Consider the following 144179-nt stretch of genomic DNA (forward strand, 5'->3'; position numbering starts at 1 on the left):
ACTTTCATTGAGTATTGTACAGTATTTATAGGGTGGGGTGGCCTTCAACAAAAAATGTTTTAGTTATCTCAAAATCATCCCTCACCCCATCCTGTCCTTTGCTCCAGGCAGCAACTGGTCTGACATTAACTAGACCCTCAGCATGGTGGCTTAGTGCTACATTACTGGGCCAGCAGGGAAATGATTTTTTTAAATAACAAAGGTACTTACTGTATTGAACATTTGTGCAAAGCTAACATAAGGTTAGCTTCCAATGTAAGCACTAGGTGCATTGCATGCCAATATTTGGTCACTTTTCCTACCCCCATCCCCTCCGAGATGACGGTGCACTCCCATCTCAAGGACAAGTGAACAGTACAAGCTGAAACAAAGCATGGTCTTACTTGACAATCTGTCCCATACCACACTGTTGGCTGAATGAGTAAGCAAGATGGCAATGGTCTTACAGATGGGAAGCCAACAGCAATGTTTGTGATGGAAAACTGTCTTTGTGAAGGTTTGGAAGTAAAGTGGGGGTGAAGTCAGCATCAAAAGAGCACTCTGGGGACTTGGTTCATCTTTAAGATCCATGGGCATCAGCTGAAAATGAATACTGCCACACTGGTGCGCATTATCAAGTGGTAGGTCAATCACCAACCTGCTGAGTTCTTGACACGAGTCATCTGCTGTGAAAGAGGCAGTGGGCAGGGAAGTCAGTATGATGCAAGTCACTTACCTTGAGCTGCTTTCCCTTCAATGATACTGGTTCAACCACTTGAGACAATATATCAAACAGGCTGCAACTTGTGCAGCATGCAAATTGACTCGAATGGAGGAGGATCTCCCACACCTCTTAATAAGGCATGCACAACATACAGTAACAGCCTGCACAAACACCCCGTGCTTCAACCTTTATTTTTATAATACCACTTGCTCCAAAATATTCATGAACTTTTAATATAACACTCCATATTGACAGTTGCCTTTGACTTTAAAAAAAAACTGGAAAAGTTGCAAATGAGTCACTATATTGCTTTCTGTGGCAGTTTTCCAGTACTTTTGAGCTGATCAGATTCAAAACATCACATTTATAGCTTGCAAACTGTTCAAGTCATCTTCGCATGTTAAGCTTATAGATCCAAGATACCAGAAGACCTATTTAGCAGCACCCCATCTGGTCCAGTGCTTGATGGGCAGCCAACATTTCAACTGGGCACAACTGAAAGATCAAATAGACCTAATATCAGGCAGTATGCCAACACAGTTCTGTGTATGTGACAGCTGCCACAGTATTAGCATATGACACTAGATGCCAGTAATGCATTTGGTAACTAATGGATGATATATTTACAAGCTGTGCTGGAGACATCTAGATGCTGATCATCATCATTGCACCCAATCTCTCCCATTGTTGTTAAACTTCCCAAATCCAATACTGATGAATACCTGAAAATTGACACTGGGAGCCCAAGTAGACTGCTTCACTTCAGGATCCCAGGTTTAACAGTGCATTGTAGTGAATGGACCATCTTCCATCCAATTCACTAATTTTATTTCTTAAAAGATAGAATGTAGAGCAAGGTGTTGCATCACATGACATTTAGCATTAGCATAATTAGCTGTGCCAGAGGGCAAAGGAGTAGAATATGCATTTGCTTTAGTTGCAATCTGTCAGCACCAAGTCTAATTGTTTCATTTATAGAAGGGGAGGGGGTTGATCTGCTTGCATCAGCAATTCACCATTTTCATTCCCAATAAACTACTCCCACATGCTAAATTGAAATGCTTTGAAACAAATGATTTTCCCCTCAATGGTAGAGTCTGCAAGGACTAAAACAGTCACCTAAGCACAGCTTGTCTCAGTCCGAAGTTCCTCACCAGGAGAACTTGGCTGTTCCGTCAGGGATAAAGAAATGCAAACAGGATTGGAAAAATCTGTTTTGTACATTCCTGAATTATACCTTTCTGAACCATAGTGGTGACCATCATGAATTGGAGGAGCCCATGACTATGAAACAGATTTGGAGATCTGTATTTTACAACAGTAGAGTCTGGGGACAGTGCTGGTTGCTGTGTATCAACACCATGAAGCATAGAGCTGGGCTTCACAACTAGACTAGACCATTCCCCAATCTTGGCTGTTCCAAATGGAACGCTCAATAGCCTGCACGATTATCCTAGGAAAATATACGGCAGTAAGGCAGTGGTGCTCACAGCAACATGTGACATCATTGAAAGTACCCAGGATTGCCAGGCCAATGTGATGAAAAAGGGTTCATCCATACAGAATAGCAATGGTCAGGTTGCATTTACATAGGTTATTGTTGTGCCAACACACTTGACGTTACTCGAGGTCACACCATGGGACTGTATTAATCTGGTAACTGTCTTCCAGCAGTCTTGTTCATTTAAGTTGACTGTCCTTTCCCCTCCCAGCCTAATTCCTCACCCATACGCCTCTCTTCCAAAAATTAGTTTTTTTCTGCCTTCCTCTAGAGAAGGGTCCAAATGCAACCATTACTTGGTACTGGCAGCCCAGAATTCTCACCTGGTAGGTGGTCGAGCCTCCCAGATTGTACTGTGAGCACTACATCCAGAACAGAGGTCTGAACATGCATTGAATCAGTCATCCCACGATTGAGATGGTAGAATTCAGGTCAGTACTTGGGGCGAGCATACAATCACCAAATTTGAAAATCTTCTTTGGTTAGGGCGACGAGATGCACAGACATATTTCCAATTCAGCGGCTTCATTTTGTGCCTTATGAGGTCACTTGAGTGATGTTCATTGGGACCCTTCAATCTCTCCCTCTCAAAGCCCAGTTTGCCCTTTCTTCCCAATGGGGAGAGCGAGTCCAACTACGACCATCAGTCACCTCAAAATCCCCAACATTCCAACACAGTACTGGGTGCTGGGTGTGGTGGAGGGGGACACTATATGGACCGTATTGTGAGTCACTAACATCCAGAAACAAAAGTCATGCAAAGGCAACACAGACAGCCAGCCCATACCAGTCATTGTGCTGATAGGAGGGGCTGCAACAACAGAAAAAAAAACAAATGGCAAGATATAAATAATATTTCACACAGGAGTTAGTTATGAAGCCAAAGCATCTTGTTTAGATCCTTTTCGTTTGCTTTTTTAGCTGATGTCCATTGTTTCTGTACTATTCGCTGATGTGTTGTCCTTCTGAATGCTTTCAAAAATGGCCGCCATCTCTGGGTTGGACCGGATCTGTGACTGGAACTCTGCCATCAGCGCACTCTTCTCAGCCTCTGGGATGGTGAGTAAAGCTGCTACCGCCCTCATGGCTGAGCGTTTCAGCTCGTCCTGCTTCTCAAATTCCTGCTTCACTGAGTTAGCCTTCACCTGTAAAAGACGGCAAAACAGCATTATACTCTACCCTCTCAGTTCCCTGTAAACAGCATCATACCCTACCCTCTCAGCTCCCTGTAATCAGCATCATACTCTACCCTCTCAAGTCCCCGTAAACAGCATCATACCCTACCCTCTCAGCTCCCTGTAAACAGCATCATACCCTGCCCTCTCAGCTCTCTGTGAACAGCATTATACTCAATCCTCTCAGCTCTCTGTAAACAGCATTATACTCGATCCTCTCAGCTCTCTGTAAACAGCATTATACTCTACCCTCTCAGCTCTCTGTAAACAGCATTATACTCGATCCTCTCAGCTCTCTGTAAACAGCATTATACTCTACCCTCTCAGCTCCCTGTAAACAGCATTATACTCTACCCTCTCAGCTCCCTGTAAACAGCATCATACTCTACCCTCTCAGCTCCCTGTAAACAGCATCATACTCTACCCTCTCAGCTCCCTGTAAACAGCATCATACTCTACCCTCTCAGCTCCCTATAAACAGCATTATACTCTACCCTCTCAGCTCCCTATAAACAGCATTATACTCCACCCGCTCAGCTCCCTGTAAACAGCATTATACTCTACCTTCTCAGCTCCCTGTAAACAGCATTATACTCTACCCACTCAGCTCCCTGTAAACAGCATTATACTCTAACCTTTCAGCTCCCTGTAAACAGCATTATACTCTACCCTCTCAGTGCCATGTCCACCCTTAGGGGGAAATTTGCTGAAATACAAACAAGAGTCAAATCGAGGTCATGTTAAATTGACACAAATCATTGGTTAGGTCACAGTTAGAACACTGTCCAGTTTTTGGACACTTCATTTTATGAATGATATCAAGGGGATGAGAGCAGAAGTGAAGGAAATGGAAGAGACACGATCGAGGACCTGGTTAACAACGTTTGATTGGGGGTTTGCAGGGAGGGAGTTCCTCACTTGAGCAGATAGAGATATTGGCTTTGAGCACTGGTGTGGAAGGTGGTATTGTCAGAGCTGATGTGCCAGAGATGGAGAAACTAGGAGAATGGAATAGAGTCCTTACAAGAAGCACAGAGGGTAGAGTTGCAGTCAAGGTAGCTTTAGGAGTTTGAAATAACAGATAATGCTGGAAAAACCCAGCAGGTCTGGTAGCATCTGTGTGACTCTTTAGCTCTGAAGATAAGTAGAAATGTTTAAGAGGGCATGGAGCAGGTGGAGCAAAATAGAAGGTCAGGGATAGGTGGGAGCTAAGGAGAAATTTGACAAAGATGTCATGGGCACAGGACAAAGGGAGTGTTAGTGGTAGTGTTAAAGACTAAAGAAGGTGCTGATAGTGGCATAGAGTGAAGATGGCAGAATGTGTTAACAGCAGAACAAAGGTCAGTGCTCCATTAAAGCAAATCAAAAACAAGTGACAGATGGCCCTGTTGGGGGTGGGGAGTGTTGGGGTAAAAGGATAAAAAATATAAAAAAAATAAATAAAATTATTGGATTAAAAAAGGGGTAAAAATGCAGGAAAGAGTTCATGGTCTAGAGTTTTTGAACTCAATATTAAATCTGGAAGGCTGTAAGTGCCTTATCAGAAGATGAGGTGCTGTTCCTCCAGTTTGCGTTGGACTTCACTGTAACATTGCAACAAGCCAAGGATGGACATGTGGGCATGAGAGCAAGATGGTGTGTTGAAATGGCAAGTGACACGAAAATCTGGGTCATGCTTACAACTGAGTGAAGGTATTCTGCAAAGTTGTCACCCTTGCCGGCAGATGCTGTCGTTGTCTGGCTAATGACCTCTACCTTGCAGAGGCAGAGTGCCAACTCTCAGATACTTCTTCCTACTTTCCCCTGAACCATGACCCCAACACCAAACGTCAAGCCATTGTTTCCAGGACTGTCACAGACCTTACCTCCTCTGGTGATCTTCCCTCCACAGCTTCCAACCTCAGTGTTTCACCCCCGGACAGCCTGCTTCTGCCTCCTTCCCAAAATCCACAAACAGAACTGTCCTGGTTAATCCACGGAACTTACTTCTTCCTATCTTGATTCCATTCCCTTTCCCCTTGTCTAGTCTCTTCCCAACTACATTTACAATTCCTCTGGCATCACACATCATAACAACTTCCAGTTTCCCGGCCCGAACCACCTCCTCTTCACTATGGGTATCCAATTCCTCCACCTCCAGCCCCCATCAGGATGGTCTAAGGGCTCTCCACTTCTTCTTTGAACAGAGCCCAAAAAGTCCCCATCCACCACCGCTTTCCCCCACCTGGTTGAACTTGTTCTCTCATTGGACTATTTCTTCTTCAACTGTTCTCACTTCCTTCAAATAAAATGTATGGCTATGGGTCCCCCATGGGCCCCAATTATCCCTGTCTCCTTATGGGGTGTGTGGAACATCTCTTGTTCCAGTTCTACTCCAGCTCCTTCCCACAACTCTTTTTAGTACATCAGTGACTGTATCAGTGCCACTTCATGTTCTCATCTGGACCTGGAAAAATACATCAATTTTGCTTCCAATTTCCACCCCTCTCTCACCTTCACATGTTCCATCTCCAATACTTCCCTTCCTGGGCTTCTGACTCCATTGGTGGTGATACTGTCTACCAATATTCACTTCAAGCCCACCGACTCCCACAGCTACCTCGACTACAGCTCCTCAAACCCTGCTTCCTTTAAGGACTCCATCCCATTCTGCCAGTACCTCCACCTCCGTCGCATCTGTTCCAATGATGCTACCTTCCAAAACGGCGCTTCTGACATGTCTTCCTTCTGCCCTAACTGAGGGCTCCCCACACTGTGGTTTCCAGGGCCCTCAAATGTATCTGACCCATCTCCTGCACCTCTGCCTTCACCCCTTCCCTCCTTCCCAGAACTGTAACAGGGTCCACCTTGTCCTCACTTCTCACCTCACCAGCTTCCGCATTCAAAAGATCATCCTCAGCCATTTTCACCAACCCCAGCATGATGGCACATCTTCCCCTCACCACCCAGTCAGCATTCCATAGGGACCATTCCTCCATGACACCCTGGTCCACTCCTCAATCACCACCAACACCTCATCCCCCTCCCACAGCAACTTCCCATGCAATCTCAGAAGGTGCAACACTTGCCCCTTTACTTCCTCCCTGCTCACCATCCAAGGCCCCAAACACTCCTTTCAGGTAAAGCATTACTTCCCTTGCACCTCCTTCAATTTGGTCTACTGCATTTGCTGCTCCCAATGCTGTCTCCCCAATGTAGAGGAGACCAAATGCAGACTGGGTGACTGCTTTGCGGAACACCTTCGGTCAGTCCGCAAGCATGACCCAGACCTACCATTTCAACACACCATCTTGCTCTCATGCCCACACGTCCGTCCTTGATCTGCTGCAATGTTCCAGTGAAGCCCAAAACAAACTGGAGGAGCAGCACCTCATCTTCTGATTAGGTACTTTACAGCTTCCGGACTTAACATGGAGTTCAACAACTTCAGACCATGAACTCTCTCCTCCGTCTTTACCCCTTTTTTAATCCAATCATTTTTAAAATTTATTTATTCACATTTTCTGGCTCATTTTTTGATCCTTTCCCCCCCAAATCCATAGGTTCATCTGTCACTGTTTTCATGATTTCACAGCGTGCTGATCCTTGTTCTGCTATTAACGCATTCTGCTATCTTACCTTTATGCCACTATCATCTTTAGTCTTTAACACTCCCTTTGTCTGTATTCATGACATCTTTGTCAACTTTCTCCTTAGCTCCCATCTATCCCTGACCTACCTTGCTCCAAACAGTATAATATCCATCACTTTTCTACTTCTCTTTAGCTCTGAAGAGTCATATAGACTCAAAACATCAACTCTGTTTTTCTCTCTCTACAGATGCTGGCAGACCAGCTGAGTTTTTCCAGCATTTTTCTCTTTTTATTCCAGATTTCCAGCATCTGTAGTATTTTGCTCTTTATTTTAGGAATAAATAGATATAGGTTGATAGATTATCTTCAGAAATGGAGACAGACAAGTTGAGGAAGGAAGGGAAGAGTAGAAGAAGGGAGGTTTGAAATTTGGAGCAAAGTTGATGACATTTTCTAGTTCAGGTCAAGAGCAGGAAACAGCACCATTACAGTCATCAATGTACCAAAAAAGTAGTGAGGCAGGGGAGCCGACTACAAGTGAAACAATTCCACCTATTTCAAGGCAAATAGCTGTTACGCATAGGTGTGCTATAGGAACCTGTTTTATTTGAGGGGAGATTTGATTGAGGTGTACAAGATTGTGAGGGGCTTGGATAGAGCAAATGAGGAGAAGTTAGCAGAGAGGTCAGTGACTAGGGGCATAGATTTAAAGTAATTGATAAAGGGATTAGAGGGGAGAATTTTTTTTCACCCAAAGGACGATGGGGATCTAGAATTCACTGCCTGAAAGGGCAGTAGAGGAAGAAACCCTCAGCTCATTTAAAAATGTGTCTGGATATGCATCTGAACTCCTGTAACCTCCAGGGCTAAGGACCAAGTGATGGAAAATGGGATTAGGCTGGGTGGCTCATTTTTCAGCCAGTGCAGTCACAATGGGAGCCATAAATTTTTCTACATTTTCTAACTATCTGAAAAGGAGGAATATGTGAATTGCTCCTTAGGGGAGCCATGGAGACATGGGTTGAATGGCCTTTTGTGCTGTAACAATTCTATTCTATCCTATTTGGAGGAAGTGAGTGGAATTAAAAGTTCCAAGTAAGGACTAGTTCAGCCGGTTGGAGGGTGGCGGTGGATGGGGACTAGTTGGGCCTTCATTCAAGGAAGCAGCAGTGGAAGACTATCCTGGTGGGGGAATGGAGGTATAGCAGGATAATGGGTAGGGGCTAAACAAGCGGAGAAAAAAAATGAGACACGTATTGGGAAGAAATCAGTTCCATGTGGCAAAAACAGGCTGAAGTGATGACTCTATCAGGGCAGTCCTCTCTGTGGATCTTGGACAGGAGGTAGAAGTGGGCTCTCGAGGGTTGAGGACTGATTTCCAGAGCAGATGAGGTCAGTGATGGTTTTGGAAACAATGATTTGATGCTTTTTCGTGGGGGTAATGGTTTAGTGAGAGATAGGTGTCAAGAGAGTGGGATAGCAACATAAGGATGCTGCCACTGAGCCATAGGTGAAGAACAGACCACCAGAGTAAGAGAGAGAGAGAGAGAGCGCAAGACTCATGAAAAGGCTTCACCTTGGACAATCACCTGCTCTGCTCATTACGATAAGGCAGGAAATACTGAATGAGGGAAGGACATTTAGTGCATTTAGCCCACTCCCTCCAGTACATTACAACCAACTCTGTCTCAGCTTCATTTCAGTTATATTCTCTTACCCCTGGGAGGGTGGGACAGAAGATGTAAATCCAACATGCATATTGCTGGCCAATTATCCATGTAGATATTACTTTAATCCTCACTAAACAGTGTTCAGCAATCTCTGGCAAGGACTTGTTGGGGATCAATTATCTCAACCCCAGGACATTGCTGCATCACCATCTCCAACAAGAGAGAACTTAACCATCACCCCTTGACATTTATTGGTATTACCATCAATGAATCCCTCACTCTCAACATCCTAGGGGTTACCATTGACCAGAAACTAAATCAGACTAGCCACATAAATACTGTGGCTACAAAAGCAGGTCAGAGGCTGGGAATTCTGCACTAAGTAACTCACCTCCAGACTCTCCAAAGCTTTTCCACCACCTGCAAGGTACAAGTCAGGAGTATGATACAATACTCTCCACTTGCCTGCTCAGACGACACTCGAGAAGCTCAATACCATCCAGGACAAAGCACCTCACTTGATTTGCACTCTGTCCACCACCTTCAACATCCACTCCCTCCATCATCGACACAGTGGAAGCAGTGTGTACCACATACAAAATGCACTACAGCAACTCACTAAGCCTTCTACGACAGGTCAAGGATAGCAGACAGATGGGAAGACCACTATTGCAAGTTCCCCTCCAAGCCACATAACATCCTAACTTGGAACTATATTGTTGCTCCTTTAGTGTCACTTGGTCAATAACATTATACTCGCTTCTGAACAGCACTGTGTACCTACACCACATGAACTGCTGCAGTTCAAGGAGGCAGTTCAACACCACCTTCTCAAGCGAAAGTAGGGATGGGCAACAAATGCTGCATTTCCCAGCAATGCTCACATCCTATGAACAAATAAAAACTTACCTTAGTAGTGCAGGTTGCACGCAGGGGTTCCACCAGCCTGTCTAACCTCTGGAGCACGGCACTGGGGCTAACGGCTGACAATCGCGCTAACATGATGAAAGTCAGCATCTGCAGGAACAAGAAGAAAAGTGAAGCTGTTTAGAAGGAACGAGAAAGTAAAATTCACATTACCAGGTTGGGCGGGGCCAAGCGGCAGGTCACCAGAGTCTGATCACCATCTGTAAGTCGGGTTAACCAAGTGTCTTTATGTATCTGCTACCAGAGTATGAACACAGCACAGAGTGAAGGGACTTGCATGTCCCTTCTCTTGCACTAGATTCTAAGGGTTCTAAGATTAGTTTCTCGCAGTCTCAAATCGGTTCATTTTGAAGGACTTACCAGCAGAGGACACCCATGCTCATCACCCCCCTGTCCCGTCACCTCGCCTCTGCCTGCCGTCTGCCTGTCATCGCACCTCTGCCCACCCGTCAACTCTGCCCGCCACCACACATCTGCTCAGCTGTCACGCCTCTGCCCACCACCCACCTTTACCTCACCTCTGCCCCTTGCTGCCCCTCACCCACCTGTCACCTCGCCTCTGCCCTCGCCCACCCAGGAGCATGCCTCTGCTTGGCACCACACTGCCCTTCATCTGCCTGTCACCACCCCTCTGTCTATCAACTGCCCATTACTGTGCCTCTGTCCATTGCTCACACAGCTCACGTTTGGCATTTATGGATAAACTCATTTACCTTGATGTCATAATGATCCTTTAAGCCATCTTCCACATGGTTCAGAAATTCAAAGATGTCCAGCCTATCGAGGCAGCTGTCCAACAAGGTGTACATGCATTCAAAAGCAGCTTTCCTAATGTCAAGCCCATCATCTACCGTGTGTTTGAAAGGTCCCATTTCTACCTGGGAAGAAATGGAGGGATTAGTCAGGAAACCCAGGGTAATTACACAAAACACAAGTAATGGAAGATTAACATGGTGGGTGTGTAAATCAGTCACAGTAAACAAGTTCAGATTTCATCATTCATTGCTGCTGCCTGTAGCTAATCCTGCCAGGAGATCTGCTGTCACAGTATGTCATACTCATCTGTCTTGTGTCATCCTCATACAGACACTGTAGCTCATCTGCAACCACTCAGACATCTGTCATCCAACTACACCTATGGTGACCCCTCTTTCACCCTCGAGAAGAGATCTCTGTAGCTTTTCAGCTGATTGAATGGCTGAAATACCAACGCTTTCTTATCTGGATGTCACTTAAGAGTTCTTTTTGTTCTTGTAGTTTTAACCATCTCTTCACTGGTCTTATGGTCAGTTTATGGAATTTTTAGCATACATCTTAGCATTCACATTTCAAAGACCTCTGTTTTCTACCACAGATCTTTATTTATTGCCCAGGTTTCCGAGGCTACAGAAAAGTAGATAGAATGTAGCATCTTATGAGTTTTGTCCTTGTTACAAGTTTGAGTTTTCTTGTTAGCACAAACTTCATCTTCACAAAATTACTTCTGGCTATTACTACCCTTCTTCTGGCTTCAGCATCGCATCTACCATCTTCTGTTATCATTTGTTCTAAATAGACAAACTTATCTACTTGTTCCAGTGTGACACCATCCACTTCAGTCTTCACGCTAGTTTCTTCTAATGTATTCCTTCAAACTACCATTATTTTTGTCACCTTGGTGTTCATACTCAATCCATATTCTAAATTTCTAGATTTTACTTGATCCAAGATATTTTGTAGGACCTCTTCCGATTTTGCAAGTAGCGCTATGTCATCAATATACCGCAAGTTTGCTCTGTTCTAGCCTCCAATTTTTACCCCTGGAAGTACATCTAATTCATTGAATATTGTGTGTACAGACTGAATAATTTTGACAACAGTACACAGCCTTATTCTACTCGACTTCACTTGAAACCTATCCGATTGTCCATCTTCTATGATGCTCTCTATTTGCTCCCAATAATTCTCACATCTTTACTGTCAACGTCACATTTCAGCAACATGTCCATTAGCTTTTGGTGATAAACACAATTGAATGTTTTTTCACAGGCCCTGAAGCATATGTAAAATGTTCTTGTTTACTTCTAGATATTTATCAAAGATTGTTCTTTGGTTGAATAGTCCCTTTCTGGTTTCTACTCCAGGTCTAAATCCAGACTGCCTTTCATCAATTTCTGCTTCAAATGTGTCACTATTTATTTCTATTTTGATTTTCAAGATCAATTTAATGAGATGACTCATTAAGCTTATAGCTCTAAAATTATTGCACTCTACTGCTTTTGGTTTCTCAGGTAGCTTAACGAATAATGAATGTCTCAAGTCGCTTGGAATGTATCCTTTGGTATATATTTGATCACAAAATTATCACTGTTATCATGTTAATTCTGTTTCTCCAAGGGCTTTTAGATATTCTGTTGTTACTTCACCTATGCCTGGAGCTTTCCCTGTCCTCAATTTTAAAGCAATCTTTACCTTTGACACCGTAACGTTTGGTATATCGTTTGCCTCTATTTCTTGAGGATTCTCTTAATTAGGATCATCGTACAATTCACTTATATATTCTGTCCACGTTTTTGCTACTGCATCCCTTTCAAACAATATTTTAACCATCTTTGTCTTTTAGGCACCCACAATCTATTGTTATCCCTTTCTATCCATTAAAGATTTCACCTTCTGGTGCATAACTCATTTTGTGATTTCTTTCCAGCTCGAATACTTCATCATGCATCTCTTTAGCCTGCCTACATGCATTCTTTATTTTGTCTTCAATTTCATCATACACAGATGTGTTTTTTTTTAATTCCTCTTTCTATTACTATTGTTAGTATCTCATCTGTTATCCACCACCTTGACTGAAACCTTTAAGATCCTGAGGGGTCTTGACAGGGTGGATGTGGAGAGGATGTTTCCTCTTGTGGGTGAATCTAGAACTAGGGGTCACTGTTTAAAAATAAGGGGGCACTCATTTAAGGCAGAGGTGAGGAGAAATTCTCTCAGGGGGCAGAGTGTCTTTGGAACTCTCTTCCTCAAAAGGTAGTGGAAGCAGTCTTTGAATATTTTTAAGGCAGAGCTAGATAGATTCTTGATTAACAAGGGGGATAGACAGGAATGTGGGGTTGAAATTACAATCAGTTCAGCCATGACCTTATTTAATAACGGAGCAGGCTCGAAGGGCCGAATGGCCTACTCCTGCTCCTAATTTGTATGTTCTTTTCCATTTTGGTAATATTTCCTTTGCAATATGTTGTATACTCTCTTTCATATTTTTCCATTTGCTTTCTATTTCTTATTCTGACATTTGTGCTGTTTCCTCAATCCTGAGACATTCATACTTGTTTTTTGATTTTAAGAGCGAATAACCCTCCGATGTTCTCATCCTTCAACATGTTAGGGTCTAAATGGTCGCATGTCTTTTTCTTCTTTCGTATTTTCAGTTTCCATCTTAATTTTTGCCATAAGGAGACAATGATCTGAACTTATATCCATAATAGGATATGTATGAATGTCCTTTATACTTCATCAGTCATTATTCCTACTAAAATTACACAAGAATAATATTTACAGAATTAGATCACCACAGTCCTAAAGATGGAAAATTGACATGCACAATAAAGGGCTGATTTTGCTCTCTTTTGCGACGGATGCCTAGATGTATAATTCCCAGCCACAAAGCAGTAGTGGAGACCTGTCATACTAGGGATTTCCTGCCCTACACCCCCAAGAGATGGGTGGAGTGGTCACACTCTAAGAAGACATAGCCATTCTCACGAGGACAGGAAGATGTAACTGATTCGGCAACGTCATTTTTCAACCCCTTACCTACTTCCCCAATATTGCATTTGGATCCACTAGGAGGGTGTCTGTGCCCCTCCTCTGAACTGTGGTTCTGTGATAGCACTCACGCCTCAGTGTCAGGAGGTTATGGGCTCAAGTCCCACTCCAGACACTTGAGCCTAAAGTCCAATGGATATTCCGGTGAGACAGTGCAGCACTGTCAGAGGTATTCAAATGAAATGTTAAATGGCTCTATCTGCCCTCTCATTTGGACATAAGATGCCACAATGCTATACTGAATAGCAAGGGAGTTATGCCCAGTGTTCTGGTCAATATTTATCTGTTTTGTGGTCATTACCAGATTGTTGTTTTGGGACCTTGCTGTGAACAACTTGGCTGTCACATTTAGGATATGGCATGGTCATATTAGGTGCTTTATCTTTCATCTTTTCAAACCTTCTGTGTGACATGCTTACCTCTCTGATGAGCTCCTTTCTGACTTTGGTTTCATTGTACAGCTGTGGAAGCACCGTCTCCAGCAAGTCCCTGATCAGAGAAGGCTTATTGTGAGCCGCGCAGTTGAACATCACCAAGGCAACACGTCGGACGTTAAGATCTGGGTCCTCTAGGGTCCGCAAGAAATCTCCTGTTTAAAAAAAAAGATAAACATTAACGACTGCAGAACAGCATGTCATTCCCTTTTTTAGATTAAACTTTCCCAATGGCTGGTGTTGCTGCCCTGCTCGGCATGGGACAGAGCCCTTCCCAGGCCTGTCAACCTACCAATGACAAACTGATGAATTCAAAGCCCCTCAGGCAGAGGAGACCATGTGTGAAATTGGAAAATTGTCTAGTGGGCTGAACCAGAAATGCACGTGTTGGAGTCTCAGGCGAGAACAGGGTTAGGTTCGGTTGCTGTGATCCCTTGGTTTAACAAGTTGGCAACATTCCAGGGGTTCAAGTGTGCCTGGTATCTGTACAAAACAGACAACAGTGAACAGGCAGCTGTCAATGGAAACAAAAACTGAGCAGAGGGTAAAGTGGGCAGCCAAATCTCCAGATGCATTTCATCAGCCCCAAGTGTCCAAACTCACATAAGGAACAGCTACTAGGGCAGCATGCTGCAGAGCACCAAACATTCTCAAAATTGAATCCCAGCAAGGAGTTAATGCCTTCTGGAAGGGCTGGTTCGCGAGGAGAAACCTTGGCAAAAGAAGTCGCTGGACAGCAAAATGGCAGCACACCCATTCACCACCTGGCTGAAGCTGACTGAACAGAGTCTAGTTCTTACACTCCTTTCATTCAGGGTCCATGGTGCAGCATATGTAAACACTATAAACATGGCTGCAATTGTGGGCTCAATCCATCAAAGTTACACCTAGCATTCAGCACTCCTGCAACATTTCAGACTGTGCCAAGATTATCATCTGCCAACTGTCAAGGGAGAGCTCAGAGAGTGTAGCACTCTCCCTCTCAGTCAGGAGGTCATGGGTTCAAGTCCAGAGACTTGAACACATAAACCAGGCTGTCAGAGGGGATGTCTTTTGCATGAGACCCTAAACCCAGGTCCCACCTGTCCTCTCATGTGAACATAAAAGATTCCACAGCACTATTGGAGCAAGCACAAGAACGTTTTCTCCTGGCCAACAGTTATCCTTCAAACCATACCTGAAACAACTTATCTGGCGTTTACCACATTGCTGCTTGTGGGAGAATTGGCAGCTTTGTTTTCTGTGTTACAACTGTGACTACACTTCAAAAGTATTTCATTGGTTGTAAAGTGCTCTGAGATGCCCTGAGGCAGTGAAAGGTGTTGTATAAATCCAAGTTCTTTCTTTACTCATCTAGAACATTCTATTGTAGTGGCACTGTCTACACAAGAAAGTTTTCAACTGCCATTGTCCCCTCAATTACACCCTGCGCCTCATAAAAACTGTTAACAATCTCCCAAAACACATTTCCCCTGAAGATGCTACCCCTTTGTTATCAAATTCATTCTCCCTCAACTGCCCCCTTCACTCTTTCGCCGCACTGGTTTGTCCTCTGGTGTTTTGTACAAGTTCCTATTTGTCATATGAATGCTGAGCTAACCGGTGTAGAGTAATGAGAGACCACCCAGCACTGTGGGTGTGCGGGTAGGTATAAAGGAGTCAGGTATTCACCAAACATCTACATTTCAGCAATGGGAATATTCCAGCCAGGCCCACTGGCTAGTGATAAGAACAACTGCTATCGATTTTTAATCCCCTTTTAGCCCTTGGGTACTGAGTCCAGTGTAGATTGAGGATTGAAACTGGGACCTCATGATCTGTATGTTCCAGCACTATGTTGGTTGGTGCCTTTACCACAAGGTTGTCAGGAGATGGGAGTTGGGCATTACCCTCCCTTAATTTGTACCTTCTGGCAGAAGTCAATTCCCAATTTCAACTCACCTATACAGCCTTTCAGCAGCAGATCAATCCCCTGCGGATGGTCTGAAATTGTAAACTTGACAGCAGTCACCACTGTGCTTCGAGCGTAAGCTGAACCTGTGGGGCATTCAAAACTTGAAACACATAAATGAACTTCCTCAACTTTCCTCAAATCATTTTTTACATTACAGGAATGATTTTGTTGGCCCCAGGGTAGGGTGGGGCAGGAAAGAAAAAAAAATCTTTTTCTGAACATGAAAGGTTTTCTATTTGACTGTAAAGAGGAAAGAGGTAGGTCTGGGAACATAGGAACAGGGGCAGGTCATTCAGCCCCTTGATCCTGGTCCACCATTTAATTAAGCCATGGCTGATCTGTAGCTCAAAACCATTTACCTGCCTTTGTTCCAAATACCTCAATATCCTTGTCCCAGGTATTTATGTGCTCTGGATTTTGCTCTGTCAATGTCAAGTGGGGTCCCAATAATTCCACAATGGGAGAGATGGCTGACAAAGCATCACCTCACAGATGGGTTGCTAGACACCAAACAGTGGGAAAATACCTCAAACAAGGGAGATACAAAATTGTCCAATGCTACGGAGCAGCAAGGTCACAGATCAAATTGTTAATCTAAGCTGCACTGGATGGCATCCTCTGTACTAAAAGGGTTAACCTTCTCGTCTTCCTACTAGTTGGGTGAAGGGACATCAGACATCTGACATAAAAGACATTTGCCTAAGTTGTCCCAAGATTCAAAGGTATTGAAATAGTAATTGATAACCAAGCTAGCAAATGGTTCAGCCAATGACTGGAGGTTTGGCGCTTTTTGCTTCTTTTATAGAATTACAAGAATTTTAGGAAGTATATTATACATTCACATAACTCAATACCTTTTTTCTCGAGATCGTCTGTATAAAAAATAAAACAGCTTTAGTTCAGTTAAGAAAATATTGTGCTCACCAAGGCAACAGACATACATCCTCTTCTGATGAATGTCCTCAGCTTTCCTTCCTCAACCAGAGTCATCAAACACTCCCAGGCCAGGGACCGCATTGATTCAGTTGAGTTTTGTGACAATCCAGAAACTTTTCATGATAATTTTTCTGATACCAGCTCACAAAATTACCAGATTTATTGAGCTCAATTTCAAACATACCACACATGGTGGGATTTGAACTCATGACCTCAAAGTTGCCAGTCCAGTGCTATGCTGCCCATGGTGAGTGATTCATGAATCTTCAGGGGTTCATGCTGGGGCTGCTCTTATATGCATTAATGACTTGGGATTGAGGGAAGAGTATCAAAATTTGCTGCTGACACTACGGGCATTGGAAATTGAGACAAAGATTGTAAAAGACTGCAGGAAGCCAATAGACTAGCAGCACAGGCTGATGCAGTTCAAGGTGGAAAACTGAGGTAATACATATTGCATGTAGGATTAGGCAAAGGAAATACACTTTAAACAATAACGTTTTAAGTGTTAAAAACAAAAAAAAACTGCGGAAATCCAAAACAAAAACAGCATTACCTGGAAAAACTCAGCAGGTCTGGCAGCATCGGCGGAGAAGAAAAGAGTTGACGTTTCGAGTCCTCATGACCCTTCGACAGAACTTGAGTTCGAGTCCAAGAAAGAGTTGAAATATAAGCTGGTTTAAGATGTGTGTGTGGGGGGTGGAGAGATAGAGAGAGAGAGAGGTGGGGTGGGGGGGGGGGTGTGTGTGTGTGTGTGTGTGTGTGTGTGGTGTTTGTCCCTATAACCACACACCCCCCCCACCTCTCTCTCTCTCTCTCTCTATCTCTCCGCCCCCCACACACACACCTTACATCAGCTTATATTTCAACTCTTCCTTGGACTCGAACTCAAGTTCTGTTGAAGGGTCATGAGGACTCGAAACGTCAACTCTTTTCTTCTCCACCGATGCTGCCAGACCTGCTGAGTTTTTCCAACATTTTAAGTGTGACTGGGAACATGTGGACCTTACTGTGCAGATGTAGAGGTCATTTGAAGGCATCAAGTGGATAAGGCCATAAAGGCAGCAATAAAGCTTGCTTTATTTTTTAAATCAAGAGACAGTGTACAGAGCAAAGAGTTAGTAATAAAAATCTTATTTAGGCCACAGTTGGATCATTGTGTGCAGTTCTGACAGCCCATTCCTGGAAGGATAAGTGTATTGGGAAAGGCGCAACATCCAGGGTGTAATTGGGAAGAGGGCTAACAGTTATGAAGAGAAACACAAATAGCTAGGGTTTTTTTTTCCCACTAGAGTTGAAATGATAAAGGAGTGATCTGACAGAGGTCTCCAAGAATATGAAAAGTTCTCAATAAGTAAATGGTAACAGATTGTTTTTACTGGCTGGTGGGTGAGCATGCATTTAAGAAAGTAACAAAAGACAAAGGGAAGGTCAGAAATAATATCTTCACAGAAGGTGCACAGAAAATGGAATTCTCAGCCACAAATCCTTGCTTAACCAGAGCTCGTAAGTTATTTTAAAGGAAATATTCATGGAGAGTGAGCAGGAAAGCAAGATGAGACTAAATGGCTCATGTGGAGATACAGACCAGTATAGACTTGCAGGGAAAGCAGTCTGTGTCTTTGCTGTACAATTTCATTTTTATATTAGTCCATCTATTTATTGCCCATCCCTGATTACCCTCAAGAAGGTGGGGATGAGCTGCCTTCTTGAACCGCAGCAGTCCATGTGGTGTAGGTAACACCCACAGTGCTGTTAGGAAGGGAGTTCCAGGATTTTGACCCAGCGACAGCAAAAGAATGATGAGTTATTTCCAAGTCAGGATGGTGTTCCCATGTGTCTGCTACTCTTGTCTTTCGTGATAGTAGAGGTCATGGGTTTGGAAGGTGCTGTCTAAGGAGCCTTGGTGAGTTGCTGCAGTGCAACTTGTACATGATACACACTGCTGACATTGTGAAAGGAATGAATGTTGAATGTTTGTGGATGGGGTGCCAAATCAAGTGGGCTGCTTTGCCCTGCATGGTGTTAAGCTTCTTGAGTGTTGCAAGTGGGGAGTATTCCATCACACTCCTGACTTGTGCCTTGTAAATGGTGGACAGGCTTTAGGGAATCAGGTGGTGAATTACTCTCTGCAGAATTCCCAGCCTCTGACCTGCTCTTGTAACTACAGTATTTATATGGCTAGTCCAGTTCAGTTTCTAGTCAATGGTAACCCCTAGGATATTGATAGTGGGGGATTCAGCAATAGGAATGCCATTGAATGTCAAGGGGAGATGGTTAGATTCTCTATTGTTGGAAATAGTCAGCCTGGTACTTCTGTGGCCTGAATATTACTTCCCAGTTATCAGCCCAAGCCTGAATATTGTCCAGGTCTTGTGTGCATTGGGCACGAACTGCTTCAGTATCTAAGGAGTCACAAATGGAGCTGAACGTTGCACAATCTTCAACAAACATCCCCACTTCTGACCTTATGATGGAAGGCAGGTCATTGATGCCAATTAGTTTGGATCCAATATTCTTTAGAATAGACAGCAGCTTTTAAAAGCATGCTCATTCAGTGTCAATTTCGATCAATAATAACCACAGTTAAATTCTGCTCCATTAGGCCTAGCCTCACTCATTAATAATCTGCTAATATGATTTCAGCACTTCCTTTGCACAAAATTTGCAAGATTTGAGCAAGATTAGGGAGCGGATAAAAACTCCCTCACGATAGTGGCTCACTCCCAGAAAAGTTATTCGATTCAGGATCAAATGACATTTTTCAGAAGTAGCTGGCTCTATGCTCATTAGGGAGGGAGAGAGCTAATATTGACACCACTTGGCTGAGGAGGTAGAAGTGCTCCTTTCAATAGAGATGGATAGTTGGTGGTGAGAGGTTGGGGGAAGGGGAGTCCAAATTAAATCATCATACATGGACTGTAGATGAAACAGGCAATGATGGGACAGGTGACTCTTTTCTCCATCTGAGCTTTATGTCATTGTGATTTTTGTTCCATTTTTCACTCCCTAATCCCTTCCCAATGGTGATAGCCCATGAAGGGGACTGGTCCATTGGTGTTAGCTGCCCTTACTCAAGTAGATATGCTTCATTTTGTCAGCACAAACAAATGAGTCTATTGGCTCTGGGAGCCATCACACCTGAGCCAGGAGTACATGGGTTACCAGCAGGTGGTATGGGAACATTCTAGATTTGAATTTGAGGTGCACTCTTCCCAAAACCAGGGACACTTGAACTCCAGCAGCTAACTTAAACAAATCAGGAATCAATTTTTGTCATTCCCTGCTGGTCACTTATCAACCAAGCCATCATTCAGAACTCTTATCTATACTTTTCCCTCGTTCAGACCTCCTCACATGCCATTAGCAACCATGGTGGAGGATGGAGCGAGGGGGCAAAGGAAAGAAAAAAAAAGAGACAGGCTTCTGGATCTGTGACAATGCTGCTCAGTAAGCAGCCATAATGTACAAAGGTAGAACCCTTTCATGTACTCCAATGTTGGGTTAAAGGATAAAAGCTGCACTTCCTGATTTGTGATTTCCACATGGTATTGAAGGACAGAAAGAAGATGCAGACAGAGAAACAAATCAAAAATGAGTGTTGGACTCAGAGGGTAGAACTCTCAACTCTGAGTTTCGAGGCCATTTTCTTTAAGCTACACTCTGAAGACTTGAGCAAAACATCTAGGGTGGCATTCCGGTGCAGTTACTGAGGGAGTGCTGCACTGCCATGAGTGCCAACTTTCAGATGAGATGTTAAACTGAGGCCCTATTTGCCCTCTCAGGTGGATATGAAAGATCCAAAGACATTATTTGAAGAAGAGCAGGTGAGTTCCCCCCAGTGTCCTAGAGTCACAGTCACTTACAATGCAGAAGCAGGCCATTTGGCTTTCAAGTACATCCTAGCTCCCCGTGAAGCAATCCAGTCATAGTCCCACTCCTCCACTTGATCCCTGCCATCTTTATATATCCCTTAGACCTTTGACTACCACAGCACAAACTTTAAAAACTGCTCAATATTACACTGCTGTTTGTGGGCTCTCGCATTTGATAACTGCGTTTTACAACAGTGACTATATACTTCAAAACTACTTCATTGGCTGTGAAGTCCTTTGGGACATGTAGAGGGTGTGAAAATGCTATATAAATGCAAGTCTTTATTTAAAGTTTATGACAGTACCAATGGTTTTATCCTGTTCTATAGTTACCTGACGTGAGTTGTTTCTTCAATCTGGGCAGCAGGTGGCTCGGGTCAATGAGGGTTAATTTTCCCAAACATTCGGCCACCACATTCCGAGTCCCCTCTTCAGCACACTCACAGTTTTTGAACAGCAAGGCCCAAATATCCTGGACATGAGGTTTCAAACTGTCTGCTGGGGAAGAGCTGATGACTTCTTTCAATGAGTGCAGCAACAAGTACTGTCTCTTGGGCTGACTGGTAATCTCCTTGAGTATGAAAGGAAGATATTCGCTGAGGTTTCCGACACTGATGTTTCCTAATGCATAGGAGGCATCTGACTTTACCTCCTCGCTAGGTGATGAAAACGCTTCAAGGATGACCACCTTGAGCTCTTTTTGTGCACCTAGGCTCATGGTGCGGCCTATCTCGCCTAAAGAAAGTAGAGCCAACAAGCGGACCGAGTCAGAGGATTTGGGGTTCTTCACATCTTGGACAAATTGGTTCACCACCGTACTGGCATCCTTTGGACAAGCTGAGGTAAGTGCAGCTACACATTTAGCCACAGAGTAATAAGCCTGTTTGTGCAAAACCACACCACCGCCTGACTGAGCTGATGAATAGATGGTTCCTGTCAGCTGCTTGAGAAGCTCCATGTAGCCCATGTTAGGAGTCTTGGATACCACCAAAGCCTGGAAGAAGTCCAATATGGCATTCAGAGCCCCTCCTTGGAGCAGTGGTGAGCGAACTAGGTTGAATAGTTCCACCAATATGGACCCGCCAATCTTGGACACAGACGATGGATAGACTTTGGCCAGTGATGTCAGGAAGGTGATGGCCATCTGGGAGACATGCATGTCACTCTCCCCAATCAAGGATGGAAGCTCCTTTAAGACTGATTCGATCATCACTGGCTTAAGACTGTCACCATAATTTTTAATCAGAATATCCAGTGCAGCTAGGGTGCTGAGCTTTAATGCACGCTGGTTCTTCCTAAGAAAGGAGGCCAGGATGGGAACACCCTCACCAAGAATTGGGCGCAGGTCAATTTTTAAAGGAGAACTCGCAATCAGGGTCAAGGTTTTCACTGTGGTCAGTCTTGTGATCTCATTTTTCAGTCGTTCAAGGAAAATCTGCAAAGTGGGATTCAGATCAGCACCTAAGTTGTCTCCAAGATTACAAATGATCTGTCCCATGCAGGCTATTGCTCTCTCCTTCACCTCTTGGTCGATGTCAGATGCTTTCAATCGCTTTAAAGTGCTACTAAACAAATCCTTCACGTAAGGCTTAGCATCAAATGAACAAGGCTTGCCCAGTGGACGGATCACCTCTATAAGTTGCTGGGTCACAAGCAAGGCTTCAGAAGTGATTTTGTAGAATGGGTCACTAATGCAGGCTACTGTTGGTGGCAGCAATATCTTGATGTGAGGGTGGAACACTTCTGGGGGATGATTGCAAAGGATGACATGGAAGAAGGTCAGTGCATCAATCTTCATATTTGAAGTACTTGATTTGTCCGTGAGAGAGTAAATAATGCCTGTAAAATGAAGAAAATGGAATTTGTTTATTGTGACTGAGCATTCAAATACTATTAAATAAACACTTCTCCACAAATCTAATTCTTTGTAAAATCCAAGTCCAACTAAGACTTCAATTTGTCAATTTCTCTAATTGCAAGCATCTTACACGCATGGACAGGGTATAAGGAAAAAGCAATTCATTTGGTATACAAACCCTCTCACATCCAACCTCATATCACCTTCTCACAATGCAACCTTTCAGACCGCTATTCTATTCTATTCTCACCAAATTTTGTATTCCTCTGAACTTTTGTCTCTTGTTCCTACTTCCTCTGGTGGGGGTGTCAGGAAAAGGGGATACAAGATTAAGATTAGAGCCAGGCTGTTCAGAGGTGATTTTAGAAAGCCTTTCTTCACACAATAAAATCTGGGAACTCTCCCCACCACTGAGGGGGTGGTCAATTAAAATTTCAAAATGAAGATCAACAGATTTTTTAGGCAAGGGTGTTAAGGGTTATGGAGCCAAGGCAGTGGGATGGAGTGCAGATACAGATCAGCCATTATCTAAATGAATAGTGGAACAGACTTGAAGGACTGGATGTTCTCCTCCTGTTTCTATGCTCCTACATCTCATCCACCAATGTTTCTGCCAGCTCCACGCACATTGCACTGAAATCAGGATTTATCTCTTACTCCCAAGTTTTCTTAAGAACTCAAATCTTACTCAGTCTTCACTTTCTGTGATCACTTCCATGCCAAGTCTCACTTAATCCTCGTCTTTTTTTCCATTCCTGGGCAAAGTGAGAGTTTGAACTTCCCAACAGGTATCACAGGATAGGAAATTTTGGTCCAATCTAGCTTGAGGCACATCAAGGCCAATTACAGCATCTCCAGTCTTGTCCCAAATGAGAGCAGTTAACTAAACACAGACTGGGGACAGAATCTGGGCTTTTACTGCTCTGTGTAGCTGTTTCACACCACATGATGCAGTTCTTAATCAGGATAGTGGCACCACACAGTCTTTGATGACAGTGGAACGTTTTTTCCCAGCTCTTGCAACAGACTCCCAATTAATTAGTTTTTCCCAAAATCGAACTGAATGCCATTCCCAACTGAATATGTATTAACAGTAATCACAATATAAGTACAAATCAAGATGGTTAAATACAAGAGACACCTTGTCTGTGGAGGGTCACAGGTCAGCTGAATCATAAGAGATGTGAGGGTGAATGAATATCCTCCATTTTTTCCTAGATTACCTTTGTGAATCTTGCAGTATTTGTACAGGACTCTCCTCAAGAGATTAAATGGATTGGCTGGAGGCCATGAAAGTATAAGTTGGATAGTGGAAGGAATGCACAGGATGGTCAGGGTTGCCTTTTCTGATTCTATGCTTCTTTTCTTAAATAATTATTTTGCTCAGTTAGCTATGGGGTCGTCAGTTTAAAGAAGCGTTTTGTGAATCCTGCTTTTAGAAGTATTTCCCCTTTTGTTTTGGAGACCTCCCAGCACCAAACAAAATCCATGGCCAAATCGGTAGGCTAGAGGTCACCTTGATGCCAACTGCATAATGATGGCCTGAGTAATTCACTTCAGCCTGTGACGAGTGACCTCCGGTTGGGATTCCAGATAGCAACATGTATGAGATCAGGAATTTAGAATGTGTGGGAGGAAGCAGTGCCCCACTTTTCTGCAAATATGACCTGTTTGTATGCTCCTGTACCAATCCCAGGAAATGTTACTGTTTTGAGTTTCTCTGCACCCTAGCTATTTTAGAACTAAGGTGTTAACTGCATTCCACCGCTGCCATTGTTCATACCTGGTACCAAGGCTGGTATATGTTCTGACAAGCCTCCGGGTAGGACACTGGCCAATTCAGTGAGGAGGTTGAAACAGCCTTGTCGAGTCTTCATGCTCTTCTCCTTGAGCTGCTTATGCAAAGCTTTCACTATACTAGGTACCTGCAGGGGAAGGGGTACAGGGAGGAGAAAAAAAAGGGGGCGAAAGAAAGGATATACACATGCAAGTGAGCAGGAATATGAAGGAGAAGAGAAAACATTTAAAAGTCACATGAATTAGTTACTCTCCAATCTGTTAAGATTGATTTCAGGGGACACCACATGTAATTCCACAGGCTTGAACTTTCCCTGGCTCTGCAAACCAAACTTGGGAGAAAGTGCCCCAGATGGACGCATTTTCATTCCGGGAGTGGGGGTGGATGTTAACAGGAGTCATGCCTGTCACCCCCTGGAAACAGTTCAGAGGGAGCAAAGGGTCTGCCAGGTCTGGAGGTGGGCTGGGTGAAAGACGGGCTTCAGCAACCCAGCACTTTATCCAGCTGCAAAAAGGAAAAACAATAAAAAAAAAAAAACAGCCTTATAAGCTTCATTCCCCCACAGATTCTACATACACCACCCATGCCACCTCATTTCCAGCCCACCACCCCTCCCATGGCCCCTTATTCCCTCTGTGCCAACCTGTGCCCCTCCACCCAACTCCCATGAACACCTGGGACACTTTCTCTCAAGTCAGGTTTACGGAGCCAGGACTTTCCCAACTGCGCTCCCGACCGGGGAGTGAAAATTCAGGTCTATGTAATTACACATCACTCCAAGGTAAACCAAAGATGGCACATGATCACAACAATACTGGTACGCAAACTCACTAAGCAATTTTGCTGCAGGGGTTAAGTTATAGTCATTGCAGTTCTGCAAATTTTCGGGGTTTGCTCTGTTGATTTCTGAATTGTCAATGCAGCTATCCTGTGTGACTGATTTGCAGACTGCTATTACACCATGTAGCTTTTTAAATATTAATTTACAGGATGTGGGCATCGTTGGCTAGGCCAGCATTTATTGCCCATCCCTAATTGCCCTTGAGAGGGTGATGATGAGCTGCCTTCTTGAACTGTTGCAGTCCCTGTGGTGTTAAGGAGGGAGTTCCAGGATTTTGACCCAGTAACAGTGAAGGAACAGCAATATATTTCCAAGTCAGGATGGTGAGTGACTTGGAGGGGAACTTCCAGGTGGTGGGGTTCCCATCTATCTGCTGCCCTTGTTCTTCTAGATGGTAGATCGTGGGTTTGGAAGGTGCTGTCAAAGGAGCCTTAGCGGGTTGCTGCAGTGCATCTTGTTTATGGTACACACTGCTGCTACTGTGCGTCAGTGGTGGAGGGAATGAATGTTTGTGGGTGGGGTGCCAAATCAAATGGGCTGCTTTGTCCTGGATGGTGTCAAGCTTCTTGATGAAGCTACGCTCATCCAGGCAAATGGAGAATATTCCATTACACTCCTGACTCATGCCTTGTAGATGGTGGACAGGCTTTGGGTAATCAGGTGGCAAGTTATTCGCCACAGGATTCCCAGCCTATGACCTGCTCTTGTAGCCACAGTATTTATATGGCTGGTCCAGTTCAGTTTCTGATTAATGATAACCCCCATGATGCAGATTTGCAGATTGCTGCTACCCTGTGCGCATAAACGACTTGTGGATTGCTGCTGCCCTGTGCTTGTAACTGATTTGTGGACTATTACCCTGCTTGTGTAACTGACTTGCAGGCTGCTGTTACTGTGTGTGTAAATGATTTGTAGACTATTACCCTGCTTGTGTAACTGATTTGCAGGCTGCTGTTACTGTGTGTGTAAATGATTTGTAGACTATTACCCTGCTTGTGTAACTGATTTGCAGGTTGCTGTTACTGTGTAAATGATTTGTAGACTATTACCCTGTCTGTAACTGATTTGCAAACTGTTATTACACTGTGCATGTAACTAATTTGCAGACTATTACCCTGTGTGTATAACCAATTTGTAGACTGTTATCACCCTGTGTAAGTGATTTGCCCTCTGTGTAACACATTCCCAACCTATTACCCTGCACATGTAACTTATTCCCAATCCATTTCTACACAGTGCAAGCAATTCATTGCTAGTCTACTATTACACTGTATTTGCTCATTATCATTACAAGAATTCTAACTTACTGCTCAGCTGCTCTTCCATGTATTGTTACTACCTTATGGACATTTGTGCCCCAACTATTGCCCTGTGTACAATTTAGTACTGACCTATTACCAATGCCTGTAACATACAACCTATTTTCACATATGCCACTCACTGCCAGCCTGGTAATTACCTAGGACTGATCCAGTCTGTGCTGAGTTAGTGATCTCAGTAAGGGACAGAGAACTGTGCTTGGTCTCAGTGTCCCTGAGATTGGAAGGAAAGAATGAGGTACAGTTCCCTCCACTCTCTCAGCTCCTGCATGGATGTTTTATGATGACAGGCTAAGACTAAGGGAAAGAGCAGGGAACACTGGGGAAGAATACCAACCTTCAGAAAATACTCACTTGATGTTGGAGCATCATTAGGGGCATATCTCCCTGTGCCAAGGCATCTGCAGTCTGCAACCAGCTCTGGACTGGTTTGGTCTGCTTCAGGAGAGAGACATAAGCGTGAAATATGTCAGCCTTCACATTCTCCTCTCGCTCCTTGAATCGCCCGATTAGGGCCGGCGAGACCGTCTTGTAAAACTCCTGCAGCATCTCATGCCTAGTGCTCACGATGGCATCTAAGCACTTGGTGGAGGCTCGGCGCACCTTCCAGCTCATGTCGTCATCATCCGTGTACTCTTCTTCACTATCTGGGGCGAGCACAGGAAACACAATGAGGTCCATGGCCTAGAAAGGCACCAAACACCTTCCTATAGTACCTGGCCCAGCCTGACTTCATCAAAACATTTCTGGGGAGTTTAAAAGCAAGGCAGTCCAACAGTGTAATAGGCCAAAATGTTTTTTTTTCCTTTAGGGTCAAAGAAGCATGGAGGTATCCTTACTGTCATAAGGCAATATTTATCCCTCAGCCAACATCATTAAAACAGATGATCTGGTCATTCGCCTCATTGCTGCTTGTGGGGTCTTGCTGTACTCAAATTGTCTATCTCATTTCCTATGTTACAACAGGGCCCACACTTCAAAAGTACTCCACTGGCTGTGAAATACTTAAAGGCATCCTGAGGCTATGCAAAGCACTATGTTTGTCTAAGTCTTTTTTTCTTCCTTCCTTTGTTTGGGGAGGCAGGGGGGAGGGGTCTGGTGGAGGCACTGAAAGTCATGGTCCCATCACATGGAAAATCCAGTCATCCCAAAAATTAGCTTGACATTAAGGTTTTTTGTCAGCTGGGTTTGAGAGGTGCATCAACCTTGCTAAAGAGTTCCAAACCAAGTTCGGTGAGAACCCACAGAGGTGGAGTGTATGTTTGATGGGTCTGGAGAACAGAATCACTCTATTTTGGGATCCACCCCACTTATCCAAACCCTGAGAGTTGAAGTGCAGGTTGGCAGGAAAAACAGCTCAGGAACCTTTCAAGTGCGCACATGGGTACTGCTTGGGAGTTTAACCAGCTGAATGAAACTTGTCAGCACAGAACAGAGATCTGCTTCTCTCTGTTCCCCACTTTCGTTTGGATTTTTGTTATGATCAAGGTGCGGTATGGTACGTCAGTACACAGGGAAAGGAGCGTGTCTCTCCCCCCCACCCCCTGGCATCAACTACTCCCATGTTAAGTGCAGAGAACAAGGCAAAGTCAAGCTTTCCCTACACTATGCCATCAAGCATTCTCAGATCAAAGCAGAGGGTAGGTACAGAGTGAGGACTCTCTACATTACCTGCAGAGATAGTTGCAATCTTCCAAAATTCCCTACATTCTGCAAAGGTTCCAGCGGACTGGAAAACCCCAGTTGCAATACTTCTATTCAAGAAAGGACGGATGCAGAAAGCAGGGGCAGAACTTTTCCGTCGGCGAGCTGGGGTGGGGGGGCGCTCATCAAAGCGGGATGACGTCGGGGGGAACCCGCCCTATTTAAATATTCAGGAAGGCGGGAGAGGGGTTGTGGAGAGAGAACAGCACAATCAGCTGTCCGCCTGCCGACCTGTCAATGGCCAATTGAGGCCATTGACAGGGTAGTTAAACCAATTAAAGGCCCTTCCTTAAGGCTGGTGGGCAGGCCAGGAGCCCCAACGGGCTTCTGAAAAAACATGAAACCTCATCCACCTGCGGGATGAGGTTTCATGTCTGTTTTAAAAAAGTTTAATAAACTTTTTGTGATATTTATTAACATGTCCAATCTCGTGTGACATTGTCACAAGGGGGACATGTCAATAATTTTTTTATTTTTAAGGTTTCAAACACTGTCAGCGCTCTCCCTGAGGCAGCACTTAGTCTCAGAAAGATGTGCGTGAAAGAGCGCACTGACAGTGGGGGAATCCCCCCCAGCGCACAGGAAGCACATAGCGCTTCCCATCGGGCAGGCCTTAATTGACCCACCCACTTAAAATGGCAGCAGGGCCCGTTTCAGCGGCGGTGATTGGCTGCCCACCCGCCCATCAAGGGCAAAATTCTGCCACAAGAAACTACAGGCCAGTTAGCCTAACATCTGTCATTAGGAGAATGCTGGAATCCATTATTAAGGGAGTAAGTACAGGAGATGGTGGCGTAGTGGTAATGTCACTGGATTAGTATCCCAGAGACCCAAGGTAATGACCCTGGGGCAAGGGCTTAAATCTCAACATAGCAACTCGTGGAATTAAAATAAAACTCCTTGAATCAGACATTTACAACACAGAAGGGGGCCATTTGGCCCATCGTGTCCACACCTGTCAACAAAGATCTGACTACACTAATCCCACTTTCCAGCGCTTGGCCCATAGCCCTGGAGGCTATGGCAACACAAGTGAATATCTAAATACTTCTTAAAATGTTGAGAGTTTCTGACTCAACCATCCTTTCAGGCAATAAGTTCCAGACTCCCAACACCTGCTGGGTAAAAAAATTTCTCAACTCCCCTCTTAGCTTTCTACCTCTGAACTGTGAATCTATGCCTCCTGATTAATGACCCTTCTACTAATGGAAAATATGCCTTCCATTGTCCTATCTATGCCCCTCAATCTTATATACCTCTATCAGGTCCTCTCTCAACACTCACTGCTCCAAGGAGAACAACCACAGCCTATCCATCTTTCCTCATAGCCCAGGCACTCCAGCCCAGGCAGCATCCTAGTAAATCTCCTCTGCACCCTCTCCAGTGGAATCACATCCTTCCTATAGTGTGGTGACCAGAACTGCACACGATACTCCAGTTGTGGCCTAACCAGTGTTTTATATAGTTCCAGCATAACCTCCCTGCTCCTGTATTCTACACCTCGGCTAATAAACACTAGTAGCCCATATGCTTTCTTAACCACCTATCTACCTGCCCTGCTACCTTTAGGGATCTGTGGATATGCACACCAAGGTCCCTCTGATCTTTAGTACTTTCCAGGGTCCTATCATTCACAGTGTAATCCCTTGCCTTGTTAGCCCTCCCCATGTGCATTACCTCTCACTTTTCAGGATTGAATTCCAATTGCCCACCTGATCAGTCCATTAATATCCTCCAGTAGTTTACGGCTATCCTCCTCACTATTTACCACCTTATCAATTTTCGTATTATCCGCAAACCTCTTGATCATACCCCCTACATTTAAGTCCAAATCATTTACGTATCCCAGCACTGAGCCCTGCAGAACTCCACCAGAAACAAACTTCCAGTCACAGAAACATCCCCCTACCATCACCCTCTGCTTCCTGCCTCTCAGCCAATTTTGGATCCAACGTGCCACTTTGCCTTGGATCCCAAGGCTCCTACTTTCTTGACCAGTCTGCCATGAGGGACCTTACCAAAAACCTTGCTGAAGTCCATGTAGACTACATCAAATGCATTACCCTCATCAACACTCCTCATTACCTCCTCAAAAAATTCGATCAAATTTGTCGAACATAACCTTCCCTTAACAAATCCACGCCAACTATCCCTGATAAATCCGTGTCTCTCCAGAGTCTGTCCCTCAGAATTCTTTCTAGTAACTTCCCCACCACCAAGGTTAGACTGGCTGGCCTGTAATTTCCTGGTCTATCCCTTCCTCCCTTTTTTAATAATGGGACAACGTTAAAAGTCCTTCAGTCCTCTGGCACCTCGCCTGTGGCCAGAGGGGATTTGAAAATTACTGCCAGGGCCCCGATCCCGATATCTCTTCCTTTGCCTCCCTCAATAGTCTGGGATACATCTCATCCGGGCCTGCAGATTTATCCACTTTTAAGGCTGCTAAACCCACTCACACCTCCTCTCCCTCTATGTTAATTTTCTCTAATGTTTCACAGTCCCCCACCCTGATGTCTATACCTGCGTCATCCTTTGCCATTGTGAAGACCGACACAAAATATTCAGAGGACCCACGCCTTCCAGGTCCACACACAGATTACCTCTATAGTCCCTAATTGGCCCTACTCTTTCCCTAGTTATTCTCTTGGACTTTATATATTTAAAAATCCCCTGTGGGTTTCCTTTATTCTATCCACCAATGCTTTCTCATGCACTCTCTTAGCTTTCTTAATTTCCTTTTTAAGTTCCCCTCTGCACTTTTTATACTCTAGCAATTCTGCTATATTGATCCCTCGGTACCTGCCATAAGCTTCTCTTTCTTTCTTAATCCTAACCCCTATGTCCCTTGACATCCAGATCTCCAGACTTGGTCCCTCCATGTCTTTACGGGAACATATTTGCCCTGTACTCTCGTTATTTCCTCCTCAAATGCCTCCTACTGCTCTGACACAGTTTTATCTGCAAATAGCTGCTCCCAGTCCTGGGCCAAATCGTATCTCATCTTTGTAAAATTAGCCTTTCTCCAGTTGAGAGCTTTTATTCCCGGCCCTTTTCCATAACGATCCTTAATCTAATGGAGTTATGGTCACTATCTCCAAAATGCTCCCCGACTGATATGCCTTTCACCTGCCTGGGCTCACTTCTGAATATGAGGTCCAGAACTGCCCCCTCCCTTATTGGGCTTTCTACGTACTGGCTAAATAAGTTCTCTCGGATGCAACTTAAGAACTTTGTTTCCTCTCTGCCTTGTACATTAAAACCATCCCAGCTAATATTTGGGTAGATAAAATCCCTGACTATTACTGCCCTATTATTCTTACACTTCTCTGAAATTTGATTACATATTTGATCCTCTATCTCCCCCTGACTGTTTGGGGCCCTATACTACACACCCAACAGTGTGTTTGCCCCTTTTGTGTTTTTTTTTTTACTTCTACCCACATGGCCTCATTTGATGATCTTCCAAGATATCATCCCTTCTCACTGCTATAATTGATTCCTTGATCAATACTGCGACCCCCCATCCTATTTTATCCCCCTCTCTATCACGTCTGAATACCCTGTTACCAGGAATGTTGAGTTGCCAATCCTGCCCTTCTTTTAGCCAAGTCTTGGTCAAAGCTTAATTAATTGAAAAACAACAACTTCTGGAACGGAAATCTAGTCTCAGTAATGGCAGCAGGAAACTATCAATTGTCATAAAAAACCATCTGGTTTACTAATATCCTTTAGGGAAGGAAATCTGACATCCTTATCTGATCTGGCCTGCATGTGACTCCAGACCCAGAACATTGTGGTTGACTATTAGCTGCCCTCTGAAATGGCCTAGCAAGCCACTCAGTTGTACCAAACCACTACAGAAAAGTCAAAAAGGAGTAAAACTGGATGGACCACCTGGCACTGACGTAGGCACTAGAAACAACAATAGCACATCCAGCCCAATCAACACTGCAAAGTTCTCCTTAGTAACAACTGCGGGCTTGTGCCAAAATAGGGAGAGCTGCCTTCACAGAAGTCAAGTAACAGCCTGACATAGTCATACTCACCGAATGATATCTTACAGAATGTCCCAGGCACCACCATCGCTCCCTGGCTATGTCCTGTCCCACCAATAGACCCACCAGAGGTGGCAGCACAGTGGTATATAGTCGGGAGGGAGTTGCTCTATGAATCCTCAACATCGACTCCGGACTCCATGCAGTCTCATGGCATCAGGTCAAATATCGGCAAGGAAACCTTCTGCTGATTACCACCCACCCTCCCTGAAGTAATGAATTAGTACTCCTCCACATTGAATACCATTTGGAAGAAGCACTGAGGATGGCAAGGGCACAGAATGAACTCTGGGTGGAGGGCTTCAACATCCATCACCAAGAATTGCTCGGTATCACCACTACGCAGTTGGCCTGAAGGGCATAGTTGCCAGATTGAGCCTGAAGCAGTGGTGAGGGAACCAATAAGAGGAATAAACCTACTAGACCTTGTCCTCACCATTCTACCTGTCGCTGATGCATGTGCCCATGACATATAGGTAGGAGTGACCACCGCACAGTCCTTGTGAAGATGAAGACCCGTCTTCACACTTGAGGCTATCCTCCATCATGCTGTGTGTCAGAACAGATCCAGTAGCTCAAAACTGAACATCCAAGGGGCCATTAGCAGCAGAATTGTATTCAACCACCATCTGTACCTCTTGGCCCAGCATATCCCCCACTCTACCATTACCATAAAGTCAAGGGATTAACCTGGTTCAACGAACCGTGCAGGAGGGCATGCCAGGAGCAGCACCAAGCATACTTAAAATGAGGTGTCAACCTGGTGAAGCTACAACACAAGACTACTTACGTGCCGAACAGCAGAAGCAACATGAGGTAGACTCAGCTAAGTGATACCACTGCCAACAGATCAGATGAAAGCTCTGTAGTCCTGCCACAGCCTGTCATTAATGGTGGTGGACAATTAAACAACTAACCAGAGGAGATAACTCCACAAATATTCCCATCCTCGATAATAGGGGAAGTACAAAAGACAAGGCTGGAACATTTGCAACCATCTTCAGCCAGATGTGCCAAGCGGATGATCCATCTCGGCCTCCTCCAGAGGTCCCCAGCAGATGCTAGTCTTCAGCCAATTTGATTCACTCTATGTGATATCAAGAGATAGCTGATGGCACTGGGTTCTGCAAAGGCTACAGACCCTGAAAATATCCCAGCAATCATACTGAAGACTTGTGCTCCAGAACTAGTTATGCCCCTAGCAAAGCGGTTTTAGTTCAACTACAACAAACAATGTGGAAAATTGCTCAGGCGTGTCCTACCCACAAAAAGCAGGACAAATCCAATCTGGCCAATTATCACCCCAGTCTACTCTTGATCATCAGCAGAGTGATGGAAGGTGTTGCTGACAATCTATCAAGTGACATTTACTCAGCAATAACTGCTCAGTTTGGGTTCTAACAGGGCCACTCAGTTCCTGATCTCATTACAGCCTTGGTCGAAACAAGGACAAATGAGCTGAATTAAAGATGTGACAAAGGCAATCAGGCAAAAACTCTCTACTGGCTGGAGTCACACCTAGCCCAGAGGAAGATAGCTGTGGTTGTTAGAGGTTAATCATCTCAGCCTAATGACATCACTGCAGGAGTTCCTCAGGGCAGCGTCCTCAGTTCAACCACCTTCAGCTGCTTCATTAATGACCTCCCCCTCTATCATATAGTTAGAAGTGGGAATGTTCAGCACCATTCATGACTCCTCAGATACTGAAACAGTCCATGCCCATATGCAGCAAGACCTGGACAGCATTCAGGCTTGGGCTGATAGGTGGTGTGAATATTACTTTCCACTTAAGTGCCGTCTCCAACAAGGGATAATCTAGCCATCTCCCCATGACATTCAATGGCTTTATCATTGCTGAAACCCCACTATCAACATCCTGGGGGGTTTACCATTGACCAGAAACTGAACTGGACCAGCCATATAAATACTGTGGCTACAAGAGCAGGTCAAAAGCTGGGAATTCTGAGTCGAGTAACTCACCTCCTGACTCCCCAAAGCCTGACTCCACCATTTACAAGGCATAAGTCAAGAGTATGATGGAATACTCTCCACTTGTCTGGATGAGTGCAGCTCCAACAACATGAGAAGCTCAACACCATCCAGGAAAAAGCAGCCTGCTTAATTGGCACCCATCTGCTACCTTAAACATTCATTCCCTCTGCTACCGACACAGTGGCAGCAGCATGTACTAAATCCAAGATGCACTGCAGCAACACACAAGGGCTTCTCAGGCAATACCTTCCAAAGCCACAATCTCTACCACCTGGAATGACAAGGCTAGTACATGCATAGGAAAATGTGAGGTTGTCCATTCTGGTGGGGAAGAATGGAACTGCAGAATATTATTTAAATGGAGAAAACCTGCAGAATGCTGTGGTACAAAGGGGCATTTGTACATGAATCTCAAAAAGTTAGCGTGCAGGTGCAGCAAGTAATTAGGAAGATATATGGAATATTGGCCTTTATTGCAAGGGGGATAGAGCATAAAAGTAGGGAAGTCTCACCACCACTGTACAAGGCATTGGTGTGACTGCACCTACAGTATAGTGTACAGTTTTGGTCTCCTTAAGGAGGGATTTACTTGAATTAGCAGTTCAGAGAAGGTTCACTAGGCTGATGCCAGAGATGAAGGGGTTAATTGGCTTATGAAGAAAGGTTGGGCCTGTACTTATTGGAGTTCACAAGAATAATGATGATCTTATTGAATCACAGAATCATAACGGAACAGGAAGCGACTATCCGGCTCATCGTGTCTGCACCAGCTCACGAATGAGCATTATGACTCAGTGCCATTCTCCTGCCTTTTCCCCATAACCCTACATATTTTTTCTATTTAAATAATCATCTATTGCTCCCTTGAATGCCTCGATTGAACCTGCCTCCACTATACTTCCAGGCAACACATTCCAGACCAGAACAACCCGCTGTGTGAAAAAGGTTTTTCTCACATCGCATTTGCTTCTTTTTAAAATCACTTTAAACCTGTGCTCTCTTGTTCTCAATCCTTTTACGAGCTGGAACAGTTTCTCCCTAGCTACTCTATCCAGCCGCCTCATAATTTTGAACACCTCTATCAAATCTCCTCTTATTCTTCTATTCTCCAATGAGGAGTCCCAACTTTTCCAATCTATCTTCATAATGGAAGTATCTCATCCCTGAAACCATTTTAGTAAACCTCTTCTGCACTCTCTCCAATATGTTCACATCCTTCCTAAAGCATGGCACCCAGAACTGTACACAATACTCCGGCTGAAGTCTAACTAATGTATCATACAAGATTCTGAGGGAACTTGACAGGGTAGTTGCTGAGAGAATGCTTCCTTTCATAGAACAAAGGGGCACAGTGAAAAATAAGTGGTCTCTGACTAAGACAGAGAGGAGGAGGAATTTCTTCTCTTAGAAGGCCTTCAATCTTTAGAATTCTCTTCCCCAAACAGCGATGAAGGCTGGGACATTGAATAGATTTAAGATTGAGTTAGAGAGATTTTTTTGTCTACAAGTGAGTCGAGAGTTATGGAGGACTTGCAGGAAAGTGCTGTTAAGGCCTCAGAGCAGCCATGATCTTATTGAATGGTGGAGCAAGCTTGAGCGGTTGAATGGCCTACTCCTGCTCCTGTTTCTTATGATCTTGCCTTATTGAGTAATTCCAGGTCACATATTATAGGGGTAAAATGCAGTAAGAAGTTCTACCATGCCCTACAATGTGATTTAATGTCAACTTTGGAAAAATATCCTGCTACAGGTGTTTCCCCAAACCAGTGAACATCCTTTACACCTCTTTGATGGAGGTAGTCATTTTAAACCAAATGATGCTTAGTTTTATAGGCCTAATCTTGCTAGGAATGGAGTTGAGATTTCCAAAAATTGTGTAATTCAGCATCTTTACAGCGAGCAGAGAGAAGAGACACTTCTGTCCACATTAGTGGGATGGCATTTTAACCCAAGTCTCTGAACTACATTTGAACTTTGGTTCCCAATAGCCCCAGGTTATATTTGAAAAGACAGTCTAAGCTAGATCTGATGTTAATCCCAGAGTTGAAAGGGTTATATCCTAGCCACTGATAACTTGATTTCCGCTCTAAGCCGCGAGTCTGTTTTCTTTTCGGGAAAAGATTATGATCCTAAAAACATAGCCGAGAGCTTTGTTCTCAAAATTTTTGATTACATTTTAGGTTCAGTCCTGGAAAATAAATTGAATGCATATGCTCTTTTCTTTCCATAAAGTTGTTTCAGGAACTTTATCAACACATATTTTAAAAGAGGCACACTAATTACTGAAGGGTCATGAGGACTCGAAACGTCAACTCTTTTCTTCTCCGCCGATGCTGCCAGACCTGCTGAGTTTTTCCAGGTAATTCTGTTTTTGTTTTACACTATTTACTTTATGCCTCTCACGCCTCAACAAATATTGAGAAATAATAAAATGGGGCTGTCTGGCAGCACAGTTCATTTGCCAGTTTTAATTTTCTATATTTATTGTAAAAGTGGTACGTTACTAAGCAAAGTCAGTTCATACCATAAAAGTTTTAATTTTACACTGCTTTCAAATTTTTAATTTTCACCCCAGAGGAAGCAATTCTAATACATTTCAATGAGATCACCTCTCATTCTTTTAAACTCTAAGGAATACAGATGCAGTCTCCTCAATTCATCCTCATGGGACAGTCCTGCCATCCCAAGGATTATTCTGGTGAGCCCTCATTGCACTCCCTTTATGGTAAGTATATCCTTCCACAGGTAAGGAAACCAAAACTGCACACAATACTCCAAAGTGCAGCCTCACCAAGGCTCAACACAATTGCAATTATTTACTCCTGTTCTCAAATCCTTCTGCTGTAAAGGTCCTTTACCTTCCCAATTGCTTTTTGCACCTGCATGCTAGCTTTCAGCGACTCATGAACAAAGACGCCAAGGTTCCTTTGGAAATCACTGCTTCCCAATTTCTCACTATTTAAAAAATACTCTGCTTTTATCCTACCAAAGTGAATAACTTCACATTTTTTCACATTATATTCCATTTGCCATGTTCATGCCCACTTACTTAGCCTGTCTAAATCCTCTTGAAGCCTTCTCCCAACTCAAATTCCCATCTAGTTTAGTGTCACCAGCAAATTTGGAGATATTACATATGGTCCCCACATCCAAATCATTGATAAAGATTGTAAACAGCTGGGGCCCAAGCACTGATCCTTGTGGTGCCCCACAGCCTGCCAACCTGAAAATGCCTATTTACTCCAACTGTTTTCTGTCTATTAACCAATTCACAATCCATGACAGTATATTTCCCCACACCCATTCTCTCTAATTTTGCTTACTAACCTAGAGTACCTTCTGAAAATCCAAATACACTACGTCCACTGGTGTTCACTTGCTCCCCTTTGTCTATTCTGCTAGCTACATTCTCAAAAAAACTCTAACAAGTTTGTCAAAAGATTTCCCTTCCATAAATCCATGTTGACTCTTCCCAATCCCACCATCATTTTCTAAGTTTCCTGTTATCACATCCTTTATAATAGATTCCAGCATTTTCCCTACCTCAATTAACAAACTACTCAACTCAGCTCCAACCTAAAGACATCAGTGATATTCCCTATTTTCCCCTTTTCCTTTACTGGGCATATGCTGATCAAGGGGGTAAAACTTGAAAAAACAGGAAGAACTTTTTCAAACCAAGGGTAGTTTGTGCAACTCTCTCCCCCAAAAGGCTGTGGATGCTGGGTCAACTGAGCTTCAAGACTGAGATGACCAATTTATGTCCGGTCAGCCTACCAAACAATATGGGTAAAGGCTGGTAAATTGGGTTGAGGTACAGATCAGCCATGGACGGCGGAACAGGTTTGAGGAGCTGAAAGGCCTATTCCTGTTCTTATGTTCCCCCAAAGGTGCCGATTCCTTCCTGGGGTATAGTACCACGGACACTATTAATTTTGGATACCTCAAAGTGTCATTTATTCACATGTGAGCCAGGGAACGGGGGGCACATCACTGCAAATCCCGAACCTGTCTTCGTTTGATTTCCACAGACATACTTCCAGCTGGTTAGCTGCCAGGATTGTTAATCCTGGCTTATTTTTCTCTCCCCAGCCAGGAACACTCAGGTCAACCCACAGCCAGATTAGCCAACTCGGTTTATACTCATTATCAAATGTAGGGCCTTCCTAGTTAGCTATTCGCAGTATTAATCTGCTCAGCCATTGGTGGAGTTGACATCACATCATATCTGCAGTTAGTGCAGGATGTGCAACAGGGTTTTTTTCACCTGTTTTCCCTCATTAGTGACTAAGGTCAAGCCAACTTCTGCACTTACATTTTCCTTTGCAAGTTATAAAGATCACACCCAACAATTCAAGGTACTGACCTTGATCCTCTTCTTCATCACCCTTGTCTGTTTCCATGGCATCATCATCTTCCTCATCTTGGTCGTAGTTGTAATTAGGATCATATGTGATGTATCTGAGGCACAGTCCAATCATAGCAGGGATGTGAAGGGACATCTCCTTTGGACACCTTAAGAGTAAGCACAAAAATGAAAAATGTTTTGCTACGGACAAATAATAAGGCTTGTAAGCTGGTGGTTTTGTATTTAATTCTTCCACCATGCTCCGTAGTATCAAACGAGTGCTTTCTGTCCACATTAGGATGGTTTGTTGTTTATCAAAGCCCAGTACATCCCAAATCAGAATCTACCATAAGTTAAAAAGGTCAAACAGTCAGGTTTTCAGAATAGAGAACAGTAGGTTTTGATGGTCCTACACTGAGGGAAGGTAAATGGAACAGAATGACATTGATGACCAAGTCAAAAATAGAAGATCACAAGCTCTCACGCTTAACACCTCAGTAGGTAAACACTCCTCTGTGTGATTTATACAGATCATGAAGGTTCCAATTTTAATCCCCAGTCTGTAATTTATCCCAGTTGAGACAGTGGCTGGCTTTTAGAATTTGCCCAATTTATATCACCAAATAAAAGTTAGAACGTGGAAAGGCGCCAATCGGCCCAACTAATATTTGTCAGCATTAAACTTTCCACTAGAGCAAACAGATCTAATCATGTTTACATCTTGTTCCCATAGCCCTTCAATCAACTATCCAAACAAATCTTGAATCTTGACATAATTATCACCTCTTTCACTAACCCTGCTATCCAGTCTCAAAACTCTCTAGGGGTGATATTGAGTGGAAATGAAAAGCAAAAGAATGGAAAACATGAAACTGACATTATCCATTTTACACAATTACCCAAAGTCAAAATTACTCTGAAGGCGTTTCACCCGTCCTGTTATATATTTCTTGCATCTAACGTAATATCTATGGCCTTTTGTCCTTGACCCCCTCAAATTTTCAGAAACTGTCTGCTTCTAACTATCGTCACATCCTTACATGATTTTAAACAAGTCTATTACCTTATCCATAATCTGTATTGTTCTAACACAGAGACTCAATTTTTCCAAATCTGTCTTCCATATTTGTATTTATTCATACCAGACAGCTTCCTGGTAAATCTGTGTTGTACCCTTTCAAAAGCTTCATTATCCTCAAATCAAGAAAATTCCACTATACCCAACTAATGTGTCCCTTTTTCAGAGATATTAACAGGCACAGAGATGGCAATTTCTATCTGTACAGAGCCATTGAATGGACAAGGGTGTTATGTGGAATATATAGATTACGTGACAGAGTTACAAGCAAGAAACTGACTTATCAAGTCAGTAGAGAAAGCACAGGATCCCTGGCAGTGGGTTCATATATACTGATTACTCCCAAGCTTTGAACAGTGTGGGGGAGAAATTTGTTCATGTACATACACGGATACAGATTTGTGCCGATTCACTGGGGCTGGCAGCATGTGGCCCACTACCTGCAGGAAAATTTTCAAAAAGGAATCAATGAAGAAAACTGTGTGGACTGTGCAGATAGCCGCCCACAGCACTGCTGTCCTGGGGAGAACCTACACAAATCTGCCTAGTACAACGTGAACAAATTCCTTCCCCCTTTATCTTTTATATAAACTAGATTTTCTCTTCAGTTTACCCTATCAATTAAATTGAGATTGCTTCTGCTGTCTACAGCGAGAATACCATGTGCAATATCATGGCCCTGCAGCTTGGCAAAGCAGAGAAGAACAGCGGCATGGAATGGGACCATGGTGGAACAAAGTTGAAGGACTCAATGGCTTACCACAAGTTCCTACAAGTGTCAGAGAGAGAAAAAGAAACAGAATGACATGATAGCCCCAATGCAGAATTTTACCAGTAAGCAGCATCATGGGAAAAAGATCAAGAAAGTCACAGAGTAAAGCTAGTAAACCAGCGATTGTGCAACATACAGAGGTGTCACAGAACAGTTTCAATATAAACTTATGAATTAGGAGAAGGAGGCCACTCAACCCTTCAAGCCTGCTCCGCTTCAATAAGATCATGGCTGATCTGACTGTAACCTTCCACCTACCTGAAAACCCTTCACACCCTTGTTTATCAAGAATCTATCTACCTCTGCCCTGAATAAAAATTATTCTTTTATTTTATTTTTACGACCAAGCGAATAACTTCACACTTCCCTACATTATATTCCATCTGCCATCTTGTTGCCCACTCACCCAAGCTGTGTATATTTCTTTGCAGCTTTCATGTCCATCCCACAGCTTATATTTCCATCTAACATGGTATCACCAACTAAATTTTAATCACAGGCCCCAGTGAGATCGAGCTCGTGACCCCTGGTTTACAAGACCAGTGCTCTAACCACTGAGCTATGGATCCAACTGTTACACTAATCTGTTAAGATTGGATGCTTCATGATCTAAGTTAGTAAAATCTTGTTCCAGTGGTTAACTACCTCAACAACACCCCCCACCTTTCCACCCACTCATTTTGAGATGCTGTGACGGTGTAGGGAGGAGGTCATGTGGCACAGTGGTAGCATCCCTACTTCTAGGCCAGAAGCTCCAGATTCAAGTCCCACTTCAATACTTAATGGCCATAGAAGATGCGGTCATAACGTGGTCTAACAGGTTGATTATCAACCTGTAAATCATTCCAATACACCTGATGGCAGATGGTAAGAGCAGGAGAGTTTCCTGGTCAGCCATACTGCAGAAGGCAACGTCAAACCACTGCAGTGCTTTGCCAAGCATAATGGTTGCCAAAACCCTGTTAGGGCACGGTACCTGAAGGAAGTGGTGGTGGCAGTACCAGCCCTTTCTAAATCCATAAATCAGTCTGGTAGCATAGTATGGAACAAGAGCTGCGGGGGCGGGGGGTGTTGAAAGAGGAATTGAGAGGGAGTTTGAGGCCAAAGTACAGGGCAGCCTTGAGGTACCTAATTACAGAGCAAGATTGGTACTGGAATAGGTCACTTGGCTGAGCCAGGAGCTTCAATCAAGGTGAAGAGAAAGAAGAGGGAGGGAATGGAAGCCTAGTAACTGTCACGCAGTAACACACCTTCTCACAAAGGACTCGAATGCCTGGAAGCAGTACTCTCGCAGCTCATCATCATCCACATTGCAGTATTTCACAACCAGCGGAATAATCTTCTCCAAGTGTTCTCCTGAAAAAGACAACATGCAAGATTCTGTGTTAGAGGGGCTGAGGGTTTGGGTGGGGTCAATAGAATCTATACGTGTTGATACCAGCACTTATCCATGAACATAAGAAACTTGAAATGAGAAAAGGCCTTTCAGCCCATCATGCTTTCCATCTCCACACAATCCATGGCTACTCCAAACATCAAAATTATCCCCTATGCAAGATCAAAGGAACTTCGATTCCCTAACTCTCACGTGAACCAAAGAGCTCTATTAGCCCAGATCTTACAGTGCCAAGAGCAATGTATGTTGAAAAGTTTGCCACTGTTGAGGGCTGCAATGGAACCACAAGTTCCTGGGAGTCCACCTTCGCTCAAATCTCAAGTGCGGTTCACATGAATGGGCTCCAGCGGAGCCTATGCTAATGATCCTGCTGGGACCCGTGATTGCCCTGTACTTATCTCAATATTTACACTGATTTATTTATAGCTACTCCAAACAGGCATAGAGCCTGCTCAGGAGTGCAGCCCTTTAAGTCATCAGGAGTGTCAAATCTCTCCTGCACAGCTGGCACCATTCCAGCCCCAGTTTCATTCCTATGCCGCAGGTTCTGTTCCCATTCCCCTGTCACTCCGCCCCTGCCTTCCCTTCTCCCTCATCCACACAGGCATGGAAGTGGTTCCTATAGAATGAGGAAATAGGAAAGGTCTGGCTTTAGAGGACAGATGATAGAATTCATGGATTAAAGTCCATCTGTCTGCGATCGTTTCCTTATCGTGATATTCACTCTGCTGTTGATGAACAGTTACCGAACCTTCTGTGAACATCCCAACTAGAGGCCAACAGTACTTCATGAGACTTGGTGAATGCAGGAGATTCAGTGACTGGGCAGAGACAGCTCAAATACTGGATCTCTCAGACACAAGGTATTTCTAGATTGTTGTTAGAAAATGTGATTTTGTCTTGAAATATTTCTGGTTATATAGTAAAATAACCTTTCAATTAACTTAATCATCATCCTTAAATCATTTACGCTATAGTTTCTGAAAAATCCATTGAACTGGGAGTCTCACCCAATGTATTTTACCATCATTTTCTCACCTAATGAATCCCTACACATTAAATAAGTACCAAGCATAACATTGACAAGAATAGAAGACTTATTAAATGAATTTTATTCAATATATTTAATGAACCCAGCCACATAACATGACAGTTTTGCTGAAACAAGAACAGAAAGTGCTGGAAAGGCTCAGCAGGTCTGACAGCATCTGAAGAAGGGTCATACGGACTCATAACGTCAACTCTGTTTCTCACTCCACAGATGCTGTCAGACCTGCTGAGCTTTTCCAGCATTTTCTGTTTTTATTTCAGATTTTCAGCATCTGCAGTATTTTGCTTTTATGACAGTTTTGCTGTTCATTCAATAATGGCATGTCACAAGTTCTCACCACATTTTGTGTCAAATATTCAGATTCCAATTGTAAATGACTGGGAATGCACCTAATTGCAAGTTCCAAAATGTTAGCAATATTGTTTGCATGGATGTTATTCATGTTAATTTATTTGGATCAAGATAGATTTGTTAAAATTTACATACTGCTGATTACCTTGGGCAGCTCAATCACATTAATTCAGCTAGAATTTTTTTTTATTTCATGGGATGTGGGGCATCGCTGATAAGGCCAGCATTTGGTACCCATCCCTAATTGTCCTTGAACTGAGTGGATTGCCAGGCCACTTCAAGGGGCAGCTAGAGTCAATCACATTGCTGAGAGTCTGGAGTCACATGTAGGTCAGACCAGGCAAGGGTGGCAGATTTCCTTCCCTAAAGGACATTAGTGAACCAGATGGGCTTTTATGACATGGTCACCATTACTGAGACTAACTTTATATTCCAGATTTTATTAATTGAATTTAAATCCCATGGTGGGATTTGAATCTGTGCACCCAGAGAATTAGCCTGGACCTCTGGATTACTAGCCCAGTAACATTACCACGGCGCTAGTCTCTCCACTCCCCCTACCAACCGAGAAGTTTCTTGGTAATTATTGATCTCATATTTATTGATGAGTGCATAATTTAGCAAATTTGGATGGGCCTATGCTGTAGATGGGTCAGTATTTTGACAGCTATCTGTAATGCAGCCATTGTTACAGCACCTGCCATCCCCCACCCCGGCCAACAGAATATGGAGCGCTATCTCAATGGATTGGAATATAAAGTGGCAAAATTATATAAAAGCTCTAGTTTGGAGTACTGTGTTCAGTTCTAGGCATTGTAGATCAGGAGGATATGATGACCATGGAGGCAGTACAACACAGATTCGCCAGAATGATAACAGGCTAAAAGAATTAAATTAAGAGTTAAGAGTGCACTAAGATAAAAGCAAAATACTGCAGATGCTGGAGATCTGAAATAAAAACAGAAAACGCTGGAAAAACTCTGCAAGTCTGACAGCATCTGTGCAGAGAGAAACAGAGTTAATGTTTCAAGTCTGTATGACCCTTCTTCTGTTTTTATTTTAAATTAAGAGTACAATATGCATGGACTAGGCTTGAGTATAGAAAATAAAGGTGTGATTTAATGCAGGTATTGGTAAGGGATAAGATACATGGAGGGAAATCATAACAAGGGAGCATAACCTTCAAATTAAGAGTTTCACCATTCAGAGAGGATGTCAAGAAGCACATCTTCACACAAGGATAGTGAAAAGATGGAATACTCTCCCTCAAAAAGCTGTTGAAGTTAGGGGTCAATTTCAAAACCAAGATTGATAGATTTTTCTAAGGCAACTGTATTAAGGATTACAGAACCAAGGGAGGTGGATGGAATCAAGATACAGATCAGCCACAGTCTAACCAAATTGTGGAACAGCCTCTTGGAGCTGAATGGCTTACTCTTGTTCCCTCATTCTAAGGTACCGCAAAGGATAGAAACAGAAATTGTCTCAAAATTGTCCCAAACACTCCCAGGGCAGTACAACATGCATTAGATACAGAAAAAAAATACCTCTACACTATTTCAAACAGTGCCAGGTCAGGTACAGTATGGGTCAGATACAGAGCAAAACTTCCTTCTTCCATGCATCAAATAGCATCAATGTAAGTATAAAATGAAATAAAAACAGAAACTGCTGGAAATACCCAGATCAGGCAGCAACTAAGCAGTGAGAAACAGAGTTAACATTCCATTCAAGTGATGGCAGGTTATCTGCCCAAAACATTAACCCTATTTCTCTCTCTACAGGTGCTAACTGACCTCTGTACTTCCAGCATTTTCTATTTTCATTTCAGATTTCCAGCATCCTCAGTATTACTTCAGGTGCAACACCAGTTAGGAATAGTGCAAAGCTTGCTCCACATTATTCTAGCAAGCTCTCAGTAAGCAGAGATCCATGGTTTGTCAGTCCATGCAATATATCATTCTGTCCATGTGGAGGGTACTTCAGCAAATGGCACCATCACATCCCTTTCACTGGCAGAAAGAGAACCCACTGTTTTATTTTCATCCACAAGCTTGTCAAATAACAGGGAAAACGCTAAACAATCCCTTCGATTTACTGAAATGACCACGAGAACGTAAAGCCAGTTACTCACCAACTCTGTGTCCAGCCTGTCGACTGATGGCACCGGTGCACTGGATATAAGTTCTGGTCATGGAGGTAGATTCATTCTTCGACAGTTCGACCAGTAGATGATCCATTAGCTCAGAGAAGAGACAGCTGCTGCAGCTCATGACCAAGTGCCCCAGGGCGATGATGGTTCTCTTGCGAACAGCTAGCCTGGGGCTCGACAGCTGAGGCAGCAGACAGCTCAGGATGGAAGAGTGAAATGTGATCAGGGTCCCACCCAACCTGCAACGAGAAACAAGAGACATTCAGAATACATAATCCCCACAGTTATAGGTATACCTGCCTTAGATGTCGCACCCGTTAAATAAAGCTCCCTCTGCCCTACTCTCGAGAAGTATTAACCAAAAGCTCTGCGACATTTTATTCTCACACCTGCCAGCTTTTGGCCACCCTCAGTCCAACCAAACTGGGTGCTAAACTGCCTTAAAATATCAGAGAGAGATCTTCATCAATATCAGCCTAGATTGGGATTGTAAGCAGATCCTAGAAGTGAAAGGTCAGTATTGCCTTGAATAGTCTAGGATGACTCTATTCTAGTGGTTTATTAACCTGCTTATATATAGAATCATACAGTACAGGAAGCCATTGAGCTCAATGCACCTGTGCCAGCTTGTTGAAGCAGCTTTCCAATTAGTCCTACCATAGTCCTGCAATTTTTTCCAAGTACATAACCAATTCCCCTTTGAAAAATACTAGTTAATCTGCTTCCACCACTCCTTCAGACAGTGCATTCTAGATAATAACTATTCACTGCCTGATTTGCACCAGCACTTCCTGCTCAAACACTTTCTCTTCTGCCTCAATTCTCCAGCAAGAAAAGACTATGGAGGTGAGACTAACTCAATATCCACACCTCAACTGAAAATGCTCGATTAACATTAAAGGTTCTTTTATTTTAATATAGTTCCTTCATTAGTGTTGTGGATGCTGAGCTTTCCCTACGTCCATAGTATTTCAAATACAGTATGTTGTGTTTTCAGCCGTGGAACATTGCTCTCACCTCCGTCAGAGCTTGTAGGCTCAGTCCCACTTCAGAAAGTTGAGCATGTAGCATAGCCTGACATTCCAGTGCAGTGCTGAGGGAATGCTGCTCTGTCAGAGGTACAGTCATTTGGATGTGACATTATACTAAGGCCCAATCTGTCTTCTCAGATGGACTTAAAAGATCCCATGGCACTACTTCAAAGAGCAGGAGCATTCACCCTAGTGCAAGCGAATCACAGCACAGAAGGAAGCCACTGCCTCTCTCCTGGTCAATATTTATTCCTCAACCATCATCAATAAAATGGTCACTCATCTCTTTCACATTTATGTGCCCTTGGGTGCGCAAATTGGCTGACAGGTTTTCTGAAGTACAATGGACTATTATTTAAAAGTACATCATTGACTGTAAAGTACATCATTGACTGTAAAGCACATCAAGACATCCTGAGGTTGTGAAAGGAGCTAAACCAAGTCTTTCCACAATGTAACGGAAAAAGAACATCACTGAATAGTGGTAGTAGCAGGCTCCAAACTTTAGAGTGCATGTGCACACACATGTGTGTGGAGGTAGAGGTAAGAGATACAGGCAAAAATAACTAGAATAAAAGGGAGGAGGAGGAAAGGGAACGGGAGCTAGGTTTTCCCACTCAATCACGGTCATGAATCTGCCCTTCGCTTGTGCGACTTTTAATCTGTCAGAACTGAGGAGATAATCAGTAACAGAAATAAACTGATCACAACAGCTGCTTGATTGTTGTTAAAAACTCAAATGGTTTAGGTAAGAGAACTTGACACCCCTTCCTGGTCTGGCGTAGAGGGGACTACAGTCCCACAGTGAGTAGCTGACTCAATGTCCGCTGAAGAGGCCTCGTGAGCCAATCAGTTGTAAAAACAATCGTCACGAGGAGATGTTGCCAACAACTTCTTAGGGTAACCAGATATGGGTAACCTTGCCAGAGGCCCACTTCCTGAGAATAAATAACAGCTGCCCTGTAGGTATCACCACTGCTCTCCAATCAATGCCATCTTCCTCAGCACCAGATGACATGGAAAACTTACATGTCTCCTGGGAGTGTGACCTGGGCCACCAACTCTCAGATAACATTGGATGGAGGCTCTAAGACTAACCCTCACGACCTCTAGCTGCAGCAGAATGAGAGGGAGTTACCTCAGAATTCTTCACTGTATGGTCCTTACCCTGCACAAACCTACAACAGCTCCACCTTTCCCTGGCTGAAATAAGGCCACAAGACCAAACTCCTATACACTGGTCCAGTCTCAACCTCCAAATTTTTCTTAGGATTTCATAGAGACATCGGTCCAACTTGAAGTCATGGATCCCCTGGACTCAGTCACAACCTCAGATAGTCCTCCTGCTACCAACAGGCCAAGAAATCTGAACAGATCTCAACAACACCCATCATGCCCCCTCAACAAACAACTAGAGTGTGGTTACAATGCCAGTGGGGTATTTGCTAGTTATTAGGATATCAGCCATGCTCACCTGCAAGCTCAAAGTGGTCCAATGCACCCCAGAATAGAACCTTTGTGGGATCTGCCCACTAGCTGTTCTTCCATTACAGTCGATACTTGTGCTTACAAGACCAGTCACTTCATGGACAATGCACAAGTGCACACTTAAAATCATAAGATCTAAGAAATAAGAGCAGCAGTAGGCCATTCAGCCCCTTGAGTCTGCTTTGCCATTCAATAGATCATAGCTGATCTGGCTGTGGCCTTAATAGAACTTCCTTGCCGGTCCCCCATAACCCTTGACTACCCTGTCATCTGTCTAACTCAGCCTGGAATATATTCAATGACCCAACCACAACTACTCTGGAAGAGAATTCCAAACATGAACAAGACTCTGAAAGAAGAAATTTCTCCTCATCTGAGTCTTAATTGGGAGACCCCTTATTTTTTAAAAAGTTGCACTCGTGCCCCCAGTCTAGATTCTCCCATGAGGAAGCACCCTCTCAGCATCTACGCTGTCAAACCCCCTCAGGATCTTACACAATTCAATCACCTCTCATTCTTCTAAACTCCAATGAGCATAGATCCAACCTGTTCAACCTTTCCTCAAAAGGCAACCCCCACATCCCATCAGCCCAGTGAACTTTCTCTGAACTACTTACAATGCAAGAATATCCTTCCTTAAATATGAGACTATGTGTCAGTGTCAGGGTTTTGCACCAATGTCAGAAATGCAGTATAAATAGTATATTAAGGTTTGTGCAACGCTCAGCACTGGATGAACAGACATTTCCTCCAATTAACCATTCAGAATACCAAAGCCACTTCGCTCCACAAATTCCATTTTCAACCCCCTCCTCGACCACAGAACCAGACTATTTGCAATCTTCGCATCCTATTTGACCAAGCTGAGGTTGACTCCATAACATCACCATCCCCAAGATTGCCTACTTCGCATTGCTTGTTTCCATACCTGCTTCATCCCAGATCCTGAGACCCTCGTCCACACCTCATTGTCTTGTTGATCTTCAGTGCCTTTGTTTTAAAATTCTCATCTTCACATTCAATTCCCTCCATGGTCTTGGCCCTCCCTAGCTCCATAACCTCCTTCAGCCCTACAATCCTCCAAGATCTTTGTTTCTCCAATTCTGGCCTCTTGAGCATCACCAACATCCTTCATCCTATCACTGGAGGGTGGTGCCTCCAACTGTATTGACCAAAACTCCAAAATTGCCTCCTTAAACCTCTCCACTTCACTCCCTTCCTTTCAGATGTTTCTTAGAACATATCACTTTGACCAAGCTTTTGATCACCTGTTTTGATGTCTCCCTCTTTGGCTGTCAATTCCTTTTGGCCAATTACACTTCTGTGAAGTACTTTGGGACATTTTACTGTGTTAAAGGTGCTATGCAAATAAAAGCTTTATTTTTTAATAAGTGGGCATTCCGGTAATGAGGAGTTTAACTGGTGGATTACTATGCCACACAGGTATGCAAATTGTAGCTCTGCAAGGTGCTTTGTGAACTGAGAATGCCTGATGTGTGTGTTGTGGTTGTGATTTTCTGATTGAGTTATTACCCTGTATACCATCCAACCTCTGTCCTTTTGCTGACCTTCTAATGCTATCAGGGTGAAAAAAATGGAAGATGTTAAGACACAGCTGACCAGTCCCCTTCCCTCACCTCAGCCATTAAGAACTTCAACAAAACCCTGGGTCACTTCAGCTACATCTGATGGTGTCAAAACCACAAGATAACAGGTCATGCAGGTTCCTATGCCATCTGATCCCAACACTTCTCACTGTTTCTTCCTTTTCATCATTCAGTGGATATTCAGCAATGCTGTTCCTGTCTCCCACCATCACAATGATTGTGGCTGCTGTCTTATAACGTGGAGCCCAATCTAATATGCACAATTATAGAATTTAGCTCTAGGATCTCTCATTCAAGATAACACCCTGTTTATACCATAAAATAATTTACTCCTAATAATACCATCCTTGTGAACCGCTACAGAACATTACTCAGAATAACAGTGTCAGTTTACCAGCCTGAAGCATATCACTCCACTTAACATCATGCCTATGTATCAGGATAGTACAGAGAGTAGTTTCATCTTCGCTCTCAATAACAATTGGAACAGTTTTGTCTAAGATACCCTGTAGTTTACCTGCTTAGCATATCGGACAGTATATCCAGGGCCTCCAGCTGGACAGACACATCCTCTTGTTTGGCAATAGCACTCGTCAGGCGTCCAGTGATCTTCTTGCAGACATTGGCGGACAGGGCTAAACCTAGAATAGCAGAAAATGTTTACTGACTGCAGGTATTTTCTCGGTTAATTACTTTGACAGCAATGACCAAGTTTAGTAAATCCTACATTTCCTTTCCCTGGCCAGCAGGCTCCAAGGCAGGAAAATGTGCTCATTCATCACAAGAATTTTGTGTTCAAAATTCCCATTTCTCATTGTCGCAATGAAGAAGCAACTAAGTAAAAATTATTAAGTTACCACAATTTTACGACGACAATCTGGTGACTCTGAAAGCTCCAGTGTTCCTTGGTAGTCTTGAATCTTTAGTTAGTCTCATTCAAACATTCTGAGGATCTGGCTAATGTCCCTAGACTGCTGCAGGGCCTCTGCCAGCACTATCCAGTGGCCCTTGGGCCTTGGCAAATGCTGTAGTAGCCTCAAAGATTTGAGGCCTCAGCCCATATCACTTGGCAAAAGCCTAAAGGGTAGTCCAGATTAATTTTACCATCCTTTACTAGAAAGCAAATCAGTTGCTGGTCCTGTCAGTCAAGTCCAGACGTGCAGTCCAACAGGACATACTACAGGGAACATGTTAATGAAAAAAGGTCGTACTAAAAGCAATTATATAAGGAGCTTTTGAATTAATCCACAGATAATGAATTTCACCTTAAACAATCACTGCCTCCACCACTAGTGCACCATAGCTGTAGTGTACAACACCTACAAAATATACTGCAGCAACTCACCAAGACTTCTTCCAAACCCACTCCCTCTACTGCCTAGAACAAGGACAACAGATGTGTGGGACCACCACCACCTAGCAAGTTCCCAAGTCATGCAACTTCTTCATTTAGAAATATATCACTATTCTCATATCGGCACTGGATCGAAAGCTTGAAACTACCTACCTAATAGCACCAGACCAGAGGCTGCAGCAGTTAATAAACATTGGCCTTGAATGAATAAACAAGTTTCCAGTGTAGTGAGCCATACAAAACCAGAAAGCCTCCAGGTTCCTTTCCCAGTCTATTCCAAGTAAGTCGATCTCTGATAAAAGGGAAGAAAATCATCCAGTGCTCCTGCTCTCGATGACTATCCAATGACAGATGGACCATTCCCTTATGATTGCTCATAGAAGAGCTTTGCTGGCAGTCTGGGACTGAGCTGACTAATTATTAAGTCGATATTTAAGTAACAATGAAAATTGGTGTGCCCCAAATGGCTCATCCAACTGAGACAGTGAGTGACTGAACCTTACAAAAGAGTGAAGACGCAGCTTTTATCCAGGGTTGGACCAAGTTAGCTGGCCTCAATCAGATGGGACCTGACAATTGCCTCACTGACCCTCAAGGGTGCAATGGTCAAAGAAAAACAATTCAATTAGTGTTGCACTCATGATTGCTTACCAGTAACCTGTTACTGGAAATACATGCGTGTGGATGTCAGGTGAAGAAGGGTCAGGCTAATGCCACTCATGACCAAACAGCATGCTAAAAAAAAAAGCCATTTGAGTTTGGTACTGATGATTTTGATTGCTGTGAAGCCAGAATCCAGAGAAACAACACTGCTATGATAGGAAGAAGGCAAACTGAAAAATAAGAAGACAAAACACTGAAAATCCCATCCTTAAAATACACAAGGAACAATTAGCTGCAGCTTGTTTGCATTAGACATATTCACATCACAAGTACGTCACACCTCAAACCATGGACAGTGATAATGTGCTTTGGTGCTGAAAGGTTTGCATATTTGGTAGCAAGTTGAAAATACACTATTGTATCAGAATTGGCAGGATGTAAGTGTAAAGGAGGGGACATCCAAAGATTACAAACGAAGGACAATCTTACCACTAGAAGCAGGAGGCAGCTCTGCAATGACAGTCTTCAGGCCAATGCTGGATATGTCCCGTAATTGCTCTTTATCAGACAGCATGTTCGTACATAATGTGTCCACAATCGTCTCCACCTGGTACTCTTTCACCTTGCTGACCAGTGGGCCCAAGCTGAGTGAGTGAACAAATGAAATACTGTGACCCTGGCATTTGACACCGTCACTATTCCCTTTTCTCTGCCTCTCCTCCCATTCCTCAACAATTTTGCATCCCTTCAGCAAGCTGCAGGAACACTCCTGCATCAACACCAAAAGGCCCATCAGGTAAAGTGAAGTGGTAGCTTGTATAAATGCTGAGATTAGACAAGCATGTAGCAAAGGCAATGGTTTTAATATACATTGGGATGAGCAGACTAGCATATGCCGTAAAGGTAGTGAATTTCCTGAGTGCAGCTGGGATAGATTTTCAAAACAATATGTCCAAGGAACAATTAGGGGAGAGGTCATGATCTATTTTGTAATGAGCAAAGAATCAGATATGGGTAATAGACGAATGATGCGTGAAGACTTATCTAACAGTGGTCATAGTATGATCAAGTTCAACGTAGTGTTTGAAAGGCAGAAACATGAAATAGCTACTGAGATTCTGTATTTAGGCAAGGCTGTCTTCAATGTGATGAGACCGACTGTCCACAGTAAACTAGGAAAATATGTTAATGGTAAAACATAGGAACATAGGAGGAGTAGGCCATTCAGCTCGGCCATTCAATATCATGGCTGATCACCCACTTCAATGCCTTTTTCCCACACTATCCCCATCTCCCTTTATGTCATTGGTATTTAGAAATCAGTCAATCTCTGCTTTAAACATACTCAATAACTGAACTTCCACAGCCCTCTGGGTAGAGAATTCCAAAGATTCACAACCCTGAGTGAAAAAAGCAACAGAAAATCAGTGGGACGTATTCAAAAAAAGGTGATACAAAACCAGTTTATACCCCAAAAGGGCTAGAGTCCCACTTGCCTAAATATTATGGATAAAGAGCTAAGAGACAACATAAAACTTTAAAAAAGGCATAGGAAAAATGCAAAAAAAAAGTACAGATTGTGCTGAATGGGAAAGATACAAAAAACAACAAAGGATCACAAAACAGATAGAGATAGAAAAAAGGAGTAGGAAAAGAAACTTACAAGAAATATCAAAATCAACAAAAAAAACTTTTACAAAGTTACATTAGGAAAAGAAGTGATCAGAAGCAATGCGGGTCACTTGAAAACTGATAATGGTGAAGTCATCAAGGAAATGGCAGACATGCTGAACAATTACTTTGCGTCAGTATTTACAGTAGAAGAGGTCAGCATGCCAGACATTCTAAGGAAACTATTTTTCTTTATTATTCACTCGTGGGATACAAGCATTGCTGGCAAGGGCAGCATTTGTTGTCTATTCCTAATTGCCTCAGAGTAGGTGGTGGTTAGCCGTCTTCTTGAACCCCCACAGTCCGTGTGGCGTAGGTGCACCTACAATGCTATTAAGGAGGGAGCTCCAGGATTCCAGCCAAGTGACAGTCAATGAATGATGCTATAGTTCCAAGTTAGGGTGGTGCATGATTTGGAGGGGAACTTGTGGGTGATGGCATTCCCACACATCTGCTGCCCTTGTCCTCGTCGATGGTGGAGATCGTGGCTTTGAAAGGTGCTGTCAAAGGAGCAAAGGATGGCAAGTTGCTGCGATTCATTGTGTATATCGTTCACACTGCTGTCACTATGCACTGGTGATGGAGGGAGTACGTGTTTAAGGTGGGGTAAGGGGTGCAGATCAAGCAGGAAAGCAGTGTAGAATAAAAGCTTAACCCTTGGAGTCCAGGTAATGAGGACAGATTACACAAATCAGGATTGTATTCCATGGAATTTGGAAGGTTGCAGGGTTATTTTCTCAAAACATTCCTGATATTAAGGGGAATAGAGAGTAACTGCTCCCTACCAGTGGAACTATTGCCTAAACGTTAGAGCCAGGTGTTTCAGGAGCGAAATTAGGAAACATTTCCACACACACACAAAGGGCGATAGAAGTTTGGAACTCTCTTTCATAAGCAGAAATTGATGTTAGTTCAATGATCAATTTTAAAACTGAAACTGATAGATCTTTGTTAGCCAAAGTTACCAAGGAATATGAAGCAAAGGTGGGTATGTGTGGAGGTGGGTCACAGATCAGCCATGTCTTAATTGAACGTTGGAACAGACCAGAGGGGCTAAATGGCCTACTCTTGTTCCAATGTTCTTATGAATACATTCAAGGTAGATTAACACATGAGCACACAAAAGACCCTGACTTTGGCCTGCACCAGTGTTAACTCTCAGGCAGAAATAGACAATGGCCTTCAATGGTAGGAATAAATCAGCACACAAATAGCTACTTGCTGCTCTCATGCATTACGCAAACAGATGGAGAGCCAGGTTGTCACTGGGGACACAATAGTGATGACTGTGATATAATGGATTCACTGTGTTGCCAAACAGGTGAACGTGTGGAAAACACTTACATTGTCACAATAACCTTGCATTAATTCTCTGCTATACAGTCAAGCACCAAATTGACAACTCCCATCAATACTAGGTAGGCTGGAGGCTCAAGGGACATGAGACAATGTACATCCAGAGCCACCAGTTGAGGAGAGGCTGGCAGAAAATTGGAACCAGGCTACATAATCAGAATGGCTGGCCTAAAACAATACACCGTGCCATACAGGTTCAGCAACTGTCACTTACCACTTCACAGCCAGGTTTTGCACCTCCCCATTTTTATCCTCCAGCAGCCTGAGCAACATCTTCACCACCTTCTTCTCACTGTCATCGTCCAACTTAATGGAGTCTTTCTGCAGCTCTACCATCAGGTCATTGGTGGCCATGAACCTAGACAACAATAGATATTCATACAGATCTTCAAAAAAAACAGCAAAATTGGCCTTAAATGTAGCAAAGGAGTGGGACTAATTGGATAGCTCTTCCAAAGAGCCTCCACAGGCACAATAAGTTGGATGGCCTCCTTCTGTGCTGTACGGTTCTATCATCCCCACTCTTTCGGATTACAGAAAATATCACACTCGTATTCTTCATTTATACAGCCCAAAGTTACCAAATCAAGCATATTTACAAGCCTACTAGAACAAATATCTGAAGCAGATCCTTTAAGGTGCAAGATAATGCCTTTAAAATGCATATAAATCTTGAATGCATATTCCAAGAGCTTGCTGCTCTCTCAGCCTCTTGGAATAAAAAAGTCCTTCAGCATGGCTGTGCAGTAGGGAATGCGAAATACATTTCCAGAACATTCATGGATAAACAGCTTCCAGAAGTCTACTAAGTACAATGCCCCCACAGAAAGAGTGAGATTTTTATCCCGCTTAATTCCTTTGAGAGAGAGAGGGAAATGTCGAAGTAGATGAGATACATCACACAGAGCCCAAGACCCATGGTTTTAACACTGAACAGCTTTACAATTTTACTACACAACGACAATCTAAAATCATAACCTGCTTGTTACCAAACTATCACCTATTCAAACAAAGACCCACAGGTTTAGGTGGCTGTAGGGTCCGGTGGGATCAAAAGCAAGGACAGTTATTATAGCCATCTCCATTTATCAGGTCATCTTGTTCTGGTCTTCACACAGTCCTGTCGATGACCAACCGAGGGGAGGAGGGAGGTGGTGGTGGTGGGGGGGTGGGGGGGAACGGAATTGCCATTGTAACGGGCAGGAATTTTGATTTTGTGGTGGGTTTATTGATCAGCGTGCAGGTATCGTAATTTAATTCCATGTCAAAGTACAAGCAGCCAACACAATGAACTGGCTCAGTGTATTCAGCAGGACATAAGAGGGAGTCTAGCTGGGAGACTCATGATAAACAGTGATGCAGGAAACCCTGCGTCCGCAGTCAAGAACTTACTCGTAACAACACTTGGCTCTTTGATTTAGAGACCAGGTCAAGAGAGAGTCGCCTAACGTGCACTGCTGTCTCACGTTTACATTCATACAGTCTCAGTAAAGAGCAGCTGTAAGTTTAATTCCGACATTTGTGTATTTGCACAACTGGCTGCAACAGTTGGTAAATCACTTATTTCTTTAAAAATTCATTCTTCGATGTAAGCGTCACTGGCAAGGCCAGAAATTTACTACCCATTTCTAATTGCCCCAAACTCTGATTTGATATGCCTTGAGTGGCTTGCTGGGCCATTTCATAGGGCAGTTAAGCGTGAAGCAGCTTGATGTGGTGCTGAAGTCATATGTAGGTCAAGATCGCAGGTTTAATTCCCTAAAGAACATTAATAAACCAGTTGGGTTTCTTTTAAAAAAAATCTAAAAGCTTCATGGTCATTTTACTTATACTGTACCAACTTTTTATTTCCAAATTTTATAAACTGGTTTATTAGTCTAGCATTCTGGATTACCAGTCCAGTAACATGACCACTACACTACTGCATGCATCAGGTGAGATGTTAGATCATTTGTACTGCCCTCTCAGGTGGATATAAAAGATCTGAAAGTACTACTGGAAGAGGACCCAATCAGGCTCAAGCTGCTTGGTTTAAATTTCAAATAATGCTTGGCAATTAATTGTCAGTCATCATCACTGGTGCATTCTCCATGGCAACACCTCTACCAACCAGAGTCCACTTGCCAACCAATCAGCACTCTCTTCACGTACAGGATAAATTGTTGCTTTTCCCTCAAATTGGTACTCTTGCAAAGAGTCCTGACAAGTGCAAGGCAAAAAATTTCGACATCTCTTTTTTCAGCAATACTCAAGGGAGCTCTCTCTCATTGTCCTGGTCAACATTCTTCCCTCAACCCACATCGATGCTGTTTGAAGGATTGCTCAGTGAGAAAAATGTGTCAGTTCAACCTACGCAATCACCTCAGTATCCTCAGCAATTGACTGCTCAGGAAGCGCTTTGAGGCTTTGTTAGAGAGAGATGTTAAGGCTTCATCTTCATGGTTCAGTTGGTAGCACTCTCATCTGAACAAAATGTTCATGGGTTCCCATCCTATTCCTGTGACTTGAACACATAATCAAGACTGAGGGCGTGCTGCAACATCATAGGCAATGTCTATCAGGTGAGATGTTAAACCAAAGCCCTGCCTGCTCTCACAACTAGACACAAACGATCCCCTAGCACTATTTCAAAGAAGAGCAGGAAAGTTCTTCCACCACCCTGTCCAATATTTATCCCTCAATCATCACAAACAAATGATCTGATTATTATTTCACTGCTGTTTGTGGGGGCTTGCTGTGTGCAAATTGGCTATTGCATTTCCTACATTACTGCCAATGAAATGCTAGTAAAGTGTTTTGGGATGTACTGTGGCCATGGGAGGCAATAAATAAAGGCAAGTTCTTTCTTTCTTCACATAAATAAAAGTTCCCTGTTTTAAAGTTCAATTTCAAGTAAAGTGAGAAACAATTAGTACAATATAAAAACTGCAGAAATTTTCAAGAAAACCCAGCAAAGCTCTTGAAAGGAATGGGAAAGGAGAAAATGATATGGTTTTTAATAATTCTATCCAGGAATCACAAGAGTTCAAAAACCTCTGCGCAGCTTTTTGGACACTTTTGGTTCTTTTTACCTACAGAAGCCTTAGTTCAGTTACATACAAAACAATGGTGCATGGCTCCTTTAAAGATGATCATAACCTGCAGATCCTGGGCCTATAATATTGAGCAATCATTTAAATAAATGACTTTCTGTTTCTGTTTCTCTTTCTCTGCACTATCACTTGACTGAGACACTTCAAACACAAAGATAGCACTAGATAATAGGTACAGCCATAAGCAGACTTCTGCACAGCATACATTTTAGGAAAAAGCTCATATATACTGCGACCCAGTGCGTGAAACACCCCACGTGAACCTAGTGTCAGAAGCAGGCAATAAGGGACAGTGAGTTAAATTGATTCAGAGTAGAGTGGCCTGGACTTATACAAACAGTCCTGTATATGACTGCAGGCTGCATCAACGAGCTGGCTATAAGCTTCGTGCTGTGCAAACAAAATAAATAGCTCAATTAATGTTTTCTGTGAAGTTGAGGAAGGTGCAATGCTGGAGTTAGACAAGAAACCAAGCAGCTACCCTCCCTGAGCACTGGCACTGAGAACAGAAGACGGTACCACTCACAAACTGTTAAGTCTCAAGTGTTCAGAAGAGGGAATTGAGTTTTAGGTGGGAACTGTGACATTTTTGTCCAGTAGTCAGGAACAGGACAATCCCTGTTTAAAGCTGAAGGCAGTGGCTCTGGCTGTTTACCTGAAGTCCTTATCACTGGATGTCATCTTCTCCAGCAGGTTGGAGATGTGATAGGATATGTTGGCCATGTTGTGGAGAGTGTAAGGCCTGACTCCGAGCCGCGGACACTGATCCTGCAGCCCCTCGCTGCTCTTCCATGAGAGAAGATGGCGCTCAGCTGACGTTATCCGGGGGTTAGAGGTTGCTGGGAAAGACCATCGCCGTCAGGAGAGCGGGGAGAGACTGTGCCGGCGGCCGGCGACCCGCAGTCCCCCCAGCGAGACCTAGTGGCACCTTCCGGGAGTTCACCTCACAGCAACACCCTTGAGGGAGAGATGTACAGGGAATGATCAGGGAGATCATATTAACCCAGCAGAGACAATGACTGAGGGAGAAATCCACTGGGCATGATCACAGAGATCATATTAACCCAGCAGAGACAATGACTGAGGGAGAAATCCACAGGGCATGATCACAGAGATCATATTAACCCAGCAGAGACAATGACTGAGGGAGAAATCCACTGGGCATGATCACAGAGATCATATTAACCCAGCAGAGACAATGACTGAGGGAGAAATCCACAGGGCATGATCACAGAGATCATATTAACCCAGCAGAGACAATGACTGAGGGAAAGATCCCACTGGGCAGGATCACAGAGATCATATTAACCCAGCAGAGATAATGACTGAGGGAAAGATCCCACTGGGCATGATCACTGAGAGATCATATTAACCCAGCAGAGACAATGACTGAGGGAGAGATCCACTGGGTGTTATCACTGAGAAATCATATTAATCCAGCCGAGACAATGACCGAGGGAATGATCTGTTGGGAATGGTCACTGAGAGATCACATTGACCCAGCAGAGGGATTGGCTGAGGGAAAGATCTACTGTAAACGATCATTAAGAGATCATTTTAGCCCATCAGAGACATAACAGAGTGAGAGATCTGCTACGACTGATAATTAATAGATAATTTTAACCCATCAAATACAATGACTGAGTGAGATCTATTGGGAATGATCACTGAATGATCATATTAATTCAGCAGAGTCAATGGCTGAAGGAGAGATGTACTGGAACTGATCACTGAGAGATAATAATGACCCAGCAGAGCCAATGACTGAGGGAGAAATTATAAGAAATAGGAGTAGCAGTAGACCGATTGGCCCATTTAGCCTGCTGTGCCATTCTATAAGATCTTGGCTGATCTGATTGAATTTAAATTGTACCAGTTGCCATGGTGATATTTGAACCCATGTCCCCAGAGCACTAGCCTCAGCGTCTGGATTACTAGCCCAGTGATGTTACTACTACACCACCACTTCCCCAAAGACATCCACTGGGAATGTTCACTGAGTGAGAGGTAATAGTAACACAGTATAGACATGGACAGAAGGAGAAATACCTACTAGGAATGATCACTGGGAGAGACAGTATCAACCTAAGAACATAAGAAGTAGGACCAGGAGTAAACCATATAGCCCATTGAGCCTGCTCCACCTTTCGATATGATCATGGCTGATCCTTGGCTTCAACTCCATTTTCCCACCTGCTCCCCATATCCCTTGATTGCCTGAGAGACCAAAAATCCATCTATTCCAGCCTTAAATATAGTCAATGATGGAGCTTCCAGAACCCTCTGGGGTAGAGAATTTCAAAAATTCACAACCCTTTGAGTGAAGAAATTTCTTCTCCTCTCAGTCCTAAATGGTCAGCTCCTTATCCTGAAAGTTGCCCTCTTATTCTAGATTCCCCAGCCAAGGGTAATAATCTCTCAGACCTGTCAAACCTCTTCGTAATCTTGAATGTTTCAATGCAATCATCTCTCATTCTACTAAACTCCAGAGAATATACACACAATTTACTCAGCCTTTTATCCTAGGACAACCCATGTCCCAGAGACCAATCCAGCGAACCTTTGCTGTTCCACCTCCAATGCAAGTATATCTTTCCTTAAAATTGGAGACCTAAACTAAACACAGTTTTTCAGGTGTGCTCTCTCCAAAACCCTGTACAATTGTAGCATGACTTCTTTAGTCTTGTGCTTCAATCCCCCTTGCAATAAAGGTCAACATGCAACTTTCCTACCTAATTGCTTGCTGTACCTGTGTGCTAACTTTCTGAGTACCTCTCACAAATATACCCAAGTCAGTCTTAACAACAACATTTACAAGTTTCACACCTTTATAAAATATGCTGCTTTTCTATTCAAGTGACCAAAGTGAATAACCTCACATCTCCCCACATTATACTCCATCTGCTACCTTGTTGCCCAGTCATTTAACCTGTCTATATCCCTTTGCAGCCTCTTTGTATCCTCCTCACTGCTTGCATTCACACCTAATTTTGCATCATTAGCAAACTTAGTTACATTACTCTCTACCTCTGCGTCTAAGTCATTTATATAGATTATAAATAGCTGAGGATCCAGCATTGATCCTGGCTGCACTCCACTAGTCATAGCCTGCCAACTTGAAAATGCCCCGTTTATGCCTATTCTCTGTTTTCTTTCCATTAACCAATCCTCTATCTGTGATAATATAAACACCCCAAACTCAAAGAACTCTTATCTTGTGTATTAACCTTTTGTGTGGCATCTTATCGGTTTTGGAAATCCAGATATACTACATCCACTGGTTCCTGTTTTTCTACTCCACCAGTTACATCCTCAAAAAATGCTGATATATTTGATAAATAGGATTTCCACTTCATAAGACCATGTTGGCTTGCTCTAATCATACTATGCTTTTCTAAGAGTATTGCTAAGACTTCCTTAATAATAGATTCCAGCACTTTCCCACTATTGATGTTCAGGGTGCTGTTGATATGCAAGGTGCTGCTGATGTTCAGGATGCTGTTGATGTTCAGGGTGTTGTTGATGCGCAGGGCGCTGCTGCTATTCAGGGTGCTGCTGGTATTCAAGGTGCTGTTGATGCTCAGAGTGCTGCTGGCATTCAGGGTGCTGCTGGTATTCAGGGTGCTGTTGGTGCTCAGGGTGCTGCTGGTATTCAGGGTGCTGTTGGTGCTCAAGGTGCTGCTGATATTCAGGGTGCTGTTGATGCGCAGGGTGCTGCTGGTATTCAGGGTGCTGTTGATGCTCAAGGTGCTGCTGATATTCAGGGTGCTGTTGATGCTCAAGGTGCTGCTGATATTCAGGGTGCTGTTGATGCTCAAGGTGCTGCTGATATTCAGGGTGCTGTTGATGCGCAGGGTGCTGCTGGTATTCAGGGTGCTGTTGATGCTCAGGGTGATGTTGGTATGCAGGGTGCTGTTGGTGCTGTTAATGCTCAGGGTTGCTGTTAATGCTCAGGATGCTGTTGGTGCTCAGGGTGCTCTTAATACTCAGGATGCTGTGACAGCTGCAGTCGCTGCATGCGGAACCTTCGTTTGTGCCCGTTGTAGGATGCCGGGTCGGTTTATAGTGCGGGGCAGTTTCGAGGTTGCCACGTCTGAGAGGAGCGGAAGCGGGTGTGGGACCGGGATCGGGATCGGAGCGGCAGTCAAGCGGAGCCATGGTGAGTGGTCTCGCTATACCCGAGCATCGGGCTGGGCGGGGTGCGGCCAGAGGGGTCCGGGCTCAGGCTATGTGGAGAAGCCCGAGTTGTAGCCATGGAGGAGAGGCTTGGGATCAGCCCGAGAGAGGGGTCTGGCTCGGCTTCGGCCGGCGTGGGATGGGATGGGACTGGGGGCAGGGGGCAGGGACAGTCCTAACCCTGTGGGCTGGGCAGGAATGTTTAGTGTTGATGTGTCAGAGGGAGCAGAGTCTCGGGCTGAGGGAAGGGGATTTAATCAGCCTGAGCTCCAGTCCCGGTTGTGTTCAATTCCTGGTTGGGAGTCTTTTTCGTCCTTAAGCCCCTGATACATCATCTCTCTCCTTGTATCCACTGGCACATCTTATTCACATTAACCCTTTAACCGCTTTCTGCCTTCCCCAGCTTCTCCCTCTCAGTCCTGCCCCTCTCTTTTCACTCCCCCATTCCTACATGTTTATCCATCCTATTGCAGAGAGATTTCTGATTTGAACTCTGTTACGGATCGACAATCACAAAGGATTGGCAACAGGAGCCTCCGGAGGAACACCTGAATGGCTCTGTGTTAATCCTTTGATTAATACAAGCCAGGGTGAAACCAGGCTCACCCTCTGAGGCAGTTTGGAGTGGTAATAACTCCCAATTGCTCTCCAATCACACCTCCACGCAGATGTGAAAGGCAGATGTCTGGCCCACCATGTTATTACTTTGGGAGAAGAAAAGGGAAAGAAATTGTATTCCATATTCCTGGGACATTCCAGTGTCTTACTGGCTATGGAAGCCCTGAGAGGTAGCAGTTCCAAAAGGTTGTGGATTCAAACCCAGTCCATGACTTGAGCACAGAATCTAGGCTGGCACTTCAGTGCAGTAGGAAAGTAGCACTGCGCTGTTGGAGATGCCATCTCTCAGAAGAGATGTCAAACCAGCACTCTACTACAAATTCAGGTGGGCACAGAAGAGAGGTGGAAGCAGCCTCATAGATTCCTAGAATGAGACAGCAGAAGAAGTTTTCCGGGCCATCTGCCAGTGTCAGAGTAACTTTCACAAGGGGATTGGATATATACATGAAAGGAAACATTTAAGGGCTATGGGGAAAGAATGAGGGAGTGGGGACTAATTGGATTTGCTGAATGGCCTGGCTAATTTTTAAGATTCTTTAAGTTGTATCACTTTGTATGGTTGGGGGGGGGGGGGGGGGGGGGGGGGAGAGAGGGGGCAGGTATCTTGAAGGAATCTTGATAAATCTTATTTAATGTTTTCTGCAGAATCAGGCGGGGGGTGGGGGTGCTTCAAGAATGTAACTTGGGAAACGGTTTAGACTCTAGTCTTTCACCAACTAGACTAGGTTCAAATCCTAACTCCAACTGAGGATGCAAGCTTCCTCTGAAGATTATAAGGGCTCCATGTGAAGCAAGTTATTGGGAACAGTTTGTGCAGGGACAACAGAAAATTCAGCACTAGTTTGCAGCCTTTTCAAAGAGGTCACAGGATCACTGGCGTGCAAACAATAGAAATAACAGTGGTGAGTAGGAAACGCTCTACTGAGGTTGTGGCTGGGTATTTAACTGGAAGGTTTTTAATTCATTCATGGGATGTGGGCTTCACTGGCTCGGCCAGCATTTATTGACCATTCCTAATTGCCCTTGAGAAGGTGATAGTGAGCTGCCTTCTGAACTGCTGTGGCCCATGTGGTGTTATGGAGCGAGTTCCAGGATTTTGACCCAGTGATAGTGAAGGAATGGTGATATATTTCCAAGTCAGATTGGTGAGTGACTTGCAGGGGAACTTTCAGGTGATGGTGTTCCCATTTGTCTGCTGCCCTTGTCCTTCTACATGGCAGTGGTTGTGGGTTTGGAAGGTGCTGTCTGAGGAGGCTTGGCGAGTTGCTGCTTGGCACCTTGTAGATGGTACACACTGCTGCCACTGTGCATCGGTGGTGGAGAGAGTGAATGTTTGTGATGGGTTGCCAATCAAGTGGGCTGCTTTGTCCTGGATGGTGTCAAGCTTCTTGAGTGTTAATGGAGCTGCACTCATCCAAGTGAGTGGAGAGTATGCCATCACGCTCCTGACGTGTGCCTTGTAGATGGTGAACAGGCTTTGGGGAGTCAGAAGGTGGGTTACTTGCTGCAGGATTTGTAGCCATAGTGTTTATATGGCTAGCTCAGTTCAGTTTCTGGTCAACGGTAACTCTCAGGATATTGATAGTGGGGAATTCAGCAATGGTAATGCCATTGAATGTTAAGAGGCGATGGTTAGATACTCTTATGTTGGAGACAGTCATTGTCTGACGCTTGTGTGGCACAAATGTTATTTGCCACCTATCAGCTCAAGCCTGGATATTGTCCAGGTCTTGCTGCATTTGGGCATGGACTACTTCAGTATCTGAGGAGTCGCGAATGGTGCTGAACATTGTGCAATCATCAGCGAACATCCCCACTTCTGACCTTATGGTGGAAGGAGGTGAAGATGAAGCAGCTGAAGATGGTTGGGCTTTGGATACTACTCAGAGGAACTCATTTAACTGGGACTGTATGGGTGTGCCTTATATAGCGGGAGTGCTGGGAGTGGGCTAAACATCCTTTGCCTTCTTTAGAAAATATCCCATTAAAAAATAATTGTTCAGGTCATTTCACTTAATCTGTGTTTTTAATATTTTTTCATAGGTTTCTGTAATTAATACAGTGGATACGTCCCATGAGGATATGATTGTAAGTAGATTGGCCATTATTATAGTGTGAACTTTCATAGGACTGCAATTTGCTTAATCGCTACTGTCAAAAACATTGAGATTGATTCACTTTGTAAGGAATCTAGTTCAATCTGAATACGGAGGTTTTTCTTAAGATATGTTTGTACATCTGTGTGAATGCTTGAATCTACATATGATGGATAAGGGAGTGGAGAACTCAATATTAGGAAATTCCCCAATGGTTCTGATTCTACACTGCAGATCAAAGTCCTTCAGCAGTAAAACTATTAATGAGTATGTGTATTTTAATATGCTCGTGGTTCCAGTACTATCTAGTACTTGATCTGGGATTATTTAAAGGGACTGTGCATAGGAAGCTTTTTCCTGTACCGGACACAGGAGTATTTAAAGGAACATTGTGGAGGGAGCTTTATTCTGTATCCAATCCATACTCTGCTTCATCTGAGGAATGCTTGATGCTAATATGGGTGGGAAAAGTGGAACGTTGTTCCTAATTTCACCAGGTATCATCACGTGGAAGAGTAGAAAAATCCCTGAATTGGGGGAAAACTCAAAAATGGAATAAAACATCATAAAAGAATCACAAATAATAAATAAATCTCTTTGAGTGAGTCATGAGACTGCAATCTAATCAAGTTTCAGATTGCTGTAAACTCCTTGAACTTTGCTTGTATAAGCTCATCTCTGCTTGTTAAATTGAAGAGGGTGCTGAGTGGTTCTCAGTTTTCTTCTCATGCAGTATAAATTGTTGTTCCCTTTGAGATTTGGGGGTATTCTTGACATCCTGTCCTGATAAATGCGAGATGGAAAGGCTCATCAGCATGTGTCTCTTTTTCAGCAATTCTCATGTTCTGCACTACCAAGCTCCTAATGAAGGTTGAGTTCAATTTTCCACATTGCACCCACTCACCATTTCAGGTATTTGAGTGACCAGAGCAGCATACCTCAAAGTGGCTATAAAGTTACAATTCCAAGGATTGAATGATTTTTTTCAGTTTAATACGTTTTGTTTGATAATTTGTAACCTGAAAATTAGTGAGAAGGAAGTCGACCAACCTTCGAAAGTTGATATCATTCACTAGAGAAAGTCCTTGAAGTTTGATGATGGAAATGGGTTAGGTGATAACTGAATCCCTGGAGAGGATTGGCTTGATGAATCTTACTTAGGTTAACATTATTATTGTAGCTTAAAAGAACAGATCATTGTGCAATTTGAACTTGCTGTGTTTATGTCCCTGCCACTAAAGCTGCAGTGCAAATGCTTGCCCTTTAGGTATATATAAACCATCTATTTCACAGGTAGTGCTTGTCTCTCCCTGCATCAACCAGTTATAAGCATAAGCATTCCTGGGGCTTGCCCAGGTTCCCTTTGCAGATTGTTACTGGCATCTGAAGATCGGGGAAATGGAGCATTTGGGGCTGAAAAAAAATGGTTTGTTCCTGTCACTTAAACCCAGTTATACTTAAGCCCACACGACAATTATTTCTAACAGTTGGCTGTCCATTGTACATCCCACAAACTGCAGTGCAGTTTGTCTCATTTCTGTGCATTACAGTACAAGCTCTCACTTTGCAAGAGGAACTTCTGTGTAATTAGTTTTAGTTTCACCAGCAAATTAGGAGGGGCATCAGGTAGCTGGAGCAGTACTCCTATGAGGGAAAAAGGGTGTAGATAAATTCAATAATTTTGGAAAGGGGAGAGAGGGAGACAAACAAACAAATATGATAGTGCTCTTTAATTTTTAAAGACTTAAAACAAAAATCTCCACAGCACTAATGCAAGTTGTATAATAGAGCAGATGCCAGTGTGCAAGATATATGCTGGAATGTACTTGAGATTTTTGCAATGGTTTATCCATAGAATACTGGACATGCAGGAGGGAGTTGCAGGCTCCGCTGTAATCAATGGCATAGGTGGCTGTATGATTTTAATACTTAATCGTCATCATGAGAATTTAAAAAACAAACTTGTCAATTACATCTAGAAAGAGACTCCCTGAGAATTTTAGGCTGAGGAAATGACCAAAGTGACATGAGTTGTGTATCACCTCCATCAGCCTTCCCTCACTACAACAACAGCAGCAAGTTGTATTTATACAGTGCCTATAACACACTAAAACTTTCCAAGCTGCTTCACAAGGACATTATAAAAGAAACTGAGCCACATAAAGGGATATTAGGATAGATGACTAAAAGCTCAGTTAAGAGGTAGGTTTTAAGGAGCCTCTCAGAGGTGGAAAGAGAATTGGAGAGGTTAAAAGGAGAGAATTCCAAAGTTTAGTACCTGAGCAGCTGAAGGCATGGCCATCAATGGTGGAGCAATTAAAATTGGGAATGCTCAAAGGTCAGAATTGGAGGAGCACAGATTATTTGGAGAGCCGTGGGGCTGGAGGAGGCCACAGAAGGATTTCAGGGTGAGAATTTTAAAATTCAGCTATTATTAAAAAATGGGGTTAACCCACTTTTTTGAGAGGCTGGGGGCAGGTGTGAAGATTGTTGCAATTAATTTGTACTCATTTACCATCTCATTCTATTGAAATGGTAGCTGTCAGGTGTCTACTTACATTGTTCCTTGAAGGAGAGGTCTGTCCTCTACCTAGTGATTCCTTGTAGCATGGTTATAAAGTTTGAGAGTTCAATGAATGGGGGGTTGTGTACACAAACTGTGATCCTTTCATTGTGCAGCCTGTTGAAACTCACCCAATATAGGCTGACTTAACCTGAGCAAGTATTATTTGTCTATGCCCAAAGGTCTTTCCTCTCCTTTCCTAAAAGCCCTGGCCACCTTTGCAGTACAATTCCAATGAGTGCTGACAGGATATTAGAGAGTGAGGAGCATTACATGTGCGTTTCCAGCATAGTGATCAGAAATGGAAATGTTTACACTTTTTTAAACCGCCCTGCCTATTCCAGAGGTGTTTAGACCTATTGCAACCCTTCCTCCTGTTTTTCCTGTTAAAGTCAAGTAACTGCATAAACCAAGGTTTGAACCTGTGACCTACCTAACTCAATACTACACTGGAGTTATATGCTGCTTTTCCATTCGTTCATGAAGTGAACATTACTTTGTGGTCATACTGGGATGACGCAAACCAGGCGTGATCTAAATGAACCAATGAAAATAGCCTCTCAGACACTGATCTGTATATCAGTGTACACTTCATCTGCAGGGAGGTCCTTCTCAGTTTCAATACTTTCATTTTCTTGATGTCGTATTTATATTCATTGCATAAGTAGCAGTTCATGCCAAGGCCTGCAGGTATAATACATACGCAAGCAGTACAGTCAACATCAATATCTATGTTCCAACCTGTGCTCTTTAGCCACAATTGTAGAAATACCACTCAGAAATTTGAGCACAGAAGGAGGCTATTTTATGTCCAGGAGTTTCATCATGTGATCTCCTGCCACAAACTGACCCATGCCCATGTTCTGCCATTGGTCAGCATGTGTCCTAATGGTGCACTGTCTACCCACATCAGTGGAACTTACGCTTCATCACCATTTGGATGATTCTTGACTGCGAACGGAATGGCCTATTCCCTATTGCTGATTTTTTAAATAACAAATGAATATGATCTAAGAAAATACTATAAAGTGCCCCTATGATGTCTCTTGCAGCTTGCTTACAGCATTGCCTAGGAGATTCATCTTCAGTTCCTACAAACTCCAGGACAATCCTGGAAGGTTGACAACCTTATTTGCAGCCTCATGCCTGTACCACTGCTAGCTCCACATCTGAATCCTCTGCCCTATTCCTGCTCTTTTCCTAAACTTTTAACATTTTTTCTGCATGTTTATCCAACTCCTTTGCTTATGTTGAATTACCTCAATAGCCACTTCTAATATATTCCTTATTCTAATAGCTTTTTGTATGGAAAGGAATCTTCCTTTCTGCTTCTACTATTAATCTAAAGTCATGATCCATTGTTAGCAATTCCCCAACCAGAGAGAGTTAGATGAACGTTTTCAAACCCGTTTGAACATTGCTGTAAGACCTCTTCTTGACCTCCTGTGCTCCAGTAAAAGACCCTTTGGTTTACAAGTCTGTTATCGGAACCAGTATCCTGTCATCCCTGGTATCCTATGATTGGTAATAAATGTAAAAGTTCGAAGCTAAAAATGCAGCTGATTGCGATTCTCACATGAAATCTATTTTGGGTCAAGGCTATAAAATGAACACCTTCAGTTTCCCCCTTGGTGCTGGGCAATGATGGCAAAATCATGCTTTTGTCCATCTTTTGTTGCTCTGTGGTTACTGTGATGTAGGAAATGAGGCACTATGTTGTGGGTTTTAAAATTTTGTTGCCTTACCCCTCCTTTCCTGGAGGATTGTAGTCTGTGCTGGGAAATGGTTCCACAGACACTAGCCACTATTTGGCACCTGACCTGACTGGTCCATAAAACCATAAGACGTAGGAGCAGAAGTGGGCCATTTGGCCCATCAAGTCTACTCTGCCATTCAATGAGATCATGGTTGATCTGATCCTCAACCCCACTTTCCTGCTTTTCCCCCATAACCCTTGATTCCCTTACTGATTAAAAATATGTCTATCTCAGCCTTGAATATACTTAACGACCCAGCCTCTACAACCCTCTGTATTCCATAGATTGTCTACCCTCCTGAGAGAAAAAATTAATCCTCATCTCTTTTAAATGGGCACCCCCTTACTTTGAGATTATGCCCTCTGGTCCTAGACTCTCCCACAAGGGGAAACAACCTCTCAGTGTCTACCATGTCAAGCCCCCTAAGAATCTTATATGTTTCAATAAGGCCACCTCTCATTCTTCCATACTCCAATGAGTACAGGCTCAACCTCTCCACAAAAGAAAATCCTTCCATACCCAGAATCAACCTAGAGAACCTTCTCTGGACTGCCTCCAAAGCCAGTATATCTTTCTTTAGATAAGGGGACAAAAATTGTTCACAGTATTCTAAGTGTGGTCTAACTAGTGCCTTGTATAGTTTTAGCAAGACTTCTCTTTTTATACTCCATTCCCTTTGAAATAAAGGCCAACATTCCATTTACCTTCCCTATTACCTGTTGAACTTGTATATTAGCTTTCTGGGATTCATGCACAAGGACTCTCAGATCCTTCTGTACTGCAGCCTTCTGCAGTTTTTCTCCATTTAAATAATATTCAGTTCCTCTATTCTTCTTGCCAAAGTGCATAACCTCACATTTTTCCACATGATATTCCATCTGCCAAGTTTTTACCCACTCACTTAACCTTTCATATCCCTCTAGACACCTTGTGTCATCCTCTCCACTTGCCTTCCCACCTATTTTCGTGTCATCTGCAAACTTGGCTATAGTACATTCACTTCCCTCATCTAAGTCATTAATATATGTATTATAAATAATTGAGGCCCCAGCACTGATCCCTGTGGCACTCCACCAGTTACAGGTTGCCATCCTGAAAATGCCCCCCTTACCCAACTGTCTGTCTCCTAATGTTAGCCAATCCTCTATCCATGTTAATATACTACCCCCAACACCATGGGCTCATCTTATTAAGTAGTCTTACGTGCGGTACCTTATCAAACGCCTTTTGGAAATCCAAATATATTACATCTACTGGTTCTCCTTTATCTATCCTTGTCAGAATATAAAGAATGACAGAGAATGACCAAAAGGTTAATCAAGAGAAAGAAATTAGAGTATAAGAGGAAGCTGGCTGGAAATGTACAAACAGATAGCAAGAGTTTATACTGGTATTTTAAAAGGAAAAGAGTAAGTATAGTGAGTGTTGGTCCTCTAAAGAGTGACAATGGGGAATTAATAGTAAATAATACAGAAATGGTGAATGAATTGAACAAATATTTTTCTTCTGTTTTCACAATAGAGGAAACAAAAAACATTCCAGTTATAGCTGTAAATTAGAAGGTGGAAGGGAGAGGGGAACTTGGTGAAATTACAATCACTAGGGAAGCAGTACTGAACAAACTGATGGAGCTGCGGGCTGACAAGTCTCCGGGTCCTGATAGACTTCATCCTAGGGTCATTAACGAGGTGGCTAATGAGGTAGTAGATGCGTTGGTGTTAATTTTCCAAAATTCTCTAGATTCTGGAAAGGTTTCAACAGACTATTCAAAAAGGGAGGAAGGTAGAAAACAGGGACCAATAGGCCAGTTAGCTTAACATCTGTCATGGAGAAGGTGTTAGAATCAATCATTAAGGTGGTTATAGCTGGGCACTTAGAGAAACTCAAGGTAATCAGGAAGAGTCAGCATAGTTTTATGAAAGTGAAATCATGTTTAACCAATTTATTGGAGTTCTTTGAAGGAGTAACATGTGGTTTTGATAAACTTGAGCCTGTAGACATGCTGTACTTGGATTTCCAGAAGGCATTTGATAAGGTGCCACATCAAAGGTTATTGCGGAAAATTGAAGCTCATGGTATAGGCAATAACATATTGGCATGGATAGAAGATTGGCTGGTTTGCAGAAAACAGAGTATGCATAAATGGGTCTTTTTCTGATTAGCAGGATGTGACGAGTGGAGTCCTGCAGGGGTTTGTGCTGGGGCCTCAACTTTTTACAATTTATATCAATGACTTAGATGAGGGGAGTGAAGACATGGTAGCTAAATTTGCCGATGGCACAAAGATAGGTAGGAAAGTATGTTGTGAAGAGGATATAAGGAGGTTGCAGATGGATATAGATAGGTTGAGTGAGTGGGCAAAAAATGTAGCAAATGGAGTATAATGTGGGAAAATTTGAAGTTGCTCACTTTGGCAGGAAGAATAAAAAAGCAGGGTATTACTTAAATGGAGAATGGCTGCAGAACTCGGAGGTGCAGAGGGATCTAGGTGTTCTTGTGCAGGGGTGACAAAAAGTTGGTATGCAGGTACAGCAAGCAATTAAGAATGGAATGCCATCCTTTATTACAAGAGGAATTGAACATAAAATGCTTCAGTTATACAGGGTATTGTTGAGATCACATCTCAAATACTGTGTGCAGTTTTGGTCTCTTCATTTAAGGAAGGATATAAATGCATTGGAGGAGGTTTACTAGATTGATACCTGGAATGAATGGGTTGTCTTATGAGGACAGGTTAGACAGACTGGGCTTGTTTCCACTGGAAATTAGAAGAGTGAGGAATGACTTGATTGAAGTACATAAGATCCAGAACAGTATTGACAAGGTGGATGTGGAAAGGATGTTTCCTCTTGTGGGTGAGTCCAGGACTAGGGGGCACTGTTTTAAAATTAGGTGTTGCCCCTTTAGGACAGAGATGAGAATTTTTTTCTCTTTGAGAGTTACACAAGTTTGGAACTCTCTGCCTCAGAAAGTGGTGAGGATGGGGTCATTGAATATTTTTAAGGCGGAGGTAGATTCTTGTTAGGCAAGGGAATCAAAGGTTACTGGGGGTAGATGGGAATTTGGAATTCAAAACACAAACAAATCAGCCATGATCTTAATGAATGAGTGAGCAGACTCAAGGGGCTGAATGGCCTATTTCTCCTATTTCCTATGCTTGTATGTAAAAATCAGCAATTGTTTTTAGAAAAATAAAACAGCTTTGCTGAAATCATGTTTATGCTCTTAGAAAATCATCATCTGATTAAATAGAGTCAGCATGATTTCAAGAAAGTGAAACTCTTTTTTGACAAATCCACTGGAGTTTTGTGAGGACAGTTAAAGGGGAACCAATTAATGTAATCTGGATTTTCAAAGACATTCAATAAGAGGCCACACTAAAGGTATTTCCACAAGATAAGGGTTCATTGGGTTGGAGCTAATATGGATAGCGGAATGATTAAAGGACAGAAAACAAAGAGCAGGAATAAACAGGTAATTTTCAGGTTGGCAGTAGTTATTAATAGGGTGCTGCAAGGATCAATGCTGAAGCCTCAGCTACTTACTATCTATATTAATGATGTAGATGAAGGGATGAGTGTATATAACGTATCCCATTTTGCTGATGATAGAAAATTAGGTGGGAAAGTAAGCTGGGAGGAGGACGCAGATTCTGCAAAGGCATACGTATAGATTAAGTGAGTGGGTAAGTAGGTGCCAGATGGAGGACAATGTGAAGAAATATGAGATTATTCACTTTGGTAGGAAAAAGAGAAAAACTGAATACTGGTGAGAAACTATTAAATGTTGGTGTTCAGAAGGATTTGGGTGTCCTTGTTCTTGACACACAAATGCAGGTACAGTAAACAATTAGGAAAACAAATGGTATGTTGGCCTTTACTGTAAGGGGACTGGAGTACAAGAGTAAGGAAATCTTGCTGCTCTTGTACAGGACTTTGATGAGACAGCACCTGGAGTACTACCTTAGGAAGGACTTAGCAGGTCTGGTAGCATCGGCGGAGAAGAAAAGAGCTGACGTTTCGAGTCCTCATGACTCTTCAACAGATTCTGTTGAAGGGTCATGAGGACTTGAAATGTCAACTCTTTTCTTCTCCGCCGATGCTACCAGACCTGCTGAGTTTTTCCAAGTAATTCTGTTTTTGTTTTGGATTTCCAGCATCCGCAGTTTTTTTGTTTTTATTAGGAAGGACTTGCTTGTCTTAGAAGGGGTGCAATAAAGGTTCACTGGATTGATTCCTGGGATGAGACAGTTGTCCTATGAAGAGAGATTGAGTAGAATGGGCCTCTCTACCCTTTGGAGTTTGGAAGAGTGTGTGATGATCTCATTGAAACATGGAGGGCTTGACAGGACAGATGCTGAGAGACTATTACCTCAGGATAAGGGATTGGCCATTTCAGCCAGATAATGAGAAATTACTTCACTCCAAGGTTTGTAAATCTTTGCAATTCTCTTCCCCATTTTGGTTCATCTTCCCACTCCCAGGTCCTAAAGCCTGTTAATTCTCAAGGCCTTGGGTTTCAAACTCTTTCTATCACCACCCCCGCCAACCTCCCACCCCCACCAAGTGTTGAATACTTAGTTCTGGTACATTCCCTCGCACCTCACTGCAATGCAATATATTAAATTATATTTTTTTAAATGCTAAAAAGCATTAATTTAATGCATTTCACATACAGACTGCAAAGCTGGTATCTTGGGTGAGCACTTCCTTCCTACTCAAACTGCTTTCATCTATAGTGAATGTAATCTTGATTTTTTTTGAAGTGCTAACACAGCAGGACATTTTTATTTATTAATTGCCATTCCCTTTGAAACCCTCTGTCCCTTGATGCTAATTCTGAGTGTTCTCCAGACGGTGCTCCAGGCAGCCTGTTCCTTCTCCCACTCCCTCCGTTAAAGGCTTGACTCTCCTATACATTTTTAATTTATAATATATGACATCCTTCTCTGGAGGAATGTTTAGCATTTGCTTCCTGATCTGTTGTCATCTGCTAGAAACTAAGAAAAAATACTTTTTGTAAAAAAAACTTGCATTTTATTGTGATTTTCGTAACTAAAGCCCTTTACAACCAATGAAGGACGTTTGAAGTGTAGTCACTTTTACAATATAGGAAATGCAACAGCCAATTTGCACACAGCAAGCTCCCACAAACAGTAGTGAGATGAATGACCAGATAACCTGTTTTAGTGACATTGGTTCACAGATAAAAATTGACCAGGACACCGAGGAGAACTTTCCGTGCTTATTTGAATAGTGCTATGGGATCTTTTACCTTCACCTGAGTGAGCAGACTTCAGTGAGAAATCAGGAAAACTGAAAGCTAGCCCATGGAGGTCATTTTAGGAGAAATTACCTTAAGTTAGCTCAAAGTGGTGTGTCTTAAGGAGATCCTCAAAGGGAGGTGGGGAGGGAGTTCCAGTTCCATAGGACCAAGGAGACTGAAGGTATAGCTACCAATAGAGTGATAGGGTGGTGATTGGATACCCAAGGTGACATAGTCAAAGGAACAGTAATTTTCAGGGAGCTGTATGGCTAGAAGGGTTAGTGATGAGGAAGGAGCAAGGCCATGGAGGGCTTTATACACAAGGATGAGAATTTTAAGTGTTAGCTGTTACGATCCAAGATCCATTGCAGTTGGTGAAGATGGGAGAGTGTCAAGTGGCACTTGATAGAGAATAGGACAAAGGCAGCAGAGTTTTGGGTGAATCAAAGTTATAGAACATGAAATGGAAGACTGGTGAGATTTGAAACAGTTGAGTCTAGAGGTGACAAAGACGTTTTAGCCGCACATGGATACTTTTAAGGAGTTATACGGAGCTGGTCTTTGTGCTGGAGAGGATATGGGATTGGGATCAGCTCAGTTTGAACAAGGCAGAGCTTGTGAACATCCTGTTTCAGCTTGAAACAGTAGTCAGGGAGGGAGATGGGAGTACGTGGTGATGGGGACCAGAGATGTTGGTTTTGGTGTTCCCCTTTCTTAGTGGAGACCAATCAGAGTTGAAACCTTTATGTGGGTGTAGGAGTGACTTGGAGCCTCTTTGGCTATACAATATAGAGTCCAGAGGATGGCAGTGTTGATCAGGTGGAACATCAGGATAGGGAGCCTGAGTGCTGTCTGTATAATGTACAGTAGGATTCTCCACTATTGAGCTGTTTGTTGACCATGTATCAAAATTGCGTAAGAGTACAAATTAACTTGTGCTTTATCGTTGTTGATCGGTAAATGTTATTTACACTTCAAATAAAATTGATTCGTTCAATTTAGCTACAAATCAAAGTGCATTGTGAAATGGAATCAAGGTTGTGTAGATTAAAATGCAGAGAGGAATCGGCTCCATCAGTCTTCAGCAATGTTCTGGATTAGTTAATCGTCTGCAGCCGAATTAACTGATTGCATGTCTCAGGTTGTAGTGATAGCTTGCTCTTTCATCAATCACATCTTAGTTCTTCCAATCATCAAGCTTCAAAGGCAAGTGGCTCCCTGTTCAAGTTGCACCTTCTAATCCATGCAATTAACTTGCTACATGGAATGCTACATTTATACACTTTTCACACCCACCCTCTGCACCATTGCCATGTTGGTAACAGCATCATTGGTTTTGCCAGACATATCACAAGGGTCCTGATTTGATCCTGGTCTGTGCCGACTAAGCAACCCCCAGGGTACCATTTAAGGCACTTCAATTGGTCTCAGCCACTCTTGGATATAGAAGGGGATTGAGAAATAGAAACATTATTCCCTGAATATCTGTGCTAACGCTGCTATGCAGATTAGCCATTTGGCTGAGGTACTGAAGACCAGTCTGAAGGTGCTGTGTATCCCATCCTGAGCTGGTGAGGAATTGGACAACAAATGCCTAGCTTATCATTTATTTAAAGCATATATCGTCCCAGTCAATAACCAGCCTCTTAACGGCTTTGCTATGCTTTGCAAATGTAGCCAAGGAAATGGTAATGTGCTGACCTACCAGCTCCAACTTCTGTACCTAAGGGCTTGAAGATAGTTGCTTCATGTTCATGTTGATCACTTCTATGTGCCTCCCTCTAGATATCACTGCAAATATCACTACAAGGAATCATTGGTTTATTAAAATACCTAATGGAAGTGTTTGTTTTGACAACAGCTACTTGAATAATTTGAGCAATTGCAGAACACAGTGCAAGTTTACTGAAAGCTTTCCCCACCTATTTATGTGCAGCACGATGCGCAGATGGATTACTATGGCACCCGTCTTGCAACTTGCTCCTCAGACCGATCCGTGAAGATATTTGATGTTAAAAATGGAGGCCAGATCCTTGTTGCTGATCTGAGGGGGTAAGTAGAAAGTTTTGGTTATCAAGAGACCTTCCTCACCTAGAAGTGTTAACATGTGTTCAACTTTATTGAGACCATTCAGTAATACACTTCCTTTCTGAAAAACCAAAATACCATTCATTTCCCTTTACTCCAGATATATTTAACTATTCCTAAACCCAAAGACTCAACTTATTTCATACAACAATAATAACTTGTATTTGTATAGCAGTTTTAACATGATAAAATATCCCAAGACACTTCACAGGAGCATTATAAAGCAAAATTTGACACCAAGCCACAGAAGATAATAGGACAGATGACCACTCGGTCAAAGGGTTGGGTTTTAAAGAGCATCTTGAAGGAGGAAAGAGACGGAGAGGTTTAGGGAGTGAATTCCAGAACTTAGGGCCTTGGCATCTGAGGGCACAACCACCTGTGGTGGAGCAACTAAATTAGTGATGCTCAAGAGACCAAACATAGAGGAGTGCCGATGCATCTGAGGGTTGTGGGGCTGGAAAAAGTTACTGAGGTAGGTGGGGCTGAGGCCACAGAGAGATTTGAAAACAAGGGTGAGAATTTTAATGCTGAGGCATTGCTTAACAGGGAACCTTTGTAGATCAGTGAGCAAAGTGGTGATGGGTAAACAGGACTTGGTATGAGAAAGGACACGGGCAGCAGAGTTTTGGATGATCTCAGTGGCAAGTAGAAAATGATATGTGGCCAGGAGTGCATTGCAACAGAGGCAACAAAGGAATGGATGAGGGCTTCAGAAGCAAATGAGCTGAGGCAGGGTGAAGTCAGGTGATGTTACAGAGGTGGAAATAGACAGTCTTAGTGTGCAGACTGTAGCTGATTCTTAATCCTGGAGAGTCTCAGTAAGCCATTCAATTGTAAAAACAATTGCCTTCAAGAAAACCCACCATCGCCTTCTTAGGGCAACAAGGGTGGGAATCAGTGTGGCCTTGCCAGTGTTGCCCACACCCTGAGATCTTTCCCCTACCTCTAGGACTATTGTGGTGAATGCAATTTGTCATTTCAAATGATTTGGTTAGCATGAAATAAATACAAGAAATTGCCCAGTTTATGGCTTTAGCTTCAATAAGAAGTGAATGGTGAGCGTTGTTCGGTTCACATTGTCTGTGAGGATAGAGCATTCTTGTAATCCCTCTTTTTTCCTTGTCCTGCTGCATACCCTCCACTGAAGAACATAATCATCTTTTTTTCAAAATATAAACTGCCGAACAATCTACAGTGAGACTTTGGGCAGCGGCAAACAGTCCTTCTGCAAAAGGAGCCAAATTGAGCAGAATAGCAGCAGTATCTGAATTGGCTAGATTCTGCTTAAATATCAGGTGGAACAATTTGGCAGTATGCCATCTGATGCTGTTGTCATTTGATTCTCATCATTCCAATGTAAGCATCTGGCTTCCATCTGAGTCCCCGGATGACAGATCTTCAGGCCATGACAGGTGACGATTGCATTGCGCAATCTCTGTGCCCAGGTTATGAGAATAAACTACTTTTTAGTATCTCCATCCACCACTCCTTGCTCCCACCATTGTGCACGGGCCAAATACTTGTTTCCAGCTAAGTGACCACACACATGGAGGTCACAGGAGATGCTTCCCCCAAGCTTTGTGAAAATGTCTGGTCCAATGATAAGTGTCTGGTTTTGGATGATTGAAGTCACCTGGCTGATTCTGGACCCAGGTCTGTGTATTGCCATTTTATGTTAGAGGCTCATTTAATAGCTGAACTCTTTATTTAAAATATACATAATAAACATGTAGGAGGATACTTGGCCTCTTCCTTTCCTCATGTCCTTTCCCCTCCCCACCTCACAAGTTAAAGTCCTGTTTTGGGTGCACCACAGTACTTCTGATTTAAATCACAGAACTCTGGAATCTGTACTGAATCTTTTTCATAGTCTAGTGGCTTGACAAGTTTGAGATGCTGACTGTTGCTCACAGATCCTCTCTTTGGGGAAATTCCTGAAGCCCCCACCCTGGAAATGCTTGTTCTAGATCTGTACATGGGGAGCTGTAATGGGTGAAAGCACCCACCCAACATAAAGCAGTTAATTTATCAACCACCATAAATCAGAAAAATTAATTACATACTTAAATAAATCCTTGTTCAGCCATGAAGGTCCTGTGTGGCAGGTGGCATGGGCTCACCCAATGTATGGCAACATCTTGGCCTCTTGTTCCTACGACCGGAAGATCATCATCTGGAAGGAGGAGAATGGAACTTGGGACAAGATGTATGAATACTCGGGCCACGATTCTTCCGGTAAGAATTCTGATTTGCTGCATACAGGTTACGGATGCTGGAATTTTTAATAATTTTTTTTTTAACTTAGCAATGCATCAAATCTGTGTATCTAGCAAACAGAACTTCTCTTAAGATTCAAATATTCATTCAGGTAGGTGGATATTTTTTATGGCTGTCTGAGCAGTTAAACATAAACTATCCAGTCAGTTTACCAGGTCTTATGTGTGCTACAGCTTAATTGTTGCAGAATATAGAGTAAAAATAGTCTGGCAAATACGTCACTCTGCTGGGCATATTCCCTACTCTGTTTTGTGTGAGACTGCTGAGATAGTGTTTGCTAAGTTGGCCAGGTAGCTTGTCTTGTTCTTCAATGTTAAAACTGACAAAGATAGCTCCTTGCAGCCCATACGAGTTAAGCTGTTGTTTACCTACACTGGGGGTTAAGTCTTCCTGTAAAGTGAGGTAACCTTTAAGATGAGAGAAAAGGAGGAAGTCAACAACTCTATTTTGGGATATGTCACCAGAGCTCTCCTGATGGCCTAGTGACTATTGTGGTATCTGAGTCATAAAGACCAGGACTGTCCCATGTTTGATCCCTAGTATCTTGTGAGTTAGTTGCTCTCAGCTGGGACACTGCAGGGGGTGCTAAGGCCAATTATAGCACCTCTAAGTTAGGGAAGAAAAAATTGGCCAGTCTCTTACCGCCATCCCTCTCTCAGGTCATCAGCCTTGCCTGGAAATTCAACACCCAGCAATGTAACAGCTCCTTTGCTGTTCCTTAACTCTAACCCTCTGGTATATCATTTCTCTGTAGAACTGTAATATTATCCTTCATCAATACTGCCACCTTCATCAATACTGCCACCTCCCATGCCTCTGTCTTTTTCCTTTCCCTATTTGTCTTGAATATATCATAACCAAGAATGTTTAGTTCCTGCTTCTGCCATGTTTAAGCCAGATCTCAGTTATAGCCACTATTTCATTACCCCGCATGGCAATTTGTGCCTGTCATTTGTCCATTGTATTTGTGACACAACTCGCATTAACGCTTGCATTCCAACATCATGCTATTTGGCTTTGTCTTTTCCTCCATGTAATTCCTGCTCTTTTTCTGCTGTTCTTTGTCCTGTTAATCTTTCTCCGTCCTTGGTTCCTATGCACCTGTTGCTCTCTGCTGCTGTGTTCTGATGCTCCTTCCCCCTGCCAAATTAGTTTAAACCCACCCCACCAGTTAACTTCCCTGCAAGGATATCAGACCTAGCTTTGTTCAGATGCAGCCTGTCGGCTTGTACAAAAGTTCCCCTGCCCCAGAACAGTCTCAGCGCACAAGGATTCTGAATGCCTCCCTCCTGCACCACTTTTTCAGCCATGCTTTTACCTGCACTATCTTCCTGTTTTGTACTCACTAGCATGTGGCACTGGGAGTAATCCAAACATTACCACTTTTGAGATCCTGTTCTTCAGTCTTTTTTTGTCCCTGAAACTCTGCCTGCAGGACCTCATCCTTTTTCCTACCTATGTCATTGGTTCCAACATGGACCACTACATCTGGCTGTTCTCCTTCCCCTGGCAGATTGTCCTGCACCTGTTCAGTGATGCACTATAGCATCATATTTATAATGCATTAGTATACTTGTCATTGCAGTAGGAAGGCTGAAAGATATGATTTGTTATAGTATTACAAAAGAGTTGAGTTGAAGCACAGTGCTACAATATTATTGTTTGACTGAAAGCTCCATTACAAGCTTGCCTGCATGGAAAGTGGAAAAATATCACACTTGTATTGTAGTGGATGCTTTTCCAAGTACAGGGCTGAGTAGCTTAAAGCAATGAGTGATAGATAATCAGAATGCAAGAAGCTTTATTCTTTAACAACATTGAGCTCACCTGAATGCTTGATGCTAACACTGCCCAAAAGGTGAAGAGACTATTCAAAAAAAATATTGTTCGTAAAACAAAAACACAGATAAGCAAACACACAGATACATGTGCTGAAACAGGAGACTTCATCCAACCATTTATTCTGTGCCAGGAGGGAAGTTGCTATGACCTGTGCATCTTAAAATAACTTCTAGCCAGCTGTGAGAGTAGAAATAAGCTCCAAAGGGCTGCCTTATGTAGGTTGTGATATAGCATGGTGTGGAAATGGAAGGTTCTGATTTCACTGACCTGAAATGTTAAGTCTGATTTTCTGCCCACAGATGCTGCCAGATCTGCTGAGTATTTCCAGCATTTTCTGGTTTTATTTCAGATTTCCAGCATCTGCAGTATTCAATTTTTCTTACTAAAGATGATCATTGGTTATTAAACTATGCAATTTAGGAAAGGCATGATGTCATACAACATAAGAGTTTTAAGCAACAGGAAAAGACCTTTGGACTCAACAAACATTTTTCTTTGGAGAGTGACTTTACCTTAAATGTTCCGTAACCCTTTCTCCACCCAAAAAGCCATCAAATTGTTTCTAACCCATTTCTGTGCACTTCAGCCACTTCTCATGGCAATTTAATTCAACAGCTTGATTACCTTTTCCAGTGGGAAACTGTTCCTCCCAATTACTCCTCTTATTCCTAACTCTCTCATTTTTAACCTCTGCCTCCTGGTATTTGAGCCATTCAGCGTAGTGAACAATCGACCTGGGTCATTTTGTTAGTCCCTTTTATATAGGTGCATGCTTGATCAAAGCAGCTTCAAAGGCAGACAAGATGTTTAGGGCGTTTATGTTAATATATAGAATATTGGCCCAAAGGAATGATTATTTTGCGAAGCATTAGTGTGACCATATATGCAGTGCATTATGTCATCCTCATTATTTCCAAAAAACCTTTGATGTCAGTGAAAAGGTTCGAGTCCTGGGCATCAAAGACAGATGCACTGAGTTTTGGAAAAAAACAAAGTAAACTAAACCAATTCACTTTGGGGAAAAATTAATTATAAGAGGAGCATTACCCAAAATTTTGGCAGTTAACGAACATTTTGGTTTAAATTCAAGAAGCTATTGGCTGAGCATAGCAAATTATTTCCGTCCATTGTTTTATCTCTACCCTTTAGCCTATTTCGATCCCTTCGCCCCATCCCACCCCCACTAGGGCTATCTGTACCTTGCTCGTCCTGCTTTCTACCCTTAATGCTACCTATTATCACATTCCTTTGATAATATCACCACTTTGACACCTCTTTTTCCTTTTGTCTATGACACCTTTTGGTTATTTTCACCTATCACTGGCCCTCTATCCAGCTCCGCCTGTCCCAACCCCTTAAAGCAGCTTATATTTCACCTCTTTTCTATTTTTCCTTAGTTCTGTTGAAGAGTCATACGGACTCGAAATGTTAACTGTGTTCCTCTCCGCAGATGCTGTCAAACCTGCTGAGTTTTTCCAGGTATTTTTGTTTTTGTTTTGGATTTCCAGCATCTGCATTTTTGCTTTTAAATTAATTCCTACTTGAGATGGATTCATAAGCCACCTTGACTGTTGCCATGAAGTGTGACACTAAAGGTGTATGTCACCTTCAGATCCTGGAAATTTACAGCACAAAAGGAGACCATTTGACCCATCGTGCCTGTGCTGACCTTTTTTTTCATCCTAAAGGCCTTAGTGAGGGTACAGAGAAGGCTTGCGATACAAAATATAATATATGTAATACCAGGGATGAAAGAGTTCAGGTATATGGGGAGACTGGAACACAGAAGGTTAAGAGGTGACCTAATGGAGGTTTTCGAGGTAGTGGGAAGTTCTGATTGAGTAACTATGAAAAGAAAATCCCTCTAGTGAGTCAGTTAATAACTAGAGTTCCTATATTTAAAATCATTGACAAAAGATCTAAGGGGGTAGATGAGAACCTTTCACTGAGATTTGACAGGACCTGGAGTGTTCTATCTGGAAGCAAAGAGAGTTGGATGAGGAACTTGCAGGGTTGTGAAGGAAAAGCCCAACAAAGAGCAAGCACCAGCACGATGGGCTGAATGACCTCCTCCTGGGTCCAGGTTTCTATGTGAATAGAGCGAATGGCATAGCCACACAACCTCCAGACCTGACTGTCAGACCCTAGCACTTGGTGCTTTCAAACTTCGACAGCGGGAGGGATTTGGAGGATGTGGGGTGTGGTTGGTGCTGAGATTGAAGTATAGATTTTGTTCAGAGACCAAAACTCAGGTGAAGGGCCTGGGGCTGGAGACCTGATGCTTTTAAGACTACGCACATCACAAAGCCACAATATCCTCCAATGCTGTTCAACTTAAAATGTCATTGCAATTAGCAATTTAAAAGGTAAGTAAATTATTTTCTGTCAGTCCATAGCTCCTGTCTAACATGCTGAGTTTCCTGCATTTGCTGTTGTAATGTCAGCTAGATTTTGGAGAACTCTTCCTACTCGCCATGATCCTACTACCTCTAATGGCAGTGTCCAGAAAAGAGGGGAACATTTTTAAATTTCATTCTGAACCAGACCACATAAGAGTGAAATCACGTGACCAGAAGCTTGGTAAGAGAGCAGGTTTAAGGAGCATCTTAAAGGAGGGAAGACAGGTAGAGGTTTAGGGAGCGAATGCCAGAGCTTAGGGCCTTGGCAGCTGAGGCCACCCTTGCTGATGGTGAAGCAAATAAAATCAGGGATGTCCAAGAGGCAAGAATTGGAGCAGATATTTCCATTGTAGGGCTGGAAGAGATTACAGAAATGGGGACAAGGCCATGGAGGGATTTGAAAACAAGGATTGAGAATTTTGAAATCAAGCTGTTGCTGCAAGTTAGGAGCAGAGTTTTGGATGAACTTAAATTTCTGGAGGTTGGAAAATGCACGGCCAACCAGGAATGCTTTGAAATAGTTAGCTCCAAAGATAACAAAGTCATGGATGAGGGTTTCAACAACAGAAGAGCTAAGGCAGGTCAAGGGGTGATGTTACAGTGGTGGAGCTGGGGGTCTGAATGATAGTGTGCATATGTGGTTGAAAGCTTACTTCTGGGTCAAGGTTGCGAACAGCCTGGTTCAGTCTCAAACACTTACTAGGGAGTGGTATGGGGTCAGTGGCTAAGGAACAATTTCAGGCAGAGACTAAAGACGGTGGCTTTGATCTTGCCAATAAAAATAAATTGATAGATTTTTGTTAAAAGTATGAGGGTTATGGAGCCAAGGTGGGTAAATGGTGTTTAAGCATTGATTAGCCATGATCTAACTGAATAGCTCAACAGACTCAAGGTACTTACTGTTTGTTCCTATGTTGCTCTGAATTAGATTGATTCCTAATGCAACATGGCAGAAAATCATGTGGATTGGGAAAGGAATCAGGTCCTGGAGCTAACTTGATAATATTATTACCTTTTCTTTTCTTTTGTTAATCCCTAACATAATTACCTGTTTCATCTAGTATACTGCCTAAATATTTTATACTTTTGTCCCTGCAGCCAGTGTTCTAAGATTAAAGGAGCATGACCTCAAACTGAGAGATTCTGGTTTTCTTGTTACAGTCAACTCTTTGTGCTGGGCGCCCCACGAGTTCGGCTTGATCCTCGCTTGTGGTAGCTCAGACGGTGCAATCTCTGTGCTTTCGTACCCGGGTGATGGTCAGTGGGAAATGAAGAAAATCAGCAATGCGCACACGGTAAGAAAATTATGTTTTGTTTTAGAGTGACTATTAACCCTAATATGTCAGTCAATGAGTTGGAGATGGGGTGGGACTTGAAGCAGACAGTCTATTTTACAGCAACCTATTTACTTAGTCTCTACAAACTACAGCAAATGGTACTTTGTGATCAGTGCTGTCTCCAAGTGTGATTGACAAGGGAATCATCCATTCATTTCCATTTTGGCCAGGACTTGTGGGATGACTTTGACAAGCTGTACAAAACAAAGGCCTCACAATGTTGGGCCCTGACTTAAGTTTCTGTAGGAGGCTCAAGTTCACACAGGTCTCTTTGTTTCTCTCTCCCTGCAGATTGGTTGCAATGCCGTCAGTTGGGCTCCTGCAGTTATACCAGGGAGTCTTGTAGACCAGCCTTCGGGACAGAAGCCGAACTACGTCAAGCGATTTGTGTCGGGAGGCTGTGACAATCTCGTCAAAATCTGGAAGTAAGTTTTGGTCTGTATACAAGATGTTTACTAGTTTGGTTCTGTGCTGCTAGATGGCGTGTCACTTTAGTATAAAGCATAGAAGTGCAGGGGAGATATACAGCAGGGGCAAGGAGTGTTGGTTCAGATGAGTATCATCAGACCCACATGATTCCATGTGGGATTGACGTGAGAGATGGAGGAAGTTTGCTTTCACTCTTTTCATGCGGTGTTGCAGTATCTTTTCTTGTCTCTAATTTGCCGCTTGCACCCTTCTTTGCATCTGTCCCACAAGAACACTCAAGGCTATTCTTGTATCTCTCAAAGTGTTGCTATCCTATTGGGCTGCCAGTGGTTAATAAATCTGATAGTTACACTTTGGAGTCAAAAATTTATTTCTGTTGGTTCTTATCACTTTTGAATGCCTACCATTCATAGAAATTTCAGTAAATATATGGTGGGCATGTAAAGTGTTTACAAATTCAGCACCATAACTGTCAACTTTGTTCTTCCAAATTGGATTGTGTCAAGAGAAAGCATTTTGAAATTAATAACACTGGAACACTGAGATGCAATGCTGTTGGTCACAAGTCTCCGACTAGTGATGATAGCGGTGTAAGTAATGTAAGGTGATGGATTAAGAGCACCTTACCAGCAGTGAATTGCACTTTATCAAAGCAAACTGGCTTTAAGTGCAATCTTCCCTCTGGCATAACTGGTACTAATATAATAAATGCACCTAATGGCAGCCTTTTCACGTGGTGCAGTTCAGCCATGATGTTAAGCAGAATAGGTGGAACTTTGAATTGTCCAATTTTAACCAAATTTTACCGTGTGCGCATTGCTGATTGTTCCTTCATCCACCATTGATAATCATGTCTTCAGCTGTTTAGGCCCTAAGCTCTGGGATTCCCTCCCTAACCTCACCACTTCTCTCTGTCCATTAATTTCCCAAGCTCCTGGTCATTTGGTCTTAATTGTCTCCTCCTTTGGCTCATTGTCAATGGTGCATGATTACCCTCCTGTGAAGCAACTTGAGATGTTTTACTATATTAAATGCAAGATGTTGTATCTGAAATTTATCTCAAACATTCCAAGAATTCCCTCAGAAAATGACATTCAGCAGTATTTTGCACATTTGATTTTCACTTATTCCTTTAGTCATTTTAAAAAATGTTTCATCCTATTTCATTCTTTTTGTATGCTGCAGAGAAGAGGAAGGTCAGTGGAAGGAGGATCAAAAGCTTGAAGCCCATAGCGACTGGGTTCGAGATGTCGCCTGGGCTCCGTCTATTGGGCTTCCCACGAGCACCATTGCCAGCTGCTCCCAGGTAAGCATTGTGCATTAGGGATGTATGAGCAAAGTATGGTAAGTCAATGCTATCTGGACAGTCAGCAAAGGATAAAACAGTCTGATGGGGGACTTATAATGGTGGCAGTGATTTGGGGCTTGCTGTGGTAAATGTTTTTTGTTTGTGGGTGTGATGTGAGGAATAACAAAACTGATCATATTATACCTTTTTAAGGTATTTGCAGTTCAGTGGTGCTTTTTACTGATAGTACACATCCCAGCCAGATCACAAAGCATGCAGAAAGGTTAATAACAGCAGCTTTAAGCTGCATCTTATCAAGCGGAAACTGGACCGAGAGCATCAATTGTTTCTTATACTAGCCCTCTGAAGCTTTGCTCCATTTAATGTTGGGGCTAAGGGGTCACACCTCTTAGATATTTCTCAGCAGAAGTTGGATGCTTCAACACACTGGAAGTAAATCAAAGATAAAGAAGCGCTGCAAAGCAGACTGGTAGTGTGTTGAGAGCAGGACCCATGTGTGTGCTATCTAGGTTTGTGAAGTGGTAGGAGAGGTAAGTGCCATGTTATCCAGTAGAAATTGCTGAATAACCACATGCAGTAATCTTAGTATAAAACACCTTGTGCAAATTTGCATAATAGAGGTAAATATACTTCATGTGTGCATATTTTCTGAACAAACCTCAACCAGTAAAGCAATGATCAAAAAAGCTCATGCACTTTGCTTTTCATATTATTTGACCAACAAACTCCAAAAAAGGGTGTCATGCGTACACCATGTGAGAGATTGTGGAGATCACATGCAAATAATAGTATCTATTACTCATTTTTAATTTCTGAATCAGCAACATCTGGATTCTCAATTAGCCGCACGTGACTAGTACCTAACACACTGGATTAGAATGTTGGGTTAGAAAGAGGAATGGATGAAACTGTGATTTGAAAATGGATGTCCTGAATCAGGACTGAGTGCGCTCTATGTCAGGCTTTAGTCCCAGATACTAACAAAAAGGTTGCACTGGGAATCAGAGTGTATTTATCGAAATGTGTCACTTGTTTTGACACAGATTTCAGTTTTGCACACAGTAATACTTTAACCTGCAACTAGGGGTGTAAAACTCTGATCACCTTGCTGATTTAGATTTGCATGTTCTAATCTTTGACTGTAAAATCAATCCTTTGTTGTCTGTGTGACTTAATACAGGGTGAGTGGAGGCAATCCCATAGGTTTGAGATAATTGGGAAACAAAACGGGGAAGATATGATTTTTTTTATATATGTCTGGAATGCACTGCCTGAAAGGGTGGTGAAAGAAGATTAAATATAAATTTCAAAAGTGAATTGGGTAAATACTTGAAAAGGAGAAATTTGAAGGGAAATGGGGAAAGTGTGGGGAAGTGGAACAAATTGTTTGCTTTTTCAGAGAGGCAGTACAGGAATGATGGGCTGAAAAGCCTCTTTCAACTTTAATCCATGTCTTTGCTTACTCTAGCCTTGATTATTCCATGTATTCGTGGCTGACCTCTTATAGTCTACCCTCTCAAACTTGAGGCCATCCATAGCTCTGCAGCCCATGCCTTAACTCGCAGCAAATCCCATTCATCCATCACCCCAGTGCTCACTGACCTACACTGGCTCCTGGTTAAATAGTGACTGGGTTTTAAAATCCTCATTCTTTTTACAAATTCTTCAACGACCTCACCCTTCCCTATCTCTGTCATCTCCTCTTGTTGTACAATTCTGTAAACTATCTGTGCTCTCCCACTTCCAACCCCTTGAACATCCCTGATTTTAATCGCTCCACCATTGGTGGTTGTGCCTTCAGCTGCCAAGGTCCTACGCTCTGGAATTCACTCCCTTAACTTTTTCACCGCTCTTTCTTCTTTCAGAAATGCCTTAAAGCTTACCTAATTGATCAAGCTATTGGCCATCTACCTAATATCTCCTTATGTGACTTGGTGTCAGGTTTTACTTTATAATGCCTTGGAGCTGTTTTATTACATTAAAGGTGCTATATCAATACAAGTTGCTGTATGATTCAATGATTAACGTCTGGGTCCCACAGGATGGCAGAGTTTTTATCTGGATTTGCGATGACCCTGCTGGGAATGCGTGGACGCACAAACTGTTGCACAAGTTCAATGATGTAGTGTGGCACGTCAGCTGGTCCATCACTGGAAACATCTTAGCTGTCTCCGGAGGCGACAACAAGGTAACAGTTGCTTTGAATCTGTCTGTTATCCTAATGAATAGTATGTGCAAGCTCTGAATTTCTGAAGAGGGACTGTCCTGATATTAATAACAGGGTGGCATTTAAAATGTGCATGAAATAGCTGACCCTGTCCACTGAGAAACCCTAATTTTAATCATTGTCATAGCTTTGCTTCAATTTCTATGCTTTAATGAATTTTTGCTTCCTTTGATTCTTGCACTTGCCCCTTTCTTTCCTCCTGTATTTTTCCTTCAGACTCATTGCTATATCCCACAGGAATAATGAAATACATGTATATGTATTTTTAAATGCACCCTAGACGGATCTGGCTGTGGTAATCTAATCTTAAAGCTGTGGTTCATGATCTAATCTGAATCACCTTGATTTAAATTCCAGCCCATAGCACTCTCCTGGGGGTCTGTTATTTTATATGTCATATAAACCATCTTAATGCTTCGACTGAAACTCGAGCCTGTAATTTACTCCTGAGGGTCTGTAACTCTGTCTACAATTCACTGAGCTGGTTACTTTGAGTACTCCACTATGATTAGGCTGCTATGATCTTACTGTGCCAACATCATACATTTAATCCTTCAGTGGTGTCGGGAATATTTTCATCAGTAAAACAGTTCTGTGTTTTATTGAGTACTTTATTTAATTTCCTAGCTATTCCTCAGAAGTCCTTTCCCACAACAGAGTAATAAAACTTTTGTAAAGCAGATTGATAGTAACTCCTTTTGCCTTCCACAAATACAAGATCAGATGTATATATACTAAAAATAAAGGGGTGGTGTGATTATAATCATATTTTGAGATATAGATGATGGTATGAGTCCTCACTATTTACTGCACTTCCCCCTTACATGTATATTGTTAGTTGATTTGAGCTATTTTGATTTTTGTTCCAATGTTCTGCTCTTTCCACGTGACAGTTCTTTCTTGGATATTCTTTAAGCCTATATTATTATTTCTATCCAAGCTAGATGGTGTTGGGCTGTTTAATTGTTAAGGTCCTCACAGCCAAGTCCATTCATGTTCTAGCCCTGTTCTACATTTTCGAGCTGGGGATCACTGGGAATTGGGAACACTGATATCAGTTATAGAACTCGAGTTAATTTACTCTGCACAGATTGTTGGTGCCCTTCAGGCCTCTATGGCTCAGTTTACTACCCTAGATAGTACCTTTTTGCTGATTTGATCATTGGAAGAGCTCAGTTCTGTTTTGGGTTCAAACCCCACTCCAGAGTCTTCAGCTCGTAATCTCTGCTGACGCTCCAATGCAACACTGAGTGAGCACTGCACTATTGGAGGTGCCATCTTTCAGGTGAGATGTTAAGCCAAGGCTGCCCTCAAGATAGATATGGAAGATTGCACACCACTATTCAAAGGAGAGCAGGGGAGTTCTCCCCAGTGTCTAGACCAATATTTCTCCCTCAACTAACATCACTAAAACAGATTATCTGCTCATTATCACAGTTGCTGGTTGTGGAACCTTGCTGTGTGAAAATTGGCATTTACTACGTTACAACAGTGGCTATACTTTACAAAAGGTGTTTCATTGTTGTAACTTGCGGTGGGACATTCTGAGGTTCTGAATGGTGCTATATAAATGAAAGTTATTTCTTTACTTGAATTAGTACCGTGTTTCTTTATAATCATTAACATCAGTGGCCCATAATTTGTGAGGTTGCGATTTAATCTGGACATTCCGATGATGTCCACAAATCATGGGTATAGTACTGTAATGGTTATAGTGCTGAACAAGCAACCCAGAGGTTGAGAGTTCAAATCCCAAAGTAAGTTGAGAAATTGAATCCAATAAATCTGGCCAAAGAAGTAAGATTGTCATTAAAAACCGATTGGGTTGATACGTCCTTCAGGGAAAGGAACCCCTATGCACTCTGGCCTGCATGTTACTTCTGACTACATACCTCAACCTCAGAAGTAGCCACTTAAATGTAAAAAATAACCAGCCCCACTTCAGGGAGGGGCAATAGACGTGGTTGTGGAGGGATGATCCCTTTCTTCTCCCATAAATATACAGCATTCAGGAGCATAGTGGTTGTTCAAATTGAACTGGGAAAAAAATATAAAGAAAAACTATTTTTGTGAGGTAGGGAGTTTAGGACTGGGGGCATAATCGAAAAACTGGAGCCAGATCTTTCGGGAATGAAATAAGGAAAAATTTTAAAACAGAAGTATGGAACTCTCTTCTTCAAATGGCAATTGATTGTAGATCAGTTGTTAATTTTAAATCTGAGATTAATATATTTTTGTTATCCTAAGGTATTAAAGGATACAGGGCAAAGGTGACTTTGTGGAGTTAGATCGCAGATCAGCCACGATCTCACTGAATGGCTGAAGAGACTTGAGCTAACTGACCTACTCTTCTTCCTATGTTCCTAAAACCCAAACAAATCTGGAAATAGAAAGCTTGTATGGGTTATAATGACCATGAGCTCCTGGATTGTCATATTAACCCAACAGGTTCATTAATGTAATTTAGGGAAGGAAACCTGCCTTTTGGTCGATACGTGATTTCAGTCCCACACCAACATGGTTGCCTTGAGAAACAACTGAGTGAGGGCTTCAGAGATGGGGAATAAATGTCGATCAAGCCTGAGAATGAGTTAAAAAAATTAGTTTCCTACTTTAGCATTCCCTCTCTAATTTTGTATATTGTGGTTCTAAATGATTCTTACAGGAAAGGTAACCTCACAACTGTTTTAATGAAGGTACTTTGTATGTGTGTTTTTTATTTTTAAAAAAAGGATGCTGGTATCTGCTAGAACATGTGTACGTTCTAACACAACTTTACCACCACTCTCTTATCCAATTTGTTTTTGCAGGTCAGCTTGTGGAAGGAGTCAGTGGAAGGCCAGTGGGTTTGCATCAGTGACGTGAACAAAGGCCAGGGATCAGTGACGAGCATCACAGAAGGCCAACAGAATGAGCAGTGAATGGCAAAGGAGCAGCATAGGAATGGTGTCCTGAATTGTATATTTGGCAAAATAAAATGGATTCCAAGAAACTGTGAACAAAAGAAATAAGGTGTTTTGTGTCCTGAAGCCCTGTACCGTTTGGGAGGGGAAACTATATTGGTGCAATTTCTGTTGCCAATGCCATGTAAAGACATCCTTTTGTAATTGCTTGTTCAGAGTGCCTTGTAGTGGGGAGTAAGAAGGTGCTGTTGGTCTGGGTTGGTTGATCAAAAGGCACATGCATCAACAAATATTGTGTTTGAGGTGTTTAAGCCAATAAAGTAGTGTCACAATCTAAGGCTGTACACTTGACACAAGCCATTAAATTGTCACCATATGATAACTGATCTCCAGCTGCAGATGGTATAATAGGATCTTAAAAGGAATGTTCTCAGACAACATGATGGCCAGTGCATCAGAACTATACCACAGAGTTCAAGCAGTGAGCTTGTGCTTGTTTTTTACCCCTAAGGATTTTCCCTAAATGGTGGACAGGCAAATCGGGGGGGAAGAGTTGTTCCTGAATTGCCCCTGCCCGCCTCCATTCAGAATAATGTTGGCAGAATCTAGGTCACCTACTGATCAATTCACCCTAAGAAGGGGGAGAAAAGTTGCTCTGCAATAACACTACATTGTGGATTCAAATGCATCATCATTTAAAAAAATACACTTGTTTTCTCTACTAAATGTTCCTAACCCACCAAACCTTTTACCCATACCAGAATCATTTACTTTGAAAATGCCTCGACAATTTAAAATACTCCCAAATCTCTTCCAAAATAAAAAGGCTCCAATTTTTTGGAACTAGTGACTGCTGGAATTTCCAGCTTCTAGTCTTGGAGGCAAGCCCATGTGGGGAATTGATCCATTCGAGTACTGGCTGGGTTTGAGCTGTATGTACCCGAGTTTGTGCTTGCAACGTTTCCATTTCAAAGCCCATTCTCCCCCCTACAAACTGATCTGAACAGTGTTTAAATGTCTGTAAATGAGTCTTTGGCTGAAGTCCATTTTCATCAATATTTTGTTACAAGGAATAATTCAGACTATAAACTAAAGGAGGTGTATAGTATGGGCTCATTTAAAAACCTCATTACAAAGACTAGAAATTAAGCCATCTGCTTTAAATATTTAGTGCCTGCTTCCTGTGGCTCTCTGACTCACTGATTTAAATGGAACTGTTAATAAATTGATATAATATTACTGCTGTATGCGGGGATTTTCTTGACATCCTGTTCTTCAAAATGAGAATCTGCCCTTTAAAGGACTTGATCCCTGAGTCAAGGAACACTCTTGTGGAAACTTAAGGCAGATGTTGTCAATAGATAAACAACTATTATCTTGTAAGAGTTTTTAAAGCTCCTTAGACTTTGGCCAGTTGCCCAGATTAATGAAAATATTAAGTGCAAGACAGCACCACTGTTGGAAGAGGTTAGGGGCAGAGGTGTGGATCAAGAAGTGAGAGGCTAGCTAGCATTCAGCTTGGATTTTTGAAACTCAATAGGAGGAAGGGCAGACTGAAGGAGGTACAGAGTTGTGTATTGAGTCATGGAACATACAGTGCGATGTGGCATGATTTCAAATTCCTTCCACAAATTTCACTTTAGATTTGCACATCATTGTAAGGCAGATACAAATGAGGATGGCCATTCAGCTAATTACAGCTGTCTCATCTGGAAAGACTGTAGTCTACCACCACACACCACTCCCCACCTTCAGACTGCCCATCATATTATCCAACTGTTAAAATTATTTCGAGGTTTTTGCCTCTAAATCAGAATTGTTACAGCGCAGAAGGAAGCCATTTGGCCCATTGTGTCTGCACCAGCTCTCCAAATGAGTATTATGAATTAGTGCTATTCCATTGCTTTTTTCCCCATACCCTTGCACATTGCTTCTATTCAAATAATTGTCTGTTGCCCTCTTGAATGCCTCGAATGAACCCGCCTCCACCACACTTCCAGGCAGTGCATCCAGACTCGAACCACTCATTGTGTGCAAAAAGTATTTTCACACACTTGTTTCTTTTGCAAATCACTTTAAATCTGTGCCCCCTCGTTGATGAGTGGGAACCGTTTCTCCCTACCCTATCCAGCCCCCTCATGATTTTTGAACCCCTCTAGCAAATAATCTCCTAGCCTCCTCCTCTCCAAGGAGAACAGTCCCAACCTCGCCAACCTACTTTCATAACCCAAGTTTCTCATCCCTGGAACCATTCTTGTAAATCTCTTCTGCACTCTCTCCAATGCAATCACATCATTCCTATAGTGTGGTACCCAGAACTGTACACAATACTCCAGCTGAGGTCTAACTAGTGTCTTATATAAGCTTAACATAATCTCCCTTCTCTTGTACTCTATGCCCCTATTAATAAAGCCCAGGATACTGTATTCTTTATTAACTGCTCTCTCCACCTGTCCAGCCACCTTTAATGATCTATGCGTAAATACACCCAAGTCTTTCTGCTCCAGCACGCCCTTAAGAATTGTACCCCTTATTTTATATTGTCTCTCCATGTTCTTCCTACCAAGATGAAACACCTCACTTCTCTGAATTGAACTTAGTCTGTCTCCTACCTGCCCACTGCACCAACTTGACCAAGGCCTTTTGAAGTTCTACACTGTCCTCTCACGGTTTACAATGTTTCTGAGTTTGTATCATCCACAAACTTAGAAATTGTACCCTGCACATCAAGATCATTAATATACATCGGCAAAAACATGAGTCTTAATATCAACCCCTGGGGAACTCCACTACAAACCTTCCTCCAGCCCAAAAATTATCCATTGACCGTTGCCCTCTGTTCCTATTACTCAGCCAATTTTGTATCCACGTTGCTACTGTACCTTTTATTCCATGAGCTATAACTTTTCTCACAAGCCTATTGTGTGGCATTGTATCGAATGCCTTTTGAAAGTCCATGTACACCACATCAACAACATAACCCTCATCAACCTCCTCTGTTAGGTCTTCCAAAAACTTACAAGTTAGTTAACCATTATTTCCCCTTTATAAATCCATGCTGGCTCTTCCCAATCAACCCACATTTTTCCATGTGACGATTAATTCAATCCTGAATAATTTTCTCTAGAAGCTTCCTCATCACTGAAGTTAAACTGACTGGTTTATAATTACTGGGCTTATCCTTACAACCTTTTTTGAACAAGGGTGTAATGCTTGAAATTCTCCAGTCCCCTGAGTCAAGGGAAGACTGAGAGATTATGGCCAGTGTCCCTGCATTTTCCACTCTCACTCCCTTCAATATTCTTGGATGCATCTCATCAGGTCCCAGTGCCTTGTCAACTTTAAGTGCTGACAGTTTATCAAACACTTCCTCCTTATCAATTTTGAACCCTTTTAGCAACAGAGTTTCCTCCTTTGTCACCGTGGCCTTGGTAGCATCTGCTTCCTTGCTAAAGACAGATGCAAAGTATTTATTTAACACCTTAGCTATGCCTGCTGCCTCCATGTATAAATCCCCTTTTTGGTCCCTAATTGGCCCTACTCCTCCTTTTACCACCCTCTTACTATTTATGCGCTGATAGAAGACTTTGGGATTCTCTTATATATCAGCAGCCAGTCTTTTCTCATGATCCCTCTTTGGTCTTCTTGTTTGCTTTTTCACCTCCTCTCTGAACCTTCTGTATTCCACTTGGTTCTCAGTTGTATTTTCTACCTGCCACCTGTCATAAGCACACTTTTTCTTCTATCTTAATTTGTATCTCCTTTTTTCATTCAAGGAGCTCTTGATTTGTTTGTCCTAGCTTTCCCTTTTTTGAAGGTAGCCCATTGTTGAGCTACAGATTTTCCTGCCAACCCTTGGTCCCAGTCTGTCTAGCCCAGCTCCATTCTTGCCCCACTGATTTTGACTCCCCCCCCAGTTAATTATTCTCACTCTGGATTGCAAATCTTCCCTATGTAGCACCATATGTTCAAGAACTATATTTTATTTTAAAATTTGGAAGGCCATTGCATTATTTAGGATGCTTGGGAACTGACCTGGATTTTTTATAAAAGCTCATAAATTCATCTTGGACTGAAGCAAGCATGCCTTTTCCAAAAAATCACATGACATCAGTTAAATGACTAGCGTGACAATTGTGGAGGAGAGTTATTTGAACTGCAATTACTTTAATTGATTGGGGAAAAAATGCTGTTTTAAAGGCAAAGGTCTTAATAGCTTACTGGAAATCACCTGATGGAAACGAGATTTATGTTTTCAACTCAGTTGGGAGTAAACTGAGAAGGGGAAAAGCTGCCCAGCTCATGCTCTCCTTGTCTTGCTTGAAGTACAGTGTGGTTATCAGTATCCAGCTAGGAATCCTCATCTCAGGGGAACCTGTCTGTATTTGGAAACCCAAGAGGTTGAGTTGCAATGGATCGATCTAATTCTATTTTCCTCCATGCTGAAGCTCCATTAGTGAGAACCTCCAGATATCTACCAGGTCCAGAGACCAGCCCTCACATGAGGGAGCATCTGATTGACAGCATCAAAACCCTACAAACTTTTTATAAAGATTTTTTCTTCAACCACCCATCTCTGCAAAGACCCTAATCAAAACAGAAAATGCTGGTAAAACTCAACAGTTCTGGCAGTATCTGTGGAGAGAGAGACTGAGTTAACATTTTGAGTCCATTTGACTCTTCTTCACAGCTAAAGCTTCTCTTTAGCTCTGAAGAAGTCATATGGACTCGAAAGGTTCATTCTGTTTCTATCTCCACAGATGTTGCTAGACCTGTTGAGGTTTTCCAGTATTTTCTGTTTTTATTTCAGATTTCCAGCATCTGCAGTATTTTGCTTTGATCTGCAGAGACCCTATTTGTTTGTCCTTTGTGTGTGCGGGTGCCTGCAGGTCTGTACGTGTGTGTGTGTGTTTTGGGAATTTTAAAACGGGTTAGATAGTTTCACTTCCAGATTACAAATTGCGTGTTAACTAGTCCTTGCAACTTGTTTTACAAAAATATTTTTCATTTTATAATAAATCAATCATTGAGTTTATTGAAAGAAGCCTGGTTAAAGTCTCTTATTCTGGGTCTAACAGTAGCAAAGGTAAATAATTGGTCATTTTGGTAAGTGAATTAAACATTTATGCTAATGGTGCGACCTGTGGAGTAGTGGGCCTAGGTAAACTGCGCACTCCTGCCATTCTGGTCGTAACACCCATAAGTCAGTTCCAAGAATTGATTGTTCCTTGTGTGAAGGGCTTTCTGATATACGTTTGAAATTGCCATTCACTGGTTTGAACCTATTCTGGCATGGTATAATTTGAAGTAGTATTGCTGATTTACCTTTTTTAATACAATTTGCAGTTATATACTTCACAAAATGTCTCTTCAATCTCTCCATGATGTTTGCAATGATTGGAATATAGCTTGCTAATTCAACAGATGCCAAACCCACTCCTTTCTGAACCTCTCGCATTGCTGCTTATGAAAACTGTTGTCTCAGTAACAGAAATTGTCATGCAATTACAGAAGTGACCTGACCTTAGATACTGGATTTAGACTGAATGGCCAGCCTTTTTAGAACCAGAACCTCCTTTGACCTGCCCAGATGTCTGTCCACACTGTGCAGCACTTGTGTAGCTAAAGTCAGGTTCAAACCACAGTTCAGGAATGACTTGTCATCAGATAATAGTATGCTTCAGGAAAGTACCTTTCTAACCTGTTTCTGTGCCCAAAGCAGGAACATAGGACTTAGGAGCATGAGTAGGCCATTTGGCCCTTTGAGGCTGCCCTGCCATTTAATAAGATCAGTCCCACTTTCCTATCTGACCAGTCCCTGGGCGACATCCCCAATTTGTTATGCTCCCGAGTGAGGAGGAATGAGCTGGCACCCCTTTATTCAGCTGGTCACAACAAGGTTAATTTAAAAGGGATCCCCCTCACACACAACCCCCATAGGTACCTTGTCCCAGTCCAAATGTATTTATTTTTTAAAAGGAACTAATTTAACCAGGCTTTCTCGAGTCAAAGACTTCGTTAATTAGTTACTAAAACCCAAGAATAATAAAGCAACACAGATGCACACAGGTCAGAAATGAGAAGTTAGGTGTTCAAATAAAAGTTTAGAAAATATATATGAACCAGTCTTTGGCTTACCCATGAGGCATAGATAGCAGTAGGTTGCAGCCATTAAATTGAGTGATTCCAGTAGAGCTGACTTTGGCAGTTTCATAGTTAGTTTGGAGACACTTGGTTCTGCAGGGTGGCTGGAAGGCTGTCCTATTCCCTTTAGATGTTAGCTTCTGCTGAGCTTTGCCTCCAGCAACAGAGAGAGAGAGAGAGAGATTTTGCCTGCAAGCTGCAGGGGGCGGGGTGGGGATGGATGACTAGCTTGTTCTTCTGCTTGCTGTCACACAGCCACACCAGCTTTTGAACCCATTTCTTTCCCTGGGTATTGCAGGAGAGGAAATAGTCATGTTGCATTCATATCAGAACTATTTACACACTTTGAGATAGAAATCAACAGGAGATGGATTTTTGGGTGACTGCTGAGGCTTGCAAATCAGCCTTTTCCCGTAATTACAGGAGATTAAAGTTTAGGCTTTTGTATCCTTCCTATCTCCCTTTCAAGTGTCTCAGCTTGAAGAAGGCCATGACACCTTTTCAGATGTGACATTCCATGTTCTCTCAGGATGGGTCTGTCAGTGTAATCCACGTAGGAGTTTTCCAGAAAGTGGTCAGTTTACATTATCAGCCATCTTTTGCTCAGTGTCCTTGCTTGTATTTCTTTAAAAACACACAGGTCTTCCTTAAAAAGTTCAATACGCCTGTAAGTAATTTGTGGCTGTAAACTGCTTTTCATGACAGCACATCAAAGTGGCACTGTCTTTGCTGAAGTGGAAGATTCCCGTTGAAGATGTAGAAGTTGTATTTATATATAGCATCTTGGCTGCAGGATGTCCTAAGGTGCTTCACATCCAGTGAAATACTTTCTGAAGTGCTCTTTGGCAGCTGCCAATTTACACATAGATCCCAAAGCAGAAAATGACACGAACAATTGTCTAATATGATTTGGGTCATGAATGAGCGATGAATTTAGGTCGTAATGCTGGGAGAATATCCTGCCATTTGAATAGTTATATGGGATCTTTCACACCCACTTGAACTCCAGAAACTGGTTGACAGGGTTTCAATTTAAATGTCACTGTAAAGGTTTTGCCTCTGGTAATGTGTTCAGTAGAGCAAAGTTGATCCCACGTGAATGGACCCTACACTCATGATCAATTCTACAACTGATAAATGTAGATATCCAGAAATGGCCCTTGTGGTTATGTTCTATAGCACGAAGCTACTGGAATGATGCAACATATTGAGATGTAAATAGGACATTACAACTGTACTTTTATATCTGTTTCTCTTTGCAGCATAGTTAATACATAAATTTCAGATGAAAGGACTTGTAGTCACTAATGATCTTTCCTCCTCTCCCACCATCTCCAACCCAAGCATTCTAACTATTGGGATTCCATACAGAAAGAATCATCTCACTAGAATGAATGATCAACTCGAGTTAGAACCCGTAAATCTTTAGACAATCAGCATAACTGAAGAAGGAGCCAGTTGAGAGCCATAAGAATTCCTATAGTTTGTTGTGCTAATACTGTTAGCTACTGGGAAAGGCCAATGGTGAAAATTGGGAGTGCTTTGTCAAGAGGTGCTGTAATTGCCATTTCAGGAATATGATGAACAAAACATTTCAAATGTTGGTAGACCAGGAACTCACTTCAAGTTCAAAGCGTGGATAGCAACAAGGAAAATAACCCACTGGGTGCACTTGTTAGTGAAAAACCCCATGGAAGAAATGACATTATCTTCTTCAGGTTGACCCTACATTCCACTTGAATCAAATCCAAGAAAGTTAAAAGGAACTCATGGTCACAAAAGGTTTTACTATTTAAGGCTCTATGTAAAATGGGTAATCCATCATTTTAAAATGACTGCATTATCCTGCTTGCACTGATTGTGACTATAATTGTATCACCATGGAGTGCTTTCTTATTGCAATGAGAATATACCAGTTTTATTTTGCAAGTTTATGAATCTAAATCCAGGACAATCCAGGATGTTTTCATGCCTGAAATTGGCGTTACTGTGTATTTGACTACCAGTACGGGTGGGGGTGGGGACATAGATCCACTCGAAAGGAATGTTTGTATACTGTGCTGTGCCTGGGGAAGTAAACCAATCTTAAAAGCTCAATTTGTAGCAAAGGCTAAGAATGGTAGGGTAGTCATTAAAGGTATGTCATAAAGAAAAGAAGTTGAGAACATGATATTTTACATCTACCTCAGGATATTTTTTTTTAATGAATTGAGAAGCAACCAAAAGCAAGTATGAATGATTTGACGCTTGAAGAAAAAAATAACATTATTACTAATGATAACATATAAATAGCTGTATAAACTGATTGCCTTCAGGTTTTCAGACTGCTTGGAAGTTTAATGCATATTACAATAGAAATGGAATCCCTTGAAGCCAGTGACTAATAAGCTGTGCAATTGCCCTGGGTTATTATATACAGCAATATAATTTGACGCAGATAACTCACTCGAATATAACCCTAATCTGTGCTTTATTCAATTAATTCACTCGTGTGAGTGATCATTTTTGCCAACATAATTAACTGTTGAGGCTAAAACATATTGATAGATTGGCATTTCATGTTGCATGTTGGGAAAAAATAACAAAATTAGATAAATAAATCTTGCATAGTCTACCGGAATAACAAAAAAGAAGGTACTAGAAAACTTGAATGAGATGTGATTAAGTGCACTGGCCAGAAAATTAATTAAAATAGACAAGAGCCTAAAGAGTTCTTGTGCTGGAGAGATAGTTGTAGTTAGTATGAACCTGTCTCTCGATGTAAATTTGTTAACAATGTAATACGAGAGACGTGATGATGTTGAGTGATGGCATTGGGGATGTGATGCAGTAAATTAGAATTGCCCTATTTATCTGCAACCCTTAAAAAGGCATCACACTATAAAATGTCAGCCTTGGCTCAGTAGTAACATTCTTCCCTTTGAGTCAGAATGTTGGCATTCCAAGCCCTACTCCAGGATTTGAAGACATATTCTGGGCTGACACTTAGTTGCAATACTAAGGGAGTACTGCATTGTTGGACATGCTATCTATCTGATGAGACATTGAACTGAAGTCCTGTATGCTTGATCAAGGGGACATAACAGATCCCTCAGCATCAATTAAAGGAGGGAATGAGGAAAAATGCAGAAAATACTGGAAACCCTCAGCAGGTCAGACAGCTTCTGTGAAGAGTGAAACAAAGTTTGTGTTTCAGGTGAATGACCTTTCATCAGAACTGAGAGATCCCCTGGTGTCCTGAATAATATTTGTCTGTCAACTGATACCCCCAAAGCAGAATCATTTATCCCATTTACTGTTGTGGGGCCTTGCTGTGTGGAAATTGGCTGCTGCTTTTGTCCTATGTAACAATTATTACTACACTCCAAAAAGTGATTAATTGGCTGTGACGATCTTTGAAAGTGATGTCACCACAAATACAAGATTTCTTTCTCTTTAAAGATTTTACAAAGCTTTGCATCAAGAAAAATATCACTGTATTGCTTGTGTTTAGTGTGATTCATTGAATTCCTAAAACAGTGGGTCAAATCTTGCCCAAGCGGGGCATGTCATGCCGTACGCCATTAGACCTTTTCCCTCATGCTTCAGCAGAAAGATTTTGTGCCATCAATGCTGGAGGTGTAAGCTGATAACAAAGTGGCAAAGGGGCACCTCAACGAATGACACACATAACCATTGAGATTTAAGGATTGAATAAGAACCAGGAACGATGAAGAAGGTAGATGAATTAGAGCCATATCAGGTACAGAAACAGGGAAAGAGGGATTACGAACGAGAAAAAAAAACAGGAAAAGTTTTTTTTTAAAAAAGTGAAACTTTGGGCAGAATTTTTCGCTCAGTGTGCGCCCGACACGCTCGAGTGTAAAATAGCGCGCAACGACGTTGGGTGAGCATCCCAATGCCATCATGCACCTGGGCGATATTTTGGTCAGCAGCCGTGTGCTAAATTTGGAAGTGCACCCGTCGACAATTAAGAGGGCTATTAAGCCCATTAACAGCGCAATTAACTGGGATTTTTCACTGCCATCCAACATTACAGTTGGTGGGTGGGCAAATCGGCCAGGCAGCCTTTGCATTTTTCAGGAAACCTCATCCAAGGGCGGGATGAGGTTTCCGTCATTAAATTAAAAAAATAAAAATCTATGTGCAGAATTTTTATAACGTCTATGCTCAAGTGACAGCTTGTGTTGCGTGGACATTTTTTACCGGATTTAAAAATCTTTATTTGATACTTTAGCAGTACTTCAGCTCCCTGAGGCCGCTCTCTGCCTTCAGGGAGCTTTCTGTGTGCACTCCCCCGCACCCGCACTCGCCCTCCTCCCGTGCCCCCCCAACCCAGGCAGCACTGATCATATCAGTGCGCGCTTCACGATGGTTGGCCATTAATTGACTTGCCAGCATGAAATCGCAGTTGGGGGCTGATTGCGGGCGGTGAGCCATTTACTGGCCGCTCCTGGGCCTGCTGACTGCACCCCTTGTTGAACTCAAAATCCTGGTCTTTACGTTTTTAAAATCTTAACAATTTACTGCATGCAGGAAGGAGAAAATAGTTTTAAATGTTCCCTTTCTGGACCAGAAAGGTTGATTGTCATTGTATTAAAAAATAATCACATTGAAAAGGTACTTACACTGCTCATTACTTTCTGTGACATACAATGGATCAGCATAAATCAATCAACAAGTTCTGGACTTACAGCATGCCTCTTGCATTAACTTGCTGTGTGCTTTAAAAGGAATATGTTAACAAGCTGTTATTTTTCCAGCAAAATGTGGCCCAATTACTAAACTGTAAAGTGCACCAAGAGATCCTTATTCAAATTGAATGAGATTATAATGAGATTGTTGGGTTTTGGCTCTATCTCATTATCGTCAATGGTGGAACTGGTAGGGAGGAGCTAGAAAGCCCATCGATGTGTGGAAGTACAAAGCTATGGCTGAAATGGTTTCAGCTGATGCAGTGCAATAATGTTTCAAGTGCAGGGCACCATCAGTAGCAAGGCACAGATTCAACTGATGGCATGTTCATATTCTCCACTGAACTCTCAGATCAGCTTCATTGTTAGAAAAAACGGGCAGTAGAGCCGGAGAATGAATCACCCTTAGTTACACTTAAACATCTTAGAGTCATCAACAGAGGCTAAGGATAAGGTTGTCCCAGTAAAACAGTGTGTGACCTGGAGAGAAAAAACAAAGATAAAAGATAGTTTCCTCCCTACCTTGTTAATCCAGCATGCCTAAAATTACTGTTGACACAATAGCAGAAGAATATTTAACACATTCATATAAGCCTCCTTCGTTCATTCTTTGAATGGAGCTGTTTTCATCTCAAGCTAAAATAGCAGAATATATTGAGCCATTATTATCGATAATGTCTTGACTTCTATGTCCACTAATGTTAATCTAATTCCCTCACACTACTGAGCTCAATAATCCCTCCCTGTTGCCATGCTATTGGCAGTATTCAGAGTCAGCCCAGAGCAAAGAAAAAGACTCAGACTACAATGCATATTTTTGATCTCAATATTGCAGAAAGGATGTAGAGATGCTGAGTAAGGTGCAAAAAAGATTTATATGGATGATACCAAAACTGAAAAGTTATAACAACCAGGAATGGTAGAACAGGCGTTCTTTTCTCAAGGAAAGGTTGAGGGATAATCTAATTAATGTCTTTAAAAATATGAAGGGGTTTTATAGAGCAGACGTAGAGAAGATGTTTCCATGTGTGGGGGAAGTCCAAAACTTGGGGTCATAAGTTTATGATAATCACTAATAATTCCAATAAGTAATTCAGGAGAAAATTCTTTACCCAGGGACGTAGGACTTTATATCACAAAGAGTAGTTGAGGTGAATCACATGAATGAATTTAATGGGAAGCTACAGTACTACATGAGAGGGAAAGGAATTGGGGGATGTGCTGTTAGGATCAAATAAAATAGGGTGGGAGGAGACTGATGTGGAACAAAAACATTGGCATGTACCAGCTGGGCTGAATGGCTTGTTTTTGAGCTGTAAAATAATAGAGTAAGATGATTCGTCTCAGGAGAGAGGGAAGAATTCTAGAGAATGACCCTTGCTCTCAACAGAAATGGTTGTGGTATAGCAGGAACAAGAGTACAGCCGTTTCTACAAATGTGTTCTCTTTTGGTTCCAGTTTAATATTGCTTTTTTAGGCTTCCAAGTAATCTCAAAATTAAACAGGCTATTTCCAATGCATTCTTATTTGGAGGAGCAAAAGTATTGAAAACAAGGCTGTTGGTCATCTGATCAGAAAGCTCACTTATCTCCTTCCCCCCCAAGCGGCACTGAATGATTACTGAACAAACAGGACCTTAAAGAAAACACAACCAATTATTGCCTTAGCATGCAGGAAGCAGAGCAGGTATAGCAAGCTTTTAGCTCGGAATCACACAAAGAACACATGACAGAATTGTACTTTACCTTGTCTTTTTATTTGTCCCAAAAAGAAATTTAATTCAAATTTCCATCTGCAGGAACGAGACTAAATGTCACAAGGCGATACCGCCAGCAGAGAAAGATGGATTTTTTTCTTCAGTCTTCTGCTCCAGCAGTTAGTTGACTCCTTCCATGGGCATTGTTCACCCTCTGAAGCCTTCCCTAAGAACTTGGGCATGGAGCTTCACAACCAAGCATGATCCCATTCTAACCCAACAGTGATGAGAGGAAAGTTCTTGTTTGATGTCAGTGGGAAATTTTCTGTATGTTGTGGTTTTGAAATTATGAGATAAATGGAAACCATCTTTCCTCACTCAACTTCAAACCGGAGAAGGAATTCAGTTGTTTTTTTTTTGAAAAATAGGCCAAGTTGGTTAAACTGGTCATTAAAGAGACACAAAGCCTTTCAATTAGGTGAATTTTAAATGTATGTCCTTAGAGAAGAGAATGTTGAGAGGAGATTAGATGGAGTAGATAATGGCAGAAATCATGAGGAGTCTGGACAGAGTAGATAGAGCCGAGAACTAGAAGACAACAATGTAAGGTGATTGGCAAAAGAACCAAAGGGGTCATGAGAATTTCTTTTCTTACGCAGTGAATAGGTAGGATCTGGAATACACAACTTGAGAGTGTGGTGGAGGCAAATACAATCGGGGCTTTCAAAAGGGAATTGGATAAGCAAGCAAAAAGATAAAAAAAAACTTTACAGGGTTATGGTAAAAGGGCAGCAGAGCTGAGTTTCTGTTGCAGAAAGCCAGAACTGAATGGGCTGAATGGCCTCCTTCTGCCCTGTAACCATGTGAACATACGAATTAACAAACTGAACAGCCCCTTGTGTCTTTCACCTTGATCAGGAGTCTTTGTTCCAAAGTATATTGTGAGCATTTCTCTCCATATCTTCAACTCAATTCTGAGCAAATCATCTGAACCTTTGGGGTTGACACAGGAATTATGTTGCTTACATGAGATATTGCTCTGGAAAGTCAATGAAAGACTTTTTGATCAAACATCCCATAGCTTATTGGACAATTAAAATAATATGCTCTAAAGGGAATATTTTAACTCTTATCTGTTTCCAATCTTGCTTTTAAGTTTTGTATTTTTACTCTCTTGCAGTGGTTTTCAGCTTCTGTGTAATTACCTTATTTATATATAAATCAAATTTATTTTAAGCCTGAATGGAACAGTCAGACAATGTGATATTTACCATCTTTCAGCAAAGACAGATCATGCTGAATATTAAACATAATCTCCAGTACATTATATGATTATTCAGAGGTAGTTGATAGTCCCATAGCACATTGCTGGACTAATAGCACATATACAGGCCCAGGTATCTGTTGACAATAGATGTAACCCGCTTACGGAGGCTGCTTATTTTTCAATGAGTGGAAGTAAAATGTGTTGGGAGAAAGCTTGCAAGTTACAACAGACACCCAGATATGTGCACTTTTCAGCAGGAGTCATTGGCTAGTGAGCAGGAATGCTGGATTATTTCCCTTTCCTAGCAAGAGATATTAAAGTAAATTATAGTGACCTAACTGTTGCCCCTGTGAAAGCTGAAAACACATCGTGGGGAAAGAGGAGTTGAGGGAATTCTTTTCACAGGGTATCTGTTTCCATTGTCCATACTTAGAGACCAAGAACACATTATTTTGTAGTTGTGACAATGAGTCAATAATATTCCAAAATGAGCCAAATGCACAGCAATTTTGCATTCATAGCATATTGTCTACATTCTAATTATTTGATTTAATTTGCAGCAAATTTGTTTCCAGTTTTATTGTAACTTCATCTGCATAGGCAAACATACTGGACAAATTCAGATATTTTACAACCTACTCATGTAACATGCATTGCTTGGGGCTACCCTCTTCAATTGAAAAACCAAATAAGATATAAAAGCAAACATCTGTTTCAGTAACAAGTGAGGAGTTTTAATTTGAATTAAATAATAAACAAATAGATCACCCATGGTGTTTCTCATAGGTACTCTAGGGCTGAAGCACACTTGTGATGTTTAACTGCTAAAATAGAGTTGTGCTTAATTTGGCCTTTCTCCTTATATGCACTGTGTGGGAGACATGTTCTAAATAGGCAATGTCAGTTGTAGGTAGTTGTACACACCTGAGGCCAGCAAACAACTTACATTTTACCTTTAACACACTAAAGAAAGATCTTGCATTTATATAGCATTTTTCATGACTTCAAAAAGTCCCAAAGCAATCTACAGCCAATTGTTTTTTGAAGCAGAGTCACTGCTATGGTATGGAAGACATGGTAGTTAATTTATGTACAGAAAGATCCCACAGACAGCATTGTGATAATGACCAGTTGATCGATTTTTGTAGTGAATGATTGAGGGAAACAACTTCCCTGCCCTTCTTTGAAATAGTGTCATGGCATTTTTTTTTGTCCATCTGAAAGGGTAGACGGGCCTTTGGTTTAACATCTTGCAAAAGGCAACAACTCCAACAGTTCAGGACACCCTCAGTACTGCACTGTCAGCCCAGGCTTTATGCTCAAATTGCCAAACAGGGAATAGAACCCACAACAAAACAGAATTACCTGGAAAAACTCAGCAGGTCTGGCAGCATCGGTGGAGAAGAAAAGAGTTGATGTTTCGATTCTGTTGAAGGGTCATGAGGACTCGAAATGTCAACTCTTTCCTTCTCCACCGATGCTGCCAGACCTGCTGAGTTTTTCCAGGTAATTCTGTTTTGTTTTGGATTTCCAGCATCCACAGTTTTTGTGTTTTTAATAGAACCCACAACCTTCTGATTAAGAGATACATGTGCTACCACCAAGCTACAGCTAATCCTCAAGTACCAGGGAGAAGAGGAATGAACTGTCAGAGTTTCTGGGTATGTTGAAACTCTAATTCTGTGGATCTTCACTCACTTGATATTAATTTATCCTTTCAAGACTCTGGCTATTCGGGCAATGAGAAGTTAGCCTGGTGATGTAATATCAGGAAACATTTATTCAGTAACAAAGGGTATTACTTAACAAAGTTATCAGTGACTTTACTGGATAACGTGGTTCCTATCTCCTGGTTCAGCCTTGGCAGCAGCAGATACATAGGTTGGTTCCTCTTCCTTTGTCTTTGCTCTTCTGTTTACAACAGACATGCAGTCTCTCTTCTCTGCAACTGCTTCAATTCTTCATCTAACCACTCTGTGTGCCTAGCTGCTGGATGCTGGTGCTTATTAACCCTTTCTGATACACAGCCCACCCTCATGCTCAGTGGCGTACCTGGACTTTGATTGGTTCTGGCAACATGTGATCGGTCTCTGATTGGTTTAGTTAGTGCATGATCAATCGATAACTGGTTTCTTAATGGTGGCAGTCATCTACAGATGTCATCCTTTAACTCCTGATTGGATCCCTAAGGTGTCAGTTATCTGTGGAATAGTCTCTTTATGGTGTTTGTCCTTTCATTAGATTTTATGGTTTCTACTAAGACAGTGAGGCATCCTATGGTAGTTTCTTTATATGCTTATTTGAGATAAGAGAGCCTGTGATGTCAAGTACTGATGAATAACTTCTGGGTTCATCGTCCTATTTGTCTAGCTGACATATAGGTATTGGTATTGCAAGCCCTGTAGAATTCTTATTAAAATAAGATCTCATCAGTGTTTTGGGTTGAAAGAACTATTTCACTGGTGTGTAGCTCTATTGTGACTATTGATGCTTGGCACAAGTTAGTTAAAATAGCAAAAGAGTATAAAATGGCACACAGCCTTAAAACAAACACAAAAATTATGAAGTTACTTCATACACAAAATCTACACAAAACATGTATAAAAATCAGTGCATAAAGATAATCAGTGTGTTAAAGCTGCTAGCAAGATAAACTTACAAAATACAGCAGGATACATTCAATTGATACATGTTCATAAATAGTAAGAGCAAAAGAATTACTTAGCTAAACAACTAATAGCAGAACTTAATTCTTAAGCTTTCAGAACCAAAGCAATACATAGACTTGTTATATAATTTAACAGGAAGTGACTGCTTCTTTTTGAGCACCACAAGTTGAAAGACTAAACTAACTTAGGACATAGGGCTGGAGGCTTGAAACCTCATAGCTGTTACCTCCATACAATAGGTTTTTTAAACTCCTTTTTTTGAGTCTCAGGTATTAAATACAAACTGATTAGTATTAATTGCTGGGGAGTGTAACGGTTCCAAACTCAGGTCCATTCAACCTTAAAGGGTTTCACAGCAATAGCTTGTAATTAAACTACACAAGTGTGGCTGTGCACAGGCCAAGGGTCATATGATATATTTCACTTATCAAGTAAAGATGCAGTTGCTCTTTCACAAAGGGTAAAATCACAACAGTGTTATTGATTGCAGTGAAGTAGGATATAATATTAGGTTCAAAAACAGAAAATGCTGGAAAACTCAGCTGGTCTAACAGCATCTGTGGAGTCAAAAAAAGAGTTAACGTTTCGAGTTCGTATGACTCTTCTTCAGAGCTCTGAAGAGTCATATGGACTCGAAACATTAATTCCGTTTTTATTCTCTCCACAGATGCTGTTAGGCCTGCTGAGTTTTTCCAGCATTTCCTGTTTTTGTTTCAGATTTCCAGCATCTGCAGTATTTTGCTTTTATAATATTAGGTTAATTGTTTAATATACTTCGATTATTTGATCATTGTACAGAGCCAAACTACAAACTAATTGTTAAACATGAACATGAACACAACAGAACACCAGAAAAAAAGAAATGGGCATGTGCAGGACGTTAGAGTCATCAGGATTGAAGGACATAGGCTGGGGTGTTGGGCTGGATGGTTTCAGTTGTAGGCTGTGTGGTGAGGCCTTGGAGGGATACATAACTGAGACCAAACATTTTGAATTCCATGTACTGGGGCACAAATAGCTTATGGGACTCAATGAGAATAGTGATACGCAAGCAGGACTTAATGTCAGATAGTGGAGTTTTGGATGATTTTAAACTTGCGTACGGTTGACAGGGGTTATGGTGGAGAGGCTTAAAGAAGATGAATCTGGAGCAAACAAAAGTGTGGATAAAGGTTTCAGAGAAAGGGTGTGAGATAAAATCATTAATATCTGTGGTCCATACACAACTGGGGATTAAGAAAGTTTACAGTAATTAGACCTGCTTTAGAGAAGAATAAACCTTCTAATTTCAAAACGCATAATCTTGCTAAAGAGAAAGACCTGCAATATTCTAACACAATTAAAAAAAGTTTTAAACATACTTGGCTTTGAGGTCTGTTGTGGCCTTGTAAATGCCTAGATGTCAGCAGATAGTGAAGCAGAATATGTTCTTTCCTCAAGGTGGAGATTGATGAGTAAGAATCATCAAGACAGCCTTGGAGGACGAAAACTGCAATAAGAAATGGGCAGAGTGGTCATTTTATTATCTCTTTGATTAAGGCCACACTTAGGAAATTGTTTGCCACGTATAGGCTTTGTTCCCTAGGTGTAGGGTTTCCAATTCAGATTCCATACATGGTTTTCATTGAGTTCCTCACCTCCCTTTGGCTCCTTTGAAAACCCCCTCAAAGATTGATTTGACATTTATTTCTCACATTGTCTTTGAAGTGGTCCAGTTATGGAGGTTTCTATGGGGATCAGTCTTTCTATTATCTTCCCCATGAGGCAAGACTCAGTAGTCCTTCTAGGCATTCCTTTTGACTTTCGTCAGTCCTGAGCTTATTTGCTTTTCCTTTTTATACAGAAACTTATTTTTTAAAGTGTAATTTTACCGCAAGTCTTAATTTTCTCAATTTATGGCTTCTTGCAGTTTTATATCCATGACACTTGGGCCAATCATGCAATGCGTGGCCTCAAGTGTAAGACATAAAATGCATACTAAGTACAAGCATTTTTTAAATGCTGGTATCTAGATATAGTTATTAATAAATTGCCCTTAGATTGTTCAAGGTCAGCTGATGAATGCAAGAGCTTGTAGCCTTCAGGAACTTAGAGAACTGTCTACTGGCCAGATCCTACAACTACCTTCTGACTGAAATAGGAGATGCTTACAGAGCAACTTAAAGTCATAAATGTTGTCAGAAAACATATGACCAGAAATCATGGCAATAAGTTGAAGACAGGAAGTGTGAGCCCTAAGCAAGATTTTTATTAATGTCTATGTGGATATGGAAATTGTCTATTCCTATAGGTCAATGTGATATTCCTTACAAAATGTTGCTACGGGTGGAAATTTAAACACTAATTTACAAAATATAAAGTTTTAAATATATTTAGGGTGGACTATTCTTGCCAGCAAGGGTAGGGTAATGGTAATGTTACTGGACTAGTAATCCAGCCTAATGGCCTGGAGATATGAGTTCAAATCCCACCACAGCAGAGCTGTAAATAAATCTAGAATGCTAGTCTCATTAATAATGATCTTGAAATGACTGGATTATTGTTTAAAAACCTGTCTGGTTTATAATCCCTGTCTTTACCCATCTATCCTATGTGTGACTCCAGACCCACAGCAATTTGATCTGAAATGGCTTGGCAAGCCATTCAGTTGTACCAACTGCTGCAGAAAATTCAAATAAGATTAAAACTGAATGCTTTGACAAAGGCAAATCCTGTTGATCCTACAAAGCCCCCTCACTAATATCAGGGGACTTCTGACAAAGTTGGGAGAGCTGTCCTGCAGACTAGTCAAGCACCAGCCTGAATCATACTTAGCCATCACCAGCCCTGGATATGTCTTGTTCCACTGGTAGTGTAGAATTAAACAACAAACCAGAGGAGGCTCCAAATATCTCACCCTCAATAACAGGTGAGCCCAGCCCATCAGTACAAAAGATGAAGCATTTGCAACCATTTTCAGCCAGGAAGTGCTGAGTGGATGATCCATCTCAGCCTCTCCTGAGGTTCCCTGCATCACAGATGGCAGTCTTTGGCCATTTCGATTCATTCTATGCGATATCAAGAACTGGCTGAGTACTGGCTACAGATCCTGACAACATCTCAGTCATTGTACTGAAGACTTGGGCTCCAGAACTAGCCGTACCCCTAGCCAAGCTGTTCCAGTACAGCCACAACACTGGCATCTACCTAATAACGTGCAAAATTGCCCAGGTATATCCTCTCCACAAAAAGCAGGACAAACCGAATTCAGCTAGTTACCACCCTATCAGTCTACTCTTGATCATCAACAAAGTGTTGCAAGGGATTGTTGACCGTGCTATCAAGCACCACTTCCACAGCAAATACCTGCTCACCAGTGCGCAGTTTGGGTTTTGCCAGGGCTACTCAGCTTCAGACCTCATTACAGTCTTAGACCAAGCATGAGCTGAGAGTGACTGATTTTGACATTGAGGCAGCATTTGATATCAAGGAGCCCTAGCAAAATTGAGGTCAATGGGAAACAGGGGGAAATCTCTCCACTGGTTGGAGTCATATCTAGCTCAAAGACTGTGGTGGTTGTAGGTCAATTGTTCAGTCCCAGGACATGGCTGCAGGAGTTCTCCAGGGTAGTGTCCTTGGTCCAACCATCTTCAGCTGCTTCATCAATGACCTTTCCCTCCATCATAAGGTTAGAAGTGGAGATGCTCACTGATGCCGAATCCTCACATACTGAAGCACTCCATGCCAACAAGCAGCAAGACCTGGGCGATATCCAGGCTTGAGCTGATGAGTGGCAAGTAACATTAGTGCAACACAAGTGCCAGGCAATGACCATCTCCGACAAGGGAGAATCCAACCATCTCCTCTTCAGCAATACCATTGCTGAAACCCCATTATCAACATCCTGGGGGTTACCATTGTTCAGAAACTGAACTGGACCAGTCATTTAAATACTGTGGCTACAACAGCAGGCCAGAGGCTAGGAATCCTGCGGTGAATAACTCACCTCCTGACTCCCCAAGGCATGTCATGTCCAACATCTACAAGGCACAAGTCAGGAGTGCTTTGGAATACTCTCCACTTGTCTCATTGAGTGCAGGTCCAACGACACTCAAGAAGCAGCCACCACTTAAACACTCACTCGCTCCACCACTGGTGCTCTGCAAACATCTTGCCAAGGCTCCTTCGACAGCACCTTCTAAACCCACCACCTCTACCACCTAGAACAGTCGTTCCCAAATTGTGATGTGTGATTCTCCAAGGGGCTCACAAAATGTTTCAGAGGGTTCATGGGAAAAATCCCATTATAGCGGAAGCAGAAGCGTTTGTCACCAAAATTACTGGAAAATGACAGCAATCAGTTTGATGCCTACCAAATGATCGGGGCCCTGGCTCTCGGGGGGTGGTGGGGGGCCCTTGTGCTCATTGGCCGAGTAACCTGTCATTCAGGATGGTCAATGCCCAAAGGAGCCAGTCAGGTATGTAGACAATCCTGGCTGACAGGCTACTTTTTTTTTATTCATTCCTGGGATGTGGGGGTCACTGGCTAGTCTTTTTAAACTCCATATGGGGAGTGCTAGGGTTGAACATCAGTGAAAATTAATGTTTGTTCCCTGCATAAAAACTTCTCTCAACAAAGCTGTGATTGTTGTAAACAACTTTTTCTGAATAGGAACTGAGAATTGGCAGTCACGTTTTTCTGGTATGATGACAAAGGTCTGCTGTCAATGATGAGGGAAAGGAATAAAGTAAATGGCCCAGAATCAAGCCTTATATGTTAGTTAGCATTTATTGCCCATCCCTAATTGCCCTTGTTCAGAGGGCATTTTCTTTCATCAACCACATTATTGTGGTGCTGGAGTCACATGTAGGCCAGAACAGGTAAGGACATCAGATTTCCTTCCTTAAAGGACATTAGTGAACTAGATAGGTTTTTATGACGATCAGCAATGGTTTCATGGTCATCATTAGACTTTTAATTCCAGATGTTTATTGAATTAAAATTCCATCATCTGCCATGGTGGGATTCAAACCTGGGTCCCCTGAGCATTACCCTGGGTCTCTGGTTTACCATTTCAGTGACAATACCACTATGCCACCCCCTGACAACAACAATCATAGGCCCAGTAAACACGCCTTATCTCGCACCTCGTTACTGGACTTGACATTGGAGAGCCATCAGTGGTTGGGTGTGCTGTGTTTTGTGCTTGGACTTCACAGTCATGTGCTGCCTGTGCCTGTAGGAGTGGAGCTTTTAGGTAAGTACTTACATTTTAATTTAACTCCGCGGCCAGCCCCACCACCACTGCCCCTCCCACCCCACAACTGCAAAGGCCATTCCTGTCCTACTAACCTCATTTGTAAATCCTTGCTGCTTCAGTGATGTTTTCTGTGGCCTTGGCCTGGCCCCTTCCCCTCCTGACCTCTTCTCTAAATCCTGGGGGAGGACTTCACTATGAAGAGGAGAAGGGCCCTGGGTCACAGACAGACCACTTCGGCCATATGCAGGCCACTTCAGTCACGGACAGGCCACTTCCATCACAGACAGACCACTTCAGTCACGGATAGACCACTTTAGCCATGGACAGACCACTTCAGCCACAGACAGACCACTTCAGCCATGGACTGACCACTTCATTCCTTTGATGATGGGCCTGTGCCCCAGGGCCCTTAAATCTTCTCTGGGCCCTCCTCCAGTCCCCTGATACATCATTGAAGGACTGGGGGAGGACCTCTGCCGATCAGAATACAGGGTGCCACTTCCCTTGCTGGTAGAAAATTGAAGATGCCTTTATTGCATCTCTACAGACATGCGCTCTCACACCCAATATTAAAGTCTCCACTTAGTGGTGACCGGTGACATAATCTGGCCAGAATGGAAATGATTGGGCGATTCCCCCATCAATCTCACTTGGAGTCTAGCAATTCTGTAAGTTACTAGATTTGATTTTGTGCACCTAATTTATATTAGGTAGCTATCTTTCACTTGTTGCATTTTGTTAAATAATGGTAAATATCAATGTTATTATTAATAGAGTGCAATAAAGTGTCATAAGAAAAACAAATTTTATATTTCCCAATATCACTGCTTTTACAATTTATACTCAGGTAAGGGAGAAAATCCATGGAAAATATTTATTTTTAGAAGCGGGGGTCACAAAATTCGGCATTTTCAGTTTGGAAACCACTGACCTAGAAGGTCAAGGGAGACAAATGCATGGGAATACCACCACCTGCAAGTTCCCTCCAAGTCTCACACCATCTTGACTTGGAAATATATTGCCATTCCTTCACTGTTTCTGGGTCAAAATCCTGGAACTCCCTTCCTCAAAGCATTGTGGGTGTACCTATACCCCCACATGGACAGTAGTGACTCAGGAAGGCGGTTCACCATCACCTTCTGAAGGGCAATTAACGATGGGCAATAAATGCTTTCTTAGCCAGTGATGCTCACATCCCATGAATGAATAAAAAAAGACATTTCCACATGATCCTAAGTGGCCATTATACGAAAATATGAAATAGCAACAGAAGTAGGTCATTTGGCCTCTTGAGCCTGCTCCACTATTCAATAAGATCATGGCTGATCTATTTGTGTTTTGAATTCTACATTCCATCTAACCACAAAAACCCTTGATTCCCTTGCAGAACAAGAATCTATCTGTGTGTGAGAACGGACTATGAATGCCGAGAGGTTATTCAATCAAGCTTTCTCATATAACCTCCATGCACACACACTTTCAGGGATTACTGAGTAGTAGTCAGGAGTTGAGAGCTGAGCTGCCTTTTCTCCATTTTAGTTGTGAGACACCGAGGCTGCTTATAACACCTAAAGAGCTTATTCCACCCTGGGACAATCAACTAAGAGCAAACCAAGAATCAAACTTGGGACCTTCATGGTTATGTATAGTTCAGAGCAACATGAGGCCGTACACCTACCCATGGAGCCACCAGGATTGTTAAAACTAAATTTCATGCAGTCATGTGGCCCAGAGCACACTCAGAGCATGACTTCAAAGAAATGAATTTGGCACTGTTTCACTGTAAAGCACTTTGAGATATTTCAAGAACATAACAAGCAGCCACATAAAGACAAGAATGTTATTGTTTCCATTTCAGATGGCCTGTTCAGATGGGTTTTGGAGCTCTATAATCACCACAGGAACTGCAGGACTCTCATAATAATATAAAGTAAACAATTGCTGTCTGATGAACATTCCTTCTTTCATCAGTAGCCTCAAACCTCCACCTCCCAAGCCTTAAATAGACTATTCTATATGTTCTCATTTCTCCCCACAATGTTAACACTAAGCCTCTCTCTAACAGTATTCTCTCTCTCTCCCTCTGTATCATCTCCCTTCCTCTTTCACTACCTCACTGAATCCTGCTCCACCTCATTCTGTTCCACGACCCCAAAGATTTGGAAGTTATAACATTCCTCACCCCTCCATTTCTCATTTAATGTTCCATAAAATTGAGTTCATCCAAAACTTTGCTGCTCTTTGTCCTAACTTGCACCAAGTCTCAATCACCCATCATCCTTGTGCTCACTGACATATACTGGCTCTTGGTTAAGCCTCAATTTTAAAATTCTAAGCCTTATTTTCAAACCTCTCCATGGCCTTGCCTCTCCCTGTCTCTGTAATCTTCTTCAGCCGCACAATCCTCCGACATCGCTGAGCTCGTCTTAAGAATCCTCGATTTTAAGCACTCCAACATTGGCGGCCCTGCCTTCACCTGCCTATGCCCTAAGCTCTGGAATTCCCTCCCTAAACCTTTCAACCTCTTTACTTCTCTTTCCTCTTTTAAGGCACTCTTTAAAAATCACATCTTTGATAAAACTTCTGCTCATCTGTCTTAATAAATTCTTACATAGCTCGATGTCGGATTTTGTTTGACAACATTCCATGAAGCGCTTTGGAACATTTTTCTACATTAAAGGCACTATATAAATACAAGCCGTTTTTTGTTGTTTTAAAATCCAAGCTTGGCATCATAACTTGTTCAAGAAGAGAAGTTGATGCATCCACATTGGAAGAAGACATTCATCGCAGTTATATGGATATTTCCGTGGTTTCTGTGTCTGCTGCTTCGGCTTCATCAGGGAGGCAATCTCAGAGCTTTGCCGTTTCCTGCTGTCAGACCTTGGTCTCTTCTCCACAACTGGGATGGCTCCATCTGGGATGGTAAAGGTCACTACTGCTTTGAAATTCCAGATGAGCGTTCCCTTTAAAATTGCCTCAGGTCACATCTGTTGGATCAGCCAGTCTGCTCTGCACCTGAGTTCACTGATACTAAGATGAAGGGCTTCTTTGCTCTACCAGAGGAAAATAGCCACAAGTGAGAAAAGGTTCTTCACTTTTTCAGGGTAGTTGGGTTCCCAGGAGCCATCGGAGTGGCAGCGGGAGCGGAGCGAACCTGGGAGTGAACAGCACCAGTGGAGCTTCTCAATAAAAGCCTGAGGGCCAAGGCCCAGATAGAGCCAGTTGGAACAGCAGCTAATCCCAACAAGAACCCCACCAGAATTTGAAAATGCTGACGAAAGCGTTGTGAGCGCAAAGCAGAGAGCTGATTGGTAGGTAGTGAGTAAGGTGTTTTTCTCCACTTTAAAGCTACATTAAGGAAAGGTAAGAGTTCTAGCTTTTTTAAAAAATAATTTAAAAAAAATAATTTTCTACTTGGGGTAAGAGTATTTTAACTAAAGGTATGGCTGGGGAGCTCAGCCCCCTGTGTTGTACGGCCTGCATATTGTGGGGAGTCTTAGACACTCCTCGCAGTCTGGATGACCATATCTGCAGGAAGTGCCACCAGTTTGACCAGCTTGGCCACTGGGTTTCGGAGCTTGAGCATCAGCTAGAGGCACAGCAGACCTTCTGCCAGGCTGAGGGTTATGTGGACAGCACGTTTTTAGATGTGGTCATTCCTCAGCTTAAGGAAGTGCAGTCAGAGAAGGAATGGGTGACAACTGGTCAGAAGGAGGGAGGCAGGCAGGTGGTCAGGAAAGCCCCAGAGTGCATCTCACGCAAGAACAGTTTTTCTGTGTTGGAAAACAGTGAGAGTGATGGTTCCCTTGGGGAGGGCAGCCAGAGCCCAGCTGCGCAAGTGGGGAGGAGAAAGAGAGGAAGAGCAATAGTGGTAGGAGACTCAATAGTGAGGGGTACAGACAGACGTTTCTGCGGCCACAGACGTGACCCCAGGATGGTGTGTTACCTCCCTGGGGCCAGAGTCAAGGGTGTCACTGAACGGCTTCAGGGCATTCTGAAGAGGGAGGGTGAAGAATCAGAGATCGTGGTTCACATTGGTACCAATGACATGGGTAGAAAGGGGGATGAGGTCCTGCAACAACAATTTCGGGAGCTAGGTAGCAGATTGAAAAGCAGGACCTCAAAGGTTGTAATCTCTGGATTATTCCTGGTGCCATGTGCTAGTGAGTTTAGGGATAGGCGGATAGAGCAGATGAATGTGTGGCTGAGGAGTTGGTACAGGAGGGAGGGCTTTAGATTCCTGGATCACTGGGTCAGTTTCTGGGGAAGGTGAGACCTGTACAAGTCCGACAGTTTGCATGGAACCGGAATGGTGCCAACATCCTTGCAGGGGGGTTTGCTAGTGCTGTTGGTGGGTGTTTAAACTAAATTGGCAGGGGGGGTGAGATACAGAGTGGAGGTATAGTAGGGGGTGATGTACAGACAAGTATAGAAGAAAAACCAAGTCAGTCTGGAAGACAGAGTGTGTATAGTCAAGTTAAGGCACAAGGGAGCATGGCAAGGCTGGATGGCATTTATTTTAAAGCAAGGAGTCTTGAAAGTAAGGTAGACAAGTTGAGGATGTTGATTAACACTTGGGGATATAATATCATTGATATCATGGAGACATGATTGAGGGAGGGGCAGGATTGGCAGCTCAATATTCCGGGGTATAGAATCTTCAGGCGAGATGCGGGGTGGGTGGGGGCGGGGCGGGGGGGGGTGGGCAGCAGTGAAAGAGGACGTGGTGTCCTAATACTGATCAGGGAGTCAATTACTACAACGAGGAGGGATGGTATCTTGGAAAGTTCCTCAAATGATGCCATATAGGTAGAACTTAAAAACAAAAAGGGGGATATCACATCACTGAGAGTGTACAATAGATCCCCAAACAGTCAGGGAAAGATAGATGGGCAAATTATGTAGGCAAATCTCAGAGAAGTTTAAAATAATATGGTAATAATAGTTGGGGATTTCAACTACCCCAATATTAACTGGGATGGACAAAGTGTGGAAGGCTTAGAAGGGGCGGAATTCTTAAAATGTATCTAGGAGACCTTTTTAAGCCAGCACGTAGAAAGTTCTATAAGAGAGGGGGTGGTGCTGGACCCAGTTTTAGGGTACAAAGCTGGGCAAGTGGTAGAAGTATCAGTGGGGGAGCATTTTGGTGATGGTGACCATAACTCAGTAAAATTTAAGGTAGTTATGAAAAAGGATGGACCGGAAATAAAGGCTCTGAATTGGGGGAAGGCCGGTCAAAGTAGAGTGGGAGCAGTTACTTGTAGGAAAATCTACATCAGAGCAGTGGGAGTTATTCAAAAAGGAAATAGTGAGAGTGCAGGGCTAACATGTTCCCGTAAAGGTGAAGGATGGGACCACCAAGTCCAGTGAACCCTGGATGTTGAGGAAAGTACAGGATTGTATAAGGAAAAAAGGGAAGCTTATGGTAGATCCAGGGGCTCAAAACAGCGGAAGGCCTAGAGAAGTATAGAAAGTGCAGGGGTTACTTAAAAAAGAGATCGAAGAGGGGACATGAAAAAACACTGGTGGGTAAAATAAAGGAAAATCCAAAGGCGTTTTATAAGTATATTAGGGGCAAGAGGGTAACCAGGGAAAGAGTAGGGCCCATTAGGGACCAAAGTGGCAATATGTGTGAGGAGCCAGAAGAAGTAGGTGAGGTTTTAAATGAATACTTTGCACCTGTATTCACTATAGAGAATGACGATGTAGATATAGAAATCAGGGAGGGCATCTGTGATATGCTTGAACAAATTAGCATTAAGAGGGAGAAGACTTTAGCGGGCTTAAAAGTAGATAAATCCCCAGGTCCAGAGGAGATGTATCCCAGAGTGTTATGTGAGGCAAGGGAGGAGGTTGCAGGGGCCCTGACATTAATTTTCAAATCCTCTCTGGCCACAGGAGAGGTTGTGCAGAGGTGCCAGAGGACTGGGAGACAACTAATGTGGTACCATTATTCAAGAAGGGTGGTAGGGATAAACCAGGGAACTGTAGGCCGGTGAGTCTAACATCAGTGGTAGGGAAACTTTTGAAAAAAATTCTGAGGGGCAGAATTAATCTCCACTTGGCAGGGATTAATCAGGGATAGTCAACATAGCTTTGTCAGGGGGAGATCATGTCTAACAAGTTTGAATGAATTTTTTGAGGAGGTGACTAGGTACATAGATGAGGGTAGTGTAGTTGATGTATTCTTCATGGGCTTCAGTAAGGCTTTTGACAAGGTCTTGCATGGGAGACTGGTGAAGAAGGTAAGAGCCCATGGGATCCAGGGCAATTTGGCGAATTGGATCCAAAATTGGCCTAGTGGCAGGAGGCAGAGGGTGATGGTCGAAGGTTGTTTTTGTGACTGGAAGCCTGTGTCCAATGATGTACTGCAGGGTTCAGTGCTGGGCCCTTTGCTGTTTGTAGAGTACATTAATGATCTAGACATGAATGTAAGAGGTATGATCAGTAAGTTCGCAGATGACACAAAAATTGGTCATGTGGTAAATAGTGAGGAGGAAAGCCTTAGACTACAGGACGATATAGATGGGCTGGTCAGATGGGCAGAACAGTGGCAAATGGAATTTAATCCTGAAAAGTGTGATGTGATGCATTTTGGGAGGATTAACAAAGCAAAGGAATACACAATGAATGGTAGGATCACAGGAAAGACAATGGATCAGAGGGACCTTGGCGTGCATGTCCATAGATCCTTGAAGGCAGTAGGACAGGTAGATAAGATGGTTAAGAAGGCATATGGGATACTTGCCTTTATTAGTCGAACATTGAACACAAGACCAGGGAGGTTATGTCGGAGCTGTATAAAATGTTAATTAGGCTATATCTGGAGTGCTGTGTGCAGTTCTGGTCACCACACTATAGGAAGGATGTGATTGCACTGGAGAGGGTGCAGAGGAGAATAACTAGGATGTTCCTTGGGTTGAAGCGTTTCAGCTATGAAGAGATACTAGGTAGGCTAGGGTTGTTTTCCTTAGAGCAGAGAAGGCTGAGGGGCGGCTTGATTGCAGTGTACAAAATAAGAAGGGGCACAGATAGGTGAGATAAGGAGAAACTTTTCCCCTTAGTGAGGGGTCAATAACCAGAGGGCGTAGATTTAAGATAAGGGGAGGAGGTTTAGAGGAGAATTGAGGAAATTTTTTTCACCCAAAGGGTGAGGGGTATCTGGAACTAACTGCCTGAAAAGGTGGTAGAGGCGGGAACCCTCACAACATTTAACTTTTCTTTTTTATTCATTCTTGGGATGTGGGCTTCACTGGCTGGGCCAGCATTTATTGCCCATCCCTAATTACCCTTGAGAAGGTGGTGGTGAGCTGTCTTCTTGAACCGCAGCAGACAAGGTGGTGTACGTACACCCACAGTGCTGTTAGGGAGGGAGTTCCAGGATTTTGACCCAGCGACAGTGAAGGAATGGCGTTATATTTCCTAGTCAGGATAGTGAGTGACTTGGAGGGTAATTTCCAGGTGGGGGTGTTCCCATCTATCTGCTGCCCTAGTCCTTCTAGATGGTAGTGGTCATGGGTTTGGAAGGTGCTGCCTAAGGAGCTTTGGTGAGTTTCTGCAGTGGATCTTGAGAATGTTACACACTGCTGCTACTGTACATCGATGGTGGAGGGAGTGAACGTTTGTGGATGCAGTGCCAATCAAGTGGGCTGCTTTGTCCTGGACTATGTCAAGCTTCTTGAGTGTTGTGGGAGCTGCACTCATCCAGGCAAGTGGAGAGTATTCCATCACACTTCTGACTTGTGCCTTGTAGATGGTGGACAGGCTTTGGGGAGTCAGAAGGTGAGTTACTCGTCGCAAGATTCCTAGCCTCTGATCTGCTCTTGTAGCCACAGTGTTTATATAGCTAGCCCAGTTCAATCTTTGGTCAATGGTAGCCCCAGGATGTTGATAGTGGGGGATTCAGTGATGGTAATGCCAATGAACATCAAAGGGCGATGGTTAGATTCTCTCTTATTGGAGATGGTCATTGCCTGGCACTTGTGTGGCATGAATGTTACTTGCCACTTGTCAGCCCAAGCCTGGATATTGTCCAGGTCTTGCTGCATTTGGACATGGACTGCTTCAGTATCTGAGGACTCACGAATGGTGTTGAATATTGTGCAGTCATCAGCGAACATCCCCACTTCAAACCTTATAGTGGAAGGAAGGTCATTGATGAAGCAGTTGAAGATGGTTGGGCTGAGGACACTACCCTGAGGAACTCCTGCAGTGATGTCCCAGGACTGATATGACTGACTTCCAACAGCCACAACTATCTTCCATTGTGCTAGGTATGACTCCAACCAGTGGAGAGTTTTTCCTCTGACTCCCATTGACTCCAGTTTTACTAGGACTCCTTGATGCCACACTTGACACACTCTGACAAATGCTGCCTTAATGTCAAGGACAGTCACTCTCACCTCACCTCAGGAGTTCAGCTCTTTTGTCCATGTTTGAACCAAGGCTGCAATGAGGTCAGGAGCTGAGTGGCCCTGGCAGAAGCCAAACTGGGCATCAGTGAGCAGGTTATGGCTAAGCAAGTGCCACTTGATAGAAAAACAGACAATGCTGGAAAAATTCAGCAGGTCTAACAGCATCTGTGGAGAGAAAAACAGAGTTAATGTTTCGAGTCCGTATGACTCTTCACAACTAAAGATAAATAAAAATGTGATGAAATTTATACTATTTAAGGGGGTATGGAGCAGGTGAAGCTGGATAGAAGGCCAGTGATACGTGGGAGCAAAAGTGTTGCTTGATAGCACTGTTGATGACCCTTTCCATTACTTTACTGGTGATTGAGAGTAGACTGATGGGGTGGTAATTGGTTGGGTTGGATTTGTCCTGGTTTTTGTGTACAGGACATACATGGGCAATTTTCCACATAGCTGGGTAGTTGCTGGTGTTGTAGTTGTACTGGAACAGCTTGGCTATGGGTGCAGCAAGTTTTGGAGCACAACTCTTCAAAACTATTGCCGGAATATTGTCAGGGCTCATAGCCTTTGCACTATCCAGTGCCTTCAGCTGTTTCACGTGGAGTGAATTGAATTGGCTGAAGATTGGCATCTGTGATGCTGGGGACCTCTGGAGGAGGCCAAGATGGATCATCCGCTCGGCCCTCCTGGCTGAAGATTGTAGCAAATGCTTCAGCCTTATCTTTCACACTGATGTGCTGGGCTCCTCCATCATTGAGGATGGGAATATTTGTGGAGCCTGCTCCTCCACCATTCACGACCATATGTGGCAAGACTGCAGAGCTTAGATCTGATCAGTTGGTTGTGGGATCGCTTAGCTCTGTCTATCACTTGCTGCTTATGCTGTTTGACATGCAAGTAGTCCTGTGTTATAGCTTCACCTGGCTGACAACTCATTTTTAGATATGCCTGGTGCTGCTCCTGGCATGCCCTCCTGCACTCCTCATTGAACCCAGGTTGATCCCCAGTCTTGATGGTAATGGTAGAGTGGTGAATATGCCAGGCCATGAGGTTACAGATTGTGTTCGAATACAATTCTGCTGCTGCTGATGGCCCATAGCGCCTCATGGATGCCCAGTCTTGAGTTGCTAGACCTGTTTGAAATCTATCCTATTTAGCACGGTGGTAGTGCCACACAACATGATGGAGGGTATCCTCAATGTGAAGGCAGGACTTCATCTCCACAACGATTGTGGTCACTCCTACCAATCCTGTCATGGGCAGATGCACCTGCAGCGGGTAGGTTGGTGAGGATGAGGTCAAGTATGTTTTTCCCTCTTGTTGGTTCCCTCACCAGCTGCCGCAGACCCAGTCTAGCAGCTATGTCCTTTAGGACTCGGCCAGCTTGGTCAGTAGTGGTGCTATTGAGCCACTCCTGATGATGCACATTGAAGTCCCGCACCCAGAGTACATTCTGTGCCCTTGCCACCCTCAGTGCTTCCCCCAAGTGGTGTTCAACATGAAGGAGCACTGATTCATCAGCTGAGGGAGGGTGTTACGTTGTAATCAGCAGGAGGTTTCCTTGTCCATGTCTGATCTGATGCCATGAGGCTTCATGGGGTCCAAAGTTGATGTTGAAGACTCCCAGGGCAACTCCCTCCCAACTGTATACAACTGTGCCACCACATCTGTTGGGCCTGTCCTGCCAGTGGGCCAGGACATACCCAGGGATGGTTCATTTAGATGAACACTTGAAATGCCATAGCATACAAATCTACAAGCCAAGTGCTGGAGAATGGGATTAGAGTAGATAGGGGCTTGATGACTGGCACAGACACAATGGGCGAAAGGGCCTCTTTCAATCCTGTAAAACTCTATGACTCTTTGAGTCTGATCCTTACTGATGTGGTCATAGGTGTTCCTGTCACCAATGCAAAGGCATTTATGAATAGAAAGGGTTCCATTCAATTCAAGCCTAGAGGTCTGATATTAACATCTTGCAAGTGTTTTCAATTGGTTAAAATTGAGCCCAGATTGTATGTGACTATCCGAACTCCATCATGCAAGTGGATACCAGATAACCTGAAAGCTGCCGTGGTGCATATATTTCATAACAGTCGACAGTACCACAATTATTTCATGTAATTAACCCTAGATGGATGGATTCTGGCAACTAGGGATTCTTTCTCCAATCATGACTGATGGCACCAGTGCAGAAATCAATCAAGAAAGAAGAATGAAAATGTAAGAGGCACATGCCACCACAAGGCTGCACCTGGAAATGGAATAGGAATCAATAGATATTGTCCAACCCTGAGAGTGTGTACAAATTTATAACAAAATTGTGCACACTACTAACAGGAGCACTATGCAGGAGATGCAGAAATGTAGCTTTGGGAAAATTCTCCACATAGAATACGAATCTAATTTTACCGATTCATCAGTGCAAGAGCTGTCAACATCTCTTATGTCTGTGCATGGAAAGTATATTCAAATGACTAATCTAATGCTCCTTCTAAGAGGAGGAACTGGGGTGGCAGTCTGCTTTATGTCTTGCAATGATTTTGGGATTGAGATGTCTCTCAAGAACACAAGAAATAGGAGTAGGTCTAGACCATACAGCCCATCAAACCTGCTCCACCATTCAATACAATCATGGCTGATCTTGGCCTTCAACTCCATTTCCCTGCTCACTCCCCATATCCTTAATTCCCCGAGAAACCAGAAATCTGTCTATCCCGGCCTTAAATATATTCAATGATGGAGCATCCGCCATCCTCTGGGACAGAGAATTTCAAGGATTCACAACCCTTTGAGTGAAGAGATTTCTCCTAATCTCAGCCCTAAATGATTGGCCCCTTATCCTGAGACTGTGCCCATGTGTTTTAGATTCCCTGACCAGCGGAAACAATCTCTCAGCGTCCGCCCCATCAAATCCCCTCAGAATTTTCAAAGTTTTAATGAGATCGTCTCTCATTCTCTGCACTCCCTTCCTAGGCTCATAAGATGTCCCAGCAAGTGCCAGTGCCATTTGTGCTGGCTGCCTAGGCCTGACTGTTTGCTGGTGCTGAATGGGTTACTAGAGTGTGGTTACCCTAAGAGATAGCTCGTTTTTCCATGCGTAGTCCTATAATTACACTTATTACTGGGCACTCCCTCTGCATGCCCTGTGAGCTACGTGAGAATGAACCAGAGAGCTGAAAGGAAGTCTTTAGAGGCCCCCCTCAGGCTACTATGAATGCCCAGTATGACAAATCCAGGCAAAACAGAGACGTACACAATGGATCTAAGGTTAATGCATTCCAGGAGGGAACTCAAGGCAAAAATTGCATTTACTTGCTCTGCAACTTCTTCTCCCTCAACCCGGTCAGCTCCTTTCTGAGGGAAATGTCCCTCCCAGTTAATATTGGAAATCATCTTTTGCTTCACCGAATGTGGCATTGCCTCTACTGCTTTGTGCAGAAAAACAACAGCCCCTTCCTCTTTCCTCTCCGCTGATCTCTGGACTTCGTACAATCTCCTCTTCCATTTTTAACATTAAAATGATCATCCTTGTTGTCAAATACCTCCAAAGCGCCACTCCTCCCTATCCAGATGGTTGTTAGTGTGGTATCAAATTTTATTTGATCATGTTCCTGTGAGGCACCTTTGGGCATTTTACTGCATGAAAGGGGCTATAATAATACAATAAATGCAAGCTGTTGATGTTCATGCATGAATGAAAGCAATGACAAAATGTGGCACCTGCAAAGCACAGAAAGTGCAGATGTTTCTTTAAGGCACAGCCTGCTGAGTCTAATGACCCAATCCAAAGTGCAATCATAAAAACAAAAAAACTGCGGATGCTGGAAATCCAAAACAAAAACAGAATTACCTGGAAAAACTCAGCAGGTCTGGCAGCATCGGCGGAGAAGAAAAGAGTTGACGTTTCGAGTCCTCATGACCCTTCGACAGAACTGTCGAAGGGTCATGAGGACTCGAAACGTCAACTCTTTTCTTCTCCGCCGATGCTGCCAGACCTGCTGAGTTTTTCCAGGTAATTCTGTTTTTGTGTTGCCAAAGTGCAATCACTTCACTCAGCACCCTCCCACTTCCCCAGTATATCTGGATCAATCCATGTTGGCTGGGTGGGGGGGGAGCAGATTCATTACTGAAGTGAGAGGGCCTTGGAACAGATGTGGAGGGCCTCCTGAATGCCTGCAATGCAAAATGTCAGGTGTGCTACAGGTGTAAAATCTCTCAACTTATGCCCACATTGAAGGTGGTCATACCTGCGATTGACACCTAGTTTCACATCTGTACTCTTGTGCTGTATGCCCCTTATTCAACCACAGAGATCTAAAATATTACTGATGTGGGAAAAATGGATAGAAAAAAAATGAATTCAGCACCATCCAGTGTGTAATTAATATAGCCAAGCAGCTCAGAAGGTGCTAGGCCTGTTCCTAGCTCTCTGCTGTGCTAGCTGGCCTCACCCACTTTGAAGTGCTACACTGAGCTTGAATGCCCTTGAATCATCAAGCAGAAGAATCAACCATTTTATATCCCAAAAAAAAGGATCAGTCATGGCTCAGTCTTGTCTCTCAGTCAGAGGGTTGTGAGTTCAAGTCCTACTCCAGACTCCTAAACATATCATCTATGCTCGGGGTGGAGAGAAAAAAGAATGGGAGAACAAAAGTGATAGGGGATTCTATCGTGAAGGGAACAGATAGACGTTTCTGCAGCTGCAGATGTGACACCAGGATGGTATGTTGGTTCCATAGTGCCAGGATCAAGAATGTCACTGAACAGCTGCAGGACATTCTGAAGGGGGAGCGTGAACAGCTAGAGGTCTTGGTCCATATCTGTACCAACGATATAAGTAAAAAGAGGGATGAGGTCCTACAAGAAGAATATAGGGAGCGAGGAAATAAATTAAAAAGCAGGACCTCAAAGATAACAATCTCAGGCTTGCTCCCAGTTCCACGTGCTAGTCAGATCAGGAATAGGAGAATAGACCAGATCAATGCGTGGCTGGAGAGATGGTGTAGGAGGGAGGGATTTATATTCCTGAGGCATTGGCATTAATTCTGGGGAAGATGGGACCTTTTCAAATTGGATGGGTTGCACCCCAGTAGGACCAGGATCAATATCCTCACAGGGCTAGTCATTAGTACTGTGGGGGTGAGTTTAAACTACAGTGGAAGGGGGATGGGTACATGAGCGGGGAGACACAAAAGAGGGAAACAAAGATAGGAACAAAGGACAGAAAAGTAAAAAGCAAAAGTGGAAGGCGGCGGAAACAAGGGCTAGCAGCAAATGGGGCCATTGTACAAAAAAAATGTGTAAAAAGATAAGTCTAAAGGCACTTTATCTGAATGCATGGAGCATTCGCAATCAGATAGACAAATTAACAGCACAAATATATGTAAATAGGTACGATATGATTGCGATTACAGAGACATGGCTTCAGGGTGACCATAGCTGGGAACTGAATATCCAAGGGTGTTCAATATTTGGGAAGGACAGGCAACAGGAAAAGGAAGTGGCATGGCATTGTTAATTAAGGATGAAATCAGTGCAATAGTGAGAGAGGATATTGGCTCAGAAAATCTAGATTTAGAATCAGCCTGGGTGGAGCTAAGAAGCAAAAAGGGGTGGAAAACATTAGTGGGAGTTGTATATATCCTGTGTATAATACTATGGCTGATGAGTTCCTAAAGTGTGTACGAGATGGTTTTTTAGACCAGTACTTCGAGGAACCAATTAGGGAACAGGCTATCCTATATTTGGTATTGTGCAACAAGAAGGGATTGATTAATAGTCTTGTTGTGCGGGGTCCTTTAGGGAACAGTGACCATAACATGATAGAATTCTTCCTTAGGTTGGAAAGTGAAGTAGTCCATTCAGTCACACCTTCCTCTCCCTCCCAGAACCACGATAGGGTCCCCCTTGTCCTCACTTATCACCCCACCAGCCTCCGCATTCAAAGGATCATCCTCCACCATTTCCGCCAAATCTAGTATGATGCCACCACCAAACACATCTTTCCTTCACCCCCCGCCCCCAGGCGGCATTCCACAGGGATTGTTCCCTCCGGGACACCCTAGTCCACTCCTCCATCACCTCCTACACCTCAATCCCCTCCCACGGCACCTTCCCATGCAACCGCAGAAGGCGCAACACCTGCCCCTTTACTTCCCCTCTCCTCACCATCCAAGGGCCCAAACACTCCTTTCAAGTGAAGCAGAATTTCACTTGCACTTCCCTCAATTTAGTCTACTACATTCGCTGCTCCCAATGCGGTCCTCTACATTGATGAGACCAAACACAGACTGGGTGACCACTTTGCGGATCACCTTCGGTCTGTCCGCAAGCATGATCCAGACCTCCCTGTCACTTGCCATTTCAACACTCCACCCTGCTCTCATGCCCACATATCTGTCCTTGGCCTGCTGCATTGTTCCAGTGAAGCTCAATGCAAACTGGAGGAATATCTCATCTTCCTCATCTTCCAACTAGGCACTTTACAGACTTCCAGACTGAATATTGAGTTCAACAACTTTAGATCATGAACTCTCTCCTCCATCCCCACCCCCTTTCCGATCCCCATTTTTTCCAATAATTTATATAGATTTTTCTTTTCCCACCTATTTCCATTATTTTTAAACATATTTCCATCCATTGTTTTATCTCTAACTTTTAGCCCTTTTGATTCCTTCCCCCTACCCCACCCCCATTAGGGCTATCTGTATCTTGCTCGTCCTGCTTTCTACCCTTAATGTCACCTATTAGCACATTTCTTAGCTAATATCACCACCATCAGCACCTCTTTGTCCTTTTGTTTATGACATCTTTTGGTTATCTCCACCTATCATTGGCCCTCTATCCAGCTCTACCTGTCCCACCCTCCTTAAACCAGCTTATATTTCATCTCTCTTCTATTTTTTCTTAGTTCTGTTGAAGAGTCATATGGACTCAAAACGTTAACTGTATTCCTCTCCACAGATGCTGTCAGACCTGCTGAGTTTTTTCAGGTATTTTTACTTTTATTTTTGCTTTTGTTTTAGTCCATTCTGAAACTAGGGTTCTAGAACTAAAAAAAGGAAACAACAAACATATGAGGCATGAGTTGGCAAAAATAGATTGGGGAGCTTCATTAAAAGGCATGGATAGGCAATGGTTAATATTTAAGGAATGAATGTATGCATTGCAACAGTTATATATTCCTTCCTGGTGCAAAAACACAACAGGAAAAGTGGCCCAATCATTGCTAACAAAAGGAATTAAATGTAGTATTAGATCTAAAGAGTCGTCATATAAAGTTGCTAGAAAAAGTAGTAAGCCTGAGGATTTGAAGCAGTTTAGAATTCAGCAAAGGAGGACCAGGGGTATGTGACTTTTCAAAAGAACAAGCAGAAAGGAAAGGGTGATGAGATAGCTTTGTTAGAACGAGATGGAATAAGTTTGATAGCAAGAAAGGATCTTGGATCAGAAGATGTAGAATCCATATGGGTCTAGGTAAGAAATAACAAGGGGAAGAAGACACTGGTGGGGCTAGTCTATAAGCCCCCTGACAGTAGCTATACTGCAGGTCAGAGAATAAATCAGGAAATAATGAGGGCATGTAAAAATGGCAGTACATTAATCACGGGTGACTTTAATCTTCATGTATATTGGGAAAATCAAATTGGCAGAGGTAGACATGAGCAAGGATTCATAGAATATATTCAGGACAGTTTCTTAGAACAATATGTTGCGGATCCAACCAGGGATCAGGCTATTTTGAATCTGGTAATATGTAATGAGGCAGATTTAATAAATGATCTCAGAATAGGTTATGCTGGAACTGTATAAAATGCTGGTTAGGCCACAGCTAGAGTATTGCATGCAGTTTTGGAATCTGCATTATAGGAAGGATGTGATTGCACTAGAGAGAGTGCAAAGGAGATTTACCAGGATGTTGCCTGGGCTGGAGAGTTTTAGTTATGAGCAGAGATTTTTTCCCTGGGATTATTTTCCCTGGAGCATAAGAGATTGAGGGTGGACATAACTGAGGTGTATAAAATTATGAGGGACATAGATAGGATAGACAGGAAGGAACTTTTCCCCTTGGTGGAGGGATAAATAACCAGGGGTCCTAGATTTAAGGTAAGGGGCAGGAGGTTTAGGGGTTGTGAGGAAAAATTTTTTCACCCAGAGAGTGGTGGGAATCTGGAACTCACTGCCTGAAAGGGTGGTAGAGGCAGAAACCCTTATAACATTTAAGAAGTATTTGGATGTGCACTTGCGATGCCATGACATCCAAGGCTATGGGCCTAGTGCTGGAAAATGAGATTAGAATAGTTAGGTACTTGTTTGATCGGTGCAGACTTGATGAGCCAAAGGGCCTTTTTTTGTTCTGTAGATCTATGACTAAAGGATCCCATAGGAAATAGTGACCCTAATATGGTAGAGTTTAGCATTCAGTTTGAGAGTGAGAAACTTGGGTCGGAAACAACTGTGCTAAACTTAAATAAGGGTAATTACAATGGAATGAGGTCAGACTTGGCTGAAGTGGACTGGGAAAGCAGTTTAGCAGAAAAGACTGTTGATGAACAATGGCAGATGTTTAAGAAAATAGTTCATGACTCTCAACAAAGATATATCCAAGTGAGGAAGATGGATTCAAGGAAGGCGATAAACCAACCATGGTTAGCCAAGGAAGTTAAGGACAACATCAAATTGGAAAAAAAAACATATAATGTGGCAAAGATTAGTGGTAAACTAGAGGATTGGGAAAGTTTTAAAACCAACAAAAGATGACCAAAAAATAATAAAGAGGGAGAAAATAATCTTTGAGGGTAAACTAGCAAGTAATATAAAAACGGATAGTGAGAGCTTCTTTAAATATATAAAAAAAGAATAGAGAGGCCAAAGTGAACATAGGGCCCTTAGAGAATGAGGCTGGGGAAATAATAATGATGAACTAGGCAATGGCAGAGAGTTGAATAAATACTTTGCTTCAGTCTTCATGGTAGAAGATACTAATAGCATTCCAAAAATACTAAATAATCAAGGGTCAAAAGGGGAGTGGCGAGGAAATAAATACAATAACCATCATTGGAAAAAAAAAATAAGGAAACTAATGGGGCTAAAGGCTGCTAAATCCCCTGGACCTGATGGGTTGCATCCTAGGATATTAAAGAAAACAGCTGCAGAGATAGTGGATGTATTGGTAGTAATCTTCCAAGAATCCTTCGATTCTGGAAAAGTCCCAGAGGATTGGAGAATGGCTAATGTAACACCCGAATTCAAAAAGGGAGGAAGACAAAAAACAGGTAACTATGGGCCAGTTGGCTTAACATCTGTCATGGGAAAATGTTGGAGTCTGTTATCAAGGATGAAATAGCAGAGCATTTAGAAATACATAATCTAATCAAGTGGAGTCAGCATGGCTTCATGAAGAGGAATTCATGCCCAACAAATTTATTAGGGTTCTTTGAGGAGATAACAAGCAGGACAGATAAAGGGGAACAAGTAAATGTAACATATTTGGATTTCCAAAAGGCGTTTGATAAGATGCGCACATAAGGCTACTTAATAGAGTAAGACCCCATGGTGCTGGTAGCGGTATGTTAGTATAGATAGAGGATTGGCTAACTAATAGAAGACAGAGAGTTGGGATAAGGGGACCATTTCTGGGTTGGCAACCTGTAGTTAGTGGAGTGCCACAGGGATCAGTGCTGGGGCCTTAATTATTTAATATATATATATTAATGACTTAGATGAGGGAAGTGGATGTGCTATCACCAAGTTTGAGGATGACACAAAAATAGGTGGGAAGGCAAGTGGTGAGGATGACAAAACGAGTCTACAGAGGGATATAGACAGGTTAAGTGAGTGGGCAAAAACTTGGCAGATGGAATATAATGTGGGGAAATGTGAGGTAATGCACTTTGGCAGGAAGAATAAGGGAGCTGAATATTATTTAAATGGAGAAAGACTGCAGAAGGCTGCAGCACAGAGGGATTTGGGATTCCTCATGCATGAATCCCAAAAAGCTAAAATACAAATTCTACAGGTAATAGGGAAGGCAAATGGAATGTTGACCTTTATTTCAGAGGAAATAGAACATAAAAATAGGGAAGTTTTCCAAAACTATACAAAGCACTAGTTAGACCACACCCAGAATACAGTGAACAATTTTTGTCATCTTATCTAAGGAAAGATATATTGGCACTGGAGGCAGTCCAGAGAATGTTCACTAGGTTGATACTAGGTATGAGGGATTTCCTTATGAAGAGAGGTTGAGTAGGCTGGGCCTGTAATCACTGGAGTTTAGAAGAATGAGAGGCGACCTTTTTGAAACATATAAGATTCTTAGGGGCCTTGACAAGGTAGATGGTGAGAGGTTGTTTCCTCTTGTGGGAGAATTTAGGAGAAGAGGGCATAATCTGAGTAAGGGGGTGTCCATTTACAACAGAGATGAGGAGGAATTTCTTCTCTTAGAGGTTAGTGAATCTGTGGAATTCTTTAGTACAGACGGCTTTAGAGGCTGGGTCATTAAGTATATTCAAGGCTGAGATAGACAGGTTTTTAATCAGTAAGGGAATCAAGGGTTATGGGGAAAAGGCAGGAAAGTGGAGTTGAGGATTATCAGATCAACCATCATCTTATTGAATGGCGGAGCAGACTCGATGGGCTGAATGGCCTACTTCTGCTCCTATGTATTATGGCCTTATGATCTGAGAGTTGATTAAGAGGAGAAAAATAGGGTATGAGAGTAAACCTGCAAGGAACATAAAAGAGGATTGTAAAAGCTTCTATAAGTACGTAAGAAGAAAAAGATTAGTGAAGACAAACCTAGTTCCATTACAACCCGAAACAGGAGAATTTATGACAGAGAACAAGGAAATGGCAGAGCAATTAAACAATTAAACTTAATTCCACCTTTACAGAGGAAGACACAAATAACTTCCTAGAAATACTAGGGAACCAAATGTCTAGTGAGAAGGAGGAATTGAAGGAAATTAGTATTACTAAAAAAAACAGTGCTGGAGAAAGTAATGGGACTGAAAGTCAATAAATCCTCAGGGCCTGATAATCTACATCCCAGGGTACTAAAGGAGGTAGCTATGGAAACAGTGGATGTGTTGATTGTCATCTTCCAAAATTTGGTAGATTCTGGAACAGTCCCAATGGATTGGAGGGTGGCAAATGTAACCCCACAATTTAAAAATGGAGGGAGGGAAAAAAACAAGGAATTACAGACCGGCTAGCCTGACATCAGTAGCTGGTGAGATGCTGGAGTCTATTCTAAAGAATGTGATAACAGGACACTTAGAAAATATCATTGGGATTAGCCAAAGTCAACATAGATTTATGGAAGGGAAATCATGTTTGACAAACCTACTGGAGTTTTTTGAGGACGTTACTAGCAGAATAGTTAAGGGAGAACCAGTGGATGTGGTGTATTTGGATTTTCAGAAAGCTTTTGATAAAGTACCACATAAGAGGTTAGGTGTGTAAACTTAAAGCACATGGGATTGGTAATATATTGGCATGGATTGAGAATTGGTTAGCAGACAGGAAACAGAGAGTAGGAATAAATGGGTCCTTTTCAGAATGGTGGGCGGTGACTAGTGGGGTACCACAGGGATCAGTGCTTGGGTCCTAGCTATTAACAATATGTATCAATGATTTGGATGAGGGAACCAAATGTAATATTTCCAAGTTTGGTGATGACCCAAAACTAGGTGGGAATGGGAGTGGTAAGGAGGATGTTAAGAGGCTTCAAGGCAATTTAGATGAGTTGAATGAGTGAGCAAATACATGGCAGACACAGTATAACTTGGATAAGTGTGAAGTTATCCACTTTGGTTGGAAAAGCAGAATGGCAGAGTATTATTTAAATAGTGATAGGTTGGGAAATGTTAATGTACAAAGGGGTCTGGGTGCCCTCGTACACCAATCACTGAAAGCAAGCATGGAAATGCAGCAAGCAGTTAAGAAGACAAATGGTATGTTGGCCTTCATTGTGAGAGGACTTGAGTACAGGAGCAAGGAGTGGCAACTGTTTATGTCTAGTGAGGACAGGATCATGCTAGGCTGTGTGAAGCACTCTGCAATCACATAGCTCTCTTGGCTCAGACAAGGAAGGTGGCCACCTGAGCCTGTCAACTGTGGAACTGTATGTCAATCCTGTGAGGTAACGCATCCAAGACAGGTGGGGAGAAAACAGAGGGAACTGGAATTTGGGGTGGTAAATAAAATGCTTAAGAAGCTGCAGCACCTCTACAAAATGCAGAGGAAATCAGACTGGGAAATTGGCATGCCAACTTCATTATGTTTTTCACTTTGAACTTATCTGACATTTGGAACTTTTTGCTGAGGAAAATTTTCAAAACGCAGAATTTGGAATGAAATTACTATCTATCCAAAACCTACTGCTCGCCCGTTTATTTTTTTCTAAATCCCTTTTAATTCTATGTAGGATTATAATTGTATATTCGTTCTGAGTGACAGCTGATGATTTATTCTAAGCACCCTGTTCCGCTGCTTAATTCTGCCTTTTTGTATGTACTGTAATGCCTGCCGCACTGAATTCAGTCAATTTTTTCTTAAACTACTTCCTTCAGACATTGAACACGTGTTGGCAGCAGGGTCACTCAGATTCCTCATTCAATTTTAGCATCTTTCTCATAAGTTTCTCTTGAGGTGTTTAAAGTAATTAAATGAGATGATGGGGTAAATAGAGAGAAACTATTTCCTCTAGTGGGGAGTCCAGAACCAGGGGGAAAAACGTTAATTTGAATGCTAAGCTGTCTAAGGGTGTTGTCAGGAAGAACTGCTTCACACAAAAGGGTAGTGGAAATCTGTAACTATTTCCTCAAAAAAGGCTTTTTGAGGCTGGTGGTCAATTGAAAATTTCAAAACTAAGATTGATGAGATTTTTTGTTATGCAAGATTGTTAAGGGATATGCTACCAAGGTGGATAGAATGTGTTCACATACAGATCAGCCAGGATCTCACTGAATAACAGAGAAGATTTGAGGGACTGAATTGCCCACTCCTTCTTCCTATGTCTTCCTTTCCCTGAGGGGAATATGGTTCCACAGAGTGTTCAAATGGCCATCTCTCATACAATGAAGCCAAGAGCTGGTGGTGTCATGGTAATGTCACTGGACTAGTAATCCAGTAGCCCAGGTTGATGCTCTGGGGATATGGTTCAAATCCCACCATGGCAGCTGGTGGAATTTAAATTCAATTAAAAAAATCAGGCATATAAAGTTAGACACTTGCAGAAGGAGCCCATTTGGCACAGTGAGGAGCATCCTACCTAGTCCTTATCCCCAAAGCCTTGCACATTCTTTCTTTTCAGGTAGCAATCCAATTCCCTTTTAAATACCTCGATCAAACCTGCCTCCACCACCCTTTCAGGAAGTTCGTTCCAGACTCCAACCACTCTCATTGTGTGACCCTGGCTGAGTGAGTAGTAACAAGTTAATCATCTTTTAAGTGAGGGGATCCATCTTTCCCTCCAATGCTCACATATTTCAGCAAGGAGCTATGTGTTAGCAACCACCTTCAAGAACCCCTAGCTGGTTATGTCCCCTCCCTCCCTCACTCCAGGTGCACTGAGACCAATTGCTATTGTGCCAGCTGAGTTCACTTTAATTCTGCAGAGATTGAGACTTCAACCCCATCCTGTGTCAGACCTGCGAATGTTTACTGTGATCTTTTTCAGTCATGTTATGTAAGGACATAGAAATTAATGGGTGGAAATAAAAGCGAAAGTCCATCTAGTTCAACTTCTACAATTCCGGTACTCAGCTGGTAAAATGAAAATCTAATTGTTAATTGTGTTTATATAAACACAGTATAAAATATAATAAAGTAGTAGCCTTGATGAGAAGGTCCTGTGGGGCAGTGGTATTGTTCCTACCTCTACACCAGAAGCTTTGGGTTCAAGCTTCGCTTAAGTACTTGATGGCCATGGAAGGTGCATTTATAATGTGGTCAAACATGTTAATTACCAGCCTATAAATCCTTCCAATACACTAGATGGTGGTAAAGAGGGGGAGAGTTTCCTGGTCAGCCATACTGCAGAAGACAATGTTGAACCACTGCAGTACTTTGCCAAGCATAATCATGGACCAATCCAAAGGAAGTCCAAGGTTGCCAATACTGTCTTAAGGCATGGTACCTAAAGGAGGAGGATTATTGTGTTCAACTAGAAATTAAATATATCTTAAAATATATAACTGAGGCAGAGGGATGGGCACAGATGAAAAGGTTTGAGGTCAGCAATAATTCATTTTGGGGTCAGACCTGAGAAGTTTGTTGGAATCTTTCTTTTAATTATTTTTTATTCATCCATGGGATGTGGGCATCACTGGCTAGGCCAGCATTTATTGCCCATCCTTAACTGCCCTTGTTCAGAGGGCATTTAAGAGACAACAACGTTGCTGTGGGTCTGGAGTCGCATATAGGCCAGACCAGGTAAGGATGGCAGGTTTCCTTCCCTAAAGGGCATTAGTGAACCAGATGGGCTTTTTAAAAAAATTGACAATGGTTTTGTGGTTATCATCATCTGCTGAAGACTCTTTCATTTCGGATGAATCCAGGCCAGACTCAAATACAAGATTTTTCTCATTCTCTTGCTTGGCCATCGGAATCACCCACGAATTGAGCCTGGGGGCAAGACTGAACCCACTTCCCAGTGCACCCACAGAGAAACCCCCCGCAGTTTGTAAGAAATTGGCAGCTCACAGAGATACCAGAGGCATTGTCAGTGCAGCAGTGGTGATTTGTATGGTTAGGGGTCAGGGCACATTGTTAGGACCAACCTGCAAACCTTATCATGTATGGTCTGAAAATGTTTGACGGGAGGTCATAGAGATTTATTGTCCACCTGATCCCTACAGTTTGCAGGGACAGTGCACAAGAAGCTTTTAATTCTGCATTTAACTTGTGTCACAGGTGACCTAATAGTGTTCGAGGTAGAGCTGCCTCTCGACTATTGCTACAGTCTGTGCCACTTCAATACTATATGCGTTAATATATTAATCTGCACACTTTGTGATGAATAATGGGCGGAGTAAGATTTATCCCAGGAAGTACTAAAGGAACAAAATAGAGCAGGTCTTAAATTGACAGTGAAGGTCTCAAGGTTCATTGAGGTTTCTGATCTGTGCAGGGGGAGGGGTGGTCTTGCTGTTCGTGAACATTTCAGGCTGGAGGTCTAGGCAATGTGGAGTGAGGGTCTCCGAGCTGAGGCAGGTGTTTCTGTATGTAACGTACCCCCGTCCAGGTGAGGGTCCCTTTGCTGACTGGAGCAAGGGAGGGAGGAGGTTCTGAGGGTTGCGATCTCTCCAAGCTGACCCCGTGCCGTGCCTGACAGTCGACATCGAGGCGAGGGGAGAGCCAGCACCCCTGTAGGAGGATGGTACAGTAATCGCGGAGCCCAGCGACTGGCGCTGACTCAACAGCCGCCTCTGGACCTAAGGCGAGCAGAACGGAGAAGAGTCGCTCCTCCACGTTTTGTTTAAACATATATCAATAATATCCCATTCGGGCAACGAGCCGAGATGCCGGGCTGGAGGAAAAGCTTCACTTCATGCCTGCAGCGACTGCACGATGAAGGTAGGCAAGTGGGATTTTTATATTAAATTTACAATGGGATGGATGAGGCTGCAGAGCCGGGCTTTGTGCGGGCATTCTCACCGATACTGGATGTGCATGTTGCGGGGAGCATTGCTGGTTCGTAGGCAGTGGATTCTGGTTTCTCGTCCTGCTCTGGATTGATTGCACCGCTACGTTATACATATATATATATATATGTGTGTGTGTGTGTGTTTATGTGTGTGTTAAGTTGATTGGTGATCAGTGGTTCATTAAAAGTAAACAGGCGTTTGTTTTGATCTTAGCAATTGTGAAATTATGCAGTGGTATTTGCCAATCTGTTTAAATATAATGTGGGAATTGCAATAAATATGTATTATTGTTTCCGTTATGTGTCTTTCTAAGTGAGCATGAGGTTGAAATGCAACTGGCTGCAGTGTTATTATGGGACTGTTTATACTGCTACATTTTGGACACGTGTGCTCCAGTTAAAGGGGTTTGTTTGCTTGGCACAGAATGGTGAATAGTTTTTAGGAGTTTGCGTTAACCTGGTTAAAAGCCATTGTCCCTTTTTTAAAAAAATACACCCCAAGGAAAAGTGGATGTGTGTAAGGGCCATATATGAATGGACTTTTTCTCAAGTCAAGTGGCTATCAGGAACCGGGTTGTGGGGGCGGGGGGTGGTTTGGAGAAATATAGCATTGATCCGCTGTTGAATTATGTTACCTTTTTGAGTACTTGCACCTATATGCAATTTATTCTCAGTTCAAAGCCCAATTCAAAATTCCAATTAAGGCAATAAAAGTGTCTGATGTTAAGGACAAATACTGAGAGTTAATTACGCCACAGCACAGCAGCGCTCCTTGTCCTGCAGCTTAGCCTTTTGACGTGTGTCATTTTGAACTGCAAACATATACAGCGGTAAACATTTCCATCTCTCTGTTTTTAAACTCTGAGTTTTTAAATCCAAATGTGTTTTTTCCTTTAAATATCACCAGTGGGGAGGGGGAGGGGCGATGGTTGGTTGGTTGGTGGGCGTGATGCTGCAGAACTTTATACCTGGGAGTTAGAATCTACCCTAGATGATTCTAATGCAAATTGTTTTGCCCGCCCTATCGTTCATATTCTCCCCCATTCACCATTTCTGGAGTGTGAACTCTAGCTGTAGGAACACAATCGTGAAACCTATTGGTTTTTCTCTGCATTGACCACTAGGAGCATGCACGAACATTTCTGGGATGACCATTGCTCTTTTCCCCAATTTGGTGGGGTGGGGGGGGCGGCATTGGTGATTGAATTGTGCACCCCTGTCATCTCTGAAAGTCATTGGGTGCAGCTACATCAAGCTGTGAGAGCTTGGCCTAAATAGCCAAGTGGTTATGCTACTGGGCTTGTAACCTCAAGATCAAGAGTTCCAATCTCACAATGGCAAACTATGAAACAATGTAACTTCATCTGAAACAGATGGGAGCGGGTTTGTACTCGAAAGAGTTACATCAAGCTGTGTATAGGCCCTCTGTATGCAAACTCCAAGTGTTGCTATGTGCTGAGGTTCTATCTGTCCCTGGTGCTGTGAAGGATGGGTTTAGTCACTTCTCCACAGAATGCTTCAATCTACAGGGCCATGCTATCCCTCCTGGGAAAGTTTATTTAGAAAAATGGCTCACCGTCACCTTCTCAAGGGGAATTAGGGCTGGGCAATAAATGCTGGCCTAGCCAGCAACACCCACATCCCATAAATGAATTTAAAAAAAACCATGAATCCAACAGGAAATGGTCTACACACAGCATCCTCAAGGCCCCATGGGGAAAGGAGATGGTGGATTCTGTGGGATGGTTCCCTGAGCAGACTGTCAAAGTCATTTGGCAGAATGCCTCATCACCAGAACTAGCAAACAAGCACTAAGACATAGCTTGGCTGATGGTGAGAAGTGCCATCTCTGTCAGATCCTTCCTGCAGGCCTAGCATCTCACCATCTCTGTATGCTGCCCTTGAGGGAAGTATTGGGGAATAGACTTTGCTCACCTCCTTCTGGAATGTGCCTTTGCAAAGCTAGTCTGGAAAGAGATGCAGTGGCTTTTATCAAGGTTCATCCCTAGCAGATCTGTACAGCTTCATAATGCAGGACTCTGTGCGCAATGGGCTGTTCCCAGGGACACACACACTGAGACAAACATCAACTACACCTGGAGGACCATCAGTGAAAGACGCTCTTTGGCCTACCTGAAACTTGCTGGTCATCCAATGCAAGGAACTGACAACAGCTGAGTGTTGCAGACTGGCACATTCCAAGGTCCAGGACTATGCGCAGAGGGATGCACTAAAGCTTGGAGCCTTGGGGTAGCTGTCACAAAGGCTCAATGGGGAAGAGCATTGTCTAAGGCCCTCCCATCATAATACATTGAAGGGCTGGGAACTGTGTAAAATTGCTTGGGCTGTGTGTTTGACAGAGAATTAATATTGTGAGTGTAACCTGAAATTTAAAGTACTACACTCAGAGTTTCACATACTGTATTGAAAGAAACTGATCTGTCTTGCACTTTATGTAATGTCAACTTTGAACTGTTTTGTAATGTACTTTTAAATTTTATGAAAAAAGTATACTTTTGGAAGAAAATATCAGTGGAAAAAGTGGGGAAAAATTAGGAAGTGCCACTTTCTTACTGAATCAATCTAAATTTGCTTCCTTCTACCTTTTCTGGGACCTCTGCCCCTTCCCTGTCCATTGCAGTGATGCTGCCAATGAGCTGATGGAGGGTTTGACTAAGGTTTCCTCCTACCTACCACATCTTGGGGCCACCAAGTTGGCCGTAGTGGTAGCCCCAAGATGTGGCAAGAATGGCCTCAGAATTTCCAAGTGGAGAGAGAAAGCATAGAAGAGGCCACCTCTCCTTTCTCCCTGATGGCTTACTTGCTGAAAGCTACAGGCTTGACTAAGGCTTTCCGTGGATGGATTAATCCCCTTCTGGCAGGGGAGGAAGGGTGCTTGTGACCCCACTAAACCCTCTTGTGACATCTTCTGTATCTTCTTGAGGGCCACTGGCAGGCTCCCAATTGCTGGTGGGATTTCTCCAGGAGCCTGCATTAATAAATATTGAACATTGACTCAAAAAAATGAGCTACGATCATAATAGGCTTAGGCTTATGGGCAACTGCTTAGGGGCAAGGTAGGAAAAGCCCACCCCCTAGTCCCTGCTTGTTGATGGACCTGAGATAGGGAATTTACCTGAGAGATGAGGGAATCACTGGTTTGAACCTAAACCCTATCATTCTCTCATTGACAATGCATAATTTTTGTCTCAATCGATTCTCATCTGGTGAATAGAAATACAATTCCCATTTACAATTAATAGAAGAACTCTCATGTAGAGGAGGAGCATTGTTGAAATATATCACATTGCAGCAGCTAAGGAAGGAAGCTGAGATGCCCAAGGTATGTTTGCAGGATGCTAAAAATAACAATTATTGAACATATAATGAAATTGGGAATATTTAACTCCAGATAATATTTATAGTATAACTCTTGTCTGCCACACCTGAAATATCACATGTATATTTCTTCTGTCACACTTCAAGGTAATGTGTAATTAAAGCGAGATTGTGATTTCATAAAGGGGCCAGAATATCTGCAATCTCAGTGAACTGAGTAACACACTTGGTGACAAAGACAGAGGAGTGTGAGGGGGGTTAAGTACCCATTAAATCTTTTCCTGGCCATTTCTGGATCTTCTTGAGGGCTACTGGCAGGCTTTCAATTACTGGTGGGATTCCTCCAGGAGCCTGGCATTAATAAATGTTGAACGTTGACCCCAAAATATAAGCTAGGACCATAATAAGGTCACTTCTGAATGACCTTAGAAAGTACACATATTTAAGAAAAACAAAGCTGTGGCATGAAGAGAAATTAAACACTGACCTCACCAAGTGTTTATTTAACAGCAGTTAGACTTCTTCACTCAGCAACACAATACTCTCTAACAACACATCCTTAGATAATAGCATATTACCTGACTTATTAAGTGTAGCATGTCCATTTGTGTCAGCTTGGCTCGGTTGGTAGCACTTTCACTGCTGAAGCAGAAAGCTGTGGATTCAAGTCCCAATCCTGGCCAGGAGCAAGTAAGCTCGGTCAGCGCAGTACTCAGGCTGTGCTGGAGAGGCTTGTTCAATAACCCTATCTTTTGGGTCAAATGTTAACAGAGGTTTTGCTTGCCTGTTCAGGCGAACCGAAAAGACTCCATGGTACTATTGAAAGAAAGATCAGTGTAACCCTAGTATCCTGGGAAACGTTTATCACAGCCATGGAGAAAAGATTATCTGCTAAATTGCTGTTTGGATGCACACATTGGCTGCTGCATTTACCTAAAAGACATCAGACACTGCGGTTAGAAACCAAGGGATTCTAGGTGAAAATCCCATCTACTTTGTCTAGGATCATCCTGGTAGTCACTTGATACAATAATGTACTTTCAACTAATCATCGTGATCAATCTCTATCAATTAGTCTACAACAGACCCAGACATGAGGCAAGGAAAACCCCAGTAATGGAGAGCTCTGGGAACTATAGGTCCCAAGGCACCTCTTCCTCCCAAGAATGTAACACTTACCACATGTTACATCACCACATGTTACATCTCAAACTGCTCATGAACTGTATCCCAAGATATTTCTTTTCAGAGAGAAATCCATCTAATTGGTATTTGAATATTTCTGCAGGTTAGTTTTGATTGATTGCTTTTCGAGCATGGGCTGCGTCCTCTGGTTTTAGTGTTCTGGACAAGGCGAAATAGCTTCTCAAAAGTAATCACTTAGCTGCAAAATACCTTGCGAAGTTCTGAGGACTTGAAAGGTGCTTAAAAATGCCTTGTTCTTTCTTTGTGCCTAATGTACTCCGAACATTACACACCATGATGCCCTTGGGGCAGCCAGGGCTGGGAAATAAATGCTGCCTTGCTGGGGTCAGCCACACACCAACAGCAAATTATTTTTATAAAGGGAAGAAAGCTAGTCATTGGGAACTTGAAAGTTGCACCTGCCCTGGGAATTATCTCAACAGTTCCCAACCAGTGACAAATTATTTTTGCCATTTACTGTTGGGACGGGCTGGGTTAACAGTTAAATATCACAAACCTGTTGCAGACTCCAGACTAATCATGAGCTGTGCCATAGGAGATATATCAAACTTGCATTTATATCATGCCTTTTTTTCTCTAGGACATCCCAAAGTACTTTGGCTTCCTCTCAGAATGAACCCATTGGGTGCAATTAGCCCACAAAGACCAAATGAATGAAAGAAAAGATAGCCTGTTTTCACGGATGTTGGAGACCAGGAGAATTTCCTTATGACTTGATTTGTGCCATGGAATCTTTCATGTCCACCTCAACAGGTAGATAGGGCCTCAGTTTAAAAATCTAACCACTGTACTAAATTGAGACCTGAGAGGAAGACTTCACATAGAATCAACTCTCCACAGATTTCCCTTCTCTTATTTTTTAATTAGAGTTGTTGGTAAATCAGGCTACTTTTGACGTGCTTTATATATCAGCAACTTGCTAATTAAAAATGTATAATGGATTTTCTTTTTGGCAATTAATTTGTGTCACAGCAGAGTCCCTGCCTCTGGGAAGGGTCCCTTTCTGCTTTATTGGTATTACAAAGCATATACAACACAGAAACAGGCCCTTCTGCCCGAATAGTCTGTGCTGGTGATTATCCTCCACACAAGGTCCAATTCTATCCACCTCACCTCAGCCTTTCAGTAAATCTTTCTATTTCCCTTTCTCTCATGTACTTGTCTAGTCTCTTTTTGAAATCTTCATGCCACGGTTGCTTCATGGGGTGGCAAATTCCACATTCTAACCACTCTCTGAGTTAAGAAATTTCTCATTATTTCCCTATTGGGTTTATTAGTGACTATCATGTATCTATGGCCCCTCGTTTTGGATTCTCCCACAGGTGGAAATATTCTCCCACATCTACCCTGCCCAACCCATTCATAGTCTTTAATCTCTATCAGATCACCTCCAAGTCTTCTTTGTTCCAAAAGAAAAAAAAATCTCCAGCCTCTTCAGCCTTTCCTGATGGCTAGAATTTCCTGATAGCTTTCCTGATAGGTAGAATTATCAGTTGGGACCATCCTTGCAAACCTTTTTTGCACTTTCTCTAGTTCTTCTATGTTCTCTTCAGAATATGTTGGCCAGAACTGTCCGTGGCACTCCAAGTGTGACCTGACTAGGGCCCTGTATAAATTTAACATAACTCCACTACTCTTGAGTTCTATACCTCTGGAAATAAATCCCAGTGCTTTGTTGGCATGCTCGATTGCTTTGCTGAGCTGTGATGCTGCTTTAATTATTTGTTTATTTAATGTCCTGTCAATTACATTGTTAAGGTTAAAAGAAACAAGTGACGGATATTAACTGGCTTTGAGCACACAAATAGGGGATAGCTGGGACACTGGCTAGAGTGGGAAGAGAGCTGCGGGACTGAATAAGTCAATGAACTCTCTCAATAAAGAAAGGCTCTGTGTCTTGGTTTCGGCTTCACCAACCATCTTGGATCCTTTTGACAGTTTATCTATATCCGTAAATCCCTTTGCTATTCTACCCCATTCAGTTTCTTCTTTTCTAAGGTATAAATAATGTTTCTGTATATCCTATCAAAGTGCATCACCTTATGTTGATTTATGTTAAAAGCTAATTAAATGCTAAGTCTGCAAGTTTTGTAACGTCCTCTTGTCTTATGTTGCATTATTCCTCAGTGTCAACCTTACACCCAGTTTGATCAAAGATACAGCTATTTGCCTCACCCACTGTTACTTGACTGTCTCTTCATGCCCCCTTTATAATGAATTGCAAGGCAGGCTCACTCTTGTACTTGTCTTTCCAACAGATATGGAGGGAGACAGCTGAGTTGCCAAAGTGAGTGGTGGCATGTTGGCAGTTTTGATTGAGGAGATTGAAAATGGGTGTGGAGTGAAATTCTTTATGCCAACTGAACTTTGTTGATACCTGCAATGCCATGGGATAAATGAAACAAATCAATCTTTTTATAAAACGTTCTTTTTAAACTAGAATTAAGCATTATGGAGATACTGAAATGTGCAGCAAAAGGGGGCTTCACAGAGTTGGTATATTTGGTCAGTTCTCAGATCATTGGGTTTGTGTACTCCGTCACGGTGATCTACGTTGTTTAATTCAGGTTGTTCACTGAGTATTATCTGATGGTTCCATTATTTTTTTGAGCTTTAAGTTATCAGACTTTGCTGTGTTACTTATATGTTTTTAATTTGAATCATTGACAATTCAAAAATTTTCAGAGTGGTAAAACAAATGACTGAATCGTTGGGAGTGGGTCACAATGGTTCAGTTCTGGATTGAAGGGATTGTGAACATACTCAGTGACGGGATGGCAAGGTTTGAGTTTAGTCAGTTGGTTAGTTCAGTTGGCTAAATGGCTATAGTGTGATGCGGAATGATGGCAACAGCGCGGGTTCAATCCCTGAGTTCATGGAGGGCTACCTCTTTGCCTTTCCCCATGCTTGATGCAGAATGGCACCTGTCAAGCCATATAATCACTTGTCTCTCTCTCTCTCTCTCTCTCTAACAGAGATGCCTATGGTTCCTTGTGGACTATGGCTAACTATCTCACCAGTTCCAAAAACTGACATTGTGTGACAAAAGTGGCAACCTTTTGTCAATGATTTTACCTGTCATTTTAAAT

At 42.6% G+C, this 144179-nt stretch overlaps 2 protein-coding genes across 2 annotated transcripts; one reads left to right on the forward strand and one right to left on the reverse strand.

Annotated features, from left to right (window-relative positions):
* Positions 1-877: 877 nt before the first annotated feature.
* LOC121279944 (cullin-associated NEDD8-dissociated protein 1-like) lies at positions 878-58276 on the reverse strand. The gene is made up of 15 exons (XM_041191533.1): positions 58130-58276; positions 54597-54740; positions 51845-51999; positions 49916-50039; positions 45255-45511; positions 41573-41678; positions 38491-38639; positions 26728-27020; positions 24199-24340; positions 20891-22396; positions 15734-15829; positions 13778-13947; positions 10262-10426; positions 9531-9638; positions 878-3349 (listed from the first exon to the last, which is right to left on the reverse strand). Exons 1-15 carry the CDS (start codon positions 58195-58197, stop codon positions 3122-3124), a joined length of 3711 nt encoding a protein of 1236 aa, XP_041047467.1. The 5' UTR covers positions 58198-58276; the 3' UTR covers positions 878-3121.
* Positions 58277-61544: 3268 nt separating this feature from the next.
* On the forward strand, positions 61545-92002 carry sec13 (SEC13 homolog, nuclear pore and COPII coat complex component). The gene is made up of 9 exons (XM_041192344.1): positions 61545-61633; positions 64312-64356; positions 75886-76001; positions 78124-78275; positions 83720-83853; positions 84187-84320; positions 85510-85630; positions 87675-87821; positions 90671-92002. The coding sequence occupies exons 1-9, from the start codon at positions 61631-61633 to the stop codon at positions 90779-90781; spliced, it is 963 nt and encodes a 320-aa protein (XP_041048278.1). The 5' UTR covers positions 61545-61630; the 3' UTR covers positions 90782-92002.
* Positions 92003-144179: the final 52177 nt, after the last annotated feature.

The sequence above is a fragment of the Carcharodon carcharias genome, chromosome 7 (genome assembly GCF_017639515.1).
Source record: "Carcharodon carcharias isolate sCarCar2 chromosome 7, sCarCar2.pri, whole genome shotgun sequence".
Taxonomy (NCBI): Eukaryota; Metazoa; Chordata; class Chondrichthyes; order Lamniformes; family Lamnidae; genus Carcharodon; species Carcharodon carcharias.

Excerpts from the sequence above, each read along its gene's own strand:
- LOC121279944 (XM_041191533.1), bottom strand. The coding sequence starts at position 58,197 with ATGGCCAACATATCCTATCACATCTCCAACCTGCTGGAGAAGATGACA. Across the intron at positions 54,741-58,129 it reads TCCAGTGATAAGGACTTCAG|GTTCATGGCCACCAATGACC; the intron begins GTAAACAGCCAG and ends ATTGTTGTCTAG. Across the intron at positions 52,000-54,596 it reads CAAAACCTGGCTGTGAAGTG|CTTGGGCCCACTGGTCAGCA; the intron begins GTAAGTGACAGT and ends TCACTCACTCAG.
- sec13 (XM_041192344.1), top strand. Across the intron at positions 85,631-87,674 it reads CCATTGCCAGCTGCTCCCAG|GATGGCAGAGTTTTTATCTG; the intron begins GTAAGCATTGTG and ends TGGGTCCCACAG. Across the intron at positions 87,822-90,670 it reads TCTCCGGAGGCGACAACAAG|GTCAGCTTGTGGAAGGAGTC; the intron begins GTAACAGTTGCT and ends TTGTTTTTGCAG.